Below are 144,179 nucleotides of genomic sequence, written 5' to 3' on the forward strand. Positions count from 1 at the left end.
TTCACAGAACTAGAACAAAAAATTTCACAATTTGTATGGAAACACAAAAGACCCCGAATAGCCAAAGCAATCTTGAGAACGAAAAATGGAGCTGGAGGAATCAGGCTCCCTGACTTCAGACTATACTACAAAGCTACAGTAATCAAGACAGTATGGTACTGGCACAAAAACAGAAAGATAGATCAATGGAACAGGATAGAAAGCCCAGAGTTAAACCCACAGACATATGGTCACCTTATCTTTGATAAAGGAGGCAGGAATGTACAGTGGAGAAAGGACAGTCTCTTCAATAAGTGGTGCTGGGAAAATTGGACAGCCACATGTAAAAGAATGAAATTAGAACACTCCCTAACACCATACACAAAAATAAACTCAAAATGGATTAGAGACCTAAAGGTAAGACCGGACACTATAAAACTCTTAGAGGAAAACATAGGAAGAACACTTTTTGACATAAATCACAGCAAGATCTTTTTTGACCCACCTCCTAGAGAAATGGAAATAAAGACAAAAATAAACACATGGGACCTAATGAAACTTAAAAGCTTTTGCACAGCAAAGGAAACCATAAACAAGACCAAAAGACAACCCTCAGAATGGGAGAAAATATTTGCAAATGAAGCAACTGACAAAGGATTAATCTCCAAAATTTATAAGCAGCTCATGCAGCTCAATAACAAAAAAACAAACAACCCAATCCAAAAATGGGCAGAAGACCTAAATAGACATTTCTCCACAGAAGATATACAGACTGCCAACAAACACATGAAAGGATGCTCAACATCTTTACTCATTAGAGAAATGCAAATCAAAACTACAATGAGATATCATCTCACACCAGTCAGAATGGCCATCATCAAAAAATCTAGAAACAATAAATGCTGGAGAGGGTGTGGAAAAAAGGGAACACTCTTGCACTGCTGGTGGGAATGTGAATTGGTACAGCCGCTATGGAGAACGGTATGGAGGTTCCTTAAAAAACTACAAATAGAACTACCATATGACCCAGCAATCCCACTACTGGGCATATACCCTGAGAAAACCATAATTCAAAAAGAGACATGTACCAAAATGTTCATAGCAGCCCTATTTACAATAGCCCGGAGATGGAAACAACCTAAGTGTCCATCATCGGATGAATGGGTAAAGAAGATGTGGCACATATATACAATGGAATATTACTCAGCCATAAAAAGAAATGAAATTGAGCTATTTGTAATGAGGTGGATAGACCTAGAGTCTGTCATACAGAGTGAAGTAAGTCAGAAAGAGAAAGACAAATACTGTATGCTAACACATATATATGGAATTTAAGAAAAAAAATGTCATGAAGAACATAGGGGTAAGACAGGAATAAAGACACAGACCTACTAGAGAATGGACTTGAGGATATGGGGAGGGGGAAGGGTAAGCTGTGACAAAGTGAAAGAGCGGCATGGACATATATACACTACCAAACGTAAGGTAGATAGCTAGTGGGAAGCAGCCGCATAGCACAGGGAGATCAGCTCGGTGCTTTGTGACCGCCTGGAGGGGTGGGATAGGGAGGGTGGGAGGGAGACGCAAAAGGGAGGGGATATGGAAACATATGTATATGTATAACTGATTAAATTTGTTATAAAAAAAAAAAAAAAAATTGGTTGACTTTGGGGTGTTGAACCAGCCTTGCATTCCTGGAATGAACCCCGGTTGGCCTCAGCCTGTTCTTCCCAATCACAGAATCAAAGAGTTACTCTCCCACGAGGAAGATCCTCAAGGATGTGTGGTGCCACCTCTTCCAGTGCTTGGTACTCTGGGGGCAGGCCTCTGGGACAGCCCCTTTCCTCTGTGGGCCAACCTGATTCAGAAACAGCTGGCCACTGCTTCGGCACTTTCTCTTTCATCCAGGTCTCCTGGGGTAGCCCTCATAATCCCAACTACACCCTACCCCAACCTCTTATTGCTCAGATATGGTTCTAATCTGGAATCACAGAGCCAGCAACCCCGTGGAGGGAAAGGGACCAGGACACTGAGCCTCCCCGTCTTCACGCAAACGCTCTCCCACCTGGATAAAAATGCAGCCTGGGATGCCTCTGGCCACTTGGCAGCTATAGCCTGGTGCCTGCAATCCCCAAGTCTTTCTCCCTTGTTCTTTTATTGTTTGGTTGTGAAACCTTTTCTTCCTTTTTTTTTTGAATTCGTGCTGCTTGGTTTTGGGGTGTGAGTGGTTGGCTCCTCCTCATATCTGACTATAGGGGCCTGGTCAGCTGCAGCACAGCTCTCAGTAGTAGCTGGGCTCTTCCCAGGCACAAGCTGGTGGCACCTTAGTGCCAGGATGCCCTGGAAAAAATGCCAGCCTGTGCCTCAGATAGCTTTTCCTGCAGCAAGAAGTGGCTAGGTGAACATTCAGGGTAAAAATGAATGGATGAGGATATTTTAATGAAATTTCCCTGAGCACCAATGGCATTCTCTGCCCACATGGGACCAAGCTCTCCAGGAGACGTCTACCTGGTTCTGCGTCTTCACTTGGCACTAAATGCTTGAGCCTTCACTGATTATGTATCTGCTCCTTGATTATGTATGGGGATCCTTGGTAAAAATGAAGATTTATTCACTGAATCACTTTTGTTTTTTTGGCCGTGCCACTCGGCTTGTGGGATCTTAGCTCCCCGACCAGGGATCGAACCTGGGCCGCGGCAGTGAAAGCACCGAGTCCTAACTGCTGGACCGCCAGGGAATCCCCCACTGAATCACTTTAAAATAAATAAATAATTTTATGTATTTCCTTTTATTTTTGGCAGCGTTGGGTCTTTGTTGCTGCGCGCGGGCTTTTCTCTAGTTGCGGCGAGCGGGGGCCACTCTTCGTTGAAGTGCGCGCGCTTCTCATTGGGTGGCTTCTTCTGTTGCAGAGCACGGGCTCTAGGCACGCGGGCTTCAGGAGTTGTGGTACTCGGGCTCAGTAGTTGTGGCACACGGGCTGAGTTGCTCCTCGGCATGTGGGAACTTCCCGGGCCAGGGCTCGAACCCGTGTCCCCTGCATTGGCAGGTGGATTCTTAACCACTGTGCCACCAGGGACATCCCAAACCTATGACTCTTTAACACTATGTGAATTACATCCTGCACTGCCTTGTAGCAAATCACCCCCTGTGGCATTTGCATTTCAGAAAAATGGTCGCAGCAGGCCAACAGCCCCGAGACAAACCGACCCAGTTACCGGGCTGCCTGATGCCAGCAGTCACTGTTTAGAAATAATGCAGGAAGAAGACGAACGCAAGACCTTCACTATTTTGATCCTTATCATATATGCCAGACTGCGAGCCCCACATATAAAATCTTTTCCGATTCCCGAAGGAGACGGGAGCACAGTTCTTCAGGCGCTAGCCTGCTGTGTCTTCCCTTCTGCCTGGCAGAAAAATAAAACCATCTCTCTCTTCCTCCAAAATCTCTGTCTCCGTATTTCTGTTCGGCAGTGGTGCACAGGGAAGCTGATATTTCGGCAACACCATCATCCATCTGCGCTTGCTCTTAAGGCCAGTTGAAGATGGTCCCTTGCAGTTTTCCAAGTTAGGTTAGTGATGTGAAATTCTCCTGCCCCTGGCCCTACCTCCTTCCCTGTCCCCAGCCGCGCAGAAGGCAGTTTGCTGGTTGTCTTCCCCGATTCTTCTCCAAGTAGGTTATGTTTACTCCCCAAATCCCTGAGCCAGAGGCAGGGGTGCCTACACTCCCAAACCCTGAGTGTCCACCTTCCCCTGCTGTCTGTAGTCTCTTGTGCTGTGCCTACAGTGGCATCTGGGCTGGGGAGGACGCTGCCCTTGTCTAGGTTTTTCTAAGTGTGTTACTCAAGTTCCAACCTCCAGCTTGTGAATCAACTGTGTCTCTTTTTTGACTTGTATGCAAATATTAAGCTTTGGGGTTGGGGGAAGGTCTGTAATGTGAAGAAACTTTTTGTCTTCCCTCCGCCTACATTGTTGTAAATAACTTTGTGTGTGTGTGTGTGGTACCCGGGCCTCTCACTGCTGTGGCCTCTCCCGTTGCGGAGCACAGGCTCCGGACGCACAGCCTCAGCGGCCATGACTCACGGGCCCAGCCGCTCCGCGGCATGTGGGATCTTCCCGGACCGGGGCACGAACCCGTGTCCCCTGCATCGGCAGGCGGACTCCCAACTACGGCGCCACCAGGGAAGCCCTGTTGTAAATAACTTTTTATGGCGAAACCCCAGATTTGCACTTTTTTTTTTCTAACTGCTAAGACCATTTTCTTCCTCCTGGTGTTACTGTAACATTTGGAAAAGGAATAAATGTCGTCCCTTAAAAAAAAGAAAAACAAAATAAAACAGACTTTCTGGTTGGACTCGGCGACTATATTCCTATCTGTCTTCTGCTCCGCCCCCTGGTGGTGGCTCTAGACCGAGCAGGAAAACTAATAAAGGAAGGCATTTGCCAAAGCGCGGGGTTCGTGACCCTGCTTCATTTACATACCCACAGTGCATTGCACTCGGGATGTTGCCTCCTTTCAAAAGCTAGATTCTTCTATTTCTTTGGACTCCCGCTCCCGCTCGAAATCAGGGTATTTTCAGAGAATTTTCTGAAATAATGGCAGGACTCCCTCGTTGTGTGGGGGTAAATAGTTAACCGTTGGTTCCTTGGGACTTCCAGTTAGCCGAGGACTGTGTGAGAGGTTATGACACCATTGTGCGGTTTCTCTTCAAAACGTATAAATCTTTCGCCTTTTACTAAAGATTTTCGTGGAGAGAAATAATTCAGAGTGGCTCAATTTTTGGAGGCCTTGTTTTTGCAAGGCTAGTAAGTTTGTGCAAAAAGAAGAGCGTTTCATGCTTTAGGGTGTGTCTGCTGTTAGTATTCCACGTGGTGGAAAGGGTGATGCTGTTTCAACTTTGTTGTAGGCCGTTTTTGTGGTGATGTGTTCGGGTTTGTGTTTCCCCCGGGATTCTTTTCGCTGTGTCGTGTTTTCACCTTGATAGGTGGTTTGTTGGTATTCTCGCGTTGAGAAGGGTCATGTCCCTGTGGTTTCGGAACCCGACCAAGCGCCTGCAGTCACAGCAGAGTCAAAGCAAGCTCGGTGTAATATAGGGGTGATCCGTGCTTGCGATTTTATGGCTGTCATTCGTAGGCAGCTGGACTTGCCGGGGGGAGCAAGGTGTTTTGTCATGTTCCTGTGAGGTTGTCTGCAGGAAGCGAGCCTGTTGTGGACGGTGCAGCTGGTGTTCGTACAGTTGTGTGGTGTTGGTCCTGGTTCGAGGAAGGCGGCACGCGGGAGTGGGACGGGGAAGAAAAGAAGCTGGCGTGAGCGAATCGACCCCCACCCCCCTCCCCGCTTCCTTTACGCGAGCGTCCCCCGCTCCCCCCCCCCCCCCCCCGCCCAGTTATAAGGAATTCAAATACTCACAGAGCTGGAGAACACACTTTGTTCCTAGGGCTTCGGGTTTTTATGTTGGAGACCACGAGGCATTAAACTTGAACTGCTTCTTGTGCCTGGCACGGGGCCTGGCACAGAGCAGTCAGTCGTCCAATAGACGGTTGCTAGCTGTAGAGTGATCGCTTAACCTGGCTTTGGTTCGGGTCTTGAATTCAAGTTCAGGCTTGGGCATCTCTGTTTGCAAAGGTTCTTCAAGGCAGTATGTGGGCACCTCGGGCGCGGCCCTCCCCTCTGGGACTGTGGTTCTAACTGCTGCACTTGTGTAACGTGGCTTTTTAAAAAACTTCCAAAAAATTGAAGTATGGTGGGTTGATTTCCGTATGATATATATTTATATACATACTTTCTGATGAGGTAGTTGAGCCTTAAAACTAGAACTGTTAAAAATAAGAAATCCTAGGAATTCTCTGGCGCTCTAGGAGTTAAGGCTCCATGCTTCCACTGGAGAGGGCGCGGGTTCTATCCCTGGTTGGGGAACTGAAACCCAGCAGGCCGTGCGGTGCGGCCCCCCCCCCCAAAAAAAAAAAAAGAAGAGGAAACATGCTCAAGATCATCTGAAGTTTCCAGTTTCTAATGTGGATCAAGACAGCAAGTAATTGCTATAAATTTTAACTTTAGAAGTAAGCTTAGAGCTTTCCTGGTGGTGCAGGGGTTAAGAGTCCGCCTGCCATGGCAGGGGACACGGATTCAAGCGCTGGTCCCGGAAGCTCCCCCATGCCATGGAGCAACTAAGCCCGGGTACCACAACTACTGAGCCTGTATTCTAGAGCCTGCGTGCCACAACTACTGAGCCCGAGTGACACAAGCACTGAAGCCCACGTGCCTAGAGCCCGTGCTCGGCAACAAGAGAAGCCACCGCAGTGAGAAGCCCGCACACCGCAACGAAGAGCAGCCCCCGCTCCACGCAACTAGAGAAAGCCGGCGCGCAGCAACGAAGAGCCAACACAGCCCAAAATAAGTACAATACATAAGTTAGACAGACAAAAAAGCTTATACTGCATGACAATCCTATGCAATACACAAACCTTAACTGGATCCCGAACAAACACCCCAGAACACACCAAGAAAAGGAAGGCAGGAAGAAAGGAGAAGGTACACTTTTGGTACCCTTGTGGAAATTTTAGTATGTACTCTATTTCACGTGACGCTATTCAGTTAATAACTGTATTTGTTTTCTTGCTGCTGTAACAAATTATCACACGCTTAGTGACTTAAAACAACTTCTGGAGGCCAGGAGTGAAGAATTAAGGTGTTGACAGGGCTGCATTCTTTCTAGAGGCTTCAAGGGAGAATCTGTTCCCTTGCCTTTAGAAAGCTGGCTTCATTCCTTGGCCTGTGACGCCTTCCTTGCGCTCCAAATCTCTTGCTCCTGTCGTGTCATCTCCTAACTCTGGATCCTCCTGCCGTAAAAAGACCCTCGTAATTACCTGGGGCCCACCTAGATAATCCAGGAGAATCTCCCCATCTCGAGATCCTTCATCACACCTGCAAAATCCCTTGTACCATGTGAAGTAACATATCTACAGGTTCCTGGGATTAGGATGTGGATGTATGTGGAGGCGATGACTCACACTACCACAATAATGATATAGTAATTATGGAGGAGAACGGCCTTATTCTTAGTAGACACGTAATGTGAAATATTTAGTAGTGAAATGTCATGATATCTGAAACTTTCAAATAGCCCAGTAAAGAGAGAGAGAGAAAGAAAATGGGTCATAGGGACTCACTCTTTCAACTTTTTGTAGTTTTGAACTTTTGGAAATAAAAAGTTGGGGGAAAATATATGTATAGTAATAAATTTCATGTAACGTATATTTCTTTTGGATATTTGTATTATACTTAAGATTTCATTTTTATTTATTTATTTTGAGAAGTATTTATTTGGCTGAGCCAGGTCTTAACTGCGGCATGCATGATCTTTAGCTACGGCATGAGAACACTTAGTTGCAGCATGTGGGATCTAGGTCCCTGACCAGGGATCGAACCTGGACCCCCTGCATTGGGAGCGTGGAGTCTTAGCCCCTGGACCACCAGGGAAGTCCCCTAGGATTTCATGTTTTAAAGTTCCATTGTTATTAAAGTGTTATCGTCTTAGACCAGTGGTTTCCAGATTTTCGGATTTTCCAATTATTAAAATTTCCAAAAAATTTCTGGGGTACTGGATGTTAAAATCATGATTGTACAAAAAGGCCATTCCAAGACTAAAAACAGTAAGAGTGACTTGACACCAAAGGACAGGACACGTCTTTCAAACAGGAAATCCATTTGGCTTTATGGAAAACATACCGATATTTCGTTAGCTTTTCTCTCCTCCCTCTGCCCAAATAGAGGAAAGCTGAGGCTCAAAAATCCCAGTTTGGGGTAAGTTAGGCTGCCTTTGACCAACAAGATCAGGGCCGGTGATGCCCTCTTGTGGCACCCTGGAGAATTACTGCCATCTGACTTCATGGCCTCTGACTTTGAGGGACAGTTCCCTCCCAGTAACTCGGTCGTTCATTCATATGTGCCAGGCATTGTTCTCAGCATTTGGGACATATCAGTAATGAAAACAAATATCCCTGCCCTACTGGAGCTTACATTCAGGTGGGGAGACAGACAATAAATAAATAACACACAAATAAGTGCTATGGACAAAACAGCAGTGGTAGGCGTTGGGGGTCAGAGTATAGGGGTTGGTAGTGTGTGATGTGACTTTAAAAAGGGTAACCGTCCCTGAGAAGATAACTTTGTTTTTTTAAACAATTATTTATTTATTTGGTTGCACCGGGTCTTAGTTGCGGCAGGCGGGCTCCTTAGTTGTGGCTCGCCAGTTCCTTAGTTGTGGCGTGCACGTGGGATCTAGTTCCCTGACCAGGGATCGAACCCTGGCGCCCTGTATTGGGAGCATGGTTTCTTACCCACTGCACCACCAGGTAAGTCCTGAGAAGATACCTTTTGTGTAAAGAGTTGAAAGGAGGTCAAGGAGTGAGCCATGCAGACACCTGGGGTGAGGGTTCTAGGAATAGAACCTCTCTCCCGTGTTCAGCGGAAAAGTCTGCACAAAAGCCCTAAAGCAGGAGCTTGTTTTGTCACCTTCAAGAACCACACAGCCAATGTGTCTGGAGCCCAGTGAAGAAGAGAGAGAGAGAAGTAGGAGAGAGTTCAGAAGTCATGGGAGACTAGATCACCCTGGAGGCCATAACAGTAAGGGCTTGGGCTTTACTCAGTGAAATGGAGAGCCCTGCAAGGTTCTGAGCAGAGTGACAGAATCTGAAGTTTACAAGGAGCACTCTGGCTGCTGCGTTGACAAAGAGAATGGGGCAGAAAGCGGAGTCATCTAGAGGAGAGATGATGGTGGCTTGGACCTGAGTATCAGCAATGGAGGTAGTGAGACATAGTTGGATTCTGGATATATTTGGAAGGTAGAGTCAACAGACAGGATGGATCCAGAGGTTAAAGAGAGACATCAAGGAGAACACCACGATTTTGTTCTGAGAAGCAGGAAGGATGAGTTGCCATCAGTTGAGTTGGGGAAGATGGCACAGGACTGGGAGGTCAGTTTTGGACACTGATGAAATATAAATCCATATTCTAAAGCGAGTCAAAGAAAATTTGAACATAAAAGTTTTTCTCTGCCCTTTGGCCTCCTCTCCTCCCTCTACTGTGCATTGCGTATCTGCACCATGCATCGACCAACCTCCCCATCGGCAGAAATACCTGCTCAACTCTAAAAAGCAACATTCTCTTAGTATCAACGAGATAACTCCTTAGGAGATAACCTTCCTTCTTGATCTTGTAAGGGGCCCTGATGACCCATGACCCATTACTTGCTTTGTAGGTGTCGATCTGGATTGTGTGAATGTCACTGTGTACGTCATTTAAGGTACAAAGCCCTGGATAACTGTGCTTTGACCTCTCACAGGCGGAACAGTTCTTGGAGCTTTCTGAGAGGCTGTTCCCAGCTTATACGCCACAATTTGGCTCAAATAAAATTTTCCACTGCTTTCTTAGATCAACTGATTAAATTATTTGTCGACCACACAATGAGGTAGAAATGTTTATCTGGAAATAGAAATGTGGGAGTCGTTGCACAGAAGTGGTATTTAAGGCAATGGAATCACCAGGGTGTAAACGTAGGGATGAGGCTCCAGGTCAGAGTCCTGCCTCACTCCACCTTGAAGGAAGCTGGGTTGAAGAGGAGGAACGAGCAAAAGAGAATGAAAGGAAGCAACCGGAGAGGCAGGAGAAAAACCAGGTGGGTGTGGTGTCCTGGATGGGAGAGCGCAGGGGCCAGCAGGGAGCTGAGGTAAGGCCCGCTCCTCAGGCTGTGCCCTTGAATCTTCTACGACGTTGGTGGTCCTTCCCCTCAGACCAGCTTTTATCCTTGGTGAGCAGAGGCACCCCGACCATTCGTCATGACTCTCACTAGATCTCCCTCTGCCCTCCACACACGGACACCAGATAGGTAGCAAGACCGTTTGTTTACTGAACCCTTCCCAGCCAGCTCTCCTTTTCCCCTTCTGGCGGGCAGAACGCCAGCCTCCCACCAAGGGCCAAGAGGAGTCAACCGGAGCTTGGCCCTGGCTCCTTCCTTCTGCCAGGCTTCCCTGCCACACAGCCTCGGCTTCCTGGCTTGCCTTGGAGGCTCTGTTAGTCCTTTGCTTCCACAGCCTCCTTCTGGAAGTGTGTGATGTAGGCCACCTGACCCTGATTACAATGGCCACAGTAAAAGCTCATGGTGCTGTCGGAGAGGCCACTGAGATACAGCTCTGGGGACAGGGAGATGAGCCTGAGTCTGGGTGCCGCCCGCACCTCTGCCCCAGGCCCCCTCACACCCCACTCACCTTTGGTGACATTGACTTCTTTGGTCGCCAAGACGTCCGCCTGAATGCTGTCTATTTTCACCTCTAAGTCCTCGGCGTTGCCCTGAGGACAGGAGCACGGGGAACTGGCCTGGATGCCAGGGCAGCCCGGACTTGGAGTTGGGCGTGGGCAGATGGAGGCTGCAGGCTGCGGTCAGGCTCTGAGGCTGACTGGAAGGGCAGGAAAGGGGACGGAAGGGTGCCAGGTGGAGAAGCCCAAGCCAGGGCAGTCCCTCCCGCCGGCGGCGCCCAGGCCGATCTGTGTGTGGGGTGTACCAGGGGAGGGGCCGAGGTGACAAGTGCTATAAAAGGGGTCGGTGGGCTGTGGGAGAGCCTGGGAAGATGGCAGAGGACTGAATATTTTTGTAAAGAGAAAGGAACCCCAGACAGGCAGAGCTGGAAGCGGGCAGGTAATGTGGTGTGATAGGACAGCGGGTGAACACAAGTGCTTGCTGCATGGAAGACAGGGCTTAGAGATGAGCTGTCCCCCCAGCTGCAGAGTCAAGTGCTTTTGGCCCCTCCACTTCTAGCTCATCTGCATACCAGAATGCAGTGTAGACTACGTGAGAAATATTAACAGTATTATCTGTTTGATAAACAAAAATTAATGTTTTATTTTCTTTAAAAGAAATTTTGAAAAAATCTATTTATTTATTTATGGCCGCGTTGAGTCTTTGTGAGCGTGCACGGGTACTGTTCTCGAGTCGTGGCGAGCAGGGGGGCTACTCTTTGTTGCAGTGCACGGGCTTCCCCTCGCGGTGGTTTCTCTTGTTGTGGCGCACCGGCTCTGGGCGCGGGGGCTTCAGTAGTTGTGGCATTCGGGCTCAGTAATTGTGGCGCACGGGCTTAGTTGCTCGGTGACATGTGGGATCTTCCCGGACCAGGGCTCGAGCCCGTGTCCCCTGCGTTGGCAGGTGGATTCTTAGCCACTACGCCACCAGGGAAGTCCCACCTTTTATTTTCTTGTCAGGAGATTTTACCCAGTAAGAACATGTTTAGGGGTAATTCTCTACAATGGAAGACAGGTTTTTGTTGGTAGGTACAAAGGCACCACAAACGTTGGGGGACCAACGAGTATATGGGAGGATGGGCATGCATGGTACACACATATGCATTTCTCCCCAGTTTAACGAAATCTTTTTTGTCTTGGCAAAGACTTTCGTGGAGACAAACACTTGAGAATTGGTAGTGGAATCTTTGGAGGTTTTACTTTAAATAAGGGTAAGGATGTGGGTTTTCAAAGACAAATGGCTGATGTGTAGAACTATAAAGCGGTTCGTAGTTAAGAAATAGAAGATACAGCCAACTTGTTGTTTTAGAAAACGGTTCCAAGTTTAAGTTGTAGGCTGGGAACTGCGTTCTCTGATTCCCTGCCCCAGTCTGTAAGTGAGGCTCTAGAGAAGTTATATAGCCATCTTACTCGTGAACATAGATGCAAAAATTCTACACAAAATATTGGCAAATTGAGTCTAGCGGTATGTAAAAGGAATAAGGTACCATCTAGCAATGCACATATATAATCTTAATAGAAAGAAAGTTTGAAAAAATTGAATCTCAGTGTGGTAAGAGCTATCTACAAAAGACTATAGCAAAGGTCATACCTAATAGATGAAACCTTGGAAACATTCCCTCTTAGATGAGAAGGCAACCTCCCACACATTCCTCTCCACAAAATCTTTAGTAAAAGGTAAAAGACAAGCGATCTGGGACTTCCCTGGTGGCACAGTGGTTAAGAATCCGCCTGCCAATGTAGGGGACACGGGTTCAAGCCCTGGCCTGGGAAGATCATACATGCCGCGGAGCAACTAACCCGTGCGCCACAACTACTGAGCCTGCGTTCTAGAGCCCGCAAGCCACAACTAGTGAGCCCGCGTGCCTCAACTACTGAGCCAGCGCTGCACAACAAGAGAAGCCACTGCAACGAGAAGCCTGCGCACCACAACGAAGACCCGATGGCAGCCGAAAAGAAAAAAAAAGAACAAGTGATGTGAAGAGAGACCAGAGTCCACTTAGCTACATTTGCCACTCTCTCCTTAACTGACGGTAACTCTCCAAGACTGGTGTCTATTCCTGTGCTATGGCCGCTCCTCCAGAAAACCTGTGAAAGGGATTTTTTGGAAAGATGTACTATCTTCTTCTAATCTCTGGAAGAGTTTAAGACTATAATTTTTTCTTGAATGTTTGATAGAATTCTCTGAAGCTTCTGATCTTATGGAAAAAATTAATTACTGATTCATTTTCTTTAATGGTTAGAGGACAGTGTGGGTTTTCTACTTCTCGAGTATGTTTTGGTAAGCTATAGTTTCTTGCTCTTTTCATCTAAATTTTCAAATATATTGCAAGAAGTTTTCATAATGTCATTAAAAATCATTTTAATGAAGGTACCATGTATAATGATGTCTCCTTTTATAGTCTTCCTATTGATTATATGGGTTTTCTCTTTTTGCATCAGTTCCCTTTTCCCCCAAGTCAAATGGGAGTAACACAGGTGAATGCCTGCTTATGCAATGGATTTTATTACAGAGAGGAACCCTGATTTCAGAGAACCTGAATGTTATATAGCAGTCAGTAAGCATGCCTGCCTTTTGCTCTAAAGGGGAAACTGTCTTTCTTTTCTTGTCTTTTTTTTTTTTAATTTATGGACCTTTAGTTAGTTAGTTAATTAATTAATTAATTAATTAATTAATTTATGGCTGCATGGGGTCTTCGTTGCTGCTCGCGGGCTTTCTCTAGTTGCGGTGAGCGGGGGCTACTCTTCGTTGCGGTGCACGGGTTTCTCATCGTGGTGGCTTCTCTTGTTGCAGAGCACGGGCTCTAGGCGTGCGGGCTTCAGTAGTGGTGACACGCAGGCTCAGTAGTTGTGGCTCGCAGGCTTTACAGCGCAGGCTCAGCAGTTGTGGCACACAGGCTTAATTGCTCCGTGTCATGTGGGATCTTCCCGGACCAGGGATCAAACCTGTGTCCCCTGCTTTGGCAGTCAGATTCTTAACCACTGCGCCACCAGGGAAGTCCAGAAACTATCTTTATTTTCCAAAGCTGCTTGCTAAACAAACATCCTTGAAAAGATAGTCTGGAAGAAAGAACAGTAAGTATTTCATTTACAAGTTATGCAGAAACGTGAAAGACCTGTAGAGAATTGTCTCCTAGGACTGTTTTTCTTTTGCTAGAAGTAATCCTGTGGCAGACACAGTGGCTCTGTTCCTGAATTTAGGGGGAAAGCATTCAGTCTTTCGTTATTAAGTATAATGTTAGCTGTAGATGTTTTTTTCTGTAGATGCTTTTCATCAAGCTGGGGAAGTTCTTCTCTCAGCCTTTCTTTTTCTCCTTCTTCCCCCCACCCCCCCCACCCCCGTGCCCCTGGCGTGCCACATGGCTTGTGGGATCATAGTTCCCCAACCAGGAATTGAACCCGGGCCCTTGGCAGTGAAAGCGTGGAGTCCTAGCCACTGAAGCGCCAGGGAATTCCCAGGGAAGCTCTTCTCTAGTACTGTTTTTCTGAGAATTTTAAAGTACGAATGAGTTTTGAATTTTGTCACATGCATTTTCTGCAATGATTGATATACAATAATGTGATTTTCCTTCTTTAGTCTGCTAATTTGGTAGATAAAATTGGTTGACTTTGGGGTGTTGAACCAGCCTTGCATTCCTGGAATGAACCCCGGTTGGCCTCAGCCTGTTCTTCCCAATCACAGAATCAAAGAGTTACTCTCCCACGAGGAAGATCCTCAAGGATGTGTGGTGCCACCTCTTCCAGTGCTTGGTACTCTGGGGGCAGGCCTCTGGGACAGCCCCTTTCCTCTGTGGGCCAACCTGATTCAGAAACAGCTGGCCACTGCTTCGGCACTTTCTCTTTCATCCAGGTCTCCTGGGGTAGCCCTCATAATCCCAACTACACCCTACCCCAACCTCTTATTGCTCAGATATGGTTCTAATCTGGAATCACAGAGCCAGCAACCCCGTGGAGGGAAAGGGACCAGGACACTGAGCCTCCCCGTCTTCACGCAAACGCTCTCCCACCTGGATAAAAATGCAGCCTGGGATGCCTCTGGCCACTTGGCAGCTATAGCCTGGTGCCTGCAATCCCCAAGTCTTTCTCCCTTGTTCTTTTATTGTTTGGTTGTGAAACCTTTTCTTCCTTTTTTTTTTGAATTCGTGCTGCTTGGTTTTGGGGTGTGAGTGGTTGGCTCCTCCTCATATCTGACTATAGGGGCCTGGTCAGCTGCAGCACAGCTCTCAGTAGTAGCTGGGCTCTTCCCAGGCACAAGCTGGTGGCACCTTAGTGCCAGGATGCCCTGGAAAAAATGCCAGCCTGTGCCTCAGATAGCTTTTCCTGCAGCAAGAAGTGGCTAGGTGAACATTCAGGGTAAAAATGAATGGATGAGGATATTTTAATGAAATTTCCCTGAGCACCAATGGCATTCTCTGCCCACATGGGACCAAGCTCTCCAGGAGACGTCTACCTGGTTCTGCGTCTTCACTTGGCACTAAATGCTTGAGCCTTCACTGATTATGTATCTGCTCCTTGATTATGTATGGGGATCCTTGGTAAAAATGAAGATTTATTCACTGAATCACTTTTGTTTTTTTGGCCGTGCCACTCGGCTTGTGGGATCTTAGCTCCCCGACCAGGGATCGAACCTGGGCCGCGGCAGTGAAAGCACCGAGTCCTAACTGCTGGACCGCCAGGGAATCCCCCACTGAATCACTTTAAAATAAATAAATAATTTTATGTATTTCCTTTTATTTTTGGCAGCGTTGGGTCTTTGTTGCTGCGCGCGGGCTTTTCTCTAGTTGCGGCGAGCGGGGGCCACTCTTCGTTGAAGTGCGCGCGCTTCTCATTGGGTGGCTTCTTCTGTTGCAGAGCACGGGCTCTAGGCACGCGGGCTTCAGGAGTTGTGGTACTCGGGCTCAGTAGTTGTGGCACACGGGCTGAGTTGCTCCTCGGCATGTGGGAACTTCCCGGGCCAGGGCTCGAACCCGTGTCCCCTGCATTGGCAGGTGGATTCTTAACCACTGTGCCACCAGGGACATCCCAAACCTATGACTCTTTAACACTATGTGAATTACATCCTGCACTGCCTTGTAGCAAATCACCCCCTGTGGCATTTGCATTTCAGAAAAATGGTCGCAGCAGGCCAACAGCCCCGAGACAAACCGACCCAGTTACCGGGCTGCCTGATGCCAGCAGTCACTGTTTAGAAATAATGCAGGAAGAAGACGAACGCAAGACCTTCACTATTTTGATCCTTATCATATATGCCAGCCTGCGAGCCCCACATATAAAATCTTTTCCGATTCCCGAAGGAGACGGGAGCACAGTTCTTCAGGCGCTAGCCTGCTGTGTCTTCCCTTCTGCCTGGCAGAAAAATAAAACCATCTCTCTCTTCCTCCAAAATCTCTGTCTCCGTATTTCTGTTCGGCAGTGGTGCACAGGGAAGCTGATATTTCGGCAACACCATCATCCATCTGCGCTTGCTCTTAAGGCCAGTTGAAGATGGTCCCTTGCAGTTTTCCAAGTTAGGTTAGTGATGTGAAATTCTCCTGCCCCTGGCCCTACCTCCTTCCCTGTCCCCAGCCGCGCAGAAGGCAGTTTGCTGGTTGTCTTCCCCGATTCTTCTCCAAGTAGGTTATGTTTACTCCCCAAATCCCTGAGCCAGAGGCAGGGGTGCCTACACTCCCAAACCCTGAGTGTCCACCTTCCCCTGCTGTCTGTAGTCTCTTGTGCTGTGCCTACAGTGGCATCTGGGCTGGGGAGGACGCTGCCCTTGTCTAGGTTTTTCTAAGTGTGTTACTCAAGTTCCAACCTCCAGCTTGTGAATCAACTGTGTCTCTTTTTTGACTTGTATGCAAATATTAAGCTTTGGGGTTGGGGGAAGGTCTGTAATGTGAAGAAACTTTTTGTCTTCCCTCCGCCTACATTGTTGTAAATAACTTTGTGTGTGTGTGTGTGGTACCCGGGCCTCTCACTGCTGTGGCCTCTCCCGTTGCGGAGCACAGGCTCCGGACGCACAGCCTCAGCGGCCATGACTCACGGGCCCAGCCGCTCCGCGGCATGTGGGATCTTCCCGGACCGGGGCACGAACCCGTGTCCCCTGCATCGGCAGGCGGACTCCCAACTACGGCGCCACCAGGGAAGCCCTGTTGTAAATAACTTTTTATGGCGAAACCCCAGATTTGCACTTTTTTTTTTCTAACTGCTAAGACCATTTTCTTCCTCCTGGTGTTACTGTAACATTTGGAAAAGGAATAAATGTCGTCCCTTAAAAAAAAGAAAAACAAAATAAAACAGACTTTCTGGTTGGACTCGGCGACTATATTCCTATCTGTCTTCTGCTCCGCCCCCTGGTGGTGGCTCTAGACCGAGCAGGAAAACTAATAAAGGAAGGCATTTGCCAAAGCGCGGGGTTCGTGACCCTGCTTCATTTACATACCCACAGTGCATTGCACTCGGGATGTTGCCTCCTTTCAAAAGCTAGATTCTTCTATTTCTTTGGACTCCCGCTCCCGCTCGAAATCAGGGTATTTTCAGAGAATTTTCTGAAATAATGGCAGGACTCCCTCGTTGTGTGGGGGTAAATAGTTAACCGTTGGTTCCTTGGGACTTCCAGTTAGCCGAGGACTGTGTGAGAGGTTATGACACCATTGTGCGGTTTCTCTTCAAAACGTATAAATCTTTCGCCTTTTACTAAAGATTTTCGTGGAGAGAAATAATTCAGAGTGGCTCAATTTTTGGAGGCCTTGTTTTTGCAAGGCTAGTAAGTTTGTGCAAAAAGAAGAGCGTTTCATGCTTTAGGGTGTGTCTGCTGTTAGTATTCCACGTGGTGGAAAGGGTGATGCTGTTTCAACTTTGTTGTAGGCCGTTTTTGTGGTGATGTGTTCGGGTTTGTGTTTCCCCCGGGATTCTTTTCGCTGTGTCGTGTTTTCACCTTGATAGGTGGTTTGTTGGTATTCTCGCGTTGAGAAGGGTCATGTCCCTGTGGTTTCGGAACCCGACCAAGCGCCTGCAGTCACAGCAGAGTCAAAGCAAGCTCGGTGTAATATAGGGGTGATCCGTGCTTGCGATTTTATGGCTGTCATTCGTAGGCAGCTGGACTTGCCGGGGGGAGCAAGGTGTTTTGTCATGTTCCTGTGAGGTTGTCTGCAGGAAGCGAGCCTGTTGTGGACGGTGCAGCTGGTGTTCGTACAGTTGTGTGGTGTTGGTCCTGGTTCGAGGAAGGCGGCACGCGGGAGTGGGACGGGGAAGAAAAGAAGCTGGCGTGAGCGAATCGACCCCCACCCCCCTCCCCGCTTCCTTTACGCGAGCGTCCCCCGCTCCCCCCCCCCCCCCCCCCGCCCAGTTATAAGGAATTCAAATACTCACAGAGCTGGAGAACACACTTTGTTCCTAGGGCTTCGGGTTTTTATGTTGGAGACCACGAGGCATTAAACTTGAACTGCTTCTTGTGCCTGGCACGGGGCCTGGCACAGAGCAGTCAGTCGTCCAATAGACGGTTGCTAGCTGTAGAGTGATCGCTTAACCTGGCTTTGGTTCGGGTCTTGAATTCAAGTTCAGGCTTGGGCATCTCTGTTTGCAAAGGTTCTTCAAGGCAGTATGTGGGCACCTCGGGCGCGGCCCTCCCCTCTGGGACTGTGGTTCTAACTGCTGCACTTGTGTAACGTGGCTTTTTAAAAAACTTCCAAAAAATTGAAGTATGGTGGGTTGATTTCCGTATGATATATATTTATATACATACTTTCTGATGAGGTAGTTGAGCCTTAAAACTAGAACTGTTAAAAATAAGAAATCCTAGGAATTCTCTGGCGCTCTAGGAGTTAAGGCTCCATGCTTCCACTGGAGAGGGCGCGGGTTCTATCCCTGGTTGGGGAACTGAAACCCAGCAGGCCGTGCGGTGCGGCCCCCCCCCCCAAAAAAAAAAAAGAAGAGGAAACATGCTCAAGATCATCTGAAGTTTCCAGTTTCTAATGTGGATCAAGACAGCAAGTAATTGCTATAAATTTTAACTTTAGAAGTAAGCTTAGAGCTTTCCTGGTGGTGCAGGGGTTAAGAGTCCGCCTGCCATGGCAGGGGACACGGATTCAAGCGCTGGTCCCGGAAGCTCCCCCATGCCATGGAGCAACTAAGCCCGGGTACCACAACTACTGAGCCTGTATTCTAGAGCCTGCGTGCCACAACTACTGAGCCCGAGTGACACAAGCACTGAAGCCCACGTGCCTAGAGCCCGTGCTCGGCAACAAGAGAAGCCACCGCAGTGAGAAGCCCGCACACCGCAACGAAGAGCAGCCCCCGCTCCACGCAACTAGAGAAAGCCGGCGCGCAGCAACGAAGAGCCAACACAGCCCAAAATAAGTACAATACATAAGTTAGACAGACAAAAAAGCTTATACTGCATGACAATCCTATGCAATACACAAACCTTAACTGGATCCCGAACAAACACCCCAGAACACACCAAGAAAAGGAAGGCAGGAAGAAAGGAGAAGGTACACTTTTGGTACCCTTGTGGAAATTTTAGTATGTACTCTATTTCACGTGACGCTATTCAGTTAATAACTGTATTTGTTTTCTTGCTGCTGTAACAAATTATCACACGCTTAGTGACTTAAAACAACTTCTGGAGGCCAGGAGTGAAGAATTAAGGTGTTGACAGGGCTGCATTCTTTCTAGAGGCTTCAAGGGAGAATCTGTTCCCTTGCCTTTAGAAAGCTGGCTTCATTCCTTGGCCTGTGACGCCTTCCTTGCGCTCCAAATCTCTTGCTCCTGTCGTGTCATCTCCTAACTCTGGATCCTCCTGCCGTAAAAAGACCCTCGTAATTACCTGGGGCCCACCTAGATAATCCAGGAGAATCTCCCCATCTCGAGATCCTTCATCACACCTGCAAAATCCCTTGTACCATGTGAAGTAACATATCTACAGGTTCCTGGGATTAGGATGTGGATGTATGTGGAGGCGATGACTCACACTACCACAATAATGATATAGTAATTATGGAGGAGAACGGCCTTATTCTTAGTAGACACGTAATGTGAAATATTTAGTAGTGAAATGTCATGATATCTGAAACTTTCAAATAGCCCAGTAAAGAGAGAGAGAGAAAGAAAATGGGTCATAGGGACTCACTCTTTCAACTTTTTGTAGTTTTGAACTTTTGGAAATAAAAAGTTGGGGGAAAATATATGTATAGTAATAAATTTCATGTAACGTATATTTCTTTTGGATATTTGTATTATACTTAAGATTTCATTTTTATTTATTTATTTTGAGAAGTATTTATTTGGCTGAGCCAGGTCTTAACTGCGGCATGCATGATCTTTAGCTACGGCATGAGAACACTTAGTTGCAGCATGTGGGATCTAGGTCCCTGACCAGGGATCGAACCTGGACCCCCTGCATTGGGAGCGTGGAGTCTTAGCCCCTGGACCACCAGGGAAGTCCCCTAGGATTTCATGTTTTAAAGTTCCATTGTTATTAAAGTGTTATCGTCTTAGACCAGTGGTTTCCAGATTTTCGGATTTTCCAATTATTAAAATTTCCAAAAAATTTCTGGGGTACTGGATGTTAAAATCATGATTGTACAAAAAGGCCATTCCAAGACTAAAAACAGTAAGAGTGACTTGACACCAAAGGACAGGACACGTCTTTCAAACAGGAAATCCATTTGGCTTTATGGAAAACATACCGATATTTCGTTAGCTTTTCTCTCCTCCCTCTGCCCAAATAGAGGAAAGCTGAGGCTCAAAAATCCCAGTTTGGGGTAAGTTAGGCTGCCTTTGACCAACAAGATCAGGGCCGGTGATGCCCTCTTGTGGCACCCTGGAGAATTACTGCCATCTGACTTCATGGCCTCTGACTTTGAGGGACAGTTCCCTCCCAGTAACTCGGTCGTTCATTCATATGTGCCAGGCATTGTTCTCAGCATTTGGGACATATCAGTAATGAAAACAAATATCCCTGCCCTACTGGAGCTTACATTCAGGTGGGGAGACAGACAATAAATAAATAACACACAAATAAGTGCTATGGACAAAACAGCAGTGGTAGGCGTTGGGGGTCAGAGTATAGGGGTTGGTAGTGTGTGATGTGACTTTAAAAAGGGTAACCGTCCCTGAGAAGATAACTTTGTTTTTTTAAACAATTATTTATTTATTTGGTTGCACCGGGTCTTAGTTGCGGCAGGCGGGCTCCTTAGTTGTGGCTCGCCAGTTCCTTAGTTGTGGCGTGCACGTGGGATCTAGTTCCCTGACCAGGGATCGAACCCTGGCGCCCTGTATTGGGAGCATGGTTTCTTACCCACTGCACCACCAGGTAAGTCCTGAGAAGATACCTTTTGTGTAAAGAGTTGAAAGGAGGTCAAGGAGTGAGCCATGCAGACACCTGGGGTGAGGGTTCTAGGAATAGAACCTCTCTCCCGTGTTCAGCGGAAAAGTCTGCACAAAAGCCCTAAAGCAGGAGCTTGTTTTGTCACCTTCAAGAACCACACAGCCAATGTGTCTGGAGCCCAGTGAAGAAGAGAGAGAGAGAAGTAGGAGAGAGTTCAGAAGTCATGGGAGACTAGATCACCCTGGAGGCCATAACAGTAAGGGCTTGGGCTTTACTCAGTGAAATGGAGAGCCCTGCAAGGTTCTGAGCAGAGTGACAGAATCTGAAGTTTACAAGGAGCACTCTGGCTGCTGCGTTGACAAAGAGAATGGGGCAGAAAGCGGAGTCATCTAGAGGAGAGATGATGGTGGCTTGGACCTGAGTATCAGCAATGGAGGTAGTGAGACATAGTTGGATTCTGGATATATTTGGAAGGTAGAGTCAACAGACAGGATGGATCCAGAGGTTAAAGAGAGACATCAAGGAGAACACCACGATTTTGTTCTGAGAAGCAGGAAGGATGAGTTGCCATCAGTTGAGTTGGGGAAGATGGCACAGGACTGGGAGGTCAGTTTTGGACACTGATGAAATATAAATCCATATTCTAAAGCGAGTCAAAGAAAATTTGAACATACAAGTTTTTCTCTGCCCTTTGGCCTCCTCTCCTCCCTCTACTGTGCATTGCGTATCTGCACCATGCATCGACCAACCTCCCCATCGGCAGAAATACCTGCTCAACTCTAAAAAGCAACATTCTCTTAGTATCAACGAGATAACTCCTTAGGAGATAACCTTCCTTCTTGATCTTGTAAGGGGCCCTGATGACCCATGACCCATTACTTGCTTTGTAGGTGTCGATCTGGATTGTGTGAATGTCACTGTGTACGTCATTTAAGGTACAAAGCCCTGGATAACTGTGCTTTGACCTCTCACAGGCGGAACAGTTCTTGGAGCTTTCTGAGAGGCTGTTCCCGGCTTATACGCCACAATTTGGCTCAAATAAAATTTTCCACTGCTTTCTTAGATCAACTGATTAAATTATTTGTCGACCACACAATGAGGTAGAAATGTTTATCTGGAAATAGAAATGTGGGAGTCGTTGCACAGAAGTGGTATTTAAGGCAATGGAATCACCAGGGTGTAAACGTAGGGATGAGGCTCCAGGTCAGAGTCCTGCCTCACTCCACCTTGAAGGAAGCTGGGTTGAAGAGGAGGAACGAGCAAAAGAGAATGAAAGGAAGCAACCGGAGAGGCAGGAGAAAAACCAGGTGGGTGTGGTGTCCTGGATGGGAGAGCGCAGGGGCCAGCAGGGAGCTGAGGTAAGGCCCGCTCCTCAGGCTGTGCCCTTGAATCTTCTACGACGTTGGTGGTCCTTCCCCTCAGACCAGCTTTTATCCTTGGTGAGCAGAGGCACCCCGACCATTCGTCATGACTCTCACTAGATCTCCCTCTGCCCTCCACACACGGACACCAGATAGGTAGCAAGACCGTTTGTTTACTGAACCCTTCCCAGCCAGCTCTCCTTTTCCCCTTCTGGCGGGCAGAACGCCAGCCTCCCACCAAGGGCCAAGAGGAGTCAACCGGAGCTTGGCCCTGGCTCCTTCCTTCTGCCAGGCTTCCCTGCCACACAGCCTCGGCTTCCTGGCTTGCCTTGGAGGCTCTGTTAGTCCTTTGCTTCCACAGCCTCCTTCTGGAAGTGTGTGATGTAGGCCACCTGACCCTGATTACAATGGCCACAGTAAAAGCTCATGGTGCTGTCGGAGAGGCCACTGAGATACAGCTCTGGGGACAGGGAGATGAGCCTGAGTCTGGGTGCCGCCCGCACCTCTGCCCCAGGCCCCCTCACACCCCACTCACCTTTGGTGACATTGACTTCTTTGGTCGCCAAGACGTCCGCCTGAATGCTGTCTATTTTCACCTCTAAGTCCTCGGCGTTGCCCTGAGGACAGGAGCACGGGGAACTGGCCTGGATGCCAGGGCAGCCCGGACTTGGAGTTGGGCGTGGGCAGATGGAGGCTGCAGGCTGCGGTCAGGCTCTGAGGCTGACTGGAAGGGCAGGAAAGGGGACGGAAGGGTGCCAGGTGGAGAAGCCCAAGCCAGGGCAGTCCCTCCCGCCGGCGGCGCCCAGGCCGATCTGTGTGTGGGGTGTACCAGGGGAGGGGCCGAGGTGACAAGTGCTATAAAAGGGGTCGGTGGGCTGTGGGAGAGCCTGGGAAGATGGCAGAGGACTGAATATTTTTGTAAAGAGAAAGGAACCCCAGACAGGCAGAGCTGGAAGCGGGCAGGTAATGTGGTGTGATAGGACAGCGGGTGAACACAAGTGCTTGCTGCATGGAAGACAGGGCTTAGAGATGAGCTGTCCCCCCAGCTGCAGAGTCAAGTGCTTTTGGCCCCTCCACTTCTAGCTCATCTGCATACCAGAATGCAGTGTAGACTACGTGAGAAATATTAACAGTATTATCTGTTTGATAAACAAAAATTAATGTTTTATTTTCTTTAAAAGAAATTTTGAAAAAATCTATTTATTTATTTATGGCCGCGTTGAGTCTTTGTGAGCGTGCACGGGTACTGTTCTCGAGTCGTGGCGAGCAGGGGGGCTACTCTTTGTTGCAGTGCACGGGCTTCCCCTCGCGGTGGTTTCTCTTGTTGTGGCGCACCGGCTCTGGGCGCGGGGGCTTCAGTAGTTGTGGCATTCGGGCTCAGTAATTGTGGCGCACGGGCTTAGTTGCTCGGTGACATGTGGGATCTTCCCGGACCAGGGCTCGAGCCCGTGTCCCCTGCGTTGGCAGGTGGATTCTTAGCCACTACGCCACCAGGGAAGTCCCACCTTTTATTTTCTTGTCAGGAGATTTTACCCAGTAAGAACATGTTTAGGGGTAATTCTCTACAATGGAAGACAGGTTTTTGTTGGTAGGTACAAAGGCACCACAAACGTTGGGGGACCAACGAGTATATGGGAGGATGGGCATGCATGGTACACACATATGCATTTCTCCCCAGTTTAACGAAATCTTTTTTGTCTTGGCAAAGACTTTCGTGGAGACAAACACTTGAGAATTGGTAGTGGAATCTTTGGAGGTTTTACTTTAAATAAGGGTAAGGATGTGGGTTTTCAAAGACAAATGGCTGATGTGTAGAACTATAAAGCGGTTCGTAGTTAAGAAATAGAAGATACAGCCAACTTGTTGTTTTAGAAAACGGTTCCAAGTTTAAGTTGTAGGCTGGGAACTGCGTTCTCTGATTCCCTGCCCCAGTCTGTAAGTGAGGCTCTAGAGAAGTTATATAGCCATCTTACTCGTGAACATAGATGCAAAAATTCTACACAAAATATTGGCAAATTGAGTCTAGCGGTATGTAAAAGGAATAAGGTACCATCTAGCAATGCACATATATAATCTTAATAGAAAGAAAGTTTGAAAAAATTGAATCTCAGTGTGGTAAGAGCTATCTACAAAAGACTATAGCAAAGGTCATACCTAATAGATGAAACCTTGGAAACATTCCCTCTTAGATGAGAAGGCAACCTCCCACACATTCCTCTCCACAAAATCTTTAGTAAAAGGTAAAAGACAAGCGATCTGGGACTTCCCTGGTGGCACAGTGGTTAAGAATCCGCCTGCCAATGTAGGGGACACGGGTTCAAGCCCTGGCCTGGGAAGATCATACATGCCGCGGAGCAACTAACCCGTGCGCCACAACTACTGAGCCTGCGTTCTAGAGCCCGCAAGCCACAACTAGTGAGCCCGCGTGCCTCAACTACTGAGCCAGCGCTGCACAACAAGAGAAGCCACTGCAACGAGAAGCCTGCGCACCACAACGAAGACCCGATGGCAGCCGAAAAGAAAAAAAAAGAACAAGTGATGTGAAGAGAGACCAGAGTCCACTTAGCTACATTTGCCACTCTCTCCTTAACTGACGGTAACTCTCCAAGACTGGTGTCTATTCCTGTGCTATGGCCGCTCCTCCAGAAAACCTGTGAAAGGGATTTTTTGGAAAGATGTACTATCTTCTTCTAATCTCTGGAAGAGTTTAAGACTATAATTTTTTCTTGAATGTTTGATAGAATTCTCTGAAGCTTCTGATCTTATGGAAAAAATTAATTACTGATTCATTTTCTTTAATGGTTAGAGGACAGTGTGGGTTTTCTACTTCTCGAGTATGTTTTGGTAAGCTATAGTTTCTTGCTCTTTTCATCTAAATTTTCAAATATATTGCAAGAAGTTTTCATAATGTCATTAAAAATCATTTTAATGAAGGTACCATGTATAATGATGTCTCCTTTTATAGTCTTCCTATTGATTATATGGGTTTTCTCTTTTTGCATCAGTTCCCTTTTCCCCCAAGTCAAATGGGAGTAACACAGGTGAATGCCTGCTTATGCAATGGATTTTATTACAGAGAGGAACCCTGATTTCAGAGAACCTGAATGTTATATAGCAGTCAGTAAGCATGCCTGCCTTTTGCTCTAAAGGGGAAACTGTCTTTCTTTTCTTGTCTTTTTTTTTTAATTTATGGACTTTTAGTTAGTTAGTTAATTAATTAATTAATTAATTAATTAATTTATGGCTGCATGGGGTCTTCGTTGCTGCTCGCGGGCTTTCTCTAGTTGCGGTGAGCGGGGGCTACTCTTCGTTGCGGTGCACGGGTTTCTCATCGTGGTGGCTTCTCTTGTTGCAGAGCACGGGCTCTAGGCGTGCGGGCTTCAGTAGTGGTGACACGCAGGCTCAGTAGTTGTGGCTCGCAGGCTTTACAGCGCAGGCTCAGCAGTTGTGGCACACAGGCTTAATTGCTCCGTGTCATGTGGGATCTTCCCGGACCAGGGATCAAACCTGTGTCCCCTGCTTTGGCAGTCAGATTCTTAACCACTGCGCCACCAGGGAAGTCCAGAAACTATCTTTATTTTCCAAAGCTGCTTGCTAAACAAACATCCTTGAAAAGATAGTCTGGAAGAAAGAACAGTAAGTATTTCATTTACAAGTTATGCAGAAACGTGAAAGACCTGTAGAGAATTGTCTCCTAGGACTGTTTTTCTTTTGCTAGAAGTAATCCTGTGGCAGACACAGTGGCTCTGTTCCTGAATTTAGGGGGAAAGCATTCAGTCTTTCGTTATTAAGTATAATGTTAGCTGTAGATGTTTTTTTCTGTAGATGCTTTTCATCAAGCTGGGGAAGTTCTTCTCTCAGCCTTTCTTTTTCTCCTTCTTCCCCCCACCCCCCCCACCCCCGTGCCCCTGGCGTGCCACATGGCTTGTGGGATCATAGTTCCCCAACCAGGAATTGAACCCGGGCCCTTGGCAGTGAAAGCGTGGAGTCCTAGCCACTGAAGCGCCAGGGAATTCCCAGGGAAGCTCTTCTCTAGTACTGTTTTTCTGAGAATTTTAAAGTACGAATGAGTTTTGAATTTTGTCACATGCATTTTCTGCAATGATTGATATACAATAATGTGATTTTCCTTCTTTAGTCTGCTAATTTGGTAGATAAAATTGGTTGACTTTGGGAGTTCCGGGTAAGATGGCGGAAGAGTAAGACGCGGAGATCACCTTCCTCCCCACGGATACACCAGAAATACAGCTACACGTGGAACAACCCCTACAGAACACCTACTGAACGCTGGCAGAAGACCCCAGACCTCCCAAAAGGCAAGAAACCCCCCACATACCTGGGTAGGGCAAAGTGGAGAGATCCCCACACAGAGGATCGGTGCCGAGCGGCACTCACCAGCCCGAGAGGCTTGTCTGCTCGCCCGCCGGGGCGCGCAGCGCTGGAAGCTGAGGCTCGGGCTTCGGTCAGAGCGCAGGGAGAGGACTGGGGCTGGCGGCGAGAACTCAGCCTGAAGGGGGCTAATGTGCCACAGCTAGCCGGCAGGGAGTCCGGGAAAACTCTGGAGCTGCCGAAGAGGCAAGAGACTTTTTCTTCCCTCTTGGTTTCCTGGTGCGTGAGGAGAGGGGATTAAGAGCGCTGCTTAAAGGGGCTCCACAGACGGGCGCGAGTCGCGACTGAAAGCGCGGAGCCCAGTGACGGGCGTGGGACGCTGGGGCTGCTGCTGCCGCCGCCAAGAAGCCTGTGTGCGAGAGCAGGTCACTGCCCACACCACCCTTCCGGGAGCCTGTGCAGCCCGCCACTGCCGGGGTCCCGGGATCCAGGGGCGGCTTCCCTGGGAGAACGCACGGCGCGCCTCGGGCTGGTGCAACGTCACGCCGACCTCTGCCGCTGCAGGCTCGCCCCGCACTCCGTGCCCCTTCCTCCCGCCCGGCCTGAGTGAGCCAGAGTCCCCGAAGAGGCTGCTCCTTTAACCCTCTCCTGTCTGAGCGAAGAACAGACGCCCTCCGGCGACCTACACGCAGAGGCGGGGCCAAATCCAAAGCTGAGACCCAGGAGCTGTGAGAACAAAGAAGAGAAAGGGAAACCTCTCCCAGCAGCCTCAGAAGCAGCGGATTAAAGCTCCACAATCAACTTGATGTACCCTGCATCTGTGGAATACATGAATAGACAACACATCATCCCAAATTGAGGAGCCCGGAGTCAGTGCTGTGCCTCTGAGGTGGGAGAGCCAACTTCAGGACACTGGTCCACAAGAGACCTCCCAGCTCCACATAATATCAAACGGCAAAAATCTTCCAGAGATCTCCAGCTCAACACCAGCACCCAGCTTCACTCAACAACCAGCAAGCTACAGTGCTGGACACCCTAAGCCAAACAACTAGCAAGACAGGAACACAACGCCACCCATTAGCAGAGAGGTGGCCTAAAATCATAAAAAGTCTGCAGACACCCCAAAACACACCACCAGACGTGGACCTGCCCACCAGAAAGACAAGATCCAGCCTCATCCACCAGAACACAGGCACTAGTCCCCTCCACCAGGAAGCTTACACAACCCACTAAACCAACCTTAGCCACTGGGGACAGACACCAAAAACAACGGGAACTACGAACCTGCAGCCTGCAAAAAGGAGACCCCAAACACAGTAACATAAGCAAAATGAGAAGACAGAAAAACACACAGCAGGAGAAGGAGCAAGATAAAAACCCACCAGATCTAACAAATGAAGAGGTAATAGGCAGTCTACCTGAAAAAGAATTCAGAATAATGATGGTAAAGATGATCCAAGATTCTATTTCCCAGATCCAAAATCTTGGAAATAGAATAGACAAAATGCAAGAAACAGTTAACAAGGACCTAGAAGAACTAAAGATGAATCAAGCATCGATTAAAAACACAATACATGAAATAAAAAATACTCTAGATGGGATCAATAGCAGAATAACTGAGGCAGAAGAACGGATAAGTGAGGTGGAAGATAAAATAGTGGAAATAACTGCTGCAGAGCAAAATAAAGAAAAAAGAATGAAAAGAACAGAGGACAGTCTCAGAGACCTCTGGGACAACATTAAATGCACCAACATTCGAATTATAGGGGTTCCAGAAGAAGAAGAGAAAAAGAAAGGGACTGAGAAAATATTTGAAGAGATTATAGTTGAAAACTTCCCTAATATGGGAAAGGAAATAGTTAATCAAGTCCAGGAGGCACAGAGAGTCCCATACAGAATAAATCCAAGGAGAAATACGCCAAGACACATATTAATCAAACTGTCAAAAATTAAACACAAAGAAATCATATTAAAAGCAGCAAGGCAAAAACAACAAATAACACACAAGGGAATCCCCATCAGGATAACAGCTGATCTCTCAGCAGAAACTCTACAAGCCAGAAGGGAGTGGCAGGATATAATTAAAGTGATGAAGGAGAAAAACCTGCAACCAAGATTACTCTACCCAGCAAGGATCTCATTCAGATTTGATGGAGAAATTAAAACGTTTACAGACAAGCAAAAGCTGAGAGAGTTCAGCACCACCAAACCAGCTTTACAACAAATGCTAAAGGAACTTCTCTAGGCAAGAAACACAACAGAAGTAAAAGACCTACAATAGCGAACCCAAAACAATTAAGAAAATGGGAACAGGAACATACATATCGATAATTACCTTAAATGTAAATGGACTAAATGCTCCCACCAAAAGACACAGATTGGCTGAATGGATACAAAAACAAGACCCATATATATGCTGTCTACAAGAGACCCACTTCAGACCTAGAGACACATACAGACTGAAAGTAAGGGGATGGAAAAAGATATTCCATGCAAATGGAAACCAAAAGAAAGCTGGAGTAGCAATTCTCATATCAGACAAAATAGACTTTAAAATAAAGACTACTAGAAGAGACAAAGAAGGACACTACATAATGATCAAGGGATCAATCCAAGAAGAAGATATAACAATTATAAATATTTATGCACCAAACATAGGAGCACCTCAATACATAAGGCAAATACTAACAGCCATAAAAGGAGAAATCGACAGTAACACAATCATAGTAGGGGACTTTAACACCCCACTTTCACCAATGGACAGATCATCCAAAATGAAAATAAATAAGGAAACACAAGCTTTAAATGATACATTAAACAAGATGGACTTAATTGATATTTATAGGACATTCCATCCCAAAACAACAGAATACACATTTTTCTCAAGTGCTCATGGAACATTCTCCAGGATAGATCATATCTTGGGTCACAAATCAAGCCTTGGTAAATTTAAGAAAATTGAAATTGTATCAAGTATCTTTTCCGACCACAATGCTATGAGACTAGATATCAATTACAGGAAAAGAGCTGTAAAAAATACAAACACATGGAGGCTAAACAATACACTACTTAATAACGAAGTGATCACTGAAGAAATCAAAGAGGAAATCAAAAAATACCTAGAAACAAATGACAATGGAGACACGACGACCCAAAACCTATGGGATGCAGCAAAAGCAGTCCTAAGAGGGAAGTTTATAGCAATACAATCCCACCTTAAGAAACAGGAAACATCTCGAATAAACAACCTAACCTTGCACCTAAAGCAATTAGAGAAAGAAGAACAAAAACATCCCAAAGTTAGCAGAAGGAAAGAAATCATAAAAATCAGATCAGAAATAAATGAAAAAGAAATGAAGGAAACAATAGCAAAGATCAATAAAACTAAAAGCTGGTTCTTTGAGAAGATAAACAAAATTGATAAACCATTAGCCAGACTCATCAAGAAAAAAAGGGAGAAGACTCAAATCAATAGAATTAGAAATGAAAAAGGAGAAGTAACAACTGACACTGCAGAAATACAAAAGATCATGAGAGATTACTATAAGCAACTCTATGCCAATAAAATGGACAACCTGGAAGAAATGGACAAATTCTTAGAAATGCACAACCTGCCGAGACTGAACCAGGAAGAAATAGAAAATATGAACAGACCAATCACAAGCACTGAAATTGAAACCATGATAAAAAATCTTCCAACAAACAAAAGCCCAGGACCAGATGGCTTCACAGGCGAATTCTATCAAGCATTTAGAGAAGAGCTAACACCTATCCTTCTGAAACTCTTCCAAAATATAGCAGAGGGAGGAACACTCCCAAACTCATTCTACGAGGCCACCATCACCTTGATACCAAAACCAGGCAAGGATGTCACAAAGAAAGAAAACTACAGGCCAATATCACTGATGAACATAGATGCAAAAATCCTCAACAAAATACTAGCAAACAGAATCCAACAGCACATTAAAAGGATCATACACCATGATCAAGTGGGGTTTATTCCAGGAATGCAAGGATTCTTCAATATACGCAAATCAATCAACGTGATACACCATATTAACAAATTGAAGGAGAAAAACCATATGATCATCTCAATAGACGCAGAGAAAGCTTTCGACAAAATTCAACACCCATTTATGATAAAAACCCTGCAGAAAGTAGGCATAGAGGGAACTTTCCTCAACATAATAAAGGCCATATATGACAAACCCACAGCCAGCATCGTCCTCAATGGTGAAAAACTGAAACCATTTCCACTAAGATCAGGAACAAGACAAGGTTGCCCACTCTCACCACTCTTATTCAACCTAGTTTTGGAAGTTCTAGCCACAGCAATCAGAGAAGAAAAGGAAATAAAAGGAATCCAAATTGGAAAAGAAGAAGTAAAGCTGTCACTGTTTGCAGATGACATGATACTATACATAGAGAATCCTAAAGATGCTACCAGAAAACTACTAGAGTTAATCAATGAATTTGGTAAAGTTGCAGGATACAAAATTAATGCACAGAAATCTCTGGCATTCCTATATACTAATGATGAAAACTCTGAAAGTGAAATCAAGGAAACACTCCCATTTACCATTGCAACAAAAAGAATAAAATATCTAGGAATAAACCTACCTAAGGAGACAAAAGACCTGTATGCAGAAAATTATAAGACACTGATGAAAGAAATTAAAGATGATACAAATAGATGGAGAGATGTACCATGTTCTTGGATTGGAAGAATCAACATTGTGAAAATGACTCTACTACCCAAAGCAATCTACAGATTCAATGCAATCCCTATCAAACTACCACTGGCATTTTTCACAGAACTAGAACAAAAAATTTCACAATTTGTATGGAAACACAAAAGACCCCGAATAGCCAAAGCAATCTTGAGAACGAAAAATGGAGCTGGAGGAATCAGGCTCCCTGACTTCAGACTATACTACAAAGCTACAGTAATCAAGACAGTATGGTACTGGCACAAAAACAGAAAGATAGATCAATGGAACAGGATAGAAAGCCCAGAGTTAAACCCACAGACATATGGTCACCTTATCTTTGATAAAGGAGGCAGGAATGTACAGTGGAGAAAGGACAGTCTCTTCAATAAGTGGTGCTGGGAAAATTGGACAGCCACATGTAAAAGAATGAAATTAGAACACTCCCTAACACCATACACAAAAATAAACTCAAAATGGATTAGAGACCTAAAGGTAAGACCGGACACTATAAAACTCTTAGAGGAAAACATAGGAAGAACACTTTTTGACATAAATCACAGCAAGATCTTTTTTGACCCACCTCCTAGAGAAATGGAAATAAAGACAAAAATAAACACATGGGACCTAATGAAACTTAAAAGCTTTTGCACAGCAAAGGAAACCATAAACAAGACCAAAAGACAACCCTCAGAATGGGAGAAAATATTTGCAAATGAAGCAACTGACAAAGGATTAATCTCCAAAATTTATAAGCAGCTCATGCAGCTCAATAACAAAAAAACAAACAACCCAATCCAAAAATGGGCAGAAGACCTAAATAGACATTTCTCCACAGAAGATATACAGACTGCCAACAAACACATGAAAGGATGCTCAACATCTTTACTCATTAGAGAAATGCAAATCAAAACTACAATGAGATATCATCTCACACCAGTCAGAATGGCCATCATCAAAAAATCTAGAAACAATAAATGCTGGAGAGGGTGTGGAAAAAAGGGAACACTCTTGCACTGCTGGTGGGAATGTGAATTGGTACAGCCGCTATGGAGAACGGTATGGAGGTTCCTTAAAAAACTACAAATAGAACTACCATATGACCCAGCAATCCCACTACTGGGCATATACCCTGAGAAAACCATAATTCAAAAAGAGACATGTACCAAAATGTTCATAGCAGCCCTATTTACAATAGCCCGGAGATGGAAACAACCTAAGTGTCCATCATCGGATGAATGGGTAAAGAAGATGTGGCACATATATACAATGGAATATTACTCAGCCATAAAAAGAAATGAAATTGAGCTATTTGTAATGAGGTGGATAGACCTAGAGTCTGTCATACAGAGTGAAGTAAGTCAGAAAGAGAAAGACAAATACTGTATGCTAACACATATATATGGAATTTAAGAAAAAAAATGTCATGAAGAACATAGGGGTAAGACAGGAATAAAGACACAGACCTACTAGAGAATGGACTTGAGGATATGGGGAGGGGGAAGGGTAAGCTGTGACAAAGTGAAAGAGCGGCATGGACATATATACACTACCAAACGTAAGGTAGATAGCTAGTGGGAAGCAGCCGCATAGCACAGGGAGATCAGCTCGGTGCTTTGTGACCGCCTGGAGGGGTGGGATAGGGAGGGTGGGAGGGAGACGCAAAAGGGAGGGGATATGGAAACATATGTATATGTATAACTGATTAAATTTGTTATAAAAAAAAAAAAAATTGGTTGACTTTGGGGTGTTGAACCAGCCTTGCATTCCTGGAATGAACCCCGGTTGGCCTCAGCCTGTTCTTCCCAATCACAGAATCAAAGAGTTACTCTCCCACGAGGAAGATCCTCAAGGATGTGTGGTGCCACCTCTTCCAGTGCTTGGTACTCTGGGGGCAGGCCTCTGGGACAGCCCCTTTCCTCTGTGGGCCAACCTGATTCAGAAACAGCTGGCCACTGCTTCGGCACTTTCTCTTTCATCCAGGTCTCCTGGGGTAGCCCTCATAATCCCAACTACACCCTACCCCAACCTCTTATTGCTCAGATATGGTTCTAATCTGGAATCACAGAGCCAGCAACCCCGTGGAGGGAAAGGGACCAGGACACTGAGCCTCCCCGTCTTCACGCAAACGCTCTCCCACCTGGATAAAAATGCAGCCTGGGATGCCTCTGGCCACTTGGCAGCTATAGCCTGGTGCCTGCAATCCCCAAGTCTTTCTCCCTTGTTCTTTTATTGTTTGGTTGTGAAACCTTTTCTTCCTTTTTTTTTTGAATTCGTGCTGCTTGGTTTTGGGGTGTGAGTGGTTGGCTCCTCCTCATATCTGACTATAGGGGCCTGGTCAGCTGCAGCACAGCTCTCAGTAGTAGCTGGGCTCTTCCCAGGCACAAGCTGGTGGCACCTTAGTGCCAGGATGCCCTGGAAAAAATGCCAGCCTGTGCCTCAGATAGCTTTTCCTGCAGCAAGAAGTGGCTAGGTGAACATTCAGGGTAAAAATGAATGGATGAGGATATTTTAATGAAATTTCCCTGAGCACCAATGGCATTCTCTGCCCACATGGGACCAAGCTCTCCAGGAGACGTCTACCTGGTTCTGCGTCTTCACTTGGCACTAAATGCTTGAGCCTTCACTGATTATGTATCTGCTCCTTGATTATGTATGGGGATCCTTGGTAAAAATGAAGATTTATTCACTGAATCACTTTTGTTTTTTTGGCCGTGCCACTCGGCTTGTGGGATCTTAGCTCCCCGACCAGGGATCGAACCTGGGCCGCGGCAGTGAAAGCACCGAGTCCTAACTGCTGGACCGCCAGGGAATCCCCCACTGAATCACTTTAAAATAAATAAATAATTTTATGTATTTCCTTTTATTTTTGGCAGCGTTGGGTCTTTGTTGCTGCGCGCGGGCTTTTCTCTAGTTGCGGCGAGCGGGGGCCACTCTTCGTTGAAGTGCGCGCGCTTCTCATTGGGTGGCTTCTTCTGTTGCAGAGCACGGGCTCTAGGCACGCGGGCTTCAGGAGTTGTGGTACTCGGGCTCAGTAGTTGTGGCACACGGGCTGAGTTGCTCCTCGGCATGTGGGAACTTCCCGGGCCAGGGCTCGAACCCGTGTCCCCTGCATTGGCAGGTGGATTCTTAACCACTGTGCCACCAGGGACATCCCAAACCTATGACTCTTTAACACTATGTGAATTACATCCTGCACTGCCTTGTAGCAAATCACCCCCTGTGGCATTTGCATTTCAGAAAAATGGTCGCAGCAGGCCAACAGCCCCGAGACAAACCGACCCAGTTACCGGGCTGCCTGATGCCAGCAGTCACTGTTTAGAAATAATGCAGGAAGAAGACGAACGCAAGACCTTCACTATTTTGATCCTTATCATATATGCCAGACTGCGAGCCCCACATATAAAATCTTTTCCGATTCCCGAAGGAGACGGGAGCACAGTTCTTCAGGCGCTAGCCTGCTGTGTCTTCCCTTCTGCCTGGCAGAAAAATAAAACCATCTCTCTCTTCCTCCAAAATCTCTGTCTCCGTATTTCTGTTCGGCAGTGGTGCACAGGGAAGCTGATATTTCGGCAACACCATCATCCATCTGCGCTTGCTCTTAAGGCCAGTTGAAGATGGTCCCTTGCAGTTTTCCAAGTTAGGTTAGTGATGTGAAATTCTCCTGCCCCTGGCCCTACCTCCTTCCCTGTCCCCAGCCGCGCAGAAGGCAGTTTGCTGGTTGTCTTCCCCGATTCTTCTCCAAGTAGGTTATGTTTACTCCCCAAATCCCTGAGCCAGAGGCAGGGGTGCCTACACTCCCAAACCCTGAGTGTCCACCTTCCCCTGCTGTCTGTAGTCTCTTGTGCTGTGCCTACAGTGGCATCTGGGCTGGGGAGGACGCTGCCCTTGTCTAGGTTTTTCTAAGTGTGTTACTCAAGTTCCAACCTCCAGCTTGTGAATCAACTGTGTCTCTTTTTTGACTTGTATGCAAATATTAAGCTTTGGGGTTGGGGGAAGGTCTGTAATGTGAAGAAACTTTTTGTCTTCCCTCCGCCTACATTGTTGTAAATAACTTTGTGTGTGTGTGTGTGGTACCCGGGCCTCTCACTGCTGTGGCCTCTCCCGTTGCGGAGCACAGGCTCCGGACGCACAGCCTCAGCGGCCATGACTCACGGGCCCAGCCGCTCCGCGGCATGTGGGATCTTCCCGGACCGGGGCACGAACCCGTGTCCCCTGCATCGGCAGGCGGACTCCCAACTACGGCGCCACCAGGGAAGCCCTGTTGTAAATAACTTTTTATGGCGAAACCCCAGATTTGCACTTTTTTTTTTCTAACTGCTAAGACCATTTTCTTCCTCCTGGTGTTACTGTAACATTTGGAAAAGGAATAAATGTCGTCCCTTAAAAAAAAGAAAAACAAAATAAAACAGACTTTCTGGTTGGACTCGGCGACTATATTCCTATCTGTCTTCTGCTCCGCCCCCTGGTGGTGGCTCTAGACCGAGCAGGAAAACTAATAAAGGAAGGCATTTGCCAAAGCGCGGGGTTCGTGACCCTGCTTCATTTACATACCCACAGTGCATTGCACTCGGGATGTTGCCTCCTTTCAAAAGCTAGATTCTTCTATTTCTTTGGACTCCCGCTCCCGCTCGAAATCAGGGTATTTTCAGAGAATTTTCTGAAATAATGGCAGGACTCCCTCGTTGTGTGGGGGTAAATAGTTAACCGTTGGTTCCTTGGGACTTCCAGTTAGCCGAGGACTGTGTGAGAGGTTATGACACCATTGTGCGGTTTCTCTTCAAAACGTATAAATCTTTCGCCTTTTACTAAAGATTTTCGTGGAGAGAAATAATTCAGAGTGGCTCAATTTTTGGAGGCCTTGTTTTTGCAAGGCTAGTAAGTTTGTGCAAAAAGAAGAGCGTTTCGTGCTTTAGTGTGTGTCTGCTGTTAGTATTCCACGTGGTGGAAAGGGTGATGCTGTTTCAACTTTGTTGTAGGCCGTTTTTGTGGTGATGTGTTCGGGTTTGTGTTTCCCCCGGGATTCTTTTCGCTGTGTCGTGTTTTCACCTTGATAGGTGGTTTGTTGGTATTCTCGCGTTGAGAAGGGTCATGTCCCTGTGGTTTCGGAACCCGACCAAGCGCCTGCAGTCACAGCAGAGTCAAAGCAAGCTCGGTGTAATATAGGGGTGATCCGTGCTTGCGATTTTATGGCTGTCATTCGTAGGCAGCTGGACTTGCCGGGGGGAGCAAGGTGTTTTGTCATGTTCCTGTGAGGTTGTCTGCAGGAAGCGAGCCTGTTGTGGACGGTGCAGCTGGTGTTCGTACAGTTGTGTGGTGTTGGTCCTGGTTCGAGGAAGGCGGCACGCGGGAGTGGGACGGGGAAGAAAAGAAGCTGGCGTGAGCGAATCGACCCCCACCCCCCTCCCCGCTTCCTTTACGCGAGCGTCCCCCGCTCCCCCCCCCCCCCCCCCCGCCCAGTTATAAGGAATTCAAATACTCACAGAGCTGGAGAACACACTTTGTTCCTAGGGCTTCGGGTTTTTATGTTGGAGACCACGAGGCATTAAACTTGAACTGCTTCTTGTGCCTGGCACGGGGCCTGGCACAGAGCAGTCAGTCGTCCAATAGACGGTTGCTAGCTGTAGAGTGATCGCTTAACCTGGCTTTGGTTCGGGTCTTGAATTCAAGTTCAGGCTTGGGCATCTCTGTTTGCAAAGGTTCTTCAAGGCAGTATGTGGGCACCTCGGGCGCGGCCCTCCCCTCTGGGACTGTGGTTCTAACTGCTGCACTTGTGTAACGTGGCTTTTTAAAAAACTTCCAAAAAATTGAAGTATGGTGGGTTGATTTCCGTATGATATATATTTATATACATACTTTCTGATGAGGTAGTTGAGCCTTAAAACTAGAACTGTTAAAAATAAGAAATCCTAGGAATTCTCTGGCGCTCTAGGAGTTAAGGCTCCATGCTTCCACTGGAGAGGGCGCGGGTTCTATCCCTGGTTGGGGAACTGAAACCCAGCAGGCCGTGCGGTGCGGCCCCCCCCCCCAAAAAAAAAAAAAGAAGAGGAAACATGCTCAAGATCATCTGAAGTTTCCAGTTTCTAATGTGGATCAAGACAGCAAGTAATTGCTATAAATTTTAACTTTAGAAGTAAGCTTAGAGCTTTCCTGGTGGTGCAGGGGTTAAGAGTCCGCCTGCCATGGCAGGGGACACGGATTCAAGCGCTGGTCCCGGAAGCTCCCCCATGCCATGGAGCAACTAAGCCCGGGTACCACAACTACTGAGCCTGTATTCTAGAGCCTGCGTGCCACAACTACTGAGCCCGAGTGACACAAGCACTGAAGCCCACGTGCCTAGAGCCCGTGCTCGGCAACAAGAGAAGCCACCGCAGTGAGAAGCCCGCACACCGCAACGAAGAGCAGCCCCCGCTCCACGCAACTAGAGAAAGCCGGCGCGCAGCAACGAAGAGCCAACACAGCCCAAAATAAGTACAATACATAAGTTAGACAGACAAAAAAGCTTATACTGCATGACAATCCTATGCAATACACAAACCTTAACTGGATCCCGAACAAACACCCCAGAACACACCAAGAAAAGGAAGGCAGGAAGAAAGGAGAAGGTACACTTTTGGTACCCTTGTGGAAATTTTAGTATGTACTCTATTTCACGTGACGCTATTCAGTTAATAACTGTATTTGTTTTCTTGCTGCTGTAACAAATTATCACACGCTTAGTGACTTAAAACAACTTCTGGAGGCCAGGAGTGAAGAATTAAGGTGTTGACAGGGCTGCATTCTTTCTAGAGGCTTCAAGGGAGAATCTGTTCCCTTGCCTTTAGAAAGCTGGCTTCATTCCTTGGCCTGTGACGCCTTCCTTGCGCTCCAAATCTCTTGCTCCTGTCGTGTCATCTCCTAACTCTGGATCCTCCTGCCGTAAAAAGACCCTCGTAATTACCTGGGGCCCACCTAGATAATCCAGGAGAATCTCCCCATCTCGAGATCCTTCATCACACCTGCAAAATCCCTTGTACCATGTGAAGTAACATATCTACAGGTTCCTGGGATTAGGATGTGGATGTATGTGGAGGCGATGACTCACACTACCACAATAATGATATAGTAATTATGGAGGAGAACGGCCTTATTCTTAGTAGACACGTAATGTGAAATATTTAGTAGTGAAATGTCATGATATCTGAAACTTTCAAATAGCCCAGTAAAGAGAGAGAGAGAAAGAAAATGGGTCATAGGGACTCACTCTTTCAACTTTTTGTAGTTTTGAACTTTTGGAAATAAAAAGTTGGGGGAAAATATATGTATAGTAATAAATTTCATGTAACGTATATTTCTTTTGGATATTTGTATTATACTTAAGATTTCATTTTTATTTATTTATTTTGAGAAGTATTTATTTGGCTGAGCCAGGTCTTAACTGCGGCATGCATGATCTTTAGCTACGGCATGAGAACACTTAGTTGCAGCATGTGGGATCTAGGTCCCTGACCAGGGATCGAACCTGGACCCCCTGCATTGGGAGCGTGGAGTCTTAGCCCCTGGACCACCAGGGAAGTCCCCTAGGATTTCATGTTTTAAAGTTCCATTGTTATTAAAGTGTTATCGTCTTAGACCAGTGGTTTCCAGATTTTCGGATTTTCCAATTATTAAAATTTCCAAAAAATTTCTGGGGTACTGGATGTTAAAATCATGATTGTACAAAAAGGCCATTCCAAGACTAAAAACAGTAAGAGTGACTTGACACCAAAGGACAGGACACGTCTTTCAAACAGGAAATCCATTTGGCTTTATGGAAAACATACCGATATTTCGTTAGCTTTTCTCTCCTCCCTCTGCCCAAATAGAGGAAAGCTGAGGCTCAAAAATCCCAGTTTGGGGTAAGTTAGGCTGCCTTTGACCAACAAGATCAGGGCCGGTGATGCCCTCTTGTGGCACCCTGGAGAATTACTGCCATCTGACTTCATGGCCTCTGACTTTGAGGGACAGTTCCCTCCCAGTAACTCGGTCGTTCATTCATATGTGCCAGGCATTGTTCTCAGCATTTGGGACATATCAGTAATGAAAACAAATATCCCTGCCCTACTGGAGCTTACATTCAGGTGGGGAGACAGACAATAAATAAATAACACACAAATAAGTGCTATGGACAAAACAGCAGTGGTAGGCGTTGGGGGTCAGAGTATAGGGGTTGGTAGTGTGTGATGTGACTTTAAAAAGGGTAACCGTCCCTGAGAAGATAACTTTGTTTTTTTAAACAATTATTTATTTATTTGGTTGCACCGGGTCTTAGTTGCGGCAGGCGGGCTCCTTAGTTGTGGCTCGCCAGTTCCTTAGTTGTGGCGTGCACGTGGGATCTAGTTCCCTGACCAGGGATCGAACCCTGGCGCCCTGTATTGGGAGCATGGTTTCTTACCCACTGCACCACCAGGTAAGTCCTGAGAAGATACCTTTTGTGTAAAGAGTTGAAAGGAGGTCAAGGAGTGAGCCATGCAGACACCTGGGGTGAGGGTTCTAGGAATAGAACCTCTCTCCCGTGTTCAGCGGAAAAGTCTGCACAAAAGCCCTAAAGCAGGAGCTTGTTTTGTCACCTTCAAGAACCACACAGCCAATGTGTCTGGAGCCCAGTGAAGAAGAGAGAGAGAGAAGTAGGAGAGAGTTCAGAAGTCATGGGAGACTAGATCACCCTGGAGGCCATAACAGTAAGGGCTTGGGCTTTACTCAGTGAAATGGAGAGCCCTGCAAGGTTCTGAGCAGAGTGACAGAATCTGAAGTTTACAAGGAGCACTCTGGCTGCTGCGTTGACAAAGAGAATGGGGCAGAAAGCGGAGTCATCTAGAGGAGAGATGATGGTGGCTTGGACCTGAGTATCAGCAATGGAGGTAGTGAGACATAGTTGGATTCTGGATATATTTGGAAGGTAGAGTCAACAGACAGGATGGATCCAGAGGTTAAAGAGAGACATCAAGGAGAACACCACGATTTTGTTCTGAGAAGCAGGAAGGATGAGTTGCCATCAGTTGAGTTGGGGAAGATGGCACAGGACTGGGAGGTCAGTTTTGGACACTGATGAAATATAAATCCATATTCTAAAGCGAGTCAAAGAAAATTTGAACATACAAGTTTTTCTCTGCCCTTTGGCCTCCTCTCCTCCCTCTACTGTGCATTGCGTATCTGCACCATGCATCGACCAACCTCCCCATCGGCAGAAATACCTGCTCAACTCTAAAAAGCAACATTCTCTTAGTATCAACGAGATAACTCCTTAGGAGATAACCTTCCTTCTTGATCTTGTAAGGGGCCCTGATGACCCATGACCCATTACTTGCTTTGTAGGTGTCGATCTGGATTGTGTGAATGTCACTGTGTACGTCATTTAAGGTACAAAGCCCTGGATAACTGTGCTTTGACCTCTCACAGGCGGAACAGTTCTTGGAGCTTTCTGAGAGGCTGTTCCCAGCTTATACGCCACAATTTGGCTCAAATAAAATTTTCCACTGCTTTCTTAGATCAACTGATTAAATTATTTGTCGACCACACAATGAGGTAGAAATGTTTATCTGGAAATAGAAATGTGGGAGTCGTTGCACAGAAGTGGTATTTAAGGCAATGGAATCACCAGGGTGTAAACGTAGGGATGAGGCTCCAGGTCAGAGTCCTGCCTCACTCCACCTTGAAGGAAGCTGGGTTGAAGAGGAGGAACGAGCAAAAGAGAATGAAAGGAAGCAACCGGAGAGGCAGGAGAAAAACCAGGTGGGTGTGGTGTCCTGGATGGGAGAGCGCAGGGGCCAGCAGGGAGCTGAGGTAAGGCCCGCTCCTCAGGCTGTGCCCTTGAATCTTCTACGACGTTGGTGGTCCTTCCCCTCAGACCAGCTTTTATCCTTGGTGAGCAGAGGCACCCCGACCATTCGTCATGACTCTCACTAGATCTCCCTCTGCCCTCCACACACGGACACCAGATAGGTAGCAAGACCGTTTGTTTACTGAACCCTTCCCAGCCAGCTCTCCTTTTCCCCTTCTGGCGGGCAGAACGCCAGCCTCCCACCAAGGGCCAAGAGGAGTCAACCGGAGCTTGGCCCTGGCTCCTTCCTTCTGCCAGGCTTCCCTGCCACACAGCCTCGGCTTCCTGGCTTGCCTTGGAGGCTCTGTTAGTCCTTTGCTTCCACAGCCTCCTTCTGGAAGTGTGTGATGTAGGCCACCTGACCCTGATTACAATGGCCACAGTAAAAGCTCATGGTGCTGTCGGAGAGGCCACTGAGATACAGCTCTGGGGACAGGGAGATGAGCCTGAGTCTGGGTGCCGCCCGCACCTCTGCCCCAGGCCCCCTCACACCCCACTCACCTTTGGTGACATTGACTTCTTTGGTCGCCAAGACGTCCGCCTGAATGCTGTCTATTTTCACCTCTAAGTCCTCGGCGTTGCCCTGAGGACAGGAGCACGGGGAACTGGCCTGGATGCCAGGGCAGCCCGGACTTGGAGTTGGGCGTGGGCAGATGGAGGCTGCAGGCTGCGGTCAGGCTCTGAGGCTGACTGGAAGGGCAGGAAAGGGGACGGAAGGGTGCCAGGTGGAGAAGCCCAAGCCAGGGCAGTCCCTCCCGCCGGCGGCGCCCAGGCCGATCTGTGTGTGGGGTGTACCAGGGGAGGGGCCGAGGTGACAAGTGCTATAAAAGGGGTCGGTGGGCTGTGGGAGAGCCTGGGAAGATGGCAGAGGACTGAATATTTTTGTAAAGAGAAAGGAACCCCAGACAGGCAGAGCTGGAAGCGGGCAGGTAATGTGGTGTGATAGGACAGCGGGTGAACACAAGTGCTTGCTGCATGGAAGACAGGGCTTAGAGATGAGCTGTCCCCCCAGCTGCAGAGTCAAGTGCTTTTGGCCCCTCCACTTCTAGCTCATCTGCATACCAGAATGCAGTGTAGACTACGTGAGAAATATTAACAGTATTATCTGTTTGATAAACAAAAATTAATGTTTTATTTTCTTTAAAAGAAATTTTGAAAAAATCTATTTATTTATTTATGGCCGCGTTGAGTCTTTGTGAGCGTGCACGGGTACTGTTCTCGAGTCGTGGCGAGCAGGGGGGCTACTCTTTGTTGCAGTGCACGGGCTTCCCCTCGCGGTGGTTTCTCTTGTTGTGGCGCACCGGCTCTGGGCGCGGGGGCTTCAGTAGTTGTGGCATTCGGGCTCAGTAATTGTGGCGCACGGGCTTAGTTGCTCGGTGACATGTGGGATCTTCCCGGACCAGGGCTCGAGCCCGTGTCCCCTGCGTTGGCAGGTGGATTCTTAGCCACTACGCCACCAGGGAAGTCCCACCTTTTATTTTCTTGTCAGGAGATTTTACCCAGTAAGAACATGTTTAGGGGTAATTCTCTACAATGGAAGACAGGTTTTTGTTGGTAGGTACAAAGGCACCACAAACGTTGGGGGACCAACGAGTATATGGGAGGATGGGCATGCATGGTACACACATATGCATTTCTCCCCAGTTTAACGAAATCTTTTTTGTCTTGGCAAAGACTTTCGTGGAGACAAACACTTGAGAATTGGTAGTGGAATCTTTGGAGGTTTTACTTTAAATAAGGGTAAGGATGTGGGTTTTCAAAGACAAATGGCTGATGTGTAGAACTATAAAGCGGTTCGTAGTTAAGAAATAGAAGATACAGCCAACTTGTTGTTTTAGAAAACGGTTCCAAGTTTAAGTTGTAGGCTGGGAACTGCGTTCTCTGATTCCCTGCCCCAGTCTGTAAGTGAGGCTCTAGAGAAGTTATATAGCCATCTTACTCGTGAACATAGATGCAAAAATTCTACACAAAATATTGGCAAATTGAGTCTAGCGGTATGTAAAAGGAATAAGGTACCATCTAGCAATGCACATATATAATCTTAATAGAAAGAAAGTTTGAAAAAATTGAATCTCAGTGTGGTAAGAGCTATCTACAAAAGACTATAGCAAAGGTCATACCTAATAGATGAAACCTTGGAAACATTCCCTCTTAGATGAGAAGGCAACCTCCCACACATTCCTCTCCACAAAATCTTTAGTAAAAGGTAAAAGACAAGCGATCTGGGACTTCCCTGGTGGCACAGTGGTTAAGAATCCGCCTGCCAATGTAGGGGACACGGGTTCAAGCCCTGGCCTGGGAAGATCATACATGCCGCGGAGCAACTAACCCGTGCGCCACAACTACTGAGCCTGCGTTCTAGAGCCCGCAAGCCACAACTAGTGAGCCCGCGTGCCTCAACTACTGAGCCAGCGCTGCACAACAAGAGAAGCCACTGCAACGAGAAGCCTGCGCACCACAACGAAGACCCGATGGCAGCCGAAAAGAAAAAAAAAGAACAAGTGATGTGAAGAGAGACCAGAGTCCACTTAGCTACATTTGCCACTCTCTCCTTAACTGACGGTAACTCTCCAAGACTGGTGTCTATTCCTGTGCTATGGCCGCTCCTCCAGAAAACCTGTGAAAGGGATTTTTTGGAAAGATGTACTATCTTCTTCTAATCTCTGGAAGAGTTTAAGACTATAATTTTTTCTTGAATGTTTGATAGAATTCTCTGAAGCTTCTGATCTTATGGAAAAAATTAATTACTGATTCATTTTCTTTAATGGTTAGAGGACAGTGTGGGTTTTCTACTTCTCGAGTATGTTTTGGTAAGCTATAGTTTCTTGCTCTTTTCATCTAAATTTTCAAATATATTGCAAGAAGTTTTCATAATGTCATTAAAAATCATTTTAATGAAGGTACCATGTATAATGATGTCTCCTTTTATAGTCTTCCTATTGATTATATGGGTTTTCTCTTTTTGCATCAGTTCCCTTTTCCCCCAAGTCAAATGGGAGTAACACAGGTGAATGCCTGCTTATGCAATGGATTTTATTACAGAGAGGAACCCTGATTTCAGAGAACCTGAATGTTATATAGCAGTCAGTAAGCATGCCTGCCTTTTGCTCTAAAGGGGAAACTGTCTTTCTTTTCTTGTCTTTTTTTTTTTTAATTTATGGACCTTTAGTTAGTTAGTTAGTTAATTAATTAATTAATTAATTAATTTATGGCTGCATGGGGTCTTCGTTGCTGCTCGCGGGCTTTCTCTAGTTGCGGTGAGCGGGGGCTACTCTTCGTTGCGGTGCACGGGTTTCTCATCGTGGTGGCTTCTCTTGTTGCAGAGCACGGGCTCTAGGCGTGCGGGCTTCAGTAGTGGTGACACGCAGGCTCAGTAGTTGTGGCTCGCAGGCTTTACAGCGCAGGCTCAGCAGTTGTGGCACACAGGCTTAATTGCTCCGTGTCATGTGGGATCTTCCCGGACCAGGGATCAAACCTGTGTCCCCTGCTTTGGCAGTCAGATTCTTAACCACTGCGCCACCAGGGAAGTCCAGAAACTATCTTTATTTTCCAAAGCTGCTTGCTAAACAAACATCCTTGAAAAGATAGTCTGGAAGAAAGAACAGTAAGTATTTCATTTACAAGTTATGCAGAAACGTGAAAGACCTGTAGAGAATTGTCTCCTAGGACTGTTTTTCTTTTGCTAGAAGTAATCCTGTGGCAGACACAGTGGCTCTGTTCCTGAATTTAGGGGGAAAGCATTCAGTCTTTCGTTATTAAGTATAATGTTAGCTGTAGATGTTTTTTTCTGTAGATGCTTTTCATCAAGCTGGGGAAGTTCTTCTCTCAGCCTTTCTTTTTCTCCTTCTTCCCCCCACCCCCCCCACCCCCGTGCCCCTGGCGTGCCACATGGCTTGTGGGATCATAGTTCCCCAACCAGGAATTGAACCCGGGCCCTTGGCAGTGAAAGCGTGGAGTCCTAGCCACTGAAGCGCCAGGGAATTCCCAGGGAAGCTCTTCTCTAGTACTGTTTTTCTGAGAATTTTAAAGTACGAATGAGTTTTGAATTTTGTCACATGCATTTTCTGCAATGATTGATATACAATAATGTGATTTTCCTTCTTTAGTCTGCTAATTTGGTAGATAAAATTGGTTGACTTTGGGGTGTTGAACCAGCCTTGCATTCCTGGAATGAACCCCGGTTGGCCTCAGCCTGTTCTTCCCAATCACAGAATCAAAGAGTTACTCTCCCACGAGGAAGATCCTCAAGGATGTGTGGTGCCACCTCTTCCAGTGCTTGGTACTCTGGGGGCAGGCCTCTGGGACAGCCCCTTTCCTCTGTGGGCCAACCTGATTCAGAAACAGCTGGCCACTGCTTCGGCACTTTCTCTTTCATCCAGGTCTCCTGGGGTAGCCCTCATAATCCCAACTACACCCTACCCCAACCTCTTATTGCTCAGATATGGTTCTAATCTGGAATCACAGAGCCAGCAACCCCGTGGAGGGAAAGGGACCAGGACACTGAGCCTCCCCGTCTTCACGCAAACGCTCTCCCACCTGGATAAAAATGCAGCCTGGGATGCCTCTGGCCACTTGGCAGCTATAGCCTGGTGCCTGCAATCCCCAAGTCTTTCTCCCTTGTTCTTTTATTGTTTGGTTGTGAAACCTTTTCTTCCTTTTTTTTTTGAATTCGTGCTGCTTGGTTTTGGGGTGTGAGTGGTTGGCTCCTCCTCATATCTGACTATAGGGGCCTGGTCAGCTGCAGCACAGCTCTCAGTAGTAGCTGGGCTCTTCCCAGGCACAAGCTGGTGGCACCTTAGTGCCAGGATGCCCTGGAAAAAATGCCAGCCTGTGCCTCAGATAGCTTTTCCTGCAGCAAGAAGTGGCTAGGTGAACATTCAGGGTAAAAATGAATGGATGAGGATATTTTAATGAAATTTCCCTGAGCACCAATGGCATTCTCTGCCCACATGGGACCAAGCTCTCCAGGAGACGTCTACCTGGTTCTGCGTCTTCACTTGGCACTAAATGCTTGAGCCTTCACTGATTATGTATCTGCTCCTTGATTATGTATGGGGATCCTTGGTAAAAATGAAGATTTATTCACTGAATCACTTTTGTTTTTTTGGCCGTGCCACTCGGCTTGTGGGATCTTAGCTCCCCGACCAGGGATCGAACCTGGGCCGCGGCAGTGAAAGCACCGAGTCCTAACTGCTGGACCGCCAGGGAATCCCCCACTGAATCACTTTAAAATAAATAAATAATTTTATGTATTTCCTTTTATTTTTGGCAGCGTTGGGTCTTTGTTGCTGCGCGCGGGCTTTTCTCTAGTTGCGGCGAGCGGGGGCCACTCTTCGTTGAAGTGCGCGCGCTTCTCATTGGGTGGCTTCTTCTGTTGCAGAGCACGGGCTCTAGGCACGCGGGCTTCAGGAGTTGTGGTACTCGGGCTCAGTAGTTGTGGCACACGGGCTGAGTTGCTCCTCGGCATGTGGGAACTTCCCGGGCCAGGGCTCGAACCCGTGTCCCCTGCATTGGCAGGTGGATTCTTAACCACTGTGCCACCAGGGACATCCCAAACCTATGACTCTTTAACACTATGTGAATTACATCCTGCACTGCCTTGTAGCAAATCACCCCCTGTGGCATTTGCATTTCAGAAAAATGGTCGCAGCAGGCCAACAGCCCCGAGACAAACCGACCCAGTTACCGGGCTGCCTGATGCCAGCAGTCACTGTTTAGAAATAATGCAGGAAGAAGACGAACGCAAGACCTTCACTATTTTGATCCTTATCATATATGCCAGACTGCGAGCCCCACATATAAAATCTTTTCCGATTCCCGAAGGAGACGGGAGCACAGTTCTTCAGGCGCTAGCCTGCTGTGTCTTCCCTTCTGCCTGGCAGAAAAATAAAACCATCTCTCTCTTCCTCCAAAATCTCTGTCTCCGTATTTCTGTTCGGCAGTGGTGCACAGGGAAGCTGATATTTCGGCAACACCATCATCCATCTGCGCTTGCTCTTAAGGCCAGTTGAAGATGGTCCCTTGCAGTTTTCCAAGTTAGGTTAGTGATGTGAAATTCTCCTGCCCCTGGCCCTACCTCCTTCCCTGTCCCCAGCCGCGCAGAAGGCAGTTTGCTGGTTGTCTTCCCCGATTCTTCTCCAAGTAGGTTATGTTTACTCCCCAAATCCCTGAGCCAGAGGCAGGGGTGCCTACACTCCCAAACCCTGAGTGTCCACCTTCCCCTGCTGTCTGTAGTCTCTTGTGCTGTGCCTACAGTGGCATCTGGGCTGGGGAGGACGCTGCCCTTGTCTAGGTTTTTCTAAGTGTGTTACTCAAGTTCCAACCTCCAGCTTGTGAATCAACTGTGTCTCTTTTTTGACTTGTATGCAAATATTAAGCTTTGGGGTTGGGGGAAGGTCTGTAATGTGAAGAAACTTTTTGTCTTCCCTCCGCCTACATTGTTGTAAATAACTTTGTGTGTGTGTGTGTGGTACCCGGGCCTCTCACTGCTGTGGCCTCTCCCGTTGCGGAGCACAGGCTCCGGACGCACAGCCTCAGCGGCCATGACTCACGGGCCCAGCCCCTCCGCGGCATGTGGGATCTTCCCGGACCGGGGCACGAACCCGTGTCCCCTGCATCGGCAGGCGGACTCCCAACTACGGCGCCACCAGGGAAGCCCTGTTGTAAATAACTTTTTATGGCGAAACCCCAGATTTGCACTTTTTTTTTTCTAACTGCTAAGACCATTTTCTTCCTCCTGGTGTTACTGTAACATTTGGAAAAGGAATAAATGTCGTCCCTTAAAAAAAAGAAAAACAAAATAAAACAGACTTTCTGGTTGGACTCGGCGACTATATTCCTATCTGTCTTCTGCTCCGCCCCCTGGTGGTGGCTCTAGACCGAGCAGGAAAACTAATAAAGGAAGGCATTTGCCAAAGCGCGGGGTTCGTGACCCTGCTTCATTTACATACCCACAGTGCATTGCACTCGGGATGTTGCCTCCTTTCAAAAGCTAGATTCTTCTATTTCTTTGGACTCCCGCTCCCGCTCGAAATCAGGGTATTTTCAGAGAATTTTCTGAAATAATGGCAGGACTCCCTCGTTGTGTGGGGGTAAATAGTTAACCGTTGGTTCCTTGGGACTTCCAGTTAGCCGAGGACTGTGTGAGAGGTTATGACACCATTGTGCGGTTTCTCTTCAAAACGTATAAATCTTTCGCCTTTTACTAAAGATTTTCGTGGAGAGAAATAATTCAGAGTGGCTCAATTTTTGGAGGCCTTGTTTTTGCAAGGCTAGTAAGTTTGTGCAAAAAGAAGAGCGTTTCATGCTTTAGGGTGTGTCTGCTGTTAGTATTCCACGTGGTGGAAAGGGTGATGCTGTTTCAACTTTGTTGTAGGCCGTTTTTGTGGTGATGTGTTCGGGTTTGTGTTTCCCCCGGGATTCTTTTCGCTGTGTCGTGTTTTCACCTTGATAGGTGGTTTGTTGGTATTCTCGCGTTGAGAAGGGTCATGTCCCTGTGGTTTCGGAACCCGACCAAGCGCCTGCAGTCACAGCAGAGTCAAAGCAAGCTCGGTGTAATATAGGGGTGATCCGTGCTTGCGATTTTATGGCTGTCATTCGTAGGCAGCTGGACTTGCCGGGGGGAGCAAGGTGTTTTGTCATGTTCCTGTGAGGTTGTCTGCAGGAAGCGAGCCTGTTGTGGACGGTGCAGCTGGTGTTCGTACAGTTGTGTGGTGTTGGTCCTGGTTCGAGGAAGGCGGCACGCGGGAGTGGGACGGGGAAGAAAAGAAGCTGGCGTGAGCGAATCGACCCCCACCCCCCTCCCCGCTTCCTTTACGCGAGCGTCCCCCGCTCCCCCCCCCCCCCCCCCCCCCGCCCAGTTATAAGGAATTCAAATACTCACAGAGCTGGAGAACACACTTTGTTCCTAGGGCTTCGGGTTTTTATGTTGGAGACCACGAGGCATTAAACTTGAACTGCTTCTTGTGCCTGGCACGGGGCCTGGCACAGAGCAGTCAGTCGTCCAATAGACGGTTGCTAGCTGTAGAGTGATCGCTTAACCTGGCTTTGGTTCGGGTCTTGAATTCAAGTTCAGGCTTGGGCATCTCTGTTTGCAAAGGTTCTTCAAGGCAGTATGTGGGCACCTCGGGCGCGGCCCTCCCCTCTGGGACTGTGGTTCTAACTGCTGCACTTGTGTAACGTGGCTTTTTAAAAAACTTCCAAAAAATTGAAGTATGGTGGGTTGATTTCCGTATGATATATATTTATATACATACTTTCTGATGAGGTAGTTGAGCCTTAAAACTAGAACTGTTAAAAATAAGAAATCCTAGGAATTCTCTGGCGCTCTAGGAGTTAAGGCTCCATGCTTCCACTGGAGAGGGCGCGGGTTCTATCCCTGGTTGGGGAACTGAAACCCAGCAGGCCGTGCGGTGCGGCCCCCCCCCCCCAAAAAAAAAAAGAAGAGGAAACATGCTCAAGATCATCTGAAGTTTCCAGTTTCTAATGTGGATCAAGACAGCAAGTAATTGCTATAAATTTTAACTTTAGAAGTAAGCTTAGAGCTTTCCTGGTGGTGCAGGGGTTAAGAGTCCGCCTGCCATGGCAGGGGACACGGATTCAAGCGCTGGTCCCGGAAGCTCCCCCATGCCATGGAGCAACTAAGCCCGGGTACCACAACTACTGAGCCTGTATTCTAGAGCCTGCGTGCCACAACTACTGAGCCCGAGTGACACAAGCACTGAAGCCCACGTGCCTAGAGCCCGTGCTCGGCAACAAGAGAAGCCACCGCAGTGAGAAGCCCGCACACCGCAACGAAGAGCAGCCCCCGCTCCACGCAACTAGAGAAAGCCGGCGCGCAGCAACGAAGAGCCAACACAGCCCAAAATAAGTACAATACATAAGTTAGACAGACAAAAAAGCTTATACTGCATGACAATCCTATGCAATACACAAACCTTAACTGGATCCCGAACAAACACCCCAGAACACACCAAGAAAAGGAAGGCAGGAAGAAAGGAGAAGGTACACTTTTGGTACCCTTGTGGAAATTTTAGTATGTACTCTATTTCACGTGACGCTATTCAGTTAATAACTGTATTTGTTTTCTTGCTGCTGTAACAAATTATCACACGCTTAGTGACTTAAAACAACTTCTGGAGGCCAGGAGTGAAGAATTAAGGTGTTGACAGGGCTGCATTCTTTCTAGAGGCTTCAAGGGAGAATCTGTTCCCTTGCCTTTAGAAAGCTGGCTTCATTCCTTGGCCTGTGATGCCTTCCTTGCGCTCCAAATCTCTTGCTCCTGTCGTGTCATCTCCTAACTCTGGATCCTCCTGCCGTAAAAAGACCCTCGTAATTACCTGGGGCCCACCTAGATAATCCAGGAGAATCTCCCCATCTCGAGATCCTTCATCACACCTGCAAAATCCCTTGTACCATGTGAAGTAACATATCTACAGGTTCCTGGGATTAGGATGTGGATGTATGTGGAGGCGATGACTCACACTACCACAATAATGATATAGTAATTATGGAGGAGAACGGCCTTATTCTTAGTAGACACGTAATGTGAAATATTTAGTAGTGAAATGTCATGATATCTGAAACTTTCAAATAGCCCAGTAAAGAGAGAGAGAGAAAGAAAATGGGTCATAGGGACTCACTCTTTCAACTTTTTGTAGTTTTGAACTTTTGGAAATAAAAAGTTGGGGGAAAATATATGTATAGTAATAAATTTCATGTAACGTATATTTCTTTTGGATATTTGTATTATACTTAAGATTTCATTTTTATTTATTTATTTTGAGAAGTATTTATTTGGCTGAGCCAGGTCTTAACTGCGGCATGCATGATCTTTAGCTACGGCATGAGAACACTTAGTTGCAGCATGTGGGATCTAGGTCCCTGACCAGGGATCGAACCTGGACCCCCTGCATTGGGAGCGTGGAGTCTTAGCCCCTGGACCACCAGGGAAGTCCCCTAGGATTTCATGTTTTAAAGTTCCATTGTTATTAAAGTGTTATCGTCTTAGACCAGTGGTTTCCAGATTTTCGGATTTTCCAATTATTAAAATTTCCAAAAAATTTCTGGGGTACTGGATGTTAAAATCATGATTGTACAAAAAGGCCATTCCAAGACTAAAAACAGTAAGAGTGACTTGACACCAAAGGACAGGACACGTCTTTCAAACAGGAAATCCATTTGGCTTTATGGAAAACATACCGATATTTCATTAGCTTTTCTCTCCTCCCTCTGCCCAAATAGAGGAAAGCTGAGGCTCAAAAATCCCAGTTTGGGGTAAGTTAGGCTGCCTTTGACCAACAAGATCAGGGCCGGTGATGCCCTCTTGTGGCACCCTGGAGAATTACTGCCATCTGACTTCATGGCCTCTGACTTTGAGGGACAGTTCCCTCCCAGTAACTCGGTCGTTCATTCATATGTGCCAGGCATTGTTCTCAGCATTTGGGACATATCAGTAATGAAAACAAATATCCCTGCCCTACTGGAGCTTACATTCAGGTGGGGAGACAGACAATAAATAAATAACACACAAATAAGTGCTATGGACAAAACAGCAGTGGTAGGCGTTGGGGGTCAGAGTATAGGGGTTGGTAGTGTGTGATGTGACTTTAAAAAGGGTAACCGTCCCTGAGAAGATAACTTTGTTTTTTTAAACAATTATTTATTTATTTGGTTGCACCGGGTCTTAGTTGCGGCAGGCGGGCTCCTTAGTTGTGGCTCGCCAGTTCCTTAGTTGTGGCGTGCACGTGGGATCTAGTTCCCTGACCAGGGATCGAACCCTGGCGCCCTGTATTGGGAGCATGGTTTCTTACCCACTGCACCACCAGGTAAGTCCTGAGAAGATACCTTTTGTGTAAAGAGTTGAAAGGAGGTCAAGGAGTGAGCCATGCAGACACCTGGGGTGAGGGTTCTAGGAATAGAACCTCTCTCCCGTGTTCAGCGGAAAAGTCTGCACAAAAGCCCTAAAGCAGGAGCTTGTTTTGTCACCTTCAAGAACCACACAGCCAATGTGTCTGGAGCCCAGTGAAGAAGAGAGAGAGAGAAGTAGGAGAGAGTTCGGAAGTCATGGGAGACTAGATCACCCTGGAGGCCATAACAGTAAGGGCTTGGGCTTTACTCAGTGAAATGGAGAGCCCTGCAAGGTTCTGAGCAGAGTGACAGAATCTGAAGTTTACAAGGAGCACTCTGGCTGCTGCGTTGACAAAGAGAATGGGGCAGAAAGCGGAGTCATCTAGAGGAGAGATGATGGTGGCTTGGACCTGAGTATCAGCAATGGAGGTAGTGAGACATAGTTGGATTCTGGATATATTTGGAAGGTAGAGTCAACAGACAGGATGGATCCAGAGGTTAAAGAGAGACATCAAGGAGAACACCACGATTTTGTTCTGAGAAGCAGGAAGGATGAGTTGCCATCAGTTGAGTTGGGGAAGATGGCACAGGACTGGGAGGTCAGTTTTGGACACTGATGAAATATAAATCCATATTCTAAAGCGAGTCAAAGAAAATTTGAACATACAAGTTTTTCTCTGCCCTTTGGCCTCCTCTCCTCCCTCTACTGTGCATTGCGTATCTGCACCATGCATCGACCAACCTCCCCATCGGCAGAAATACCTGCTCAACTCTAAAAAGCAACATTCTCTTAGTATCAACGAGATAACTCCTTAGGAGATAACCTTCCTTCTTGATCTTGTAAGGGGCCCTGATGACCCATGACCCATTACTTGCTTTGTAGGTGTCGATCTGGATTGTGTGAATGTCACTGTGTACGTCATTTAAGGTACAAAGCCCTGGATAACTGTGCTTTGACCTCTCACAGGCGGAACAGTTCTTGGAGCTTTCTGAGAGGCTGTTCCCAGCTTATACGCCACAATTTGGCTCAAATAAAATTTTCCACTGCTTTCTTAGATCAACTGATTAAATTATTTGTCGACCACACAATGAGGTAGAAATGTTTATCTGGAAATAGAAATGTGGGAGTCGTTGCACAGAAGTGGTATTTAAGGCAATGGAATCACCAGGGTGTAAACGTAGGGATGAGGCTCCAGGTCAGAGTCCTGCCTCACTCCACCTTGAAGGAAGCTGGGTTGAAGAGGAGGAACGAGCAAAAGAGAATGAAAGGAAGCAACCGGAGAGGCAGGAGAAAAACCAGGTGGGTGTGGTGTCCTGGATGGGAGAGCGCAGGGGCCAGCAGGGAGCTGAGGTAAGGCCCGCTCCTCAGGCTGTGCCCTTGAATCTTCTACGACGTTGGTGGTCCTTCCCCTCAGACCAGCTTTTATCCTTGGTGAGCAGAGGCACCCCGACCATTCGTCATGACTCTCACTAGATCTCCCTCTGCCCTCCACACACGGACACCAGATAGGTAGCAAGACCGTTTGTTTACTGAACCCTTCCCAGCCAGCTCTCCTTTTCCCCTTCTGGCGGGCAGAACGCCAGCCTCCCACCAAGGGCCAAGAGGAGTCAACCGGAGCTTGGCCCTGGCTCCTTCCTTCTGCCAGGCTTCCCTGCCACACAGCCTCGGCTTCCTGGCTTGCCTTGGAGGCTCTGTTAGTCCTTTGCTTCCACAGCCTCCTTCTGGAAGTGTGTGATGTAGGCCACCTGACCCTGATTACAATGGCCACAGTAAAAGCTCATGGTGCTGTCGGAGAGGCCACTGAGATACAGCTCTGGGGACAGGGAGATGAGCCTGAGTCTGGGTGCCGCCCGCACCTCTGCCCCAGGCCCCCTCACACCCCACTCACCTTTGGTGACATTGACTTCTTTGGTCGCCAAGACGTCCGCCTGAATGCTGTCTATTTTCACCTCTAAGTCCTCGGCGTTGCCCTGAGGACAGGAGCACGGGGAACTGGCCTGGATGCCAGGGCAGCCCGGACTTGGAGTTGGGCGTGGGCAGATGGAGGCTGCAGGCTGCGGTCAGGCTCTGAGGCTGACTGGAAGGGCAGGAAAGGGGACGGAAGGGTGCCAGGTGGAGAAGCCCAAGCCAGGGCAGTCCCTCCCGCCGGCGGCGCCCAGGCCGATCTGTGTGTGGGGTGTACCAGGGGAGGGGCCGAGGTGACAAGTGCTATAAAAGGGGTCGGTGGGCTGTGGGAGAGCCTGGGAAGATGGCAGAGGACTGAATATTTTTGTAAAGAGAAAGGAACCCCAGACAGGCAGAGCTGGAAGCGGGCAGGTAATGTGGTGTGATAGGACAGCGGGTGAACACAAGTGCTTGCTGCATGGAAGACAGGGCTTAGAGATGAGCTGTCCCCCCAGCTGCAGAGTCAAGTGCTTTTGGCCCCTCCACTTCTAGCTCATCTGCATACCAGAATGCAGTGTAGACTACGTGAGAAATATTAACAGTATTATCTGTTTGATAAACAAAAATTAATGTTTTATTTTCTTTAAAAGAAATTTTGAAAAAATCTATTTATTTATTTATGGCCGCGTTGAGTCTTTGTGAGCGTGCACGGGTACTGTTCTCGAGTCGTGGCGAGCAGGGGGGCTACTCTTTGTTGCAGTGCACGGGCTTCCCCTCGCGGTGGTTTCTCTTGTTGTGGCGCACCGGCTCTGGGCGCGGGGGCTTCAGTAGTTGTGGCATTCGGGCTCAGTAATTGTGGCGCACGGGCTTAGTTGCTCGGTGACATGTGGGATCTTCCCGGACCAGGGCTCGAGCCCGTGTCCCCTGCGTTGGCAGGTGGATTCTTAGCCACTACGCCACCAGGGAAGTCCCACCTTTTATTTTCTTGTCAGGAGATTTTACCCAGTAAGAACATGTTTAGGGGTAATTCTCTACAATGGAAGACAGGTTTTTGTTGGTAGGTACAAAGGCACCACAAACGTTGGGGGACCAACGAGTATATGGGAGGATGGGCATGCATGGTACACACATATGCATTTCTCCCCAGTTTAACGAAATCTTTTTTGTCTTGGCAAAGACTTTCGTGGAGACAAACACTTGAGAATTGGTAGTGGAATCTTTGGAGGTTTTACTTTAAATAAGGGTAAGGATGTGGGTTTTCAAAGACAAATGGCTGATGTGTAGAACTATAAAGCGGTTCGTAGTTAAGAAATAGAAGATACAGCCAACTTGTTGTTTTAGAAAACGGTTCCAAGTTTAAGTTGTAGGCTGGGAACTGCGTTCTCTGATTCCCTGCCCCAGTCTGTAAGTGAGGCTCTAGAGAAGTTATATAGCCATCTTACTCGTGAACATAGATGCAAAAATTCTACACAAAATATTGGCAAATTGAGTCTAGCGGTATGTAAAAGGAATAAGGTACCATCTAGCAATGCACATATATAATCTTAATAGAAAGAAAGTTTGAAAAAATTGAATCTCAGTGTGGTAAGAGCTATCTACAAAAGACTATAGCAAAGGTCATACCTAATAGATGAAACCTTGGAAACATTCCCTCTTAGATGAGAAGGCAACCTCCCACACATTCCTCTCCACAAAATCTTTAGTAAAAGGTAAAAGACAAGCGATCTGGGACTTCCCTGGTGGCACAGTGGTTAAGAATCCGCCTGCCAATGTAGGGGACACGGGTTCAAGCCCTGGCCTGGGAAGATCATACATGCCGCGGAGCAACTAACCCGTGCGCCACAACTACTGAGCCTGCGTTCTAGAGCCCGCAAGCCACAACTAGTGAGCCCGCGTGCCTCAACTACTGAGCCAGCGCTGCACAACAAGAGAAGCCACTGCAACGAGAAGCCTGCGCACCACAACGAAGACCCGATGGCAGCCGAAAAGAAAAAAAAAGAACAAGTGATGTGAAGAGAGACCAGAGTCCACTTAGCTACATTTGCCACTCTCTCCTTAACTGACGGTAACTCTCCAAGACTGGTGTCTATTCCTGTGCTATGGCCGCTCCTCCAGAAAACCTGTGAAAGGGATTTTTTGGAAAGATGTACTATCTTCTTCTAATCTCTGGAAGAGTTTAAGACTATAATTTTTTCTTGAATGTTTGATAGAATTCTCTGAAGCTTCTGATCTTATGGAAAAAATTAATTACTGATTCATTTTCTTTAATGGTTAGAGGACAGTGTGGGTTTTCTACTTCTCGAGTATGTTTTGGTAAGCTATAGTTTCTTGCTCTTTTCATCTAAATTTTCAAATATATTGCAAGAAGTTTTCATAATGTCATTAAAAATCATTTTAATGAAGGTACCATGTATAATGATGTCTCCTTTTATAGTCTTCCTATTGATTATATGGGTTTTCTCTTTTTGCATCAGTTCCCTTTTCCCCCAAGTCAAATGGGAGTAACACAGGTGAATGCCTGCTTATGCAATGGATTTTATTACAGAGAGGAACCCTGATTTCAGAGAACCTGAATGTTATATAGCAGTCAGTAAGCATGCCTGCCTTTTGCTCTAAAGGGGAAACTGTCTTTCTTTTCTTGTCTTTTTTTTTTTAATTTATGGACCTTTAGTTAGTTAGTTAATTAATTAATTAATTAATTAATTAATTTATGGCTGCATGGGGTCTTCGTTGCTGCTCGCGGGCTTTCTCTAGTTGCGGTGAGCGGGGGCTACTCTTCGTTGCGGTGCACGGGTTTCTCATCGTGGTGGCTTCTCTTGTTGCAGAGCACGGGCTCTAGGCGTGCGGGCTTCAGTAGTGGTGACACGCAGGCTCAGTAGTTGTGGCTCGCAGGCTTTACAGCGCAGGCTCAGCAGTTGTGGCACACAGGCTTAATTGCTCCGTGTCATGTGGGATCTTCCCGGACCAGGGATCAAACCTGTGTCCCCTGCTTTGGCAGTCAGATTCTTAACCACTGCGCCACCAGGGAAGTCCAGAAACTATCTTTATTTTCCAAAGCTGCTTGCTAAACAAACATCCTTGAAAAGATAGTCTGGAAGAAAGAACAGTAAGTATTTCATTTACAAGTTATGCAGAAACGTGAAAGACCTGTAGAGAATTGTCTCCTAGGACTGTTTTTCTTTTGCTAGAAGTAATCCTGTGGCAGACACAGTGGCTCTGTTCCTGAATTTAGGGGGAAAGCATTCAGTCTTTCGTTATTAAGTATAATGTTAGCTGTAGATGTTTTTTTCTGTAGATGCTTTTCATCAAGCTGGGGAAGTTCTTCTCTCAGCCTTTCTTTTTCTCCTTCTTCCCCCCACCCCCCCCACCCCCGTGCCCCTGGCGTGCCACATGGCTTGTGGGATCATAGTTCCCCAACCAGGAATTGAACCCGGGCCCTTGGCAGTGAAAGCGTGGAGTCCTAGCCACTGAAGCGCCAGGGAATTCCCAGGGAAGCTCTTCTCTAGTACTGTTTTTCTGAGAATTTTAAAGTACGAATGAGTTTTGAATTTTGTCACATGCATTTTCTGCAATGATTGATATACAATAATGTGATTTTCCTTCTTTAGTCTGCTAATTTGGTAGATAAAATTGGTTGACTTTGGGGTGTTGAACCAGCCTTGCATTCCTGGAATGAACCCCGGTTGGCCTCAGCCTGTTCTTCCCAATCACAGAATCAAAGAGTTACTCTCCCACGAGGAAGATCCTCAAGGATGTGTGGTGCCACCTCTTCCAGTGCTTGGTACTCTGGGGGCAGGCCTCTGGGACAGCCCCTTTCCTCTGTGGGCCAACCTGATTCAGAAACAGCTGGCCACTGCTTCGGCACTTTCTCTTTCATCCAGGTCTCCTGGGGTAGCCCTCATAATCCCAACTACACCCTACCCCAACCTCTTATTGCTCAGATATGGTTCTAATCTGGAATCACAGAGCCAGCAACCCCGTGGAGGGAAAGGGACCAGGACACTGAGCCTCCCCGTCTTCACGCAAACGCTCTCCCACCTGGATAAAAATGCAGCCTGGGATGCCTCTGGCCACTTGGCAGCTATAGCCTGGTGCCTGCAATCCCCAAGTCTTTCTCCCTTGTTCTTTTATTGTTTGGTTGTGAAACCTTTTCTTCCTTTTTTTTTTGAATTCGTGCTGCTTGGTTTTGGGGTGTGAGTGGTTGGCTCCTCCTCATATCTGACTATAGGGGCCTGGTCAGCTGCAGCACAGCTCTCAGTAGTAGCTGGGCTCTTCCCAGGCACAAGCTGGTGGCACCTTAGTGCCAGGATGCCCTGGAAAAAATGCCAGCCTGTGCCTCAGATAGCTTTTCCTGCAGCAAGAAGTGGCTAGGTGAACATTCAGGGTAAAAATGAATGGATGAGGATATTTTAATGAAATTTCCCTGAGCACCAATGGCATTCTCTGCCCACATGGGACCAAGCTCTCCAGGAGACGTCTACCTGGTTCTGCGTCTTCACTTGGCACTAAATGCTTGAGCCTTCACTGATTATGTATCTGCTCCTTGATTATGTATGGGGATCCTTGGTAAAAATGAAGATTTATTCACTGAATCACTTTTGTTTTTTTGGCCGTGCCACTCGGCTTGTGGGATCTTAGCTCCCCGACCAGGGATCGAACCTGGGCCGCGGCAGTGAAAGCACCGAGTCCTAACTGCTGGACCGCCAGGGAATCCCCCACTGAATCACTTTAAAATAAATAAATAATTTTATGTATTTCCTTTTATTTTTGGCAGCGTTGGGTCTTTGTTGCTGCGCGCGGGCTTTTCTCTAGTTGCGGCGAGCGGGGGCCACTCTTCGTTGAAGTGCGCGCGCTTCTCATTGGGTGGCTTCTTCTGTTGCAGAGCACGGGCTCTAGGCACGCGGGCTTCAGGAGTTGTGGTACTCGGGCTCAGTAGTTGTGGCACACGGGCTGAGTTGCTCCTCGGCATGTGGGAACTTCCCGGGCCAGGGCTCGAACCCGTGTCCCCTGCATTGGCAGGTGGATTCTTAACCACTGTGCCACCAGGGACATCCCAAACCTATGACTCTTTAACACTATGTGAATTACATCCTGCACTGCCTTGTAGCAAATCACCCCCTGTGGCATTTGCATTTCAGAAAAATGGTCGCAGCAGGCCAACAGCCCCGAGACAAACCGACCCAGTTACCGGGCTGCCTGATGCCAGCAGTCACTGTTTAGAAATAATGCAGGAAGAAGACGAACGCAAGACCTTCACTATTTTGATCCTTATCATATATGCCAGACTGCGAGCCCCACATATAAAATCTTTTCCGATTCCCGAAGGAGACGGGAGCACAGTTCTTCAGGCGCTAGCCTGCTGTGTCTTCCCTTCTGCCTGGCAGAAAAATAAAACCATCTCTCTCTTCCTCCAAAATCTCTGTCTCCGTATTTCTGTTCGGCAGTGGTGCACAGGGAAGCTGATATTTCGGCAACACCATCATCCATCTGCGCTTGCTCTTAAGGCCAGTTGAAGATGGTCCCTTGCAGTTTTCCAAGTTAGGTTAGTGATGTGAAATTCTCCTGCCCCTGGCCCTACCTCCTTCCCTGTCCCCAGCCGCGCAGAAGGCAGTTTGCTGGTTGTCTTCCCCGATTCTTCTCCAAGTAGGTTATGTTTACTCCCCAAATCCCTGAGCCAGAGGCAGGGGTGCCTACACTCCCAAACCCTGAGTGTCCACCTTCCCCTGCTGTCTGTAGTCTCTTGTGCTGTGCCTACAGTGGCATCTGGGCTGGGGAGGACGCTGCCCTTGTCTAGGTTTTTCTAAGTGTGTTACTCAAGTTCCAACCTCCAGCTTGTGAATCAACTGTGTCTCTTTTTTGACTTGTATGCAAATATTAAGCTTTGGGGTTGGGGGAAGGTCTGTAATGTGAAGAAACTTTTTGTCTTCCCTCCGCCTACATTGTTGTAAATAACTTTGTGTGTGTGTGTGTGGTACCCGGGCCTCTCACTGCTGTGGCCTCTCCCGTTGCGGAGCACAGGCTCCGGACGCACAGCCTCAGCGGCCATGACTCACGGGCCCAGCCGCTCCGCGGCATGTGGGATCTTCCCGGACCGGGGCACGAACCCGTGTCCCCTGCATCGGCAGGCGGACTCCCAACTACGGCGCCACCAGGGAAGCCCTGTTGTAAATAACTTTTTATGGCGAAACCCCAGATTTGCACTTTTTTTTTTCTAACTGCTAAGACCATTTTCTTCCTCCTGGTGTTACTGTAACATTTGGAAAAGGAATAAATGTCGTCCCTTAAAAAAAAGAAAAACAAAATAAAACAGACTTTCTGGTTGGACTCGGCGACTATATTCCTATCTGTCTTCTGCTCCGCCCCCTGGTGGTGGCTCTAGACCGAGCAGGAAAACTAATAAAGGAAGGCATTTGCCAAAGCGCGGGGTTCGTGACCCTGCTTCATTTACATACCCACAGTGCATTGCACTCGGGATGTTGCCTCCTTTCAAAAGCTAGATTCTTCTATTTCTTTGGACTCCCGCTCCCGCTCGAAATCAGGGTATTTTCAGAGAATTTTCTGAAATAATGGCAGGACTCCCTCGTTGTGTGGGGGTAAATAGTTAACCGTTGGTTCCTTGGGACTTCCAGTTAGCCGAGGACTGTGTGAGAGGTTATGACACCATTGTGCGGTTTCTCTTCAAAACGTATAAATCTTTCGCCTTTTACTAAAGATTTTCGTGGAGAGAAATAATTCAGAGTGGCTCAATTTTTGGAGGCCTTGTTTTTGCAAGGCTAGTAAGTTTGTGCAAAAAGAAGAGCGTTTCGTGCTTTAGGGTGTGTCTGCTGTTAGTATTCCACGTGGTGGAAAGGGTGATGCTGTTTCAACTTTGTTGTAGGCCGTTTTTGTGGTGATGTGTTCGGGTTTGTGTTTCCCCCGGGATTCTTTTCGCTGTGTCGTGTTTTCACCTTGATAGGTGGTTTGTTGGTATTCTCGCGTTGAGAAGGGTCATGTCCCTGTGGTTTCGGAACCCGACCAAGCGCCTGCAGTCACAGCAGAGTCAAAGCAAGCTCGGTGTAATATAGGGGTGATCCGTGCTTGCGATTTTATGGCTGTCATTCGTAGGCAGCTGGACTTGCCGGGGGGAGCAAGGTGTTTTGTCATGTTCCTGTGAGGTTGTCTGCAGGAAGCGAGCCTGTTGTGGACGGTGCAGCTGGTGTTCGTACAGTTGTGTGGTGTTGGTCCTGGTTCGAGGAAGGCGGCACGCGGGAGTGGGACGGGGAAGAAAAGAAGCTGGCGTGAGCGAATCGACCCCCACCCCCCTCCCCGCTTCCTTTACGCGAGCGTCCCCCGCTCCCCCCCCCCCCCCCGCCCAGTTATAAGGAATTCAAATACTCACAGAGCTGGAGAACACACTTTGTTCCTAGGGCTTCGGGTTTTTATGTTGGAGACCACGAGGCATTAAACTTGAACTGCTTCTTGTGCCTGGCACGGGGCCTGGCACAGAGCAGTCAGTCGTCCAATAGACGGTTGCTAGCTGTAGAGTGATCGCTTAACCTGGCTTTGGTTCGGGTCTTGAATTCAAGTTCAGGCTTGGGCATCTCTGTTTGCAAAGGTTCTTCAAGGCAGTATGTGGGCACCTCGGGCGCGGCCCTCCCCTCTGGGACTGTGGTTCTAACTGCTGCACTTGTGTAACGTGGCTTTTTAAAAAACTTCCAAAAAATTGAAGTATGGTGGGTTGATTTCCGTATGATATATATTTATATACATACTTTCTGATGAGGTAGTTGAGCCTTAAAACTAGAACTGTTAAAAATAAGAAATCCTAGGAATTCTCTGGCGCTCTAGGAGTTAAGGCTCCATGCTTCCACTGGAGAGGGCGCGGGTTCTATCCCTGGTTGGGGAACTGAAACCCAGCAGGCCGTGCGGTGCGGCCCCCCCCCCCCAAAAAAAAAAAAGAAGAGGAAACATGCTCAAGATCATCTGAAGTTTCCAGTTTCTAATGTGGATCAAGACAGCAAGTAATTGCTATAAATTTTAACTTTAGAAGTAAGCTTAGAGCTTTCCTGGTGGTGCAGGGGTTAAGAGTCCGCCTGCCATGGCAGGGGACACGGATTCAAGCGCTGGTCCCGGAAGCTCCCCCATGCCATGGAGCAACTAAGCCCGGGTACCACAACTACTGAGCCTGTATTCTAGAGCCTGCGTGCCACAACTACTGAGCCCGAGTGACACAAGCACTGAAGCCCACGTGCCTAGAGCCCGTGCTCGGCAACAAGAGAAGCCACCGCAGTGAGAAGCCCGCACACCGCAACGAAGAGCAGCCCCCGCTCCACGCAACTAGAGAAAGCCGGCGCGCAGCAACGAAGAGCCAACACAGCCCAAAATAAGTACAATACATAAGTTAGACAGACAAAAAAGCTTATACTGCATGACAATCCTATGCAATACACAAACCTTAACTGGATCCCGAACAAACACCCCAGAACACACCAAGAAAAGGAAGGCAGGAAGAAAGGAGAAGGTACACTTTTGGTACCCTTGTGGAAATTTTAGTATGTACTCTATTTCACGTGACGCTATTCAGTTAATAACTGTATTTGTTTTCTTGCTGCTGTAACAAATTATCACACGCTTAGTGACTTAAAACAACTTCTGGAGGCCAGGAGTGAAGAATTAAGGTGTTGACAGGGCTGCATTCTTTCTAGAGGCTTCAAGGGAGAATCTGTTCCCTTGCCTTTAGAAAGCTGGCTTCATTCCTTGGCCTGTGACGCCTTCCTTGCGCTCCAAATCTCTTGCTCCTGTCGTGTCATCTCCTAACTCTGGATCCTCCTGCCGTAAAAAGACCCTCGTAATTACCTGGGGCCCACCTAGATAATCCAGGAGAATCTCCCCATCTCGAGATCCTTCATCACACCTGCAAAATCCCTTGTACCATGTGAAGTAACATATCTACAGGTTCCTGGGATTAGGATGTGGATGTATGTGGAGGCGATGACTCACACTACCACAATAATGATATAGTAATTATGGAGGAGAACGGCCTTATTCTTAGTAGACACGTAATGTGAAATATTTAGTAGTGAAATGTCATGATATCTGAAACTTTCAAATAGCCCAGTAAAGAGAGAGAGAGAAAGAAAATGGGTCATAGGGACTCACTCTTTCAACTTTTTGTAGTTTTGAACTTTTGGAAATAAAAAGTTGGGGGAAAATATATGTATAGTAATAAATTTCATGTAACGTATATTTCTTTTGGATATTTGTATTATACTTAAGATTTCATTTTTATTTATTTATTTTGAGAAGTATTTATTTGGCTGAGCCAGGTCTTAACTGCGGCATGCATGATCTTTAGCTACGGCATGAGAACACTTAGTTGCAGCATGTGGGATCTAGGTCCCTGACCAGGGATCGAACCTGGACCCCCTGCATTGGGAGCGTGGAGTCTTAGCCCCTGGACCACCAGGGAAGTCCCCTAGGATTTCATGTTTTAAAGTTCCATTGTTATTAAAGTGTTATCGTCTTAGACCAGTGGTTTCCAGATTTTCGGATTTTCCAATTATTAAAATTTCCAAAAAATTTCTGGGGTACTGGATGTTAAAATCATGATTGTACAAAAAGGCCATTCCAAGACTAAAAACAGTAAGAGTGACTTGACACCAAAGGACAGGACACGTCTTTCAAACAGGAAATCCATTTGGCTTTATGGAAAACATACCGATATTTCGTTAGCTTTTCTCTCCTCCCTCTGCCCAAATAGAGGAAAGCTGAGGCTCAAAAATCCCAGTTTGGGGTAAGTTAGGCTGCCTTTGACCAACAAGATCAGGGCCGGTGATGCCCTCTTGTGGCACCCTGGAGAATTACTGCCATCTGACTTCATGGCCTCTGACTTTGAGGGACAGTTCCCTCCCAGTAACTCGGTCGTTCATTCATATGTGCCAGGCATTGTTCTCAGCATTTGGGACATATCAGTAATGAAAACAAATATCCCTGCCCTACTGGAGCTTACATTCAGGTGGGGAGACAGACAATAAATAAATAACACACAAATAAGTGCTATGGACAAAACAGCAGTGGTAGGCGTTGGGGGTCAGAGTATAGGGGTTGGTAGTGTGTGATGTGACTTTAAAAAGGGTAACCGTCCCTGAGAAGATAACTTTGTTTTTTTAAACAATTATTTATTTATTTGGTTGCACCGGGTCTTAGTTGCGGCAGGCGGGCTCCTTAGTTGTGGCTCGCCAGTTCCTTAGTTGTGGCGTGCACGTGGGATCTAGTTCCCTGACCAGGGATCGAACCCTGGCGCCCTGTATTGGGAGCATGGTTTCTTACCCACTGCACCACCAGGTAAGTCCTGAGAAGATACCTTTTGTGTAAAGAGTTGAAAGGAGGTCAAGGAGTGAGCCATGCAGACACCTGGGGTGAGGGTTCTAGGAATAGAACCTCTCTCCCGTGTTCAGCGGAAAAGTCTGCACAAAAGCCCTAAAGCAGGAGCTTGTTTTGTCACCTTCAAGAACCACACAGCCAATGTGTCTGGAGCCCAGTGAAGAAGAGAGAGAGAGAAGTAGGAGAGAGTTCAGAAGTCATGGGAGACTAGATCACCCTGGAGGCCATAACAGTAAGGGCTTGGGCTTTACTCAGTGAAATGGAGAGCCCTGCAAGGTTCTGAGCAGAGTGACAGAATCTGAAGTTTACAAGGAGCACTCTGGCTGCTGCGTTGACAAAGAGAATGGGGCAGAAAGCGGAGTCATCTAGAGGAGAGATGATGGTGGCTTGGACCTGAGTATCAGCAATGGAGGTAGTGAGACATAGTTGGATTCTGGATATATTTGGAAGGTAGAGTCAACAGACAGGATGGATCCAGAGGTTAAAGAGAGACATCAAGGAGAACACCACGATTTTGTTCTGAGAAGCAGGAAGGATGAGTTGCCATCAGTTGAGTTGGGGAAGATGGCACAGGACTGGGAGGTCAGTTTTGGACACTGATGAAATATAAATCCATATTCTAAAGCGAGTCAAAGAAAATTTGAACATACAAGTTTTTCTCTGCCCTTTGGCCTCCTCTCCTCCCTCTACTGTGCATTGCGTATCTGCACCATGCATCGACCAACCTCCCCATCGGCAGAAATACCTGCTCAACTCTAAAAAGCAACATTCTCTTAGTATCAACGAGATAACTCCTTAGGAGATAACCTTCCTTCTTGATCTTGTAAGGGGCCCTGATGACCCATGACCCATTACTTGCTTTGTAGGTGTCGATCTGGATTGTGTGAATGTCACTGTGTACGTCATTTAAGGTACAAAGCCCTGGATAACTGTGCTTTGACCTCTCACAGGCGGAACAGTTCTTGGAGCTTTCTGAGAGGCTGTTCCCAGCTTATACGCCACAATTTGGCTCAAATAAAATTTTCCACTGCTTTCTTAGATCAACTGATTAAATTATTTGTCGACCACACAATGAGGTAGAAATGTTTATCTGGAAATAGAAATGTGGGAGTCGTTGCACAGAAGTGGTATTTAAGGCAATGGAATCACCAGGGTGTAAACGTAGGGATGAGGCTCCAGGTCAGAGTCCTGCCTCACTCCACCTTGAAGGAAGCTGGGTTGAAGAGGAGGAACGAGCAAAAGAGAATGAAAGGAAGCAACCGGAGAGGCAGGAGAAAAACCAGGTGGGTGTGGTGTCCTGGATGGGAGAGCGCAGGGGCCAGCAGGGAGCTGAGGTAAGGCCCGCTCCTCAGGCTGTGCCCTTGAATCTTCTACGACGTTGGTGGTCCTTCCCCTCAGACCAGCTTTTATCCTTGGTGAGCAGAGGCACCCCGACCATTCGTCATGACTCTCACTAGATCTCCCTCTGCCCTCCACACACGGACACCAGATAGGTAGCAAGACCGTTTGTTTACTGAACCCTTCCCAGCCAGCTCTCCTTTTCCCCTTCTGGCGGGCAGAACGCCAGCCTCCCACCAAGGGCCAAGAGGAGTCAACCGGAGCTTGGCCCTGGCTCCTTCCTTCTGCCAGGCTTCCCTGCCACACAGCCTCGGCTTCCTGGCTTGCCTTGGAGGCTCTGTTAGTCCTTTGCTTCCACAGCCTCCTTCTGGAAGTGTGTGATGTAGGCCACCTGACCCTGATTACAATGGCCACAGTAAAAGCTCATGGTGCTGTCGGAGAGGCCACTGAGATACAGCTCTGGGGACAGGGAGATGAGCCTGAGTCTGGGTGCCGCCCGCACCTCTGCCCCAGGCCCCCTCACACCCCACTCACCTTTGGTGACATTGACTTCTTTGGTCGCCAAGACGTCCGCCTGAATGCTGTCTATTTTCACCTCTAAGTCCTCGGCGTTGCCCTGAGGACAGGAGCACGGGGAACTGGCCTGGATGCCAGGGCAGCCCGGACTTGGAGTTGGGCGTGGGCAGATGGAGGCTGCAGGCTGCGGTCAGGCTCTGAGGCTGACTGGAAGGGCAGGAAAGGGGACGGAAGGGTGCCAGGTGGAGAAGCCCAAGCCAGGGCAGTCCCTCCCGCCGGCGGCGCCCAGGCCGATCTGTGTGTGGGGTGTACCAGGGGAGGGGCCGAGGTGACAAGTGCTATAAAAGGGGTCGGTGGGCTGTGGGAGAGCCTGGGAAGATGGCAGAGGACTGAATATTTTTGTAAAGAGAAAGGAACCCCAGACAGGCAGAGCTGGAAGCGGGCAGGTAATGTGGTGTGATAGGACAGCGGGTGAACACAAGTGCTTGCTGCATGGAAGACAGGGCTTAGAGATGAGCTGTCCCCCCAGCTGCAGAGTCAAGTGCTTTTGGCCCCTCCACTTCTAGCTCATCTGCATACCAGAATGCAGTGTAGACTACGTGAGAAATATTAACAGTATTATCTGTTTGATAAACAAAAATTAATGTTTTATTTTCTTTAAAAGAAATTTTGAAAAAATCTATTTATTTATTTATGGCCGCGTTGAGTCTTTGTGAGCGTGCACGGGTACTGTTCTCGAGTCGTGGCGAGCAGGGGGGCTACTCTTTGTTGCAGTGCACGGGCTTCCCCTCGCGGTGGTTTCTCTTGTTGTGGCGCACCGGCTCTGGGCGCGGGGGCTTCAGTAGTTGTGGCATTCGGGCTCAGTAATTGTGGCGCACGGGCTTAGTTGCTCGGTGACATGTGGGATCTTCCCGGACCAGGGCTCGAGCCCGTGTCCCCTGCGTTGGCAGGTGGATTCTTAGCCACTACGCCACCAGGGAAGTCCCACCTTTTATTTTCTTGTCAGGAGATTTTACCCAGTAAGAACATGTTTAGGGGTAATTCTCTACAATGGAAGACAGGTTTTTGTTGGTAGGTACAAAGGCACCACAAACGTTGGGGGACCAACGAGTATATGGGAGGATGGGCATGCATGGTACACACATATGCATTTCTCCCCAGTTTAACGAAATCTTTTTTGTCTTGGCAAAGACTTTCGTGGAGACAAACACTTGAGAATTGGTAGTGGAATCTTTGGAGGTTTTACTTTAAATAAGGGTAAGGATGTGGGTTTTCAAAGACAAATGGCTGATGTGTAGAACTATAAAGCGGTTCGTAGTTAAGAAATAGAAGATACAGCCAACTTGTTGTTTTAGAAAACGGTTCCAAGTTTAAGTTGTAGGCTGGGAACTGCGTTCTCTGATTCCCTGCCCCAGTCTGTAAGTGAGGCTCTAGAGAAGTTATATAGCCATCTTACTCGTGAACATAGATGCAAAAATTCTACACAAAATATTGGCAAATTGAGTCTAGCGGTATGTAAAAGGAATAAGGTACCATCTAGCAATGCACATATATAATCTTAATAGAAAGAAAGTTTGAAAAAATTGAATCTCAGTGTGGTAAGAGCTATCTACAAAAGACTATAGCAAAGGTCATACCTAATAGATGAAACCTTGGAAACATTCCCTCTTAGATGAGAAGGCAACCTCCCACACATTCCTCTCCACAAAATCTTTAGTAAAAGGTAAAAGACAAGCGATCTGGGACTTCCCTGGTGGCACAGTGGTTAAGAATCCGCCTGCCAATGTAGGGGACACGGGTTCAAGCCCTGGCCTGGGAAGATCATACATGCCGCGGAGCAACTAACCCGTGCGCCACAACTACTGAGCCTGCGTTCTAGAGCCCGCAAGCCACAACTAGTGAGCCCGCGTGCCTCAACTACTGAGCCAGCGCTGCACAACAAGAGAAGCCACTGCAACGAGAAGCCTGCGCACCACAACGAAGACCCGATGGCAGCCGAAAAGAAAAAAAAAGAACAAGTGATGTGAAGAGAGACCAGAGTCCACTTAGCTACATTTGCCACTCTCTCCTTAACTGACGGTAACTCTCCAAGACTGGTGTCTATTCCTGTGCTATGGCCGCTCCTCCAGAAAACCTGTGAAAGGGATTTTTTGGAAAGATGTACTATCTTCTTCTAATCTCTGGAAGAGTTTAAGACTATAATTTTTTCTTGAATGTTTGATAGAATTCTCTGAAGCTTCTGATCTTATGGAAAAAATTAATTACTGATTCATTTTCTTTAATGGTTAGAGGACAGTGTGGGTTTTCTACTTCTCGAGTATGTTTTGGTAAGCTATAGTTTCTTGCTCTTTTCATCTAAATTTTCAAATATATTGCAAGAAGTTTTCATAATGTCATTAAAAATCATTTTAATGAAGGTACCATGTATAATGATGTCTCCTTTTATAGTCTTCCTATTGATTATATGGGTTTTCTCTTTTTGCATCAGTTCCCTTTTCCCCCAAGTCAAATGGGAGTAACACAGGTGAATGCCTGCTTATGCAATGGATTTTATTACAGAGAGGAACCCTGATTTCAGAGAACCTGAATGTTATATAGCAGTCAGTAAGCATGCCTGCCTTTTGCTCTAAAGGGGAAACTGTCTTTCTTTTCTTGTCTTTTTTTTTTTAATTTATGGACCTTTAGTTAGTTAGTTAATTAATTAATTAATTAATTAATTAATTTATGGCTGCATGGGGTCTTCGTTGCTGCTCGCGGGCTTTCTCTAGTTGCGGTGAGCGGGGGCTACTCTTCGTTGCGGTGCACGGGTTTCTCATCGTGGTGGCTTCTCTTGTTGCAGAGCACGGGCTCTAGGCGTGCGGGCTTCAGTAGTGGTGACACGCAGGCTCAGTAGTTGTGGCTCGCAGGCTTTACAGCGCAGGCTCAGCAGTTGTGGCACACAGGCTTAATTGCTCCGTGTCATGTGGGATCTTCCCGGACCAGGGATCAAACCTGTGTCCCCTGCTTTGGCAGTCAGATTCTTAACCACTGCGCCACCAGGGAAGTCCAGAAACTATCTTTATTTTCCAAAGCTGCTTGCTAAACAAACATCCTTGAAAAGATAGTCTGGAAGAAAGAACAGTAAGTATTTCATTTACAAGTTATGCAGAAACGTGAAAGACCTGTAGAGAATTGTCTCCTAGGACTGTTTTTCTTTTGCTAGAAGTAATCCTGTGGCAGACACAGTGGCTCTGTTCCTGAATTTAGGGGGAAAGCATTCAGTCTTTCGTTATTAAGTATAATGTTAGCTGTAGATGTTTTTTTCTGTAGATGCTTTTCATCAAGCTGGGGAAGTTCTTCTCTCAGCCTTTCTTTTTCTCCTTCTTCCCCCCACCCCCCCCACCCCCGTGCCCCTGGCGTGCCACATGGCTTGTGGGATCATAGTTCCCCAACCAGGAATTGAACCCGGGCCCTTGGCAGTGAAAGCGTGGAGTCCTAGCCACTGAAGCGCCAGGGAATTCCCAGGGAAGCTCTTCTCTAGTACTGTTTTTCTGAGAATTTTAAAGTACGAATGAGTTTTGAATTTTGTCACATGCATTTTCTGCAATGATTGATATACAATAATGTGATTTTCCTTCTTTAGTCTGCTAATTTGGTAGATAAAATTGGTTGACTTTGGGGTGTTGAACCAGCCTTGCATTCCTGGAATGAACCCCGGTTGGCCTCAGCCTGTTCTTCCCAATCACAGAATCAAAGAGTTACTCTCCCACGAGGAAGATCCTCAAGGATGTGTGGTGCCACCTCTTCCAGTGCTTGGTACTCTGGGGGCAGGCCTCTGGGACAGCCCCTTTCCTCTGTGGGCCAACCTGATTCAGAAACAGCTGGCCACTGCTTCGGCACTTTCTCTTTCATCCAGGTCTCCTGGGGTAGCCCTCATAATCCCAACTACACCCTACCCCAACCTCTTATTGCTCAGATATGGTTCTAATCTGGAATCACAGAGCCAGCAACCCCGTGGAGGGAAAGGGACCAGGACACTGAGCCTCCCCGTCTTCACGCAAACGCTCTCCCACCTGGATAAAAATGCAGCCTGGGATGCCTCTGGCCACTTGGCAGCTATAGCCTGGTGCCTGCAATCCCCAAGTCTTTCTCCCTTGTTCTTTTATTGTTTGGTTGTGAAACCTTTTCTTCCTTTTTTTTTTGAATTCGTGCTGCTTGGTTTTGGGGTGTGAGTGGTTGGCTCCTCCTCATATCTGACTATAGGGGCCTGGTCAGCTGCAGCACAGCTCTCAGTAGTAGCTGGGCTCTTCCCAGGCACAAGCTGGTGGCACCTTAGTGCCAGGATGCCCTGGAAAAAATGCCAGCCTGTGCCTCAGATAGCTTTTCCTGCAGCAAGAAGTGGCTAGGTGAACATTCAGGGTAAAAATGAATGGATGAGGATATTTTAATGAAATTTCCCTGAGCACCAATGGCATTCTCTGCCCACATGGGACCAAGCTCTCCAGGAGACGTCTACCTGGTTCTGCGTCTTCACTTGGCACTAAATGCTTGAGCCTTCACTGATTATGTATCTGCTCCTTGATTATGTATGGGGATCCTTGGTAAAAATGAAGATTTATTCACTGAATCACTTTTGTTTTTTTGGCCGTGCCACTCGGCTTGTGGGATCTTAGCTCCCCGACCAGGGATCGAACCTGGGCCGCGGCAGTGAAAGCACCGAGTCCTAACTGCTGGACCGCCAGGGAATCCCCCACTGAATCACTTTAAAATAAATAAATAATTTTATGTATTTCCTTTTATTTTTGGCAGCGTTGGGTCTTTGTTGCTGCGCGCGGGCTTTTCTCTAGTTGCGGCGAGCGGGGGCCACTCTTCGTTGAAGTGCGCGCGCTTCTCATTGGGTGGCTTCTTCTGTTGCAGAGCACGGGCTCTAGGCACGCGGGCTTCAGGAGTTGTGGTACTCGGGCTCAGTAGTTGTGGCACACGGGCTGAGTTGCTCCTCGGCATGTGGGAACTTCCCGGGCCAGGGCTCGAACCCGTGTCCCCTGCATTGGCAGGTGGATTCTTAACCACTGTGCCACCAGGGACATCCCAAACCTATGACTCTTTAACACTATGTGAATTACATCCTGCACTGCCTTGTAGCAAATCACCCCCTGTGGCATTTGCATTTCAGAAAAATGGTCGCAGCAGGCCAACAGCCCCGAGACAAACCGACCCAGTTACCGGGCTGCCTGATGCCAGCAGTCACTGTTTAGAAATAATGCAGGAAGAAGACGAACGCAAGACCTTCACTATTTTGATCCTTATCATATATGCCAGACTGCGAGCCCCACATATAAAATCTTTTCCGATTCCCGAAGGAGACGGGAGCACAGTTCTTCAGGCGCTAGCCTGCTGTGTCTTCCCTTCTGCCTGGCAGAAAAATAAAACCATCTCTCTCTTCCTCCAAAATCTCTGTCTCCGTATTTCTGTTCGGCAGTGGTGCACAGGGAAGCTGATATTTCGGCAACACCATCATCCATCTGCGCTTGCTCTTAAGGCCAGTTGAAGATGGTCCCTTGCAGTTTTCCAAGTTAGGTTAGTGATGTGAAATTCTCCTGCCCCTGGCCCTACCTCCTTCCCTGTCCCCAGCCGCGCAGAAGGCAGTTTGCTGGTTGTCTTCCCCGATTCTTCTCCAAGTAGGTTATGTTTACTCCCCAAATCCCTGAGCCAGAGGCAGGGGTGCCTACACTCCCAAACCCTGAGTGTCCACCTTCCCCTGCTGTCTGTAGTCTCTTGTGCTGTGCCTACAGTGGCATCTGGGCTGGGGAGGACGCTGCCCTTGTCTAGGTTTTTCTAAGTGTGTTACTCAAGTTCCAACCTCCAGCTTGTGAATCAACTGTGTCTCTTTTTTGACTTGTATGCAAATATTAAGCTTTGGGGTTGGGGGAAGGTCTGTAATGTGAAGAAACTTTTTGTCTTCCCTCCGCCTACATTGTTGTAAATAACTTTGTGTGTGTGTGTGTGGTACCCGGGCCTCTCACTGCTGTGGCCTCTCCCGTTGCGGAGCACAGGCTCCGGACGCACAGCCTCAGCGGCCATGACTCACGGGCCCAGCCGCTCCGCGGCATGTGGGATCTTCCCGGACCGGGGCACGAACCCGTGTCCCCTGCATCGGCAGGCGGACTCCCAACTACGGCGCCACCAGGGAAGCCCTGTTGTAAATAACTTTTTATGGCGAAACCCCAGATTTGCACTTTTTTTTTTCTAACTGCTAAGACCATTTTCTTCCTCCTGGTGTTACTGTAACATTTGGAAAAGGAATAAATGTCGTCCCTTAAAAAAAAGAAAAACAAAATAAAACAGACTTTCTGGTTGGACTCGGCGACTATATTCCTATCTGTCTTCTGCTCCGCCCCCTGGTGGTGGCTCTAGACCGAGCAGGAAAACTAATAAAGGAAGGCATTTGCCAAAGCGCGGGGTTCGTGACCCTGCTTCATTTACATACCCACAGTGCATTGCACTCGGGATGTTGCCTCCTTTCAAAAGCTAGATTCTTCTATTTCTTTGGACTCCCGCTCCCGCTCGAAATCAGGGTATTTTCAGAGAATTTTCTGAAATAATGGCAGGACTCCCTCGTTGTGTGGGGGTAAATAGTTAACCGTTGGTTCCTTGGGACTTCCAGTTAGCCGAGGACTGTGTGAGAGGTTATGACACCATTGTGCGGTTTCTCTTCAAAACGTATAAATCTTTCGCCTTTTACTAAAGATTTTCGTGGAGAGAAATAATTCAGAGTGGCTCAATTTTTGGAGGCCTTGTTTTTGCAAGGCTAGTAAGTTTGTGCAAAAAGAAGAGCGTTTCATGCTTTAGGGTGTGTCTGCTGTTAGTATTCCACGTGGTGGAAAGGGTGATGCTGTTTCAACTTTGTTGTAGGCCGTTTTTGTGGTGATGTGTTCGGGTTTGTGTTTCCCCCGGGATTCTTTTCGCTGTGTCGTGTTTTCACCTTGATAGGTGGTTTGTTGGTATTCTCGCGTTGAGAAGGGTCATGTCCCTGTGGTTTCGGAACCCGACCAAGCGCCTGCAGTCACAGCAGAGTCAAAGCAAGCTCGGTGTAATATAGGGGTGATCCGTGCTTGCGATTTTATGGCTGTCATTCGTAGGCAGCTGGACTTGCCGGGGGGAGCAAGGTGTTTTGTCATGTTCCTGTGAGGTTGTCTGCAGGAAGCGAGCCTGTTGTGGACGGTGCAGCTGGTGTTCGTACAGTTGTGTGGTGTTGGTCCTGGTTCGAGGAAGGCGGCACGCGGGAGTGGGACGGGGAAGAAAAGAAGCTGGCGTGAGCGAATCGACCCCCACCCCCCTCCCCGCTTCCTTTACGCGAGCGTCCCCCGCTCCCCCCCCCCCCCCCCCGCCCAGTTATAAGGAATTCAAATACTCACAGAGCTGGAGAACACACTTTGTTCCTAGGGCTTCGGGTTTTTATGTTGGAGACCACGAGGCATTAAACTTGAACTGCTTCTTGTGCCTGGCACGGGGCCTGGCACAGAGCAGTCAGTCGTCCAATAGACGGTTGCTAGCTGTAGAGTGATCGCTTAACCTGGCTTTGGTTCGGGTCTTGAATTCAAGTTCAGGCTTGGGCATCTCTGTTTGCAAAGGTTCTTCAAGGCAGTATGTGGGCACCTCGGGCGCGGCCCTCCCCTCTGGGACTGTGGTTCTAACTGCTGCACTTGTGTAACGTGGCTTTTTAAAAAACTTCCAAAAAATTGAAGTATGGTGGGTTGATTTCCGTATGATATATATTTATATACATACTTTCTGATGAGGTAGTTGAGCCTTAAAACTAGAACTGTTAAAAATAAGAAATCCTAGGAATTCTCTGGCGCTCTAGGAGTTAAGGCTCCATGCTTCCACTGGAGAGGGCGCGGGTTCTATCCCTGGTTGGGGAACTGAAACCCAGCAGGCCGTGCGGTGCGGCCCCCCCCCCCCAAAAAAAAAAAAGAAGAGGAAACATGCTCAAGATCATCTGAAGTTTCCAGTTTCTAATGTGGATCAAGACAGCAAGTAATTGCTATAAATTTTAACTTTAGAAGTAAGCTTAGAGCTTTCCTGGTGGTGCAGGGGTTAAGAGTCCGCCTGCCATGGCAGGGGACACGGATTCAAGCGCTGGTCCCGGAAGCTCCCCCATGCCATGGAGCAACTAAGCCCGGGTACCACAACTACTGAGCCTGTATTCTAGAGCCTGCGTGCCACAACTACTGAGCCCGAGTGACACAAGCACTGAAGCCCACGTGCCTAGAGCCCGTGCTCGGCAACAAGAGAAGCCACCGCAGTGAGAAGCCCGCACACCGCAACGAAGAGCAGCCCCCGCTCCACGCAACTAGAGAAAGCCGGCGCGCAGCAACGAAGAGCCAACACAGCCCAAAATAAGTACAATACATAAGTTAGACAGACAAAAAAGCTTATACTGCATGACAATCCTATGCAATACACAAACCTTAACTGGATCCCGAACAAACACCCCAGAACACACCAAGAAAAGGAAGGCAGGAAGAAAGGAGAAGGTACACTTTTGGTACCCTTGTGGAAATTTTAGTATGTACTCTATTTCACGTGACGCTATTCAGTTAATAACTGTATTTGTTTTCTTGCTGCTGTAACAAATTATCACACGCTTAGTGACTTAAAACAACTTCTGGAGGCCAGGAGTGAAGAATTAAGGTGTTGACAGGGCTGCATTCTTTCTAGAGGCTTCAAGGGAGAATCTGTTCCCTTGCCTTTAGAAAGCTGGCTTCATTCCTTGGCCTGTGACGCCTTCCTTGCGCTCCAAATCTCTTGCTCCTGTCGTGTCATCTCCTAACTCTGGATCCTCCTGCCGTAAAAAGACCCTCGTAATTACCTGGGGCCCACCTAGATAATCCAGGAGAATCTCCCCATCTCGAGATCCTTCATCACACCTGCAAAATCCCTTGTACCATGTGAAGTAACATATCTACAGGTTCCTGGGATTAGGATGTGGATGTATGTGGAGGCGATGACTCACACTACCACAATAATGATATAGTAATTATGGAGGAGAACGGCCTTATTCTTAGTAGACACGTAATGTGAAATATTTAGTAGTGAAATGTCATGATATCTGAAACTTTCAAATAGCCCAGTAAAGAGAGAGAGAGAAAGAAAATGGGTCATAGGGACTCACTCTTTCAACTTTTTGTAGTTTTGAACTTTTGGAAATAAAAAGTTGGGGGAAAATATATGTATAGTAATAAATTTCATGTAACGTATATTTCTTTTGGATATTTGTATTATACTTAAGATTTCATTTTTATTTATTTATTTTGAGAAGTATTTATTTGGCTGAGCCAGGTCTTAACTGCGGCATGCATGATCTTTAGCTACGGCATGAGAACACTTAGTTGCAGCATGTGGGATCTAGGTCCCTGACCAGGGATCGAACCTGGACCCCCTGCATTGGGAGCGTGGAGTCTTAGCCCCTGGACCACCAGGGAAGTCCCCTAGGATTTCATGTTTTAAAGTTCCATTGTTATTAAAGTGTTATCGTCTTAGACCAGTGGTTTCCAGATTTTCGGATTTTCCAATTATTAAAATTTCCAAAAAATTTCTGGGGTACTGGATGTTAAAATCATGATTGTACAAAAAGGCCATTCCAAGACTAAAAACAGTAAGAGTGACTTGACACCAAAGGACAGGACACGTCTTTCAAACAGGAAATCCATTTGGCTTTATGGAAAACATACCGATATTTCGTTAGCTTTTCTCTCCTCCCTCTGCCCAAATAGAGGAAAGCTGAGGCTCAAAAATCCCAGTTTGGGGTAAGTTAGGCTGCCTTTGACCAACAAGATCAGGGCCGGTGATGCCCTCTTGTGGCACCCTGGAGAATTACTGCCATCTGACTTCATGGCCTCTGACTTTGAGGGACAGTTCCCTCCCAGTAACTCGGTCGTTCATTCATATGTGCCAGGCATTGTTCTCAGCATTTGGGACATATCAGTAATGAAAACAAATATCCCTGCCCTACTGGAGCTTACATTCAGGTGGGGAGACAGACAATAAATAAATAACACACAAATAAGTGCTATGGACAAAACAGCAGTGGTAGGCGTTGGGGGTCAGAGTATAGGGGTTGGTAGTGTGTGATGTGACTTTAAAAAGGGTAACCGTCCCTGAGAAGATAACTTTGTTTTTTTAAACAATTATTTATTTATTTGGTTGCACCGGGTCTTAGTTGCGGCAGGCGGGCTCCTTAGTTGTGGCTCGCCAGTTCCTTAGTTGTGGCGTGCACGTGGGATCTAGTTCCCTGACCAGGGATCGAACCCTGGCGCCCTGTATTGGGAGCATGGTTTCTTACCCACTGCACCACCAGGTAAGTCCTGAGAAGATACCTTTTGTGTAAAGAGTTGAAAGGAGGTCAAGGAGTGAGCCATGCAGACACCTGGGGTGAGGGTTCTAGGAATAGAACCTCTCTCCCGTGTTCAGCGGAAAAGTCTGCACAAAAGCCCTAAAGCAGGAGCTTGTTTTGTCACCTTCAAGAACCACACAGCCAATGTGTCTGGAGCCCAGTGAAGAAGAGAGAGAGAGAAGTAGGAGAGAGTTCAGAAGTCATGGGAGACTAGATCACCCTGGAGGCCATAACAGTAAGGGCTTGGGCTTTACTCAGTGAAATGGAGAGCCCTGCAAGGTTCTGAGCAGAGTGACAGAATCTGAAGTTTACAAGGAGCACTCTGGCTGCTGCGTTGACAAAGAGAATGGGGCAGAAAGCGGAGTCATCTAGAGGAGAGATGATGGTGGCTTGGACCTGAGTATCAGCAATGGAGGTAGTGAGACATAGTTGGATTCTGGATATATTTGGAAGGTAGAGTCAACAGACAGGATGGATCCAGAGGTTAAAGAGAGACATCAAGGAGAACACCACGATTTTGTTCTGAGAAGCAGGAAGGATGAGTTGCCATCAGTTGAGTTGGGGAAGATGGCACAGGACTGGGAGGTCAGTTTTGGACACTGATGAAATATAAATCCATATTCTAAAGCGAGTCAAAGAAAATTTGAACATACAAGTTTTTCTCTGCCCTTTGGCCTCCTCTCCTCCCTCTACTGTGCATTGCGTATCTGCACCATGCATCGACCAACCTCCCCATCGGCAGAAATACCTGCTCAACTCTAAAAAGCAACATTCTCTTAGTATCAACGAGATAACTCCTTAGGAGATAACCTTCCTTCTTGATCTTGTAAGGGGCCCTGATGACCCATGACCCATTACTTGCTTTGTAGGTGTCGATCTGGATTGTGTGAATGTCACTGTGTACGTCATTTAAGGTACAAAGCCCTGGATAACTGTGCTTTGACCCCTCACAGGCGGAACAGTTCTTGGAGCTTTCTGAGAGGCTGTTCCCAGCTTATACGCCACAATTTGGCTCAAATAAAATTTTCCACTGCTTTCTTAGATCAACTGATTAAATTATTTGTCGACCACACAATGAGGTAGAAATGTTTATCTGGAAATAGAAATGTGGGAGTCGTTGCACAGAAGTGGTATTTAAGGCAATGGAATCACCAGGGTGTAAACGTAGGGATGAGGCTCCAGGTCAGAGTCCTGCCTCACTCCACCTTGAAGGAAGCTGGGTTGAAGAGGAGGAACGAGCAAAAGAGAATGAAAGGAAGCAACCGGAGAGGCAGGAGAAAAACCAGGTGGGTGTGGTGTCCTGGATGGGAGAGCGCAGGGGCCAGCAGGGAGCTGAGGTAAGGCCCGCTCCTCAGGCTGTGCCCTTGAATCTTCTACGACGTTGGTGGTCCTTCCCCTCAGACCAGCTTTTATCCTTGGTGAGCAGAGGCACCCCGACCATTCGTCATGACTCTCACTAGATCTCCCTCTGCCCTCCACACACGGACACCAGATAGGTAGCAAGACCGTTTGTTTACTGAACCCTTCCCAGCCAGCTCTCCTTTTCCCCTTCTGGCGGGCAGAACGCCAGCCTCCCACCAAGGGCCAAGAGGAGTCAACCGGAGCTTGGCCCTGGCTCCTTCCTTCTGCCAGGCTTCCCTGCCACACAGCCTCGGCTTCCTGGCTTGCCTTGGAGGCTCTGTTAGTCCTTTGCTTCCACAGCCTCCTTCTGGAAGTGTGTGATGTAGGCCACCTGACCCTGATTACAATGGCCACAGTAAAAGCTCATGGTGCTGTCGGAGAGGCCACTGAGATACAGCTCTGGGGACAGGGAGATGAGCCTGAGTCTGGGTGCCGCCCGCACCTCTGCCCCAGGCCCCCTCACACCCCACTCACCTTTGGTGACATTGACTTCTTTGGTCGCCAAGACGTCCGCCTGAATGCTGTCTATTTTCACCTCTAAGTCCTCGGCGTTGCCCTGAGGACAGGAGCACGGGGAACTGGCCTGGATGCCAGGGCAGCCCGGACTTGGAGTTGGGCGTGGGCAGATGGAGGCTGCAGGCTGCGGTCAGGCTCTGAGGCTGACTGGAAGGGCAGGAAAGGGGACGGAAGGGTGCCAGGTGGAGAAGCCCAAGCCAGGGCAGTCCCTCCCGCCGGCGGCGCCCAGGCCGATCTGTGTGTGGGGTGTACCAGGGGAGGGGCCGAGGTGACAAGTGCTATAAAAGGGGTCGGTGGGCTGTGGGAGAGCCTGGGAAGATGGCAGAGGACTGAATATTTTTGTAAAGAGAAAGGAACCCCAGACAGGCAGAGCTGGAAGCGGGCAGGTAATGTGGTGTGATAGGACAGCGGGTGAACACAAGTGCTTGCTGCATGGAAGACAGGGCTTAGAGATGAGCTGTCCCCCCAGCTGCAGAGTCAAGTGCTTTTGGCCCCTCCACTTCTAGCTCATCTGCATACCAGAATGCAGTGTAGACTACGTGAGAAATATTAACAGTATTATCTGTTTGATAAACAAAAATTAATGTTTTATTTTCTTTAAAAGAAATTTTGAAAAAATCTATTTATTTATTTATGGCCGCGTTGAGTCTTTGTGAGCGTGCACGGGTACTGTTCTCGAGTCGTGGCGAGCAGGGGGGCTACTCTTTGTTGCAGTGCACGGGCTTCCCCTCGCGGTGGTTTCTCTTGTTGTGGCGCACCGGCTCTGGGCGCGGGGGCTTCAGTAGTTGTGGCATTCGGGCTCAGTAATTGTGGCGCACGGGCTTAGTTGCTCGGTGACATGTGGGATCTTCCCGGACCAGGGCTCGAGCCCGTGTCCCCTGCGTTGGCAGGTGGATTCTTAGCCACTACGCCACCAGGGAAGTCCCACCTTTTATTTTCTTGTCAGGAGATTTTACCCAGTAAGAACATGTTTAGGGGTAATTCTCTACAATGGAAGACAGGTTTTTGTTGGTAGGTACAAAGGCACCACAAACGTTGGGGGACCAACGAGTATATGGGAGGATGGGCATGCATGGTACACACATATGCATTTCTCCCCAGTTTAACGAAATCTTTTTTGTCTTGGCAAAGACTTTCGTGGAGACAAACACTTGAGAATTGGTAGTGGAATCTTTGGAGGTTTTACTTTAAATAAGGGTAAGGATGTGGGTTTTCAAAGACAAATGGCTGATGTGTAGAACTATAAAGCGGTTCGTAGTTAAGAAATAGAAGATACAGCCAACTTGTTGTTTTAGAAAACGGTTCCAAGTTTAAGTTGTAGGCTGGGAACTGCGTTCTCTGATTCCCTGCCCCAGTCTGTAAGTGAGGCTCTAGAGAAGTTATATAGCCATCTTACTCGTGAACATAGATGCAAAAATTCTACACAAAATATTGGCAAATTGAGTCTAGCGGTATGTAAAAGGAATAAGGTACCATCTAGCAATGCACATATATAATCTTAATAGAAAGAAAGTTTGAAAAAATTGAATCTCAGTGTGGTAAGAGCTATCTACAAAAGACTATAGCAAAGGTCATACCTAATAGATGAAACCTTGGAAACATTCCCTCTTAGATGAGAAGGCAACCTCCCACACATTCCTCTCCACAAAATCTTTAGTAAAAGGTAAAAGACAAGCGATCTGGGACTTCCCTGGTGGCACAGTGGTTAAGAATCCGCCTGCCAATGTAGGGGACACGGGTTCAAGCCCTGGCCTGGGAAGATCATACATGCCGCGGAGCAACTAACCCGTGCGCCACAACTACTGAGCCTGCGTTCTAGAGCCCGCAAGCCACAACTAGTGAGCCCGCGTGCCTCAACTACTGAGCCAGCGCTGCACAACAAGAGAAGCCACTGCAACGAGAAGCCTGCGCACCACAACGAAGACCCGATGGCAGCCGAAAAGAAAAAAAAAGAACAAGTGATGTGAAGAGAGACCAGAGTCCACTTAGCTACATTTGCCACTCTCTCCTTAACTGACGGTAACTCTCCAAGACTGGTGTCTATTCCTGTGCTATGGCCGCTCCTCCAGAAAACCTGTGAAAGGGATTTTTTGGAAAGATGTACTATCTTCTTCTAATCTCTGGAAGAGTTTAAGACTATAATTTTTTCTTGAATGTTTGATAGAATTCTCTGAAGCTTCTGATCTTATGGAAAAAATTAATTACTGATTCATTTTCTTTAATGGTTAGAGGACAGTGTGGGTTTTCTACTTCTCGAGTATGTTTTGGTAAGCTATAGTTTCTTGCTCTTTTCATCTAAATTTTCAAATATATTGCAAGAAGTTTTCATAATGTCATTAAAAATCATTTTAATGAAGGTACCATGTATAATGATGTCTCCTTTTATAGTCTTCCTATTGATTATATGGGTTTTCTCTTTTTGCATCAGTTCCCTTTTCCCCCAAGTCAAATGGGAGTAACACAGGTGAATGCCTGCTTATGCAATGGATTTTATTACAGAGAGGAACCCTGATTTCAGAGAACCTGAATGTTATATAGCAGTCAGTAAGCATGCCTGCCTTTTGCTCTAAAGGGGAAACTGTCTTTCTTTTCTTGTCTTTTTTTTTTTAATTTATGGACCTTTAGTTAGTTAGTTAATTAATTAATTAATTAATTTATGGCTGCATGGGGTCTTCGTTGCTGCTCGCGGGCTTTCTCTAGTTGCGGTGAGCGGGGGCTACTCTTCGTTGCGGTGCACGGGTTTCTCATCGTGGTGGCTTCTCTTGTTGCAGAGCACGGGCTCTAGGCGTGCGGGCTTCAGTAGTGGTGACACGCAGGCTCAGTAGTTGTGGCTCGCAGGCTTTACAGCGCAGGCTCAGCAGTTGTGGCACACAGGCTTAATTGCTCCGTGTCATGTGGGATCTTCCCGGACCAGGGATCAAACCTGTGTCCCCTGCTTTGGCAGTCAGATTCTTAACCACTGCGCCACCAGGGAAGTCCAGAAACTATCTTTATTTTCCAAAGCTGCTTGCTAAACAAACATCCTTGAAAAGATAGTCTGGAAGAAAGAACAGTAAGTATTTCATTTACAAGTTATGCAGAAACGTGAAAGACCTGTAGAGAATTGTCTCCTAGGACTGTTTTTCTTTTGCTAGAAGTAATCCTGTGGCAGACACAGTGGCTCTGTTCCTGAATTTAGGGGGAAAGCATTCAGTCTTTCGTTATTAAGTATAATGTTAGCTGTAGATGTTTTTTTCTGTAGATGCTTTTCATCAAGCTGGGGAAGTTCTTCTCTCAGCCTTTCTTTTTCTCCTTCTTCCCCCCACCCCCCCCACCCCCGTGCCCCTGGCGTGCCACATGGCTTGTGGGATCATAGTTCCCCAACCAGGAATTGAACCCGGGCCCTTGGCAGTGAAAGCGTGGAGTCCTAGCCACTGAAGCGCCAGGGAATTCCCAGGGAAGCTCTTCTCTAGTACTGTTTTTCTGAGAATTTTAAAGTACGAATGAGTTTTGAATTTTGTCACATGCATTTTCTGCAATGATTGATATACAATAATGTGATTTTCCTTCTTTAGTCTGCTAATTTGGTAGATAAAATTGGTTGACTTTGGGAGTTCCGGGTAAGATGGCGGAAGAGTAAGACGCGGAGATCACCTTCCTCCCCACGGATACACCAGAAATACAGCTACACGTGGAACAACCCCTACAGAACACCTACTGAACGCTGGCAGAAGACCCCAGACCTCCCAAAAGGCAAGAAACCCCCCACATACCTGGGTAGGGCAAAGTGGAGAGATCCCCACACAGAGGATCGGTGCCGAGCGGCACTCACCAGCCCGAGAGGCTTGTCTGCTCGCCCGCCGGGGCGCGCAGCGCTGGAAGCTGAGGCTCGGGCTTCGGTCAGAGCGCAGGGAGAGGACTGGGGCTGGCGGCGAGAACTCAGCCTGAAGGGGGCTAATGTGCCACAGCTAGCCGGCAGGGAGTCCGGGAAAACTCTGGAGCTGCCGAAGAGGCAAGAGACTTTTTCTTCCCTCTTGGTTTCCTGGTGCGTGAGGAGAGGGGATTAAGAGCGCTGCTTAAAGGGGCTCCACAGACGGGCGCGAGTCGCGACTGAAAGCGCGGAGCCCAGTGACGGGCGTGGGACGCTGGGGCTGCTGCTGCCGCCGCCAAGAAGCCTGTGTGCGAGAGCAGGTCACTGCCCACACCACCCTTCCGGGAGCCTGTGCAGCCCGCCACTGCCGGGGTCCCGGGATCCAGGGGCGGCTTCCCTGGGAGAACGCACGGCGCGCCTCGGGCTGGTGCAACGTCACGCCGACCTCTGCCGCTGCAGGCTCGCCCCGCACTCCGTGCCCCTTCCTCCCGCCCGGCCTGAGTGAGCCAGAGTCCCCGAAGAGGCTGCTCCTTTAACCCTCTCCTGTCTGAGCGAAGAACAGACGCCCTCCGGCGACCTACACGCAGAGGCGGGGCCAAATCCAAAGCTGAGACCCAGGAGCTGTGAGAACAAAGAAGAGAAAGGGAAACCTCTCCCAGCAGCCTCAGAAGCAGCGGATTAAAGCTCCACAATCAACTTGATGTACCCTGCATCTGTGGAATACATGAATAGACAACACATCATCCCAAATTGAGGAGCCCGGAGTCAGTGCTGTGCCTCTGAGGTGGGAGAGCCAACTTCAGGACACTGGTCCACAAGAGACCTCCCAGCTCCACATAATATCAAACGGCAAAAATCTTCCAGAGATCTCCAGCTCAACACCAGCACCCAGCTTCACTCAACAACCAGCAAGCTACAGTGCTGGACACCCTAAGCCAAACAACTAGCAAGACAGGAACACAACGCCACCCATTAGCAGAGAGGTGGCCTAAAATCATAAAAAGTCTGCAGACACCCCAAAACACACCACCAGACGTGGACCTGCCCACCAGAAAGACAAGATCCAGCCTCATCCACCAGAACACAGGCACTAGTCCCCTCCACCAGGAAGCTTACACAACCCACTAAACCAACCTTAGCCACTGGGGACAGACACCAAAAACAACGGGAACTACGAACCTGCAGCCTGCAAAAAGGAGACCCCAAACACAGTAACATAAGCAAAATGAGAAGACAGAAAAACACACAGCAGGAGAAGGAGCAAGATAAAAACCCACCAGATCTAACAAATGAAGAGGTAATAGGCAGTCTACCTGAAAAAGAATTCAGAATAATGATGGTAAAGATGATCCAAGATTCTATTTCCCAGATCCAAAATCTTGGAAATAGAATAGACAAAATGCAAGAAACAGTTAACAAGGACCTAGAAGAACTAAAGATGAATCAAGCATCGATTAAAAACACAATACATGAAATAAAAAATACTCTAGATGGGATCAATAGCAGAATAACTGAGGCAGAAGAACGGATAAGTGAGGTGGAAGATAAAATAGTGGAAATAACTGCTGCAGAGCAAAATAAAGAAAAAAGAATGAAAAGAACAGAGGACAGTCTCAGAGACCTCTGGGACAACATTAAATGCACCAACATTCGAATTATAGGGGTTCCAGAAGAAGAAGAGAAAAAGAAAGGGACTGAGAAAATATTTGAAGAGATTATAGTTGAAAACTTCCCTAATATGGGAAAGGAAATAGTTAATCAAGTCCAGGAGGCACAGAGAGTCCCATACAGAATAAATCCAAGGAGAAATACGCCAAGACACATATTAATCAAACTGTCAAAAATTAAACACAAAGAAATCATATTAAAAGCAGCAAGGCAAAAACAACAAATAACACACAAGGGAATCCCCATCAGGATAACAGCTGATCTCTCAGCAGAAACTCTACAAGCCAGAAGGGAGTGGCAGGATATAATTAAAGTGATGAAGGAGAAAAACCTGCAACCAAGATTACTCTACCCAGCAAGGATCTCATTCAGATTTGATGGAGAAATTAAAACGTTTACAGACAAGCAAAAGCTGAGAGAGTTCAGCACCACCAAACCAGCTTTACAACAAATGCTAAAGGAACTTCTCTAGGCAAGAAACACAACAGAAGTAAAAGACCTACAATAGCGAACCCAAAACAATTAAGAAAATGGGAACAGGAACATACATATCGATAATTACCTTAAATGTAAATGGACTAAATGCTCCCACCAAAAGACACAGATTGGCTGAATGGATACAAAAACAAGACCCATATATATGCTGTCTACAAGAGACCCACTTCAGACCTAGAGACACATACAGACTGAAAGTAAGGGGATGGAAAAAGATATTCCATGCAAATGGAAACCAAAAGAAAGCTGGAGTAGCAATTCTCATATCAGACAAAATAGACTTTAAAATAAAGACTACTAGAAGAGACAAAGAAGGACACTACATAATGATCAAGGGATCAATCCAAGAAGAAGATATAACAATTATAAATATTTATGCACCAAACATAGGAGCACCTCAATACATAAGGCAAATACTAACAGCCATAAAAGGAGAAATCGACAGTAACACAATCATAGTAGGGGACTTTAACACCCCACTTTCACCAATGGACAGATCATCCAAAATGAAAATAAATAAGGAAACACAAGCTTTAAATGATACATTAAACAAGATGGACTTAATTGATATTTATAGGACATTCCATCCCAAAACAACAGAATACACATTTTTCTCAAGTGCTCATGGAACATTCTCCAGGATAGATCATATCTTGGGTCACAAATCAAGCCTTGGTAAATTTAAGAAAATTGAAATTGTATCAAGTATCTTTTCCGACCACAATGCTATGAGACTAGATATCAATTACAGGAAAAGAGCTGTAAAAAATACAAACACATGGAGGCTAAACAATACACTACTTAATAACGAAGTGATCACTGAAGAAATCAAAGAGGAAATCAAAAAATACCTAGAAACAAATGACAATGGAGACACGACGACCCAAAACCTATGGGATGCAGCAAAAGCAGTCCTAAGAGGGAAGTTTATAGCAATACAATCCCACCTTAAGAAACAGGAAACATCTCGAATAAACAACCTAACCTTGCACCTAAAGCAATTAGAGAAAGAAGAACAAAAACATCCCAAAGTTAGCAGAAGGAAAGAAATCATAAAAATCAGATCAGAAATAAATGAAAAAGAAATGAAGGAAACAATAGCAAAGATCAATAAAACTAAAAGCTGGTTCTTTGAGAAGATAAACAAAATTGATAAACCATTAGCCAGACTCATCAAGAAAAAAAGGGAGAAGACTCAAATCAATAGAATTAGAAATGAAAAAGGAGAAGTAACAACTGACACTGCAGAAATACAAAAGATCATGAGAGATTACTATAAGCAACTCTATGCCAATAAAATGGACAACCTGGAAGAAATGGACAAATTCTTAGAAATGCACAACCTGCCGAGACTGAACCAGGAAGAAATAGAAAATATGAACAGACCAATCACAAGCACTGAAATTGAAACCATGATAAAAAATCTTCCAACAAACAAAAGCCCAGGACCAGATGGCTTCACAGGCGAATTCTATCAAGCATTTAGAGAAGAGCTAACACCTATCCTTCTGAAACTCTTCCAAAATATAGCAGAGGGAGGAACACTCCCAAACTCATTCTACGAGGCCACCATCACCTTGATACCAAAACCAGGCAAGGATGTCACAAAGAAAGAAAACTACAGGCCAATATCACTGATGAACATAGATGCAAAAATCCTCAACAAAATACTAGCAAACAGAATCCAACAGCACATTAAAAGGATCATACACCATGATCAAGTGGGGTTTATTCCAGGAATGCAAGGATTCTTCAATATACGCAAATCAATCAACGTGATACACCATATTAACAAATTGAAGGAGAAAAACCATATGATCATCTCAATAGACGCAGAGAAAGCTTTCGACAAAATTCAACACCCATTTATGATAAAAACCCTGCAGAAAGTAGGCATAGAGGGAACTTTCCTCAACATAATAAAGGCCATATATGACAAACCCACAGCCAGCATCGTCCTCAATGGTGAAAAACTGAAACCATTTCCACTAAGATCAGGAACAAGACAAGGTTGCCCACTCTCACCACTCTTATTCAACCTAGTTTTGGAAGTTCTAGCCACAGCAATCAGAGAAGAAAAGGAAATAAAAGGAATCCAAATTGGAAAAGAAGAAGTAAAGCTGTCACTGTTTGCAGATGACATGATACTATACATAGAGAATCCTAAAGATGCTACCAGAAAACTACTAGAGTTAATCAATGAATTTGGTAAAGTTGCAGGATACAAAATTAATGCACAGAAATCTCTGGCATTCCTATATACTAATGATGAAAACTCTGAAAGTGAAATCAAGGAAACACTCCCATTTACCATTGCAACAAAAAGAATAAAATATCTAGGAATAAACCTACCTAAGGAGACAAAAGACCTGTATGCAGAAAATTATAAGACACTGATGAAAGAAATTAAAGATGATACAAATAGATGGAGAGATGTACCATGTTCTTGGATTGGAAGAATCAACATTGTGAAAATGACTCTACTACCCAAAGCAATCTACAGATTCAATGCAATCCCTATCAAACTACCACTGGCATTTTTCACAGAACTAGAACAAAAAATTTCACAATTTGTATGGAAACACAAAAGACCCCGAATAGCCAAAGCAATCTTGAGAACGAAAAATGGAGCTGGAGGAATCAGGCTCCCTGACTTCAGACTATACTACAAAGCTACAGTAATCAAGACAGTATGGTACTGGCACAAAAACAGAAAGATAGATCAATGGAACAGGATAGAAAGCCCAGAGTTAAACCCACAGACATATGGTCACCTTATCTTTGATAAAGGAGGCAGGAATGTACAGTGGAGAAAGGACAGTCTCTTCAATAAGTGGTGCTGGGAAAATTGGACAGCCACATGTAAAAGAATGAAATTAGAACACTCCCTAACACCATACACAAAAATAAACTCAAAATGGATTAGAGACCTAAAGGTAAGACCGGACACTATAAAACTCTTAGAGGAAAACATAGGAAGAACACTTTTTGACATAAATCACAGCAAGATCTTTTTTGACCCACCTCCTAGAGAAATGGAAATAAAGACAAAAATAAACACATGGGACCTAATGAAACTTAAAAGCTTTTGCACAGCAAAGGAAACCATAAACAAGACCAAAAGACAACCCTCAGAATGGGAGAAAATATTTGCAAATGAAGCAACTGACAAAGGATTAATCTCCAAAATTTATAAGCAGCTCATGCAGCTCAATAACAAAAAAACAAACAACCCAATCCAAAAATGGGCAGAAGACCTAAATAGACATTTCTCCACAGAAGATATACAGACTGCCAACAAACACATGAAAGGATGCTCAACATCTTTACTCATTAGAGAAATGCAAATCAAAACTACAATGAGATATCATCTCACACCAGTCAGAATGGCCATCATCAAAAAATCTAGAAACAATAAATGCTGGAGAGGGTGTGGAAAAAAGGGAACACTCTTGCACTGCTGGTGGGAATGTGAATTGGTACAGCCGCTATGGAGAACGGTATGGAGGTTCCTTAAAAAACTACAAATAGAACTACCATATGACCCAGCAATCCCACTACTGGGCATATACCCTGAGAAAACCATAATTCAAAAAGAGACATGTACCAAAATGTTCATAGCAGCCCTATTTACAATAGCCCGGAGATGGAAACAACCTAAGTGTCCATCATCGGATGAATGGGTAAAGAAGATGTGGCACATATATACAATGGAATATTACTCAGCCATAAAAAGAAATGAAATTGAGCTATTTGTAATGAGGTGGATAGACCTAGAGTCTGTCATACAGAGTGAAGTAAGTCAGAAAGAGAAAGACAAATACTGTATGCTAACACATATATATGGAATTTAAGAAAAAAAATGTCATGAAGAACATAGGGGTAAGACAGGAATAAAGACACAGACCTACTAGAGAATGGACTTGAGGATATGGGGAGGGGGAAGGGTAAGCTGTGACAAAGTGAAAGAGCGGCATGGACATATATACACTACCAAACGTAAGGTAGATAGCTAGTGGGAAGCAGCCGCATAGCACAGGGAGATCAGCTCGGTGCTTTGTGACCGCCTGGAGGGGTGGGATAGGGAGGGTGGGAGGGAGACGCAAAAGGGAGGGGATATGGAAACATATGTATATGTATAACTGATTAAATTTGTTATAAAAAAAAAAAAAAAAAAATTGGTTGACTTTGGGGTGTTGAACCAGCCTTGCATTCCTGGAATGAACCCCGGTTGGCCTCAGCCTGTTCTTCCCAATCACAGAATCAAAGAGTTACTCTCCCACGAGGAAGATCCTCAAGGATGTGTGGTGCCACCTCTTCCAGTGCTTGGTACTCTGGGGGCAGGCCTCTGGGACAGCCCCTTTCCTCTGTGGGCCAACCTGATTCAGAAACAGCTGGCCACTGCTTCGGCACTTTCTCTTTCATCCAGGTCTCCTGGGGTAGCCCTCATAATCCCAACTACACCCTACCCCAACCTCTTATTGCTCAGATATGGTTCTAATCTGGAATCACAGAGCCAGCAACCCCGTGGAGGGAAAGGGACCAGGACACTGAGCCTCCCCGTCTTCACGCAAACGCTCTCCCACCTGGATAAAAATGCAGCCTGGGATGCCTCTGGCCACTTGGCAGCTATAGCCTGGTGCCTGCAATCCCCAAGTCTTTCTCCCTTGTTCTTTTATTGTTTGGTTGTGAAACCTTTTCTTCCTTTTTTTTTTGAATTCGTGCTGCTTGGTTTTGGGGTGTGAGTGGTTGGCTCCTCCTCATATCTGACTATAGGGGCCTGGTCAGCTGCAGCACAGCTCTCAGTAGTAGCTGGGCTCTTCCCAGGCACAAGCTGGTGGCACCTTAGTGCCAGGATGCCCTGGAAAAAATGCCAGCCTGTGCCTCAGATAGCTTTTCCTGCAGCAAGAAGTGGCTAGGTGAACATTCAGGGTAAAAATGAATGGATGAGGATATTTTAATGAAATTTCCCTGAGCACCAATGGCATTCTCTGCCCACATGGGACCAAGCTCTCCAGGAGACATCTACCTGGTTCTGCGTCTTCACTTGGCACTAAATGCTTGAGCCTTCACTGATTATGTATCTGCTCCTTGATTATGTATGGGGATCCTTGGTAAAAATGAAGATTTATTCACTGAATCACTTTTGTTTTTTTGGCCGTGCCACTCGGCTTGTGGGATCTTAGCTCCCCGACCAGGGATCGAACCTGGGCCGCGGCAGTGAAAGCACCGAGTCCTAACTGCTGGACCGCCAGGGAATCCCCCACTGAATCACTTTAAAATAAATAAATAATTTTATGTATTTCCTTTTATTTTTGGCAGCGTTGGGTCTTTGTTGCTGCGCGCGGGCTTTTCTCTAGTTGCGGCGAGCGGGGGCCACTCTTCGTTGAAGTGCGCGCGCTTCTCATTGGGTGGCTTCTTCTGTTGCAGAGCACGGGCTCTAGGCACGCGGGCTTCAGGAGTTGTGGTACTCGGGCTCAGTAGTTGTGGCACACGGGCTGAGTTGCTCCTCGGCATGTGGGAACTTCCCGGGCCAGGGCTCGAACCCGTGTCCCCTGCATTGGCAGGTGGATTCTTAACCACTGTGCCACCAGGGACATCCCAAACCTATGACTCTTTAACACTATGTGAATTACATCCTGCACTGCCTTGTAGCAAATCACCCCCTGTGGCATTTGCATTTCAGAAAAATGGTCGCAGCAGGCCAACAGCCCCGAGACAAACCGACCCAGTTACCGGGCTGCCTGATGCCAGCAGTCACTGTTTAGAAATAATGCAGGAAGAAGACGAACGCAAGACCTTCACTATTTTGATCCTTATCATATATGCCAGACTGCGAGCCCCACATATAAAATCTTTTCCGATTCCCGAAGGAGACGGGAGCACAGTTCTTCAGGCGCTAGCCTGCTGTGTCTTCCCTTCTGCCTGGCAGAAAAATAAAACCATCTCTCTCTTCCTCCAAAATCTCTGTCTCCGTATTTCTGTTCGGCAGTGGTGCACAGGGAAGCTGATATTTCGGCAACACCATCATCCATCTGCGCTTGCTCTTAAGGCCAGTTGAAGATGGTCCCTTGCAGTTTTCCAAGTTAGGTTAGTGATGTGAAATTCTCCTGCCCCTGGCCCTACCTCCTTCCCTGTCCCCAGCCGCGCAGAAGGCAGTTTGCTGGTTGTCTTCCCCGATTCTTCTCCAAGTAGGTTATGTTTACTCCCCAAATCCCTGAGCCAGAGGCAGGGGTGCCTACACTCCCAAACCCTGAGTGTCCACCTTCCCCTGCTGTCTGTAGTCTCTTGTGCTGTGCCTACAGTGGCATCTGGGCTGGGGAGGACGCTGCCCTTGTCTAGGTTTTTCTAAGTGTGTTACTCAAGTTCCAACCTCCAGCTTGTGAATCAACTGTGTCTCTTTTTTGACTTGTATGCAAATATTAAGCTTTGGGGTTGGGGGAAGGTCTGTAATGTGAAGAAACTTTTTGTCTTCCCTCCGCCTACATTGTTGTAAATAACTTTGTGTGTGTGTGTGTGGTACCCGGGCCTCTCACTGCTGTGGCCTCTCCCGTTGCGGAGCACAGGCTCCGGACGCACAGCCTCAGCGGCCATGACTCACGGGCCCAGCCGCTCCGCGGCATGTGGGATCTTCCCGGACCGGGGCACGAACCCGTGTCCCCTGCATCGGCAGGCGGACTCCCAACTACGGCGCCACCAGGGAAGCCCTGTTGTAAATAACTTTTTATGGCGAAACCCCAGATTTGCACTTTTTTTTTTCTAACTGCTAAGACCATTTTCTTCCTCCTGGTGTTACTGTAACATTTGGAAAAGGAATAAATGTCGTCCCTTAAAAAAAAGAAAAACAAAATAAAACAGACTTTCTGGTTGGACTCGGCGACTATATTCCTATCTGTCTTCTGCTCCGCCCCCTGGTGGTGGCTCTAGACCGAGCAGGAAAACTAATAAAGGAAGGCATTTGCCAAAGCGCGGGGTTCGTGACCCTGCTTCATTTACATACCCACAGTGCATTGCACTCGGGATGTTGCCTCCTTTCAAAAGCTAGATTCTTCTATTTCTTTGGACTCCCGCTCCCGCTCGAAATCAGGGTATTTTCAGAGAATTTTCTGAAATAATGGCAGGACTCCCTCGTTGTGTGGGGGTAAATAGTTAACCGTTGGTTCCTTGGGACTTCCAGTTAGCCGAGGACTGTGTGAGAGGTTATGACACCATTGTGCGGTTTCTCTTCAAAACGTATAAATCTTTCGCCTTTTACTAAAGATTTTCGTGGAGAGAAATAATTCAGAGTGGCTCAATTTTTGGAGGCCTTGTTTTTGCAAGGCTAGTAAGTTTGTGCAAAAAGAAGAGCGTTTCGTGCTTTAGTGTGTGTCTGCTGTTAGTATTCCACGTGGTGGAAAGGGTGATGCTGTTTCAACTTTGTTGTAGGCCGTTTTTGTGGTGATGTGTTCGGGTTTGTGTTTCCCCCGGGATTCTTTTCGCTGTGTCGTGTTTTCACCTTGATAGGTGGTTTGTTGGTATTCTCGCGTTGAGAAGGGTCATGTCCCTGTGGTTTCGGAACCCGACCAAGCGCCTGCAGTCACAGCAGAGTCAAAGCAAGCTCGGTGTAATATAGGGGTGATCCGTGCTTGCGATTTTATGGCTGTCATTCGTAGGCAGCTGGACTTGCCGGGGGGAGCAAGGTGTTTTGTCATGTTCCTGTGAGGTTGTCTGCAGGAAGCGAGCCTGTTGTGGACGGTGCAGCTGGTGTTCGTACAGTTGTGTGGTGTTGGTCCTGGTTCGAGGAAGGCGGCACGCGGGAGTGGGACGGGGAAGAAAAGAAGCTGGCGTGAGCGAATCGACCCCCACCCCCCTCCCCGCTTCCTTTACGCGAGCGTCCCCCGCTCCCCCCCCCCCCCCCCCCCCGCCCAGTTATAAGGAATTCAAATACTCACAGAGCTGGAGAACACACTTTGTTCCTAGGGCTTCGGGTTTTTATGTTGGAGACCACGAGGCATTAAACTTGAACTGCTTCTTGTGCCTGGCACGGGGCCTGGCACAGAGCAGTCAGTCGTCCAATAGACGGTTGCTAGCTGTAGAGTGATCGCTTAACCTGGCTTTGGTTCGGGTCTTGAATTCAAGTTCAGGCTTGGGCATCTCTGTTTGCAAAGGTTCTTCAAGGCAGTATGTGGGCACCTCGGGCGCGGCCCTCCCCTCTGGGACTGTGGTTCTAACTGCTGCACTTGTGTAACGTGGCTTTTTAAAAAACTTCCAAAAAATTGAAGTATGGTGGGTTGATTTCCGTATGATATATATTTATATACATACTTTCTGATGAGGTAGTTGAGCCTTAAAACTAGAACTGTTAAAAATAAGAAATCCTAGGAATTCTCTGGCGCTCTAGGAGTTAAGGCTCCATGCTTCCACTGGAGAGGGCGCGGGTTCTATCCCTGGTTGGGGAACTGAAACCCAGCAGGCCGTGCGGTGCGGCCCCCCCCCCCAAAAAAAAAAAGAAGAGGAAACATGCTCAAGATCATCTGAAGTTTCCAGTTTCTAATGTGGATCAAGACAGCAAGTAATTGCTATAAATTTTAACTTTAGAAGTAAGCTTAGAGCTTTCCTGGTGGTGCAGGGGTTAAGAGTCCGCCTGCCATGGCAGGGGACACGGATTCAAGCGCTGGTCCCGGAAGCTCCCCCATGCCATGGAGCAACTAAGCCCGGGTACCACAACTACTGAGCCTGTATTCTAGAGCCTGCGTGCCACAACTACTGAGCCCGAGTGACACAAGCACTGAAGCCCACGTGCCTAGAGCCCGTGCTCGGCAACAAGAGAAGCCACCGCAGTGAGAAGCCCGCACACCGCAACGAAGAGCAGCCCCCGCTCCACGCAACTAGAGAAAGCCGGCGCGCAGCAACGAAGAGCCAACACAGCCCAAAATAAGTACAATACATAAGTTAGACAGACAAAAAAGCTTATACTGCATGACAATCCTATGCAATACACAAACCTTAACTGGATCCCGAACAAACACCCCAGAACACACCAAGAAAAGGAAGGCAGGAAGAAAGGAGAAGGTACACTTTTGGTACCCTTGTGGAAATTTTAGTATGTACTCTATTTCACGTGACGCTATTCAGTTAATAACTGTATTTGTTTTCTTGCTGCTGTAACAAATTATCACACGCTTAGTGACTTAAAACAACTTCTGGAGGCCAGGAGTGAAGAATTAAGGTGTTGACAGGGCTGCATTCTTTCTAGAGGCTTCAAGGGAGAATCTGTTCCCTTGCCTTTAGAAAGCTGGCTTCATTCCTTGGCCTGTGACGCCTTCCTTGCGCTCCAAATCTCTTGCTCCTGTCGTGTCATCTCCTAACTCTGGATCCTCCTGCCGTAAAAAGACCCTCGTAATTACCTGGGGCCCACCTAGATAATCCAGGAGAATCTCCCCATCTCGAGATCCCTCATCACACCTGCAAAATCCCTTGTACCATGTGAAGTAACATATCTACAGGTTCCTGGGATTAGGATGTGGATGTATGTGGAGGCGATGACTCACACTACCACAATAATGATATAGTAATTATGGAGGAGAACGGCCTTATTCTTAGTAGACACGTAATGTGAAATATTTAGTAGTGAAATGTCATGATATCTGAAACTTTCAAATAGCCCAGTAAAGAGAGAGAGAGAAAGAAAATGGGTCATAGGGACTCACTCTTTCAACTTTTTGTAGTTTTGAACTTTTGGAAATAAAAAGTTGGGGGAAAATATATGTATAGTAATAAATTTCATGTAACGTATATTTCTTTTGGATATTTGTATTATACTTAAGATTTCATTTTTATTTATTTATTTTGAGAAGTATTTATTTGGCTGAGCCAGGTCTTAACTGCGGCATGCATGATCTTTAGCTACGGCATGAGAACACTTAGTTGCAGCATGTGGGATCTAGGTCCCTGACCAGGGATCGAACCTGGACCCCCTGCATTGGGAGCGTGGAGTCTTAGCCCCTGGACCACCAGGGAAGTCCCCTAGGATTTCATGTTTTAAAGTTCCATTGTTATTAAAGTGTTATCGTCTTAGACCAGTGGTTTCCAGATTTTCGGATTTTCCAATTATTAAAATTTCCAAAAAATTTCTGGGGTACTGGATGTTAAAATCATGATTGTACAAAAAGGCCATTCCAAGACTAAAAACAGTAAGAGTGACTTGACACCAAAGGACAGGACACGTCTTTCAAACAGGAAATCCATTTGGCTTTATGGAAAACATACCGATATTTCGTTAGCTTTTCTCTCCTCCCTCTGCCCAAATAGAGGAAAGCTGAGGCTCAAAAATCCCAGTTTGGGGTAAGTTAGGCTGCCTTTGACCAACAAGATCAGGGCCGGTGATGCCCTCTTGTGGCACCCTGGAGAATTACTGCCATCTGACTTCATGGCCTCTGACTTTGAGGGACAGTTCCCTCCCAGTAACTCGGTCGTTCATTCATATGTGCCAGGCATTGTTCTCAGCATTTGGGACATATCAGTAATGAAAACAAATATCCCTGCCCTACTGGAGCTTACATTCAGGTGGGGAGACAGACAATAAATAAATAACACACAAATAAGTGCTATGGACAAAACAGCAGTGGTAGGCGTTGGGGGTCAGAGTATAGGGGTTGGTAGTGTGTGATGTGACTTTAAAAAGGGTAACCGTCCCTGAGAAGATAACTTTGTTTTTTTAAACAATTATTTATTTATTTGGTTGCACCGGGTCTTAGTTGCGGCAGGCGGGCTCCTTAGTTGTGGCTCGCCAGTTCCTTAGTTGTGGCGTGCACGTGGGATCTAGTTCCCTGACCAGGGATCGAACCCTGGCGCCCTGTATTGGGAGCATGGTTTCTTACCCACTGCACCACCAGGTAAGTCCTGAGAAGATACCTTTTGTGTAAAGAGTTGAAAGGAGGTCAAGGAGTGAGCCATGCAGACACCTGGGGTGAGGGTTCTAGGAATAGAACCTCTCTCCCGTGTTCAGCGGAAAAGTCTGCACAAAAGCCCTAAAGCAGGAGCTTGTTTTGTCACCTTCAAGAACCACACAGCCAATGTGTCTGGAGCCCAGTGAAGAAGAGAGAGAGAGAAGTAGGAGAGAGTTCAGAAGTCATGGGAGACTAGATCACCCTGGAGGCCATAACAGTAAGGGCTTGGGCTTTACTCAGTGAAATGGAGAGCCCTGCAAGGTTCTGAGCAGAGTGACAGAATCTGAAGTTTACAAGGAGCACTCTGGCTGCTGCGTTGACAAAGAGAATGGGGCAGAAAGCGGAGTCATCTAGAGGAGAGATGATGGTGGCTTGGACCTGAGTATCAGCAATGGAGGTAGTGAGACATAGTTGGATTCTGGATATATTTGGAAGGTAGAGTCAACAGACAGGATGGATCCAGAGGTTAAAGAGAGACATCAAGGAGAACACCACGATTTTGTTCTGAGAAGCAGGAAGGATGAGTTGCCATCAGTTGAGTTGGGGAAGATGGCACAGGACTGGGAGGTCAGTTTTGGACACTGATGAAATATAAATCCATATTCTAAAGCGAGTCAAAGAAAATTTGAACATAAAAGTTTTTCTCTGCCCTTTGGCCTCCTCTCCTCCCTCTACTGTGCATTGCGTATCTGCACCATGCATCGACCAACCTCCCCATCGGCAGAAATACCTGCTCAACTCTAAAAAGCAACATTCTCTTAGTATCAACGAGATAACTCCTTAGGAGATAACCTTCCTTCTTGATCTTGTAAGGGGCCCTGATGACCCATGACCCATTACTTGCTTTGTAGGTGTCGATCTGGATTGTGTGAATGTCACTGTGTACGTCATTTAAGGTACAAAGCCCTGGATAACTGTGCTTTGACCCCTCACAGGCGGAACAGTTCTTGGAGCTTTCTGAGAGGCTGTTCCCAGCTTATACGCCACAATTTGGCTCAAATAAAATTTTCCACTGCTTTCTTAGATCAACTGATTAAATTATTTGTCGACCACACAATGAGGTAGAAATGTTTATCTGGAAGTAGAAATGTGGGAGTCGTTGCACAGAAGTGGTATTTAAGGCAATGGAATCACCAGGGTGTAAACGTAGGGATGAGGCTCCAGGTCAGAGTCCTGCCTCACTCCACCTTGAAGGAAGCTGGGTTGAAGAGGAGGAACGAGCAAAAGAGAATGAAAGGAAGCAACCGGAGAGGCAGGAGAAAAACCAGGTGGGTGTGGTGTCCTGGATGGGAGAGCGCAGGGGCCAGCAGGGAGCTGAGGTAAGGCCCGCTCCTCAGGCTGTGCCCTTGAATCTTCTACGACGTTGGTGGTCCTTCCCCTCAGACCAGCTTTTATCCTTGGTGAGCAGAGGCACCCCGACCATTCGTCATGACTCTCACTAGATCTCCCTCTGCCCTCCACACACGGACACCAGATAGGTAGCAAGACCGTTTGTTTACTGAACCCTTCCCAGCCAGCTCTCCTTTTCCCCTTCTGGCGGGCAGAACGCCAGCCTCCCACCAAGGGCCAAGAGGAGTCAACCGGAGCTTGGCCCTGGCTCCTTCCTTCTGCCAGGCTTCCCTGCCACACAGCCTCGGCTTCCTGGCTTGCCTTGGAGGCTCTGTTAGTCCTTTGCTTCCACAGCCTCCTTCTGGAAGTGTGTGATGTAGGCCACCTGACCCTGATTACAATGGCCACAGTAAAAGCTCATGGTGCTGTCGGAGAGGCCACTGAGATACAGCTCTGGGGACAGGGAGATGAGCCTGAGTCTGGGTGCCGCCCGCACCTCTGCCCCAGGCCCCCTCACACCCCACTCACCTTTGGTGACATTGACTTCTTTGGTCGCCAAGACGTCCGCCTGAATGCTGTCTATTTTCACCTCTAAGTCCTCGGCGTTGCCCTGAGGACAGGAGCACGGGGAACTGGCCTGGATGCCAGGGCAGCCCGGACTTGGAGTTGGGCGTGGGCAGATGGAGGCTGCAGGCTGCGGTCAGGCTCTGAGGCTGACTGGAAGGGCAGGAAAGGGGACGGAAGGGTGCCAGGTGGAGAAGCCCAAGCCAGGGCAGTCCCTCCCGCCGGCGGCGCCCAGGCCGATCTGTGTGTGGGGTGTACCAGGGGAGGGGCCGAGGTGACAAGTGCTATAAAAGGGGTCGGTGGGCTGTGGGAGAGCCTGGGAAGATGGCAGAGGACTGAATATTTTTGTAAAGAGAAAGGAACCCCAGACAGGCAGAGCTGGAAGCGGGCAGGTAATGTGGTGTGATAGGACAGCGGGTGAACACAAGTGCTTGCTGCATGGAAGACAGGGCTTAGAGATGAGCTGTCCCCCCAGCTGCAGAGTCAAGTGCTTTTGGCCCCTCCACTTCTAGCTCATCTGCATACCAGAATGCAGTGTAGACTACGTGAGAAATATTAACAGTATTATCTGTTTGATAAACAAAAATTAATGTTTTATTTTCTTTAAAAGAAATTTTGAAAAAATCTATTTATTTATTTATGGCCGCGTTGAGTCTTTGTGAGCGTGCACGGGTACTGTTCTCGAGTCGTGGCGAGCAGGGGGGCTACTCTTTGTTGCAGTGCACGGGCTTCCCCTCGCGGTGGTTTCTCTTGTTGTGGCGCACCGGCTCTGGGCGCGGGGGCTTCAGTAGTTGTGGCATTCGGGCTCAGTAATTGTGGCGCACGGGCTTAGTTGCTCGGTGACATGTGGGATCTTCCCGGACCAGGGCTCGAGCCCGTGTCCCCTGCGTTGGCAGGTGGATTCTTAGCCACTACGCCACCAGGGAAGTCCCACCTTTTATTTTCTTGTCAGGAGATTTTACCCAGTAAGAACATGTTTAGGGGTAATTCTCTACAATGGAAGACAGGTTTTTGTTGGTAGGTACAAAGGCACCACAAACGTTGGGGGACCAACGAGTATATGGGAGGATGGGCATGCATGGTACACACATATGCATTTCTCCCCAGTTTAACGAAATCTTTTTTGTCTTGGCAAAGACTTTCGTGGAGACAAACACTTGAGAATTGGTAGTGGAATCTTTGGAGGTTTTACTTTAAATAAGGGTAAGGATGTGGGTTTTCAAAGACAAATGGCTGATGTGTAGAACTATAAAGCGGTTCGTAGTTAAGAAATAGAAGATACAGCCAACTTGTTGTTTTAGAAAACGGTTCCAAGTTTAAGTTGTAGGCTGGGAACTGCGTTCTCTGATTCCCTGCCCCAGTCTGTAAGTGAGGCTCTAGAGAAGTTATATAGCCATCTTACTCGTGAACATAGATGCAAAAATTCTACACAAAATATTGGCAAATTGAGTCTAGCGGTATGTAAAAGGAATAAGGTACCATCTAGCAATGCACATATATAATCTTAATAGAAAGAAAGTTTGAAAAAATTGAATCTCAGTGTGGTAAGAGCTATCTACAAAAGACTATAGCAAAGGTCATACCTAATAGATGAAACCTTGGAAACATTCCCTCTTAGATGAGAAGGCAACCTCCCACACATTCCTCTCCACAAAATCTTTAGTAAAAGGTAAAAGACAAGCGATCTGGGACTTCCCTGGTGGCACAGTGGTTAAGAATCCGCCTGCCAATGTAGGGGACACGGGTTCAAGCCCTGGCCTGGGAAGATCATACATGCCGCGGAGCAACTAACCCGTGCGCCACAACTACTGAGCCTGCGTTCTAGAGCCCGCAAGCCACAACTAGTGAGCCCGCGTGCCTCAACTACTGAGCCAGCGCTGCACAACAAGAGAAGCCACTGCAACGAGAAGCCTGCGCACCACAACGAAGACCCGATGGCAGCCGAAAAGAAAAAAAAAGAACAAGTGATGTGAAGAGAGACCAGAGTCCACTTAGCTACATTTGCCACTCTCTCCTTAACTGACGGTAACTCTCCAAGACTGGTGTCTATTCCTGTGCTATGGCCGCTCCTCCAGAAAACCTGTGAAAGGGATTTTTTGGAAAGATGTACTATCTTCTTCTAATCTCTGGAAGAGTTTAAGACTATAATTTTTTCTTGAATGTTTGATAGAATTCTCTGAAGCTTCTGATCTTATGGAAAAAATTAATTACTGATTCATTTTCTTTAATGGTTAGAGGACAGTGTGGGTTTTCTACTTCTCGAGTATGTTTTGGTAAGCTATAGTTTCTTGCTCTTTTCATCTAAATTTTCAAATATATTGCAAGAAGTTTTCATAATGTCATTAAAAATCATTTTAATGAAGGTACCATGTATAATGATGTCTCCTTTTATAGTCTTCCTATTGATTATATGGGTTTTCTCTTTTTGCATCAGTTCCCTTTTCCCCCAAGTCAAATGGGAGTAACACAGGTGAATGCCTGCTTATGCAATGGATTTTATTACAGAGAGGAACCCTGATTTCAGAGAACCTGAATGTTATATAGCAGTCAGTAAGCATGCCTGCCTTTTGCTCTAAAGGGGAAACTGTCTTTCTTTTCTTGTCTTTTTTTTTTTAAATTTATGGACCTTTAGTTAGTTAGTTAATTAATTAATTAATTAATTAATTAATTTATGGCTGCATGGGGTCTTCGTTGCTGCTCGCGGGCTTTCTCTAGTTGCGGTGAGCGGGGGCTACTCTTCGTTGCGGTGCACGGGTTTCTCATCGTGGTGGCTTCTCTTGTTGCAGAGCACGGGCTCTAGGCGTGCGGGCTTCAGTAGTGGTGACACGCAGGCTCAGTAGTTGTGGCTCGCAGGCTTTACAGCGCAGGCTCAGCAGTTGTGGCACACAGGCTTAATTGCTCCGTGTCATGTGGGATCTTCCCGGACCAGGGATCAAACCTGTGTCCCCTGCTTTGGCAGTCAGATTCTTAACCACTGCGCCACCAGGGAAGTCCAGAAACTATCTTTATTTTCCAAAGCTGCTTGCTAAACAAACATCCTTGAAAAGATAGTCTGGAAGAAAGAACAGTAAGTATTTCATTTACAAGTTATGCAGAAACGTGAAAGACCTGTAGAGAATTGTCTCCTAGGACTGTTTTTCTTTTGCTAGAAGTAATCCTGTGGCAGACACAGTGGCTCTGTTCCTGAATTTAGGGGGAAAGCATTCAGTCTTTCGTTATTAAGTATAATGTTAGCTGTAGATGTTTTTTTCTGTAGATGCTTTTCATCAAGCTGGGGAAGTTCTTCTCTCAGCCTTTCTTTTTCTCCTTCTTCCCCCCACCCCCCCCACCCCCGTGCCCCTGGCGTGCCACATGGCTTGTGGGATCATAGTTCCCCAACCAGGAATTGAACCCGGGCCCTTGGCAGTGAAAGCGTGGAGTCCTAGCCACTGAAGCGCCAGGGAATTCCCAGGGAAGCTCTTCTCTAGTACTGTTTTTCTGAGAATTTTAAAGTACGAATGAGTTTTGAATTTTGTCACATGCATTTTCTGCAATGATTGATATACAATAATGTGATTTTCCTTCTTTAGTCTGCTAATTTGGTAGATAAAATTGGTTGACTTTGGGGTGTTGAACCAGCCTTGCATTCCTGGAATGAACCCCGGTTGGCCTCAGCCTGTTCTTCCCAATCACAGAATCAAAGAGTTACTCTCCCACGAGGAAGATCCTCAAGGATGTGTGGTGCCACCTCTTCCAGTGCTTGGTACTCTGGGGGCAGGCCTCTGGGACAGCCCCTTTCCTCTGTGGGCCAACCTGATTCAGAAACAGCTGGCCACTGCTTCGGCACTTTCTCTTTCATCCAGGTCTCCTGGGGTAGCCCTCATAATCCCAACTACACCCTACCCCAACCTCTTATTGCTCAGATATGGTTCTAATCTGGAATCACAGAGCCAGCAACCCCGTGGAGGGAAAGGGACCAGGACACTGAGCCTCCCCGTCTTCACGCAAACGCTCTCCCACCTGGATAAAAATGCAGCCTGGGATGCCTCTGGCCACTTGGCAGCTATAGCCTGGTGCCTGCAATCCCCAAGTCTTTCTCCCTTGTTCTTTTATTGTTTGGTTGTGAAACCTTTTCTTCCTTTTTTTTTTGAATTCGTGCTGCTTGGTTTTGGGGTGTGAGTGGTTGGCTCCTCCTCATATCTGACTATAGGGGCCTGGTCAGCTGCAGCACAGCTCTCAGTAGTAGCTGGGCTCTTCCCAGGCACAAGCTGGTGGCACCTTAGTGCCAGGATGCCCTGGAAAAAATGCCAGCCTGTGCCTCAGATAGCTTTTCCTGCAGCAAGAAGTGGCTAGGTGAACATTCAGGGTAAAAATGAATGGATGAGGATATTTTAATGAAATTTCCCTGAGCACCAATGGCATTCTCTGCCCACATGGGACCAAGCTCTCCAGGAGACGTCTACCTGGTTCTGCGTCTTCACTTGGCACTAAATGCTTGAGCCTTCACTGATTATGTATCTGCTCCTTGATTATGTATGGGGATCCTTGGTAAAAATGAAGATTTATTCACTGAATCACTTTTGTTTTTTTGGCCGTGCCACTCGGCTTGTGGGATCTTAGCTCCCCGACCAGGGATCGAACCTGGGCCGCGGCAGTGAAAGCACCGAGTCCTAACTGCTGGACCGCCAGGGAATCCCCCACTGAATCACTTTAAAATAAATAAATAATTTTATGTATTTCCTTTTATTTTTGGCAGCGTTGGGTCTTTGTTGCTGCGCGCGGGCTTTTCTCTAGTTGCGGCGAGCGGGGGCCACTCTTCGTTGAAGTGCGCGCGCTTCTCATTGGGTGGCTTCTTCTGTTGCAGAGCACGGGCTCTAGGCACGCGGGCTTCAGGAGTTGTGGTACTCGGGCTCAGTAGTTGTGGCACACGGGCTGAGTTGCTCCTCGGCATGTGGGAACTTCCCGGGCCAGGGCTCGAACCCGTGTCCCCTGCATTGGCAGGTGGATTCTTAACCACTGTGCCACCAGGGACATCCCAAACCTATGACTCTTTAACACTATGTGAATTACATCCTGCACTGCCTTGTAGCAAATCACCCCCTGTGGCATTTGCATTTCAGAAAAATGGTCGCAGCAGGCCAACAGCCCCGAGACAAACCGACCCAGTTACCGGGCTGCCTGATGCCAGCAGTCACTGTTTAGAAATAATGCAGGAAGAAGACGAACGCAAGACCTTCACTATTTTGATCCTTATCATATATGCCAGCCTGCGAGCCCCACATATAAAATCTTTTCCGATTCCCGAAGGAGACGGGAGCACAGTTCTTCAGGCGCTAGCCTGCTGTGTCTTCCCTTCTGCCTGGCAGAAAAATAAAACCATCTCTCTCTTCCTCCAAAATCTCTGTCTCCGTATTTCTGTTCGGCAGTGGTGCACAGGGAAGCTGATATTTCGGCAACACCATCATCCATCTGCGCTTGCTCTTAAGGCCAGTTGAAGATGGTCCCTTGCAGTTTTCCAAGTTAGGTTAGTGATGTGAAATTCTCCTGCCCCTGGCCCTACCTCCTTCCCTGTCCCCAGCCGCGCAGAAGGCAGTTTGCTGGTTGTCTTCCCCGATTCTTCTCCAAGTAGGTTATGTTTACTCCCCAAATCCCTGAGCCAGAGGCAGGGGTGCCTACACTCCCAAACCCTGAGTGTCCACCTTCCCCTGCTGTCTGTAGTCTCTTGTGCTGTGCCTACAGTGGCATCTGGGCTGGGGAGGACGCTGCCCTTGTCTAGGTTTTTCTAAGTGTGTTACTCAAGTTCCAACCTCCAGCTTGTGAATCAACTGTGTCTCTTTTTTGACTTGTATGCAAATATTAAGCTTTGGGGTTGGGGGAAGGTCTGTAATGTGAAGAAACTTTTTGTCTTCCCTCCGCCTACATTGTTGTAAATAACTTTGTGTGTGTGTGTGTGGTACCCGGGCCTCTCACTGCTGTGGCCTCTCCCGTTGCGGAGCACAGGCTCCGGACGCACAGCCTCAGCGGCCATGACTCACGGGCCCAGCCCCTCCGCGGCATGTGGGATCTTCCCGGACCGGGGCACGAACCCGTGTCCCCTGCATCGGCAGGCGGACTCCCAACTACGGCGCCACCAGGGAAGCCCTGTTGTAAATAACTTTTTATGGCGAAACCCCAGATTTGCACTTTTTTTTTTCTAACTGCTAAGACCATTTTCTTCCTCCTGGTGTTACTGTAACATTTGGAAAAGGAATAAATGTCGTCCCTTAAAAAAAAGAAAAACAAAATAAAACAGACTTTCTGGTTGGACTCGGCGACTATATTCCTATCTGTCTTCTGCTCCGCCCCCTGGTGGTGGCTCTAGACCGAGCAGGAAAACTAATAAAGGAAGGCATTTGCCAAAGCGCGGGGTTCGTGACCCTGCTTCATTTACATACCCACAGTGCATTGCACTCGGGATGTTGCCTCCTTTCAAAAGCTAGATTCTTCTATTTCTTTGGACTCCCGCTCCCGCTCGAAATCAGGGTATTTTCAGAGAATTTTCTGAAATAATGGCAGGACTCCCTCGTTGTGTGGGGGTAAATAGTTAACCGTTGGTTCCTTGGGACTTCCAGTTAGCCGAGGACTGTGTGAGAGGTTATGACACCATTGTGCGGTTTCTCTTCAAAACGTATAAATCTTTCGCCTTTTACTAAAGATTTTCGTGGAGAGAAATAATTCAGAGTGGCTCAATTTTTGGAGGCCTTGTTTTTGCAAGGCTAGTAAGTTTGTGCAAAAAGAAGAGCGTTTCGTGCTTTAGTGTGTGTCTGCTGTTAGTATTCCACGTGGTGGAAAGGGTGATGCTGTTTCAACTTTGTTGTAGGCCGTTTTTGTGGTGATGTGTTCGGGTTTGTGTTTCCCCCGGGATTCTTTTCGCTGTGTCGTGTTTTCACCTTGATAGGTGGTTTGTTGGTATTCTCGCGTTGAGAAGGGTCATGTCCCTGTGGTTTCGGAACCCGACCAAGCGCCTGCAGTCACAGCAGAGTCAAAGCAAGCTCGGTGTAATATAGGGGTGATCCGTGCTTGCGATTTTATGGCTGTCATTCGTAGGCAGCTGGACTTGCCGGGGGGAGCAAGGTGTTTTGTCATGTTCCTGTGAGGTTGTCTGCAGGAAGCGAGCCTGTTGTGGACGGTGCAGCTGGTGTTCGTACAGTTGTGTGGTGTTGGTCCTGGTTCGAGGAAGGCGGCACGCGGGAGTGGGACGGGGAAGAAAAGAAGCTGGCGTGAGCGAATCGACCCCCACCCCCCTCCCCGCTTCCTTTACGCGAGCGTCCCCCGCTCCCCCCCCCCCCCCCCCCGCCCAGTTATAAGGAATTCAAATACTCACAGAGCTGGAGAACACACTTTGTTCCTAGGGCTTCGGGTTTTTATGTTGGAGACCACGAGGCATTAAACTTGAACTGCTTCTTGTGCCTGGCACGGGGCCTGGCACAGAGCAGTCAGTCGTCCAATAGACGGTTGCTAGCTGTAGAGTGATCGCTTAACCTGGCTTTGGTTCGGGTCTTGAATTCAAGTTCAGGCTTGGGCATCTCTGTTTGCAAAGGTTCTTCAAGGCAGTATGTGGGCACCTCGGGCGCGGCCCTCCCCTCTGGGACTGTGGTTCTAACTGCTGCACTTGTGTAACGTGGCTTTTTAAAAAACTTCCAAAAAATTGAAGTATGGTGGGTTGATTTCCGTATGATATATATTTATATACATACTTTCTGATGAGGTAGTTGAGCCTTAAAACTAGAACTGTTAAAAATAAGAAATCCTAGGAATTCTCTGGCGCTCTAGGAGTTAAGGCTCCATGCTTCCACTGGAGAGGGCGCGGGTTCTATCCCTGGTTGGGGAACTGAAACCCAGCAGGCCGTGCGGTGCGGCCCCCCCCCCCAAAAAAAAAAAAAGAAGAGGAAACATGCTCAAGATCATCTGAAGTTTCCAGTTTCTAATGTGGATCAAGACAGCAAGTAATTGCTATAAATTTTAACTTTAGAAGTAAGCTTAGAGCTTTCCTGGTGGTGCAGGGGTTAAGAGTCCGCCTGCCATGGCAGGGGACACGGATTCAAGCGCTGGTCCCGGAAGCTCCCCCATGCCATGGAGCAACTAAGCCCGGGTACCACAACTACTGAGCCTGTATTCTAGAGCCTGCGTGCCACAACTACTGAGCCCGAGTGACACAAGCACTGAAGCCCACGTGCCTAGAGCCCGTGCTCGGCAACAAGAGAAGCCACCGCAGTGAGAAGCCCGCACACCGCAACGAAGAGCAGCCCCCGCTCCACGCAACTAGAGAAAGCCGGCGCGCAGCAACGAAGAGCCAACACAGCCCAAAATAAGTACAATACATAAGTTAGACAGACAAAAAAGCTTATACTGCATGACAATCCTATGCAATACACAAACCTTAACTGGATCCCGAACAAACACCCCAGAACACACCAAGAAAAGGAAGGCAGGAAGAAAGGAGAAGGTACACTTTTGGTACCCTTGTGGAAATTTTAGTATGTACTCTATTTCACGTGACGCTATTCAGTTAATAACTGTATTTGTTTTCTTGCTGCTGTAACAAATTATCACACGCTTAGTGACTTAAAACAACTTCTGGAGGCCAGGAGTGAAGAATTAAGGTGTTGACAGGGCTGCATTCTTTCTAGAGGCTTCAAGGGAGAATCTGTTCCCTTGCCTTTAGAAAGCTGGCTTCATTCCTTGGCCTGTGACGCCTTCCTTGCGCTCCAAATCTCTTGCTCCTGTCGTGTCATCTCCTAACTCTGGATCCTCCTGCCGTAAAAAGACCCTCGTAATTACCTGGGGCCCACCTAGATAATCCAGGAGAATCTCCCCATCTCGAGATCCTTCATCACACCTGCAAAATCCCTTGTACCATGTGAAGTAACATATCTACAGGTTCCTGGGATTAGGATGTGGATGTATGTGGAGGCGATGACTCACACTACCACAATAATGATATAGTAATTATGGAGGAGAACGGCCTTATTCTTAGTAGACACGTAATGTGAAATATTTAGTAGTGAAATGTCATGATATCTGAAACTTTCAAATAGCCCAGTAAAGAGAGAGAGAGAAAGAAAATGGGTCATAGGGACTCACTCTTTCAACTTTTTGTAGTTTTGAACTTTTGGAAATAAAAAGTTGGGGGAAAATATATGTATAGTAATAAATTTCATGTAACGTATATTTCTTTTGGATATTTGTATTATACTTAAGATTTCATTTTTATTTATTTATTTTGAGAAGTATTTATTTGGCTGAGCCAGGTCTTAACTGCGGCATGCATGATCTTTAGCTACGGCATGAGAACACTTAGTTGCAGCATGTGGGATCTAGGTCCCTGACCAGGGATCGAACCTGGACCCCCTGCATTGGGAGCGTGGAGTCTTAGCCCCTGGACCACCAGGGAAGTCCCCTAGGATTTCATGTTTTAAAGTTCCATTGTTATTAAAGTGTTATCGTCTTAGACCAGTGGTTTCCAGATTTTCGGATTTTCCAATTATTAAAATTTCCAAAAAATTTCTGGGGTACTGGATGTTAAAATCATGATTGTACAAAAAGGCCATTCCAAGACTAAAAACAGTAAGAGTGACTTGACACCAAAGGACAGGACACGTCTTTCAAACAGGAAATCCATTTGGCTTTATGGAAAACATACCGATATTTCGTTAGCTTTTCTCTCCTCCCTCTGCCCAAATAGAGGAAAGCTGAGGCTCAAAAATCCCAGTTTGGGGTAAGTTAGGCTGCCTTTGACCAACAAGATCAGGGCCGGTGATGCCCTCTTGTGGCACCCTGGAGAATTACTGCCATCTGACTTCATGGCCTCTGACTTTGAGGGACAGTTCCCTCCCAGTAACTCGGTCGTTCATTCATATGTGCCAGGCATTGTTCTCAGCATTTGGGACATATCAGTAATGAAAACAAATATCCCTGCCCTACTGGAGCTTACATTCAGGTGGGGAGACAGACAATAAATAAATAACACACAAATAAGTGCTATGGACAAAACAGCAGTGGTAGGCGTTGGGGGTCAGAGTATAGGGGTTGGTAGTGTGTGATGTGACTTTAAAAAGGGTAACCGTCCCTGAGAAGATAACTTTGTTTTTTTAAACAATTATTTATTTATTTGGTTGCACCGGGTCTTAGTTGCGGCAGGCGGGCTCCTTAGTTGTGGCTCGCCAGTTCCTTAGTTGTGGCGTGCACGTGGGATCTAGTTCCCTGACCAGGGATCGAACCCTGGCGCCCTGTATTGGGAGCATGGTTTCTTACCCACTGCACCACCAGGTAAGTCCTGAGAAGATACCTTTTGTGTAAAGAGTTGAAAGGAGGTCAAGGAGTGAGCCATGCAGACACCTGGGGTGAGGGTTCTAGGAATAGAACCTCTCTCCCGTGTTCAGCGGAAAAGTCTGCACAAAAGCCCTAAAGCAGGAGCTTGTTTTGTCACCTTCAAGAACCACACAGCCAATGTGTCTGGAGCCCAGTGAAGAAGAGAGAGAGAGAAGTAGGAGAGAGTTCAGAAGTCATGGGAGACTAGATCACCCTGGAGGCCATAACAGTAAGGGCTTGGGCTTTACTCAGTGAAATGGAGAGCCCTGCAAGGTTCTGAGCAGAGTGACAGAATCTGAAGTTTACAAGGAGCACTCTGGCTGCTGCGTTGACAAAGAGAATGGGGCAGAAAGCGGAGTCATCTAGAGGAGAGATGATGGTGGCTTGGACCTGAGTATCAGCAATGGAGGTAGTGAGACATAGTTGGATTCTGGATATATTTGGAAGGTAGAGTCAACAGACAGGATGGATCCAGAGGTTAAAGAGAGACATCAAGGAGAACACCACGATTTTGTTCTGAGAAGCAGGAAGGATGAGTTGCCATCAGTTGAGTTGGGGAAGATGGCACAGGACTGGGAGGTCAGTTTTGGACACTGATGAAATATAAATCCATATTCTAAAGCGAGTCAAAGAAAATTTGAACATACAAGTTTTTCTCTGCCCTTTGGCCTCCTCTCCTCCCTCTACTGTGCATTGCGTATCTGCACCATGCATCGACCAACCTCCCCATCGGCAGAAATACCTGCTCAACTCTAAAAAGCAACATTCTCTTAGTATCAACGAGATAACTCCTTAGGAGATAACCTTCCTTCTTGATCTTGTAAGGGGCCCTGATGACCCATGACCCATTACTTGCTTTGTAGGTGTCGATCTGGATTGTGTGAATGTCACTGTGTACGTCATTTAAGGTACAAAGCCCTGGATAACTGTGCTTTGACCTCTCACAGGCGGAACAGTTCTTGGAGCTTTCTGAGAGGCTGTTCCCAGCTTATACGCCACAATTTGGCTCAAATAAAATTTTCCACTGCTTTCTTAGATCAACTGATTAAATTATTTGTCGACCACACAATGAGGTAGAAATGTTTATCTGGAAATAGAAATGTGGGAGTCGTTGCACAGAAGTGGTATTTAAGGCAATGGAATCACCAGGGTGTAAACGTAGGGATGAGGCTCCAGGTCAGAGTCCTGCCTCACTCCACCTTGAAGGAAGCTGGGTTGAAGAGGAGGAACGAGCAAAAGAGAATGAAAGGAAGCAACCGGAGAGGCAGGAGAAAAACCAGGTGGGTGTGGTGTCCTGGATGGGAGAGCGCAGGGGCCAGCAGGGAGCTGAGGTAAGGCCCGCTCCTCAGGCTGTGCCCTTGAATCTTCTACGACGTTGGTGGTCCTTCCCCTCAGACCAGCTTTTATCCTTGGTGAGCAGAGGCACCCCGACCATTCGTCATGACTCTCACTAGATCTCCCTCTGCCCTCCACACACGGACACCAGATAGGTAGCAAGACCGTTTGTTTACTGAACCCTTCCCAGCCAGCTCTCCTTTTCCCCTTCTGGCGGGCAGAACGCCAGCCTCCCACCAAGGGCCAAGAGGAGTCAACCGGAGCTTGGCCCTGGCTCCTTCCTTCTGCCAGGCTTCCCTGCCACACAGCCTCGGCTTCCTGGCTTGCCTTGGAGGCTCTGTTAGTCCTTTGCTTCCACAGCCTCCTTCTGGAAGTGTGTGATGTAGGCCACCTGACCCTGATTACAATGGCCACAGTAAAAGCTCATGGTGCTGTCGGAGAGGCCACTGAGATACAGCTCTGGGGACAGGGAGATGAGCCTGAGTCTGGGTGCCGCCCGCACCTCTGCCCCAGGCCCCCTCACACCCCACTCACCTTTGGTGACATTGACTTCTTTGGTCGCCAAGACGTCCGCCTGAATGCTGTCTATTTTCACCTCTAAGTCCTCGGCGTTGCCCTGAGGACAGGAGCACGGGGAACTGGCCTGGATGCCAGGGCAGCCCGGACTTGGAGTTGGGCGTGGGCAGATGGAGGCTGCAGGCTGCGGTCAGGCTCTGAGGCTGACTGGAAGGGCAGGAAAGGGGACGGAAGGGTGCCAGGTGGAGAAGCCCAAGCCAGGGCAGTCCCTCCCGCCGGCGGCGCCCAGGCCGATCTGTGTGTGGGGTGTACCAGGGGAGGGGCCGAGGTGACAAGTGCTATAAAAGGGGTCGGTGGGCTGTGGGAGAGCCTGGGAAGATGGCAGAGGACTGAATATTTTTGTAAAGAGAAAGGAACCCCAGACAGGCAGAGCTGGAAGCGGGCAGGTAATGTGGTGTGATAGGACAGCGGGTGAACACAAGTGCTTGCTGCATGGAAGACAGGGCTTAGAGATGAGCTGTCCCCCCAGCTGCAGAGTCAAGTGCTTTTGGCCCCTCCACTTCTAGCTCATCTGCATACCAGAATGCAGTGTAGACTACGTGAGAAATATTAACAGTATTATCTGTTTGATAAACAAAAATTAATGTTTTATTTTCTTTAAAAGAAATTTTGAAAAAATCTATTTATTTATTTATGGCCGCGTTGAGTCTTTGTGAGCGTGCACGGGTACTGTTCTCGAGTCGTGGCGAGCAGGGGGGCTACTCTTTGTTGCAGTGCACGGGCTTCCCCTCGCGGTGGTTTCTCTTGTTGTGGCGCACCGGCTCTGGGCGCGGGGGCTTCAGTAGTTGTGGCATTCGGGCTCAGTAATTGTGGCGCACGGGCTTAGTTGCTCGGTGACATGTGGGATCTTCCCGGACCAGGGCTCGAGCCCGTGTCCCCTGCGTTGGCAGGTGGATTCTTAGCCACTACGCCACCAGGGAAGTCCCACCTTTTATTTTCTTGTCAGGAGATTTTACCCAGTAAGAACATGTTTAGGGGTAATTCTCTACAATGGAAGACAGGTTTTTGTTGGTAGGTACAAAGGCACCACAAACGTTGGGGGACCAACGAGTATATGGGAGGATGGGCATGCATGGTACACACATATGCATTTCTCCCCAGTTTAACGAAATCTTTTTTGTCTTGGCAAAGACTTTCGTGGAGACAAACACTTGAGAATTGGTAGTGGAATCTTTGGAGGTTTTACTTTAAATAAGGGTAAGGATGTGGGTTTTCAAAGACAAATGGCTGATGTGTAGAACTATAAAGCGGTTCGTAGTTAAGAAATAGAAGATACAGCCAACTTGTTGTTTTAGAAAACGGTTCCAAGTTTAAGTTGTAGGCTGGGAACTGCGTTCTCTGATTCCCTGCCCCAGTCTGTAAGTGAGGCTCTAGAGAAGTTATATAGCCATCTTACTCGTGAACATAGATGCAAAAATTCTACACAAAATATTGGCAAATTGAGTCTAGCGGTATGTAAAAGGAATAAGGTACCATCTAGCAATGCACATATATAATCTTAATAGAAAGAAAGTTTGAAAAAATTGAATCTCAGTGTGGTAAGAGCTATCTACAAAAGACTATAGCAAAGGTCATACCTAATAGATGAAACCTTGGAAACATTCCCTCTTAGATGAGAAGGCAACCTCCCACACATTCCTCTCCACAAAATCTTTAGTAAAAGGTAAAAGACAAGCGATCTGGGACTTCCCTGGTGGCACAGTGGTTAAGAATCCGCCTGCCAATGTAGGGGACACGGGTTCAAGCCCTGGCCTGGGAAGATCATACATGCCGCGGAGCAACTAACCCGTGCGCCACAACTACTGAGCCTGCGTTCTAGAGCCCGCAAGCCACAACTAGTGAGCCCGCGTGCCTCAACTACTGAGCCAGCGCTGCACAACAAGAGAAGCCACTGCAACGAGAAGCCTGCGCACCACAACGAAGACCCGATGGCAGCCGAAAAGAAAAAAAAAGAACAAGTGATGTGAAGAGAGACCAGAGTCCACTTAGCTACATTTGCCACTCTCTCCTTAACTGACGGTAACTCTCCAAGACTGGTGTCTATTCCTGTGCTATGGCCGCTCCTCCAGAAAACCTGTGAAAGGGATTTTTTGGAAAGATGTACTATCTTCTTCTAATCTCTGGAAGAGTTTAAGACTATAATTTTTTCTTGAATGTTTGATAGAATTCTCTGAAGCTTCTGATCTTATGGAAAAAATTAATTACTGATTCATTTTCTTTAATGGTTAGAGGACAGTGTGGGTTTTCTACTTCTCGAGTATGTTTTGGTAAGCTATAGTTTCTTGCTCTTTTCATCTAAATTTTCAAATATATTGCAAGAAGTTTTCATAATGTCATTAAAAATCATTTTAATGAAGGTACCATGTATAATGATGTCTCCTTTTATAGTCTTCCTATTGATTATATGGGTTTTCTCTTTTTGCATCAGTTCCCTTTTCCCCCAAGTCAAATGGGAGTAACACAGGTGAATGCCTGCTTATGCAATGGATTTTATTACAGAGAGGAACCCTGATTTCAGAGAACCTGAATGTTATATAGCAGTCAGTAAGCATGCCTGCCTTTTGCTCTAAAGGGGAAACTGTCTTTCTTTTCTTGTCTTTTTTTTTTTAAATTTATGGACCTTTAGTTAGTTAGTTAATTAATTAATTAATTAATTAATTAATTTATGGCTGCATGGGGTCTTCGTTGCTGCTCGCGGGCTTTCTCTAGTTGCGGTGAGCGGGGGCTACTCTTCGTTGCGGTGCACGGGTTTCTCATCGTGGTGGCTTCTCTTGTTGCAGAGCACGGGCTCTAGGCGTGCGGGCTTCAGTAGTGGTGACACGCAGGCTCAGTAGTTGTGGCTCGCAGGCTTTACAGCGCAGGCTCAGCAGTTGTGGCACACAGGCTTAATTGCTCCGTGTCATGTGGGATCTTCCCGGACCAGGGATCAAACCTGTGTCCCCTGCTTTGGCAGTCAGATTCTTAACCACTGCGCCACCAGGGAAGTCCAGAAACTATCTTTATTTTCCAAAGCTGCTTGCTAAACAAACATCCTTGAAAAGATAGTCTGGAAGAAAGAACAGTAAGTATTTCATTTACAAGTTATGCAGAAACGTGAAAGACCTGTAGAGAATTGTCTCCTAGGACTGTTTTTCTTTTGCTAGAAGTAATCCTGTGGCAGACACAGTGGCTCTGTTCCTGAATTTAGGGGGAAAGCATTCAGTCTTTCGTTATTAAGTATAATGTTAGCTGTAGATGTTTTTTTCTGTAGATGCTTTTCATCAAGCTGGGGAAGTTCTTCTCTCAGCCTTTCTTTTTCTCCTTCTTCCCCCCAACCCCCCCACCCCCGTGCCCCTGGCGTGCCACATGGCTTGTGGGATCATAGTTCCCCAACCAGGAATTGAACCCGGGCCCTTGGCAGTGAAAGCGTGGAGTCCTAGCCACTGAAGCGCCAGGGAATTCCCAGGGAAGCTCTTCTCTAGTACTGTTTTTCTGAGAATTTTAAAGTACGAATGAGTTTTGAATTTTGTCACATGCATTTTCTGCAATGATTGATATACAATAATGTGATTTTCCTTCTTTAGTCTGCTAATTTGGTAGATAAAATTGGTTGACTTTGGGGTGTTGAACCAGCCTTGCATTCCTGGAATGAACCCCGGTTGGCCTCAGCCTGTTCTTCCCAATCACAGAATCAAAGAGTTACTCTCCCACGAGGAAGATCCTCAAGGATGTGTGGTGCCACCTCTTCCAGTGCTTGGTACTCTGGGGGCAGGCCTCTGGGACAGCCCCTTTCCTCTGTGGGCCAACCTGATTCAGAAACAGCTGGCCACTGCTTCGGCACTTTCTCTTTCATCCAGGTCTCCTGGGGTAGCCCTCATAATCCCAACTACACCCTACCCCAACCTCTTATTGCTCAGATATGGTTCTAATCTGGAATCACAGAGCCAGCAACCCCGTGGAGGGAAAGGGACCAGGACACTGAGCCTCCCCGTCTTCACGCAAACGCTCTCCCACCTGGATAAAAATGCAGCCTGGGATGCCTCTGGCCACTTGGCAGCTATAGCCTGGTGCCTGCAATCCCCAAGTCTTTCTCCCTTGTTCTTTTATTGTTTGGTTGTGAAACCTTTTCTTCCTTTTTTTTTTGAATTCGTGCTGCTTGGTTTTGGGGTGTGAGTGGTTGGCTCCTCCTCATATCTGACTATAGGGGCCTGGTCAGCTGCAGCACAGCTCTCAGTAGTAGCTGGGCTCTTCCCAGGCACAAGCTGGTGGCACCTTAGTGCCAGGATGCCCTGGAAAAAATGCCAGCCTGTGCCTCAGATAGCTTTTCCTGCAGCAAGAAGTGGCTAGGTGAACATTCAGGGTAAAAATGAATGGATGAGGATATTTTAATGAAATTTCCCTGAGCACCAATGGCATTCTCTGCCCACATGGGACCAAGCTCTCCAGGAGACATCTACCTGGTTCTGCGTCTTCACTTGGCACTAAATGCTTGAGCCTTCACTGATTATGTATCTGCTCCTTGATTATGTATGGGGATCCTTGGTAAAAATGAAGATTTATTCACTGAATCACTTTTGTTTTTTTGGCCGTGCCACTCGGCTTGTGGGATCTTAGCTCCCCGACCAGGGATCGAACCTGGGCCGCGGCAGTGAAAGCACCGAGTCCTAACTGCTGGACCGCCAGGGAATCCCCCACTGAATCACTTTAAAATAAATAAATAATTTTATGTATTTCCTTTTATTTTTGGCAGCGTTGGGTCTTTGTTGCTGCGCGCGGGCTTTTCTCTAGTTGCGGCGAGCGGGGGCCACTCTTCGTTGAAGTGCGCGCGCTTCTCATTGGGTGGCTTCTTCTGTTGCAGAGCACGGGCTCTAGGCACGCGGGCTTCAGGAGTTGTGGTACTCGGGCTCAGTAGTTGTGGCACACGGGCTGAGTTGCTCCTCGGCATGTGGGAACTTCCCGGGCCAGGGCTCGAACCCGTGTCCCCTGCATTGGCAGGTGGATTCTTAACCACTGTGCCACCAGGGACATCCCAAACCTATGACTCTTTAACACTATGTGAATTACATCCTGCACTGCCTTGTAGCAAATCACCCCCTGTGGCATTTGCATTTCAGAAAAATGGTCGCAGCAGGCCAACAGCCCCGAGACAAACCGACCCAGTTACCGGGCTGCCTGATGCCAGCAGTCACTGTTTAGAAATAATGCAGGAAGAAGACGAACGCAAGACCTTCACTATTTTGATCCTTATCATATATGCCAGACTGCGAGCCCCACATATAAAATCTTTTCCGATTCCCGAAGGAGACGGGAGCACAGTTCTTCAGGCGCTAGCCTGCTGTGTCTTCCCTTCTGCCTGGCAGAAAAATAAAACCATCTCTCTCTTCCTCCAAAATCTCTGTCTCCGTATTTCTGTTCGGCAGTGGTGCACAGGGAAGCTGATATTTCGGCAACACCATCATCCATCTGCGCTTGCTCTTAAGGCCAGTTGAAGATGGTCCCTTGCAGTTTTCCAAGTTAGGTTAGTGATGTGAAATTCTCCTGCCCCTGGCCCTACCTCCTTCCCTGTCCCCAGCCGCGCAGAAGGCAGTTTGCTGGTTGTCTTCCCCGATTCTTCTCCAAGTAGGTTATGTTTACTCCCCAAATCCCTGAGCCAGAGGCAGGGGTGCCTACACTCCCAAACCCTGAGTGTCCACCTTCCCCTGCTGTCTGTAGTCTCTTGTGCTGTGCCTACAGTGGCATCTGGGCTGGGGAGGACGCTGCCCTTGTCTAGGTTTTTCTAAGTGTGTTACTCAAGTTCCAACCTCCAGCTTGTGAATCAACTGTGTCTCTTTTTTGACTTGTATGCAAATATTAAGCTTTGGGGTTGGGGGAAGGTCTGTAATGTGAAGAAACTTTTTGTCTTCCCTCCGCCTACATTGTTGTAAATAACTTTGTGTGTGTGTGTGTGGTACCCGGGCCTCTCACTGCTGTGGCCTCTCCCGTTGCGGAGCACAGGCTCCGGACGCACAGCCTCAGCGGCCATGACTCACGGGCCCAGCCCCTCCGCGGCATGTGGGATCTTCCCGGACCGGGGCACGAACCCGTGTCCCCTGCATCGGCAGGCGGACTCCCAACTACGGCGCCACCAGGGAAGCCCTGTTGTAAATAACTTTTTATGGCGAAACCCCAGATTTGCACTTTTTTTTTTCTAACTGCTAAGACCATTTTCTTCCTCCTGGTGTTACTGTAACATTTGGAAAAGGAATAAATGTCGTCCCTTAAAAAAAAGAAAAACAAAATAAAACAGACTTTCTGGTTGGACTCGGCGACTATATTCCTATCTGTCTTCTGCTCCGCCCCCTGGTGGTGGCTCTAGACCGAGCAGGAAAACTAATAAAGGAAGGCATTTGCCAAAGCGCGGGGTTCGTGACCCTGCTTCATTTACATACCCACAGTGCATTGCACTCGGGATGTTGCCTCCTTTCAAAAGCTAGATTCTTCTATTTCTTTGGACTCCCGCTCCCGCTCGAAATCAGGGTATTTTCAGAGAATTTTCTGAAATAATGGCAGGACTCCCTCGTTGTGTGGGGGTAAATAGTTAACCGTTGGTTCCTTGGGACTTCCAGTTAGCCGAGGACTGTGTGAGAGGTTATGACACCATTGTGCGGTTTCTCTTCAAAACGTATAAATCTTTCGCCTTTTACTAAAGATTTTCGTGGAGAGAAATAATTCAGAGTGGCTCAATTTTTGGAGGCCTTGTTTTTGCAAGGCTAGTAAGTTTGTGCAAAAAGAAGAGCGTTTCGTGCTTTAGTGTGTGTCTGCTGTTAGTATTCCACGTGGTGGAAAGGGTGATGCTGTTTCAACTTTGTTGTAGGCCGTTTTTGTGGTGATGTGTTCGGGTTTGTGTTTCCCCCGGGATTCTTTTCGCTGTGTCGTGTTTTCACCTTGATAGGTGGTTTGTTGGTATTCTCGCGTTGAGAAGGGTCATGTCCCTGTGGTTTCGGAACCCGACCAAGCGCCTGCAGTCACAGCAGAGTCAAAGCAAGCTCGGTGTAATATAGGGGTGATCCGTGCTTGCGATTTTATGGCTGTCATTCGTAGGCAGCTGGACTTGCCGGGGGGAGCAAGGTGTTTTGTCATGTTCCTGTGAGGTTGTCTGCAGGAAGCGAGCCTGTTGTGGACGGTGCAGCTGGTGTTCGTACAGTTGTGTGGTGTTGGTCCTGGTTCGAGGAAGGCGGCACGCGGGAGTGGGACGGGGAAGAAAAGAAGCTGGCGTGAGCGAATCGACCCCCACCCCCCTCCCCGCTTCCTTTACGCGAGCGTCCCCCGCTCCCCCCCCCCCCCCCCCGCCCAGTTATAAGGAATTCAAATACTCACAGAGCTGGAGAACACACTTTGTTCCTAGGGCTTCGGGTTTTTATGTTGGAGACCACGAGGCATTAAACTTGAACTGCTTCTTGTGCCTGGCACGGGGCCTGGCACAGAGCAGTCAGTCGTCCAATAGACGGTTGCTAGCTGTAGAGTGATCGCTTAACCTGGCTTTGGTTCGGGTCTTGAATTCAAGTTCAGGCTTGGGCATCTCTGTTTGCAAAGGTTCTTCAAGGCAGTATGTGGGCACCTCGGGCGCGGCCCTCCCCTCTGGGACTGTGGTTCTAACTGCTGCACTTGTGTAACGTGGCTTTTTAAAAAACTTCCAAAAAATTGAAGTATGGTGGGTTGATTTCCGTATGATATATATTTATATACATACTTTCTGATGAGGTAGTTGAGCCTTAAAACTAGAACTGTTAAAAATAAGAAATCCTAGGAATTCTCTGGCGCTCTAGGAGTTAAGGCTCCATGCTTCCACTGGAGAGGGCGCGGGTTCTATCCCTGGTTGGGGAACTGAAACCCAGCAGGCCGTGCGGTGTGGCCCCCCCCCCAAAAAAAAAAAAAGAAGCGGAAACATGCTCAAGATCATCTGAAGTTTCCAGTTTCTAATGTGGATCAAGACAGCAAGTAATTGCTATAAATTTTAACTTTAGAAGTAAGCTTAGAGCTTTCCTGGTGGTGCAGGGGTTAAGAGTCCGCCTGCCATGGCAGGGGACACGGATTCAAGCGCTGGTCCCGGAAGCTCCCCCATGCCATGGAGCAACTAAGCCCGGGTACCACAACTACTGAGCCTGTATTCTAGAGCCTGCGTGCCACAACTACTGAGCCCGAGTGACACAAGCACTGAAGCCCACGTGCCTAGAGCCCGTGCTCGGCAACAAGAGAAGCCACCGCAGTGAGAAGCCCGCACACCGCAACGAAGAGCAGCCCCCGCTCCACGCAACTAGAGAAAGCCGGCGCGCAGCAACGAAGAGCCAACACAGCCCAAAATAAGTACAATACATAAGTTAGACAGACAAAAAAGCTTATACTGCATGACAATCCTATGCAATACACAAACCTTAACTGGATCCCGAACAAACACCCCAGAACACACCAAGAAAAGGAAGGCAGGAAGAAAGGAGAAGGTACACTTTTGGTACCCTTGTGGAAATTTTAGTATGTACTCTATTTCACGTGACGCTATTCAGTTAATAACTGTATTTGTTTTCTTGCTGCTGTAACAAATTATCACACGCTTAGTGACTTAAAACAACTTCTGGAGGCCAGGAGTGAAGAATTAAGGTGTTGACAGGGCTGCATTCTTTCTAGAGGCTTCAAGGGAGAATCTGTTCCCTTGCCTTTAGAAAGCTGGCTTCATTCCTTGGCCTGTGACGCCTTCCTTGCGCTCCAAATCTCTTGCTCCTGTCGTGTCATCTCCTAACTCTGGATCCTCCTGCCGTAAAAAGACCCTCGTAATTACCTGGGGCCCACCTAGATAATCCAGGAGAATCTCCCCATCTCGAGATCCTTCATCACACCTGCAAAATCCCTTGTACCATGTGAAGTAACATATCTACAGGTTCCTGGGATTAGGATGTGGATGTATGTGGAGGCGATGACTCACACTACCACAATAATGATATAGTAATTATGGAGGAGAACGGCCTTATTCTTAGTAGACACGTAATGTGAAATATTTAGTAGTGAAATGTCATGATATCTGAAACTTTCAAATAGCCCAGTAAAGAGAGAGAGAGAAAGAAAATGGGTCATAGGGACTCACTCTTTCAACTTTTTGTAGTTTTGAACTTTTGGAAATAAAAAGTTGGGGGAAAATATATGTATAGTAATAAATTTCATGTAACGTATATTTCTTTTGGATATTTGTATTATACTTAAGATTTCATTTTTATTTATTTATTTTGAGAAGTATTTATTTGGCTGAGCCAGGTCTTAACTGCGGCATGCATGATCTTTAGCTACGGCATGAGAACACTTAGTTGCAGCATGTGGGATCTAGGTCCCTGACCAGGGATCGAACCTGGACCCCCTGCATTGGGAGCGTGGAGTCTTAGCCCCTGGACCACCAGGGAAGTCCCCTAGGATTTCATGTTTTAAAGTTCCATTGTTATTAAAGTGTTATCGTCTTAGACCAGTGGTTTCCAGATTTTTGGATTTTCCAATTATTAAAATTTCCAAAAAATTTCTGGGGTACTGGATGTTAAAATCATGATTGTACAAAAAGGCCATTCCAAGACTAAAAACAGTAAGAGTGACTTGACACCAAAGGACAGGACACGTCTTTCAAACAGGAAATCCATTTGGCTTTATGGAAAACATACCGATATTTCGTTAGCTTTTCTCTCCTCCCTCTGCCCAAATAGAGGAAAGCTGAGGCTCAAAAATCCCAGTTTGGGGTAAGTTAGGCTGCCTTTGACCAACAAGATCAGGGCCGGTGATGCCCTCTTGTGGCACCCTGGAGAATTACTGCCATCTGACTTCATGGCCTCTGACTTTGAGGGACAGTTCCCTCCCAGTAACTCGGTCGTTCATTCATATGTGCCAGGCATTGTTCTCAGCATTTGGGACATATCAGTAATGAAAACAAATATCCCTGCCCTACTGGAGCTTACATTCAGGTGGGGAGACAGACAATAAATAAATAACACACAAATAAGTGCTATGGACAAAACAGCAGTGGTAGGCGTTGGGGGTCAGAGTATAGGGGTTGGTAGTGTGTGATGTGACTTTAAAAAGGGTAACCGTCCCTGAGAAGATAACTTTGTTTTTTTAAACAATTATTTATTTATTTGGTTGCACCGGGTCTTAGTTGCGGCAGGCGGGCTCCTTAGTTGTGGCTCGCCAGTTCCTTAGTTGTGGCGTGCACGTGGGATCTAGTTCCCTGACCAGGGATCGAACCCTGGCGCCCTGTATTGGGAGCATGGTTTCTTACCCACTGCACCACCAGGTAAGTCCTGAGAAGATACCTTTTGTGTAAAGAGTTGAAAGGAGGTCAAGGAGTGAGCCATGCAGACACCTGGGGTGAGGGTTCTAGGAATAGAACCTCTCTCCCGTGTTCAGCGGAAAAGTCTGCACAAAAGCCCTAAAGCAGGAGCTTGTTTTGTCACCTTCAAGAACCACACAGCCAATGTGTCTGGAGCCCAGTGAAGAAGAGAGAGAGAGAAGTAGGAGAGAGTTCAGAAGTCATGGGAGACTAGATCACCCTGGAGGCCATAACAGTAAGGGCTTGGGCTTTACTCAGTGAAATGGAGAGCCCTGCAAGGTTCTGAGCAGAGTGACAGAATCTGAAGTTTACAAGGAGCACTCTGGCTGCTGCGTTGACAAAGAGAATGGGGCAGAAAGCGGAGTCATCTAGAGGAGAGATGATGGTGGCTTGGACCTGAGTATCAGCAATGGAGGTAGTGAGACATAGTTGGATTCTGGATATATTTGGAAGGTAGAGTCAACAGACAGGATGGATCCAGAGGTTAAAGAGAGACATCAAGGAGAACACCACGATTTTGTTCTGAGAAGCAGGAAGGATGAGTTGCCATCAGTTGAGTTGGGGAAGATGGCACAGGACTGGGAGGTCAGTTTTGGACACTGATGAAATATAAATCCATATTCTAAAGCGAGTCAAAGAAAATTTGAACATACAAGTTTTTCTCTGCCCTTTGGCCTCCTCTCCTCCCTCTACTGTGCATTGCGTATCTGCACCATGCATCGACCAACCTCCCCATCGGCAGAAATACCTGCTCAACTCTAAAAAGCAACATTCTCTTAGTATCAACGAGATAACTCCTTAGGAGATAACCTTCCTTCTTGATCTTGTAAGGGGCCCTGATGACCCATGACCCATTACTTGCTTTGTAGGTGTCGATCTGGATTGTGTGAATGTCACTGTGTACGTCATTTAAGGTACAAAGCCCTGGATAACTGTGCTTTGACCTCTCACAGGCGGAACAGTTCTTGGAGCTTTCTGAGAGGCTGTTCCCAGCTTATACGCCACAATTTGGCTCAAATAAAATTTTCCACTGCTTTCTTAGATCAACTGATTAAATTATTTGTCGACCACACAATGAGGTAGAAATGTTTATCTGGAAATAGAAATGTGGGAGTCGTTGCACAGAAGTGGTATTTAAGGCAATGGAATCACCAGGGTGTAAACGTAGGGATGAGGCTCCAGGTCAGAGTCCTGCCTCACTCCACCTTGAAGGAAGCTGGGTTGAAGAGGAGGAACGAGCAAAAGAGAATGAAAGGAAGCAACCGGAGAGGCAGGAGAAAAACCAGGTGGGTGTGGTGTCCTGGATGGGAGAGCGCAGGGGCCAGCAGGGAGCTGAGGTAAGGCCCGCTCCTCAGGCTGTGCCCTTGAATCTTCTACGACGTTGGTGGTCCTTCCCCTCAGACCAGCTTTTATCCTTGGTGAGCAGAGGCACCCCGACCATTCGTCATGACTCTCACTAGATCTCCCTCTGCCCTCCACACACGGACACCAGATAGGTAGCAAGACCGTTTGTTTACTGAACCCTTCCCAGCCAGCTCTCCTTTTCCCCTTCTGGCGGGCAGAACGCCAGCCTCCCACCAAGGGCCAAGAGGAGTCAACCGGAGCTTGGCCCTGGCTCCTTCCTTCTGCCAGGCTTCCCTGCCACACAGCCTCGGCTTCCTGGCTTGCCTTGGAGGCTCTGTTAGTCCTTTGCTTCCACAGCCTCCTTCTGGAAGTGTGTGATGTAGGCCACCTGACCCTGATTACAATGGCCACAGTAAAAGCTCATGGTGCTGTCGGAGAGGCCACTGAGATACAGCTCTGGGGACAGGGAGATGAGCCTGAGTCTGGGTGCCGCCCGCACCTCTGCCCCAGGCCCCCTCACACCCCACTCACCTTTGGTGACATTGACTTCTTTGGTCGCCAAGACGTCCGCCTGAATGCTGTCTATTTTCACCTCTAAGTCCTCGGCGTTGCCCTGAGGACAGGAGCACGGGGAACTGGCCTGGATGCCAGGGCAGCCCGGACTTGGAGTTGGGCGTGGGCAGATGGAGGCTGCAGGCTGCGGTCAGGCTCTGAGGCTGACTGGAAGGGCAGGAAAGGGGACGGAAGGGTGCCAGGTGGAGAAGCCCAAGCCAGGGCAGTCCCTCCCGCCGGCGGCGCCCAGGCCGATCTGTGTGTGGGGTGTACCAGGGGAGGGGCCGAGGTGACAAGTGCTATAAAAGGGGTCGGTGGGCTGTGGGAGAGCCTGGGAAGATGGCAGAGGACTGAATATTTTTGTAAAGAGAAAGGAACCCCAGACAGGCAGAGCTGGAAGCGGGCAGGTAATGTGGTGTGATAGGACAGCGGGTGAACACAAGTGCTTGCTGCATGGAAGACAGGGCTTAGAGATGAGCTGTCCCCCCAGCTGCAGAGTCAAGTGCTTTTGGCCCCTCCACTTCTAGCTCATCTGCATACCAGAATGCAGTGTAGACTACGTGAGAAATATTAACAGTATTATCTGTTTGATAAACAAAAATTAATGTTTTATTTTCTTTAAAAGAAATTTTGAAAAAATCTATTTATTTATTTATGGCCGCGTTGAGTCTTTGTGAGCGTGCACGGGTACTGTTCTCGAGTCGTGGCGAGCAGGGGGGCTACTCTTTGTTGCAGTGCACGGGCTTCCCCTCGCGGTGGTTTCTCTTGTTGTGGCGCACCGGCTCTGGGCGCGGGGGCTTCAGTAGTTGTGGCATTCGGGCTCAGTAATTGTGGCGCACGGGCTTAGTTGCTCGGTGACATGTGGGATCTTCCCGGACCAGGGCTCGAGCCCGTGTCCCCTGCGTTGGCAGGTGGATTCTTAGCCACTACGCCACCAGGGAAGTCCCACCTTTTATTTTCTTGTCAGGAGATTTTACCCAGTAAGAACATGTTTAGGGGTAATTCTCTACAATGGAAGACAGGTTTTTGTTGGTAGGTACAAAGGCACCACAAACGTTGGGGGACCAACGAGTATATGGGAGGATGGGCATGCATGGTACACACATATGCATTTCTCCCCAGTTTAACGAAATCTTTTTTGTCTTGGCAAAGACTTTCGTGGAGACAAACACTTGAGAATTGGTAGTGGAATCTTTGGAGGTTTTACTTTAAATAAGGGTAAGGATGTGGGTTTTCAAAGACAAATGGCTGATGTGTAGAACTATAAAGCGGTTCGTAGTTAAGAAATAGAAGATACAGCCAACTTGTTGTTTTAGAAAACGGTTCCAAGTTTAAGTTGTAGGCTGGGAACTGCGTTCTCTGATTCCCTGCCCCAGTCTGTAAGTGAGGCTCTAGAGAAGTTATATAGCCATCTTACTCGTGAACATAGATGCAAAAATTCTACACAAAATATTGGCAAATTGAGTCTAGCGGTATGTAAAAGGAATAAGGTACCATCTAGCAATGCACATATATAATCTTAATAGAAAGAAAGTTTGAAAAAATTGAATCTCAGTGTGGTAAGAGCTATCTACAAAAGACTATAGCAAAGGTCATACCTAATAGATGAAACCTTGGAAACATTCCCTCTTAGATGAGAAGGCAACCTCCCACACATTCCTCTCCACAAAATCTTTAGTAAAAGGTAAAAGACAAGCGATCTGGGACTTCCCTGGTGGCACAGTGGTTAAGAATCCGCCTGCCAATGTAGGGGACACGGGTTCAAGCCCTGGCCTGGGAAGATCATACATGCCGCGGAGCAACTAACCCGTGCGCCACAACTACTGAGCCTGCGTTCTAGAGCCCGCAAGCCACAACTAGTGAGCCCGCGTGCCTCAACTACTGAGCCAGCGCTGCACAACAAGAGAAGCCACTGCAACGAGAAGCCTGCGCACCACAACGAAGACCCGATGGCAGCCGAAAAGAAAAAAAAAGAACAAGTGATGTGAAGAGAGACCAGAGTCCACTTAGCTACATTTGCCACTCTCTCCTTAACTGACGGTAACTCTCCAAGACTGGTGTCTATTCCTGTGCTATGGCCGCTCCTCCAGAAAACCTGTGAAAGGGATTTTTTGGAAAGATGTACTATCTTCTTCTAATCTCTGGAAGAGTTTAAGACTATAATTTTTTCTTGAATGTTTGATAGAATTCTCTGAAGCTTCTGATCTTATGGAAAAAATTAATTACTGATTCATTTTCTTTAATGGTTAGAGGACAGTGTGGGTTTTCTACTTCTCGAGTATGTTTTGGTAAGCTATAGTTTCTTGCTCTTTTCATCTAAATTTTCAAATATATTGCAAGAAGTTTTCATAATGTCATTAAAAATCATTTTAATGAAGGTACCATGTATAATGATGTCTCCTTTTATAGTCTTCCTATTGATTATATGGGTTTTCTCTTTTTGCATCAGTTCCCTTTTCCCCCAAGTCAAATGGGAGTAACACAGGTGAATGCCTGCTTATGCAATGGATTTTATTACAGAGAGGAACCCTGATTTCAGAGAACCTGAATGTTATATAGCAGTCAGTAAGCATGCCTGCCTTTTGCTCTAAAGGGGAAACTGTCTTTCTTTTCTTGTCTTTTTTTTTTTAAATTTATGGACCTTTAGTTAGTTAGTTAATTAATTAATTAATTAATTAATTAATTTATGGCTGCATGGGGTCTTCGTTGCTGCTCGCGGGCTTTCTCTAGTTGCGGTGAGCGGGGGCTACTCTTCGTTGCGGTGCACGGGTTTCTCATCGTGGTGGCTTCTCTTGTTGCAGAGCACGGGCTCTAGGCGTGCGGGCTTCAGTAGTGGTGACACGCAGGCTCAGTAGTTGTGGCTCGCAGGCTTTACAGCGCAGGCTCAGCAGTTGTGGCACACAGGCTTAATTGCTCCGTGTCATGTGGGATCTTCCCGGACCAGGGATCAAACCTGTGTCCCCTGCTTTGGCAGTCAGATTCTTAACCACTGCGCCACCAGGGAAGTCCAGAAACTATCTTTATTTTCCAAAGCTGCTTGCTAAACAAACATCCTTGAAAAGATAGTCTGGAAGAAAGAACAGTAAGTATTTCATTTACAAGTTATGCAGAAACGTGAAAGACCTGTAGAGAATTGTCTCCTAGGACTGTTTTTCTTTTGCTAGAAGTAATCCTGTGGCAGACACAGTGGCTCTGTTCCTGAATTTAGGGGGAAAGCATTCAGTCTTTCGTTATTAAGTATAATGTTAGCTGTAGATGTTTTTTTCTGTAGATGCTTTTCATCAAGCTGGGGAAGTTCTTCTCTCAGCCTTTCTTTTTCTCCTTCTTCCCCCCAACCCCCCCACCCCCGTGCCCCTGGCGTGCCACATGGCTTGTGGGATCATAGTTCCCCAACCAGGAATTGAACCCGGGCCCTTGGCAGTGAAAGCGTGGAGTCCTAGCCACTGAAGCGCCAGGGAATTCCCAGGGAAGCTCTTCTCTAGTACTGTTTTTCTGAGAATTTTAAAGTACGAATGAGTTTTGAATTTTGTCACATGCATTTTCTGCAATGATTGATATACAATAATGTGATTTTCCTTCTTTAGTCTGCTAATTTGGTAGATAAAATTGGTTGACTTTGGGGTGTTGAACCAGCCTTGCATTCCTGGAATGAACCCCGGTTGGCCTCAGCCTGTTCTTCCCAATCACAGAATCAAAGAGTTACTCTCCCACGAGGAAGATCCTCAAGGATGTGTGGTGCCACCTCTTCCAGTGCTTGGTACTCTGGGGGCAGGCCTCTGGGACAGCCCCTTTCCTCTGTGGGCCAACCTGATTCAGAAACAGCTGGCCACTGCTTCGGCACTTTCTCTTTCATCCAGGTCTCCTGGGGTAGCCCTCATAATCCCAACTACACCCTACCCCAACCTCTTATTGCTCAGATATGGTTCTAATCTGGAATCACAGAGCCAGCAACCCCGTGGAGGGAAAGGGACCAGGACACTGAGCCTCCCCGTCTTCACGCAAACGCTCTCCCACCTGGATAAAAATGCAGCCTGGGATGCCTCTGGCCACTTGGCAGCTATAGCCTGGTGCCTGCAATCCCCAAGTCTTTCTCCCTTGTTCTTTTATTGTTTGGTTGTGAAACCTTTTCTTCCTTTTTTTTTTGAATTCGTGCTGCTTGGTTTTGGGGTGTGAGTGGTTGGCTCCTCCTCATATCTGACTATAGGGGCCTGGTCAGCTGCAGCACAGCTCTCAGTAGTAGCTGGGCTCTTCCCAGGCACAAGCTGGTGGCACCTTAGTGCCAGGATGCCCTGGAAAAAATGCCAGCCTGTGCCTCAGATAGCTTTTCCTGCAGCAAGAAGTGGCTAGGTGAACATTCAGGGTAAAAATGAATGGATGAGGATATTTTAATGAAATTTCCCTGAGCACCAATGGCATTCTCTGCCCACATGGGACCAAGCTCTCCAGGAGACATCTACCTGGTTCTGCGTCTTCACTTGGCACTAAATGCTTGAGCCTTCACTGATTATGTATCTGCTCCTTGATTATGTATGGGGATCCTTGGTAAAAATGAAGATTTATTCACTGAATCACTTTTGTTTTTTTGGCCGTGCCACTCGGCTTGTGGGATCTTAGCTCCCCGACCAGGGATCGAACCTGGGCCGCGGCAGTGAAAGCACCGAGTCCTAACTGCTGGACCGCCAGGGAATCCCCCACTGAATCACTTTAAAATAAATAAATAATTTTATGTATTTCCTTTTATTTTTGGCAGCGTTGGGTCTTTGTTGCTGCGCGCGGGCTTTTCTCTAGTTGCGGCGAGCGGGGGCCACTCTTCGTTGAAGTGCGCGCGCTTCTCATTGGGTGGCTTCTTCTGTTGCAGAGCACGGGCTCTAGGCACGCGGGCTTCAGGAGTTGTGGTACTCGGGCTCAGTAGTTGTGGCACACGGGCTGAGTTGCTCCTCGGCATGTGGGAACTTCCCGGGCCAGGGCTCGAACCCGTGTCCCCTGCATTGGCAGGTGGATTCTTAACCACTGTGCCACCAGGGACATCCCAAACCTATGACTCTTTAACACTATGTGAATTACATCCTGCACTGCCTTGTAGCAAATCACCCCCTGTGGCATTTGCATTTCAGAAAAATGGTCGCAGCAGGCCAACAGCCCCGAGACAAACCGACCCAGTTACCGGGCTGCCTGATGCCAGCAGTCACTGTTTAGAAATAATGCAGGAAGAAGACGAACGCAAGACCTTCACTATTTTGATCCTTATCATATATGCCAGCCTGCGAGCCCCACATATAAAATCTTTTCCGATTCCCGAAGGAGACGGGAGCACAGTTCTTCAGGCGCTAGCCTGCTGTGTCTTCCCTTCTGCCTGGCAGAAAAATAAAACCATCTCTCTCTTCCTCCAAAATCTCTGTCTCCGTATTTCTGTTCGGCAGTGGTGCACAGGGAAGCTGATATTTCGGCAACACCATCATCCATCTGCGCTTGCTCTTAAGGCCAGTTGAAGATGGTCCCTTGCAGTTTTCCAAGTTAGGTTAGTGATGTGAAATTCTCCTGCCCCTGGCCCTACCTCCTTCCCTGTCCCCAGCCGCGCAGAAGGCAGTTTGCTGGTTGTCTTCCCCGATTCTTCTCCAAGTAGGTTATGTTTACTCCCCAAATCCCTGAGCCAGAGGCAGGGGTGCCTACACTCCCAAACCCTGAGTGTCCACCTTCCCCTGCTGTCTGTAGTCTCTTGTGCTGTGCCTACAGTGGCATCTGGGCTGGGGAGGACGCTGCCCTTGTCTAGGTTTTTCTAAGTGTGTTACTCAAGTTCCAACCTCCAGCTTGTGAATCAACTGTGTCTCTTTTTTGACTTGTATGCAAATATTAAGCTTTGGGGTTGGGGGAAGGTCTGTAATGTGAAGAAACTTTTTGTCTTCCCTCCGCCTACATTGTTGTAAATAACTTTGTGTGTGTGTGTGTGGTACCCGGGCCTCTCACTGCTGTGGCCTCTCCCGTTGCGGAGCACAGGCTCCGGACGCACAGCCTCAGCGGCCATGACTCACGGGCCCAGCCCCTCCGCGGCATGTGGGATCTTCCCGGACCGGGGCACGAACCCGTGTCCCCTGCATCGGCAGGCGGACTCCCAACTACGGCGCCACCAGGGAAGCCCTGTTGTAAATAACTTTTTATGGCGAAACCCCAGATTTGCACTTTTTTTTTTCTAACTGCTAAGACCATTTTCTTCCTCCTGGTGTTACTGTAACATTTGGAAAAGGAATAAATGTCGTCCCTTAAAAAAAAGAAAAACAAAATAAAACAGACTTTCTGGTTGGACTCGGCGACTATATTCCTATCTGTCTTCTGCTCCGCCCCCTGGTGGTGGCTCTAGACCGAGCAGGAAAACTAATAAAGGAAGGCATTTGCCAAAGCGCGGGGTTCGTGACCCTGCTTCATTTACATACCCACAGTGCATTGCACTCGGGATGTTGCCTCCTTTCAAAAGCTAGATTCTTCTATTTCTTTGGACTCCCGCTCCCGCTCGAAATCAGGGTATTTTCAGAGAATTTTCTGAAATAATGGCAGGACTCCCTCGTTGTGTGGGGGTAAATAGTTAACCGTTGGTTCCTTGGGACTTCCAGTTAGCCGAGGACTGTGTGAGAGGTTATGACACCATTGTGCGGTTTCTCTTCAAAACGTATAAATCTTTCGCCTTTTACTAAAGATTTTCGTGGAGAGAAATAATTCAGAGTGGCTCAATTTTTGGAGGCCTTGTTTTTGCAAGGCTAGTAAGTTTGTGCAAAAAGAAGAGCGTTTCGTGCTTTAGTGTGTGTCTGCTGTTAGTATTCCACGTGGTGGAAAGGGTGATGCTGTTTCAACTTTGTTGTAGGCCGTTTTTGTGGTGATGTGTTCGGGTTTGTGTTTCCCCCGGGATTCTTTTCGCTGTGTCGTGTTTTCACCTTGATAGGTGGTTTGTTGGTATTCTCGCGTTGAGAAGGGTCATGTCCCTGTGGTTTCGGAACCCGACCAAGCGCCTGCAGTCACAGCAGAGTCAAAGCAAGCTCGGTGTAATATAGGGGTGATCCGTGCTTGCGATTTTATGGCTGTCATTCGTAGGCAGCTGGACTTGCCGGGGGGAGCAAGGTGTTTTGTCATGTTCCTGTGAGGTTGTCTGCAGGAAGCGAGCCTGTTGTGGACGGTGCAGCTGGTGTTCGTACAGTTGTGTGGTGTTGGTCCTGGTTCGAGGAAGGCGGCACGCGGGAGTGGGACGGGGAAGAAAAGAAGCTGGCGTGAGCGAATCGACCCCCACCCCCCTCCCCGCTTCCTTTACGCGAGCGTCCCCCGCTCCCCCCCCCCCCCCCCCGCCCAGTTATAAGGAATTCAAATACTCACAGAGCTGGAGAACACACTTTGTTCCTAGGGCTTCGGGTTTTTATGTTGGAGACCACGAGGCATTAAACTTGAACTGCTTCTTGTGCCTGGCACGGGGCCTGGCACAGAGCAGTCAGTCGTCCAATAGACGGTTGCTAGCTGTAGAGTGATCGCTTAACCTGGCTTTGGTTCGGGTCTTGAATTCAAGTTCAGGCTTGGGCATCTCTGTTTGCAAAGGTTCTTCAAGGCAGTATGTGGGCACCTCGGGCGCGGCCCTCCCCTCTGGGACTGTGGTTCTAACTGCTGCACTTGTGTAACGTGGCTTTTTAAAAAACTTCCAAAAAATTGAAGTATGGTGGGTTGATTTCCGTATGATATATATTTATATACATACTTTCTGATGAGGTAGTTGAGCCTTAAAACTAGAACTGTTAAAAATAAGAAATCCTAGGAATTCTCTGGCGCTCTAGGAGTTAAGGCTCCATGCTTCCACTGGAGAGGGCGCGGGTTCTATCCCTGGTTGGGGAACTGAAACCCAGCAGGCCGTGCGGTGTGGCCCCCCCCCCAAAAAAAAAAAAAGAAGCGGAAACATGCTCAAGATCATCTGAAGTTTCCAGTTTCTAATGTGGATCAAGACAGCAAGTAATTGCTATAAATTTTAACTTTAGAAGTAAGCTTAGAGCTTTCCTGGTGGTGCAGGGGTTAAGAGTCCGCCTGCCATGGCAGGGGACACGGATTCAAGCGCTGGTCCCGGAAGCTCCCCCATGCCATGGAGCAACTAAGCCCGGGTACCACAACTACTGAGCCTGTATTCTAGAGCCTGCGTGCCACAACTACTGAGCCCGAGTGACACAAGCACTGAAGCCCACGTGCCTAGAGCCCGTGCTCGGCAACAAGAGAAGCCACCGCAGTGAGAAGCCCGCACACCGCAACGAAGAGCAGCCCCCGCTCCACGCAACTAGAGAAAGCCGGCGCGCAGCAACGAAGAGCCAACACAGCCCAAAATAAGTACAATACATAAGTTAGACAGACAAAAAAGCTTATACTGCATGACAATCCTATGCAATACACAAACCTTAACTGGATCCCGAACAAACACCCCAGAACACACCAAGAAAAGGAAGGCAGGAAGAAAGGAGAAGGTACACTTTTGGTACCCTTGTGGAAATTTTAGTATGTACTCTATTTCACGTGACGCTATTCAGTTAATAACTGTATTTGTTTTCTTGCTGCTGTAACAAATTATCACACGCTTAGTGACTTAAAACAACTTCTGGAGGCCAGGAGTGAAGAATTAAGGTGTTGACAGGGCTGCATTCTTTCTAGAGGCTTCAAGGGAGAATCTGTTCCCTTGCCTTTAGAAAGCTGGCTTCATTCCTTGGCCTGTGACGCCTTCCTTGCGCTCCAAATCTCTTGCTCCTGTCGTGTCATCTCCTAACTCTGGATCCTCCTGCCGTAAAAAGACCCTCGTAATTACCTGGGGCCCACCTAGATAATCCAGGAGAATCTCCCCATCTCGAGATCCTTCATCACACCTGCAAAATCCCTTGTACCATGTGAAGTAACATATCTACAGGTTCCTGGGATTAGGATGTGGATGTATGTGGAGGCGATGACTCACACTACCACAATAATGATATAGTAATTATGGAGGAGAACGGCCTTATTCTTAGTAGACACGTAATGTGAAATATTTAGTAGTGAAATGTCATGATATCTGAAACTTTCAAATAGCCCAGTAAAGAGAGAGAGAGAAAGAAAATGGGTCATAGGGACTCACTCTTTCAACTTTTTGTAGTTTTGAACTTTTGGAAATAAAAAGTTGGGGGAAAATATATGTATAGTAATAAATTTCATGTAACGTATATTTCTTTTGGATATTTGTATTATACTTAAGATTTCATTTTTATTTATTTATTTTGAGAAGTATTTATTTGGCTGAGCCAGGTCTTAACTGCGGCATGCATGATCTTTAGCTACGGCATGAGAACACTTAGTTGCAGCATGTGGGATCTAGGTCCCTGACCAGGGATCGAACCTGGACCCCCTGCATTGGGAGCGTGGAGTCTTAGCCCCTGGACCACCAGGGAAGTCCCCTAGGATTTCATGTTTTAAAGTTCCATTGTTATTAAAGTGTTATCGTCTTAGACCAGTGGTTTCCAGATTTTTGGATTTTCCAATTATTAAAATTTCCAAAAAATTTCTGGGGTACTGGATGTTAAAATCATGATTGTACAAAAAGGCCATTCCAAGACTAAAAACAGTAAGAGTGACTTGACACCAAAGGACAGGACACGTCTTTCAAACAGGAAATCCATTTGGCTTTATGGAAAACATACCGATATTTCGTTAGCTTTTCTCTCCTCCCTCTGCCCAAATAGAGGAAAGCTGAGGCTCAAAAATCCCAGTTTGGGGTAAGTTAGGCTGCCTTTGACCAACAAGATCAGGGCCGGTGATGCCCTCTTGTGGCACCCTGGAGAATTACTGCCATCTGACTTCATGGCCTCTGACTTTGAGGGACAGTTCCCTCCCAGTAACTCGGTCGTTCATTCATATGTGCCAGGCATTGTTCTCAGCATTTGGGACATATCAGTAATGAAAACAAATATCCCTGCCCTACTGGAGCTTACATTCAGGTGGGGAGACAGACAATAAATAAATAACACACAAATAAGTGCTATGGACAAAACAGCAGTGGTAGGCGTTGGGGGTCAGAGTATAGGGGTTGGTAGTGTGTGATGTGACTTTAAAAAGGGTAACCGTCCCTGAGAAGATAACTTTGTTTTTTTAAACAATTATTTATTTATTTGGTTGCACCGGGTCTTAGTTGCGGCAGGCGGGCTCCTTAGTTGTGGCTCGCCAGTTCCTTAGTTGTGGCGTGCACGTGGGATCTAGTTCCCTGACCAGGGATCGAACCCTGGCGCCCTGTATTGGGAGCATGGTTTCTTACCCACTGCACCACCAGGTAAGTCCTGAGAAGATACCTTTTGTGTAAAGAGTTGAAAGGAGGTCAAGGAGTGAGCCATGCAGACACCTGGGGTGAGGGTTCTAGGAATAGAACCTCTCTCCCGTGTTCAGCGGAAAAGTCTGCACAAAAGCCCTAAAGCAGGAGCTTGTTTTGTCACCTTCAAGAACCACACAGCCAATGTGTCTGGAGCCCAGTGAAGAAGAGAGAGAGAGAAGTAGGAGAGAGTTCAGAAGTCATGGGAGACTAGATCACCCTGGAGGCCATAACAGTAAGGGCTTGGGCTTTACTCAGTGAAATGGAGAGCCCTGCAAGGTTCTGAGCAGAGTGACAGAATCTGAAGTTTACAAGGAGCACTCTGGCTGCTGCGTTGACAAAGAGAATGGGGCAGAAAGCGGAGTCATCTAGAGGAGAGATGATGGTGGCTTGGACCTGAGTATCAGCAATGGAGGTAGTGAGACATAGTTGGATTCTGGATATATTTGGAAGGTAGAGTCAACAGACAGGATGGATCCAGAGGTTAAAGAGAGACATCAAGGAGAACACCACGATTTTGTTCTGAGAAGCAGGAAGGATGAGTTGCCATCAGTTGAGTTGGGGAAGATGGCACAGGACTGGGAGGTCAGTTTTGGACACTGATGAAATATAAATCCATATTCTAAAGCGAGTCAAAGAAAATTTGAACATACAAGTTTTTCTCTGCCCTTTGGCCTCCTCTCCTCCCTCTACTGTGCATTGCGTATCTGCACCATGCATCGACCAACCTCCCCATCGGCAGAAATACCTGCTCAACTCTAAAAAGCAACATTCTCTTAGTATCAACGAGATAACTCCTTAGGAGATAACCTTCCTTCTTGATCTTGTAAGGGGCCCTGATGACCCATGACCCATTACTTGCTTTGTAGGTGTCGATCTGGATTGTGTGAATGTCACTGTGTACGTCATTTAAGGTACAAAGCCCTGGATAACTGTGCTTTGACCTCTCACAGGCGGAACAGTTCTTGGAGCTTTCTGAGAGGCTGTTCCCAGCTTATACGCCACAATTTGGCTCAAATAAAATTTTCCACTGCTTTCTTAGATCAACTGATTAAATTATTTGTCGACCACACAATGAGGTAGAAATGTTTATCTGGAAATAGAAATGTGGGAGTCGTTGCACAGAAGTGGTATTTAAGGCAATGGAATCACCAGGGTGTAAACGTAGGGATGAGGCTCCAGGTCAGAGTCCTGCCTCACTCCACCTTGAAGGAAGCTGGGTTGAAGAGGAGGAACGAGCAAAAGAGAATGAAAGGAAGCAACCGGAGAGGCAGGAGAAAAACCAGGTGGGTGTGGTGTCCTGGATGGGAGAGCGCAGGGGCCAGCAGGGAGCTGAGGTAAGGCCCGCTCCTCAGGCTGTGCCCTTGAATCTTCTACGACGTTGGTGGTCCTTCCCCTCAGACCAGCTTTTATCCTTGGTGAGCAGAGGCACCCCGACCATTCGTCATGACTCTCACTAGATCTCCCTCTGCCCTCCACACACGGACACCAGATAGGTAGCAAGACCGTTTGTTTACTGAACCCTTCCCAGCCAGCTCTCCTTTTCCCCTTCTGGCGGGCAGAACGCCAGCCTCCCACCAAGGGCCAAGAGGAGTCAACCGGAGCTTGGCCCTGGCTCCTTCCTTCTGCCAGGCTTCCCTGCCACACAGCCTCGGCTTCCTGGCTTGCCTTGGAGGCTCTGTTAGTCCTTTGCTTCCACAGCCTCCTTCTGGAAGTGTGTGATGTAGGCCACCTGACCCTGATTACAATGGCCACAGTAAAAGCTCATGGTGCTGTCGGAGAGGCCACTGAGATACAGCTCTGGGGACAGGGAGATGAGCCTGAGTCTGGGTGCCGCCCGCACCTCTGCCCCAGGCCCCCTCACACCCCACTCACCTTTGGTGACATTGACTTCTTTGGTCGCCAAGACGTCCGCCTGAATGCTGTCTATTTTCACCTCTAAGTCCTCGGCGTTGCCCTGAGGACAGGAGCACGGGGAACTGGCCTGGATGCCAGGGCAGCCCGGACTTGGAGTTGGGCGTGGGCAGATGGAGGCTGCAGGCTGCGGTCAGGCTCTGAGGCTGACTGGAAGGGCAGGAAAGGGGACGGAAGGGTGCCAGGTGGAGAAGCCCAAGCCAGGGCAGTCCCTCCCGCCGGCGGCGCCCAGGCCGATCTGTGTGTGGGGTGTACCAGGGGAGGGGCCGAGGTGACAAGTGCTATAAAAGGGGTCGGTGGGCTGTGGGAGAGCCTGGGAAGATGGCAGAGGACTGAATATTTTTGTAAAGAGAAAGGAACCCCAGACAGGCAGAGCTGGAAGCGGGCAGGTAATGTGGTGTGATAGGACAGCGGGTGAACACAAGTGCTTGCTGCATGGAAGACAGGGCTTAGAGATGAGCTGTCCCCCCAGCTGCAGAGTCAAGTGCTTTTGGCCCCTCCACTTCTAGCTCATCTGCATACCAGAATGCAGTGTAGACTACGTGAGAAATATTAACAGTATTATCTGTTTGATAAACAAAAATTAATGTTTTATTTTCTTTAAAAGAAATTTTGAAAAAATCTATTTATTTATTTATGGCCGCGTTGAGTCTTTGTGAGCGTGCACGGGTACTGTTCTCGAGTCGTGGCGAGCAGGGGGGCTACTCTTTGTTGCAGTGCACGGGCTTCCCCTCGCGGTGGTTTCTCTTGTTGTGGCGCACCGGCTCTGGGCGCGGGGGCTTCAGTAGTTGTGGCATTCGGGCTCAGTAATTGTGGCGCACGGGCTTAGTTGCTCGGTGACATGTGGGATCTTCCCGGACCAGGGCTCGAGCCCGTGTCCCCTGCGTTGGCAGGTGGATTCTTAGCCACTACGCCACCAGGGAAGTCCCACCTTTTATTTTCTTGTCAGGAGATTTTACCCAGTAAGAACATGTTTAGGGGTAATTCTCTACAATGGAAGACAGGTTTTTGTTGGTAGGTACAAAGGCACCACAAACGTTGGGGGACCAACGAGTATATGGGAGGATGGGCATGCATGGTACACACATATGCATTTCTCCCCAGTTTAACGAAATCTTTTTTGTCTTGGCAAAGACTTTCGTGGAGACAAACACTTGAGAATTGGTAGTGGAATCTTTGGAGGTTTTACTTTAAATAAGGGTAAGGATGTGGGTTTTCAAAGACAAATGGCTGATGTGTAGAACTATAAAGCGGTTCGTAGTTAAGAAATAGAAGATACAGCCAACTTGTTGTTTTAGAAAACGGTTCCAAGTTTAAGTTGTAGGCTGGGAACTGCGTTCTCTGATTCCCTGCCCCAGTCTGTAAGTGAGGCTCTAGAGAAGTTATATAGCCATCTTACTCGTGAACATAGATGCAAAAATTCTACACAAAATATTGGCAAATTGAGTCTAGCGGTATGTAAAAGGAATAAGGTACCATCTAGCAATGCACATATATAATCTTAATAGAAAGAAAGTTTGAAAAAATTGAATCTCAGTGTGGTAAGAGCTATCTACAAAAGACTATAGCAAAGGTCATACCTAATAGATGAAACCTTGGAAACATTCCCTCTTAGATGAGAAGGCAACCTCCCACACATTCCTCTCCACAAAATCTTTAGTAAAAGGTAAAAGACAAGCGATCTGGGACTTCCCTGGTGGCACAGTGGTTAAGAATCCGCCTGCCAATGTAGGGGACACGGGTTCAAGCCCTGGCCTGGGAAGATCATACATGCCGCGGAGCAACTAACCCGTGCGCCACAACTACTGAGCCTGCGTTCTAGAGCCCGCAAGCCACAACTAGTGAGCCCGCGTGCCTCAACTACTGAGCCAGCGCTGCACAACAAGAGAAGCCACTGCAACGAGAAGCCTGCGCACCACAACGAAGACCCGATGGCAGCCGAAAAGAAAAAAAAAGAACAAGTGATGTGAAGAGAGACCAGAGTCCACTTAGCTACATTTGCCACTCTCTCCTTAACTGACGGTAACTCTCCAAGACTGGTGTCTATTCCTGTGCTATGGCCGCTCCTCCAGAAAACCTGTGAAAGGGATTTTTTGGAAAGATGTACTATCTTCTTCTAATCTCTGGAAGAGTTTAAGACTATAATTTTTTCTTGAATGTTTGATAGAATTCTCTGAAGCTTCTGATCTTATGGAAAAAATTAATTACTGATTCATTTTCTTTAATGGTTAGAGGACAGTGTGGGTTTTCTACTTCTCGAGTATGTTTTGGTAAGCTATAGTTTCTTGCTCTTTTCATCTAAATTTTCAAATATATTGCAAGAAGTTTTCATAATGTCATTAAAAATCATTTTAATGAAGGTACCATGTATAATGATGTCTCCTTTTATAGTCTTCCTATTGATTATATGGGTTTTCTCTTTTTGCATCAGTTCCCTTTTCCCCCAAGTCAAATGGGAGTAACACAGGTGAATGCCTGCTTATGCAATGGATTTTATTACAGAGAGGAACCCTGATTTCAGAGAACCTGAATGTTATATAGCAGTCAGTAAGCATGCCTGCCTTTTGCTCTAAAGGGGAAACTGTCTTTCTTTTCTTGTCTTTTTTTTTTTAAATTTATGGACCTTTAGTTAGTTAGTTAATTAATTAATTAATTAATTAATTAATTTATGGCTGCATGGGGTCTTCGTTGCTGCTCGCGGGCTTTCTCTAGTTGCGGTGAGCGGGGGCTACTCTTCGTTGCGGTGCACGGGTTTCTCATCGTGGTGGCTTCTCTTGTTGCAGAGCACGGGCTCTAGGCGTGCGGGCTTCAGTAGTGGTGACACGCAGGCTCAGTAGTTGTGGCTCGCAGGCTTTACAGCGCAGGCTCAGCAGTTGTGGCACACAGGCTTAATTGCTCCGTGTCATGTGGGATCTTCCCGGACCAGGGATCAAACCTGTGTCCCCTGCTTTGGCAGTCAGATTCTTAACCACTGCGCCACCAGGGAAGTCCAGAAACTATCTTTATTTTCCAAAGCTGCTTGCTAAACAAACATCCTTGAAAAGATAGTCTGGAAGAAAGAACAGTAAGTATTTCATTTACAAGTTATGCAGAAACGTGAAAGACCTGTAGAGAATTGTCTCCTAGGACTGTTTTTCTTTTGCTAGAAGTAATCCTGTGGCAGACACAGTGGCTCTGTTCCTGAATTTAGGGGGAAAGCATTCAGTCTTTCGTTATTAAGTATAATGTTAGCTGTAGATGTTTTTTTCTGTAGATGCTTTTCATCAAGCTGGGGAAGTTCTTCTCTCAGCCTTTCTTTTTCTCCTTCTTCCCCCCACCCCCCCCACCCCCGTGCCCCTGGCGTGCCACATGGCTTGTGGGATCATAGTTCCCCAACCAGGAATTGAACCCGGGCCCTTGGCAGTGAAAGCGTGGAGTCCTAGCCACTGAAGCGCCAGGGAATTCCCAGGGAAGCTCTTCTCTAGTACTGTTTTTCTGAGAATTTTAAAGTACGAATGAGTTTTGAATTTTGTCACATGCATTTTCTGCAATGATTGATATACAATAATGTGATTTTCCTTCTTTAGTCTGCTAATTTGGTAGATAAAATTGGTTGACTTTGGGGTGTTGAACCAGCCTTGCATTCCTGGAATGAACCCCGGTTGGCCTCAGCCTGTTCTTCCCAATCACAGAATCAAAGAGTTACTCTCCCACGAGGAAGATCCTCAAGGATGTGTGGTGCCACCTCTTCCAGTGCTTGGTACTCTGGGGGCAGGCCTCTGGGACAGCCCCTTTCCTCTGTGGGCCAACCTGATTCAGAAACAGCTGGCCACTGCTTCGGCACTTTCTCTTTCATCCAGGTCTCCTGGGGTAGCCCTCATAATCCCAACTACACCCTACCCCAACCTCTTATTGCTCAGATATGGTTCTAATCTGGAATCACAGAGCCAGCAACCCCGTGGAGGGAAAGGGACCAGGACACTGAGCCTCCCCGTCTTCACGCAAACGCTCTCCCACCTGGATAAAAATGCAGCCTGGGATGCCTCTGGCCACTTGGCAGCTATAGCCTGGTGCCTGCAATCCCCAAGTCTTTCTCCCTTGTTCTTTTATTGTTTGGTTGTGAAACCTTTTCTTCCTTTTTTTTTTGAATTCGTGCTGCTTGGTTTTGGGGTGTGAGTGGTTGGCTCCTCCTCATATCTGACTATAGGGGCCTGGTCAGCTGCAGCACAGCTCTCAGTAGTAGCTGGGCTCTTCCCAGGCACAAGCTGGTGGCACCTTAGTGCCAGGATGCCCTGGAAAAAATGCCAGCCTGTGCCTCAGATAGCTTTTCCTGCAGCAAGAAGTGGCTAGGTGAACATTCAGGGTAAAAATGAATGGATGAGGATATTTTAATGAAATTTCCCTGAGCACCAATGGCATTCTCTGCCCACATGGGACCAAGCTCTCCAGGAGACATCTACCTGGTTCTGCGTCTTCACTTGGCACTAAATGCTTGAGCCTTCACTGATTATGTATCTGCTCCTTGATTATGTATGGGGATCCTTGGTAAAAATGAAGATTTATTCACTGAATCACTTTTGTTTTTTTGGCCGTGCCACTCGGCTTGTGGGATCTTAGCTCCCCGACCAGGGATCGAACCTGGGCCGCGGCAGTGAAAGCACCGAGTCCTAACTGCTGGACCGCCAGGGAATCCCCCACTGAATCACTTTAAAATAAATAAATAATTTTATGTATTTCCTTTTATTTTTGGCAGCGTTGGGTCTTTGTTGCTGCGCGCGGGCTTTTCTCTAGTTGCGGCGAGCGGGGGCCACTCTTCGTTGAAGTGCGCGCGCTTCTCATTGGGTGGCTTCTTCTGTTGCAGAGCACGGGCTCTAGGCACGCGGGCTTCAGGAGTTGTGGTACTCGGGCTCAGTAGTTGTGGCACACGGGCTGAGTTGCTCCTCGGCATGTGGGAACTTCCCGGGCCAGGGCTCGAACCCGTGTCCCCTGCATTGGCAGGTGGATTCTTAACCACTGTGCCACCAGGGACATCCCAAACCTATGACTCTTTAACACTATGTGAATTACATCCTGCACTGCCTTGTAGCAAATCACCCCCTGTGGCATTTGCATTTCAGAAAAATGGTCGCAGCAGGCCAACAGCCCCGAGACAAACCGACCCAGTTACCGGGCTGCCTGATGCCAGCAGTCACTGTTTAGAAATAATGCAGGAAGAAGACGAACGCAAGACCTTCACTATTTTGATCCTTATCATATATGCCAGCCTGCGAGCCCCACATATAAAATCTTTTCCGATTCCCGAAGGAGACGGGAGCACAGTTCTTCAGGCGCTAGCCTGCTGTGTCTTCCCTTCTGCCTGGCAGAAAAATAAAACCATCTCTCTCTTCCTCCAAAATCTCTGTCTCCGTATTTCTGTTCGGCAGTGGTGCACAGGGAAGCTGATATTTGGGAAGCTGATATTTCGGCAACACCATCATCCATCTGCGCTTGCTCTTAAGGCCAGTTGAAGATGGTCCCTTGCAGTTTTCCAAGTTAGGTTAGTGATGTGAAATTCTCCTGCCCCTGGCCCTACCTCCTTCCCTGTCCCCAGCCGCGCAGAAGGCAGTTTGCTGGTTGTCTTCCCCGATTCTTCTCCAAGTAGGTTATGTTTACTCCCCAAATCCCTGAGCCAGAGGCAGGGGTGCCTACACTCCCAAACCCTGAGTGTCCACCTTCCCCTGCTGTCTGTAGTCTCTTGTGCTGTGCCTACAGTGGCATCTGGGCTGGGGAGGACGCTGCCCTTGTCTAGGTTTTTCTAAGTGTGTTACTCAAGTTCCAACCTCCAGCTTGTGAATCAACTGTGTCTCTTTTTTGACTTGTATGCAAATATTAAGCTTTGGGGTTGGGGGAAGGTCTGTAATGTGAAGAAACTTTTTGTCTTCCCTCCGCCTACATTGTTGTAAATAACTTTGTGTGTGTGTGTGTGGTACCCGGGCCTCTCACTGCTGTGGCCTCTCCCGTTGCGGAGCACAGGCTCCGGACGCACAGCCTCAGCGGCCATGACTCACGGGCCCAGCCGCTCCGCGGCATGTGGGATCTTCCCGGACCGGGGCACGAACCCGTGTCCCCTGCATCGGCAGGCGGACTCCCAACTACGGCGCCACCAGGGAAGCCCTGTTGTAAATAACTTTTTATGGCGAAACCCCAGATTTGCACTTTTTTTTTTCTAACTGCTAAGACCATTTTCTTCCTCCTGGTGTTACTGTAACATTTGGAAAAGGAATAAATGTCGTCCCTTAAAAAAAAGAAAAACAAAATAAAACAGACTTTCTGGTTGGACTCGGCGACTATATTCCTATCTGTCTTCTGCTCCGCCCCCTGGTGGTGGCTCTAGACCGAGCAGGAAAACTAATAAAGGAAGGCATTTGCCAAAGCGCGGGGTTCGTGACCCTGCTTCATTTACATACCCACAGTGCATTGCACTCGGGATGTTGCCTCCTTTCAAAAGCTAGATTCTTCTATTTCTTTGGACTCCCGCTCCCGCTCGAAATCAGGGTATTTTCAGAGAATTTTCTGAAATAATGGCAGGACTCCCTCGTTGTGTGGGGGTAAATAGTTAACCGTTGGTTCCTTGGGACTTCCAGTTAGCCGAGGACTGTGTGAGAGGTTATGACACCATTGTGCGGTTTCTCTTCAAAACGTATAAATCTTTCGCCTTTTACTAAAGATTTTCGTGGAGAGAAATAATTCAGAGTGGCTCAATTTTTGGAGGCCTTGTTTTTGCAAGGCTAGTAAGTTTGTGCAAAAAGAAGAGCGTTTCGTGCTTTAGTGTGTGTCTGCTGTTAGTATTCCACGTGGTGGAAAGGGTGATGCTGTTTCAACTTTGTTGTAGGCCGTTTTTGTGGTGATGTGTTCGGGTTTGTGTTTCCCCCGGGATTCTTTTCGCTGTGTCGTGTTTTCACCTTGATAGGTGGTTTGTTGGTATTCTCGCGTTGAGAAGGGTCATGTCCCTGTGGTTTCGGAACCCGACCAAGCGCCTGCAGTCACAGCAGAGTCAAAGCAAGCTCGGTGTAATATAGGGGTGATCCGTGCTTGCGATTTTATGGCTGTCATTCGTAGGCAGCTGGACTTGCCGGGGGGAGCAAGGTGTTTTGTCATGTTCCTGTGAGGTTGTCTGCAGGAAGCGAGCCTGTTGTGGACGGTGCAGCTGGTGTTCGTACAGTTGTGTGGTGTTGGTCCTGGTTCGAGGAAGGCGGCACGCGGGAGTGGGACGGGGAAGAAAAGAAGCTGGCGTGAGCGAATCGACCCCCACCCCCCTCCCCGCTTCCTTTACGCGAGCGTCCCCCGCTCCCCCCCCCCCCCCCGCCCAGTTATAAGGAATTCAAATACTCACAGAGCTGGAGAACACACTTTGTTCCTAGGGCTTCGGGTTTTTATGTTGGAGACCACGAGGCATTAAACTTGAACTGCTTCTTGTGCCTGGCACGGGGCCTGGCACAGAGCAGTCAGTCGTCCAATAGACGGTTGCTAGCTGTAGAGTGATCGCTTAACCTGGCTTTGGTTCGGGTCTTGAATTCAAGTTCAGGCTTGGGCATCTCTGTTTGCAAAGGTTCTTCAAGGCAGTATGTGGGCACCTCGGGCGCGGCCCTCCCCTCTGGGACTGTGGTTCTAACTGCTGCACTTGTGTAACGTGGCTTTTTAAAAAACTTCCAAAAAATTGAAGTATGGTGGGTTGATTTCCGTATGATATATATTTATATACATACTTTCTGATGAGGTAGTTGAGCCTTAAAACTAGAACTGTTAAAAATAAGAAATCCTAGGAATTCTCTGGCGCTCTAGGAGTTAAGGCTCCATGCTTCCACTGGAGAGGGCGCGGGTTCTATCCCTGGTTGGGGAACTGAAACCCAGCAGGCCGTGCGGTGCGGCCCCCCCCCCCCAAAAAAAAAAAAGAAGAGGAAACATGCTCAAGATCATCTGAAGTTTCCAGTTTCTAATGTGGATCAAGACAGCAAGTAATTGCTATAAATTTTAACTTTAGAAGTAAGCTTAGAGCTTTCCTGGTGGTGCAGGGGTTAAGAGTCCGCCTGCCATGGCAGGGGACACGGATTCAAGCGCTGGTCCCGGAAGCTCCCCCATGCCATGGAGCAACTAAGCCCGGGTACCACAACTACTGAGCCTGTATTCTAGAGCCTGCGTGCCACAACTACTGAGCCCGAGTGACACAAGCACTGAAGCCCACGTGCCTAGAGCCCGTGCTCGGCAACAAGAGAAGCCACCGCAGTGAGAAGCCCGCACACCGCAACGAAGAGCAGCCCCCGCTCCACGCAACTAGAGAAAGCCGGCGCGCAGCAACGAAGAGCCAACACAGCCCAAAATAAGTACAATACATAAGTTAGACAGACAAAAAAGCTTATACTGCATGACAATCCTATGCAATACACAAACCTTAACTGGATCCCGAACAAACACCCCAGAACACACCAAGAAAAGGAAGGCAGGAAGAAAGGAGAAGGTACACTTTTGGTACCCTTGTGGAAATTTTAGTATGTACTCTATTTCACGTGACGCTATTCAGTTAATAACTGTATTTGTTTTCTTGCTGCTGTAACAAATTATCACACGCTTAGTGACTTAAAACAACTTCTGGAGGCCAGGAGTGAAGAATTAAGGTGTTGACAGGGCTGCATTCTTTCTAGAGGCTTCAAGGGAGAATCTGTTCCCTTGCCTTTAGAAAGCTGGCTTCATTCCTTGGCCTGTGACGCCTTCCTTGCGCTCCAAATCTCTTGCTCCTGTCGTGTCATCTCCTAACTCTGGATCCTCCTGCCGTAAAAAGACCCTCGTAATTACCTGGGGCCCACCTAGATAATCCAGGAGAATCTCCCCATCTCGAGATCCTTCATCACACCTGCAAAATCCCTTGTACCATGTGAAGTAACATATCTACAGGTTCCTGGGATTAGGATGTGGATGTATGTGGAGGCGATGACTCACACTACCACAATAATGATATAGTAATTATGGAGGAGAACGGCCTTATTCTTAGTAGACACGTAATGTGAAATATTTAGTAGTGAAATGTCATGATATCTGAAACTTTCAAATAGCCCAGTAAAGAGAGAGAGAGAAAGAAAATGGGTCATAGGGACTCACTCTTTCAACTTTTTGTAGTTTTGAACTTTTGGAAATAAAAAGTTGGGGGAAAATATATGTATAGTAATAAATTTCATGTAACGTATATTTCTTTTGGATATTTGTATTATACTTAAGATTTCATTTTTATTTATTTATTTTGAGAAGTATTTATTTGGCTGAGCCAGGTCTTAACTGCGGCATGCATGATCTTTAGCTACGGCATGAGAACACTTAGTTGCAGCATGTGGGATCTAGGTCCCTGACCAGGGATCGAACCTGGACCCCCTGCATTGGGAGCGTGGAGTCTTAGCCCCTGGACCACCAGGGAAGTCCCCTAAGATTTCATGTTTTAAAGTTCCATTGTTATTAAAGTGTTATCGTCTTAGACCAGTGGTTTCCAGATTTTTGGATTTTCCAATTATTAAAATTTCCAAAAAATTTCTGGGGTACTGGATGTTAAAATCATGATTGTACAAAAAGGCCATTCCAAGACTAAAAACAGTAAGAGTGACTTGACACCAAAGGACAGGACACGTCTTTCAAACAGGAAATCCATTTGGCTTTATGGAAAACATACCGATATTTCGTTAGCTTTTCTCTCCTCCCTCTGCCCAAATAGAGGAAAGCTGAGGCTCAAAAATCCCAGTTTGGGGTAAGTTAGGCTGCCTTTGACCAACAAGATCAGGGCCGGTGATGCCCTCTTGTGGCACCCTAGAGAATTACTGCCATCTGACTTCATGGCCTCTGACTTTGAGGGACAGTTCTCTCCCAGTAACTCGGTCGTTCATTCATATGTGCCAGGCATTGTTCTCAGCATTTGGGACATATCAGTAATGAAAACAAATATCCCTGCCCTACTGGAGCTTACATTCAGGTGGGGAGACAGACAATAAATAAATAACACACAAATAAGTGCTATGGACAAAACAGCAGTGGTAGGCGTTGGGGGTCAGAGTATAGGGGTTGGTAGTGTGTGATGTGACTTTAAAAAGGGTAACCGTCCCTGAGAAGATAACTTTGTTTTTTTAAACAATTATTTATTTATTTGGTTGCACCGGGTCTTAGTTGCGGCAGGCGGGCTCCTTAGTTGTGGCTCGCCAGTTCCTTAGTTGTGGCGTGCACGTGGGATCTAGTTCCCTGACCAGGGATCGAACCCTGGTGCCCTGTATTGGGAGCATGGTTTCTTACCCACTGCACCACCAGGTAAGTCCTGAGAAGATACCTTTTGTGTAAAGAGTTGAAAGGAGGTCAAGGAGTGAGCCATGCAGACACCTGGGGTGAGGGTTCTAGGAATAGAACCTCTCTCCCGTGTTCAGCGGAAAAGTCTGCACAAAAGCCCTAAAGCAGGAGCTTGTTTTGTCACCTTCAAGAACCACACAGCCAATGTGTCTGGAGCCCAGTGAAGAAGAGAGAGAGAGAAGTAGGAGAGAGTTCAGAAGTCATGGGAGACTAGATCACCCTGGAGGCCATAACAGTAAGGGCTTGGGCTTTACT

Source organism: Mesoplodon bidens (assembly GCF_964165515.1).
Source record: "Mesoplodon bidens genome assembly, chromosome: 2".
Classification (NCBI taxonomy): domain Eukaryota; kingdom Metazoa; phylum Chordata; class Mammalia; order Artiodactyla; family Ziphiidae; genus Mesoplodon; species Mesoplodon bidens.